Consider the following 144,179-nt stretch of genomic DNA (forward strand, 5'->3'; position numbering starts at 1 on the left):
TCAAGGAACAAGATCATGGTCTCATCATTTAGGGTTTGTCGACACCGAGGCATCCTAAAAGCTAAGCTTTTATCATTTAGGGTTTGTCGACGCCGAGGCACCCTAAAAGCCTAAGCTTTCATCATTTAGGTTTTTATCGACACTGAGGCACCCTAAAAGCCAAGGTTTCATAATTTAGGGTTTGTCGACGCTGAGGCACCCTAAATGCTAAGTTAAGGACCTGTTTGGTTCCAAATAAGTCACCAGCTTATAAGTTGAAAAGTACAAAAAGTGACTTATTTTGCCAAACAGACCTAACTTATAAGTCACCCCAACTTATAAGTCATAAGGTTCTCCACCCCTACTTAAAACTTATAAGTCACCCACTTTTGCATAAGAAGGTGACTTATAAGTCAGATGACAACCAAACAGGCATGACTTATAAGTCACTGGTTTTAAGTCACCTGACTTATTGAAACCAAACAGGGCCTAAGTTTTCATCATTTAGGGTTTATCAATGCTGAGGCACCCTAGGTTCACTGATATATATGGGTACCTTCTAATAATATACCCTATCAAGAAAAGGGAAGGAGAGTTCTAAGTTGGGCCTAATCACTTGGCTCTATTGCCAACTATGGTTTAATGCAGCAAGAATAAACGAGCAGTTGATCCTACTTAATTAAGTACTAAGATACCCCGGCCCATGCATTAGTCGCAAGTACCCCATATTTCCTATTTTTAGCAAAGTCATGCTAAAATTCACGGAAAATTTCAGCATGACCTTTGCTGAAAATAGGACATATGGAGTACCCGAATTTGCCGGGACAGAAGTTAATCGACATTCCGGCAAACTCAAGGGCCTCTCAGGGTACCTGCAAAATCATCACGACACGATGGTCGGAAACAAAACCCAGCAAACTAGCACCACAATGTGCCTCAACTTTCATATGGATGAAAAGGACACAGACCATATGGTCCTCTTATTTGGTGTGTTGTTTCTCTAGTTTTCAGTTCTGTTCCAGTTCATGTTTAGTATCCTTTGGTTAGTCCCCTGTCATACTAATATAATGAATCTTTTATACTACCTTGAAGGCTAGTGCACTGGTCTTGTTTCTGAATCTGCCCAAGGTTAGTGCACTGAACGTCATTGGCTCCTGCACATAGAGCCCTACAGTATTGTTAGTCTGGACCATTTCATTTGCTGTATATCTACCAAAGTCGTTCAGTATTCATTGGTGCATTGGTCAGTGGTGGTACTGGGTCACTTCTTTCTAGTATTGATATTACATGTACTTTCTTGTTACATTTCTACCGAGATGATCATTCAGCTAGCAAACTTTATACCAGGAGAAGTATCTAGCAAACCTACGAGTGGCCTGGCAACTTGGCAAAGCAAGGCCTGCTAATTTGTAACTTATGTCATCCAATCTTCAAAAAAACCCCATTTTCCTGTCCTGAACTAGTAAAAGTAAGATTATGGCTTCATCTTCCTGACTATAAACTGTAGCGTACTTGACATATTTTAATCAATTTCGAATATAGCCTTAGGACAGTATGGTGCATCAGATATTATGTGTTAACTAAACTTATAGCCATTCAAATCAGCCCTCTATACAAGTCCTTCCAGACCTATATATTTGTATCATTTCAGAACCAAAAAGGAAAAGTTATGTAATAGAATGTAGTAAGTGATGCCATTTTCCTATTTTTTTAGCAAGCATCTTCCTATTTAATAGTACATAGCAGCTCTTGCATCATGTATGGCTGACGAGCGATGGCTACTGGAGTACCTAGCAAACACAACTTACTACAAATTCTACAGCATTCAGAAATATGATGTTGACAGTTCTTTCTTTACCAACCCAGTATATATAGTTGCAACCATAAATTACTGCTACAATCAAATCAGCAGACTAAAATTCAGATGGACAGAAAACATTGTAGACAAAAACATTCGACGACACATAACGGAAACAGAGATTGCCAACAGTTCATGTTGATTTTTTTCTTAAGGAAAAGGTAAAGCACCTGCCCTGTTCTACAATAAACTGACAGATGGACTCCACCTACTGTTGTCGTTCTCTTGAAGATGAAGGCTGGTTGACAACTCAGCTATAAGTATCACCAAGCAAGCCGTATGAGCTTGACAAATAACTGAAGCTTGAGAGAAAAATTGAGAAAGTTATGGCGCAAAACAAATAGATATCCTTACAGCTCCATCCGCACATGCTACTGCCTTGAGAAGAGCAGCAAACATATAAATATGAAACAACGAATTCAGGGAAGTAGCTTTGATTGGTCGACCAAGTGTGACATTATGCAAACTGGATGATTGGTGCCCAAGTGGAAAGTGTTTAATTTATCACTAACGCGCCCCGTATCAGCCAGAAAAATAAATGAGGCTTGCCATATCAGCCAGACAAATAAATAGCCCATAGGAGGGGAAATTAAAACGTTTCTGTGCGTAAGCATGATAGATCCTGATCGAATGGGAGGCTGAGGGTAGGCTCACCGGTGGTTAGGTTGCAGGCGTCGCTGGAGAAGTCAAGCGCAGTGACGCAGCCGGTGTGTCCCCTGAGGGTGTTGAGGTCGAGGTGGTGGTGCTTCTTGGCCGCCTCCTGGAAGAAAACACACAATTCAGCTGAGACCACACTCACCGCACATTCCAATATTTATATGGAACTATGAATGTCTACATTTCAACAGAAAGTGCAGGAATGGATGAACTATGAAGATTATGTTCTCCTAGGATACACTTTGAATCGAATCTATTGGATTGTAATCGGAGACACCACTGACTGATCCCTGTGTGTGAGAGCGAGATCGATAGTAGCTAGCACGTGTGCGGAATCATGGATCCCATCCGAGTGTGCAGTATGCGCGCGAGCGAGATGGGGGTGGAGAGAAGATGAGATGGGGGTGGACCTTGTCGGCGGCGGAGGCGTGGTGGTGCTGGGGCCGTCCCTTCTTGTTCTGGGCAGCGGGGCGGACCTGCTTGGGCAGGTCTGGGGCGGCGGCGACGGCGGAGGGGCACGTGTGCGATGTCGGCGCGCTTGCGGCGCAGGTAGCCAGCGAGGAAGACGAAGGCGACGGCCCCGCCGAGCAGCACCGAGAGGATCGGCTATTTACTGGTGCTGCGCTGCAGGGGCGGAGGAAGGGGCGCCGCCGGTGGAGAGGACGAGGACGGCATGGGTCTTGCAGGGGGACTTGAGGTGGCGGCCGAGGACGGTGAGGTCGGGGAGGTGGTGGCCCTCCGCGGCGGTGGAGCTAGGGTTCGGGGAGACGGCGGGCGCTGCTGGGCGGTGGAAAGGGGGTAGGGGGGAGGCCGCGGGAGAAGAGAGGAGGGCGCGAGGGCAGCCGGCTTAGGAATGGTGCACCCCGAGCGGTGCGCCATTAGAATATTTTTTTATATAGTAATGGCGCATGTATATGAGGTGCGCCTTCTCTATGTTGTTAATCTCTGAAGTAGTAGCGCAGTGGTGCGTGGGTTTTGCCTGCTAGCAGGAGGTGGCGGGTTCGAATCCTCTTCCCCCCTCCTTTTATTTTTTCCTTTTAATTTTTTCTATGCACTGTTTTCTTGTGCTGGTTGCACCTTGGTTTGAGAAGTTGATGCTGTGGTGTGCATCACACCATGAGGGTGATTTATCTTCCCTCACAACAACATCTAGTGCCTAGTATTTTTTTTTATGTTTGCAAGTAGATGCCTATGAATAGGAGTTGAATCTTGTGAATAGGTGTTCTAGTGGTAAGTATGCCGACGGCGGCGGCGGTGGAGCGGGGGAGGGTGCAGGGGTTGCTCGGCGGCGAGGGGGATCTTGTGAGGGGTGATAGCGATCGAGATGGAGGGGATCGAGATCGAGTGTCCTCATGAATATTCAATATTTTTTCATATTGAATATGAAAAAATATCATCAAATTCGAAAAATGTTGAAATACAATCGAGAAATGAAGGCTACAATTTAAATACAATCGATCTTAGCTAGCTATTTGTTCACAATCTTCTTGCCCTTATTTTTTGTAAATGGAGTTCTTCTCTTGAACGGACGTCCTTTAGGTAGGGTGGTCCTGCTTCTTCTTGTGGTGTATGCTGGTACTTCATCATCGTCGTCATGTTCCATCTTCGGGTCGCCGTACTTGTCGAAGTCTTGCTCATTGGCGACTCCATCCATTCCGATGATCTTCCTTTTGCCTCTCCTCACGACAACACGATTGGGCTTTGGCGGGTCGGTAATGAAGAAGCATTGGTCCACTTGGGAAGCCAGTACCCATGGCTCATTTTTCACGGTGACGTTTGCGCCCGCGGTCTTGGATTTGGCTTCGGGTATAACCATGGTGGTGAAATACCGGTCTTCTTTTATGACGCTCTTGGCCCATCTGACACGGAACATTGGGACCTTCTGTCCAGCGTAGCTCAGCTCCCAGATCTCCTCGATCCTTCCGTAGTATCTGTCTTTGTCATTACCGGTGTAGGATTCCATCGTTACACCGGAGTTCCGATAACCATCGCTCTTCATGTCCTTTCCCTCGGTGTAGAATGTGTAGCCGTTGATATCGTACGCCTCATACGTCATCAGGTTGTGCTCGGCGCCCTGTGACAAGGCAAATATGAGTTGTTCTTCCGCGGAAGAATCCTCATGTAAAGGGTACGACAGAACCTTCTGCTTGAACCAACGCGTGAAACATGAGTTGTGATCTTTGATTATATCTCCGTCCGTCCTCTGTTGGCCTCGGTCATTGTACGTCTTCTCAATAAAGGTTTTGTGCTCTACGACCCAAGGATCGACCACGTCTATGTGTTGTAGCACGACTAGGTTTGCTCTTTCAAATTCGGCGAGTCGACCCTCGAAGTCGACATTCATTTCGCGGCGACCCTCACGGTGACCCCATCCTGCGAGCCTGCCGAGGTGCCTGTTGACGGGCAGACCAACGGGGTTCTCGATGCCTAGATAATTCGTGCAGTAGGAGATGCACTCTTCGGTCAGAAAGCCCCTGGCTATGCTTCCCTCTGGACGTGACATGTTGCGAACGTATCCTTTGATGACACCATTCATCCTTTCGAACGGCATCATGCTGTGCAGGAACGTCGGCCCGAGTTGGATGATATCCTCCACGATATGGACCAGCAGATGCACCATAACATCGAAGAATGCGGGCGGGAAGTACATCTCAAGCTCGCATAGTATCACCACGATCTCTTCCTGTAGCCTTCTGAGTTGCCTCACGCCAACCGACTTCCGAGAGATGACGTCGAAAAAGTTGCATAGGCCAAATAGCGTTTCACGGACGTGCGCGTCCATGATCCCACGGATTGCAACTCGAAGTATCTACGTCATCAGCACGTGACAGTCGTGAGACTTCATCCCGCTAAACTTCTGCTTCGCTGAGTCTAGTTATATGCTTATCTTCCCCGTGTAACCGTAAGGAAGCTTTACTCCTACGAGGCAAGTGAAAAACTAATCGATCTCCTCCTGACTTAGAGTGAAGCACGCGGGAGGGAAGTCATTTCCGGTCTTCTTGGACTTTTTGCCTTTGCGACGACTTTCCGTGTCCTGCTTCGCTTCATCATCATCATCATTATTAGCGTGAAGCTCCTCCCTGATGCCCATTGATTTCAAGTGTGCCCTTGCTTTCGGTCCATCTTTGGTCCTCTCTAGCATGTTGAGAAGGGTACCAAGCAGACTCTCGCACACGTTCTTCGTGATATGCATGACATCAAGTCTGTGAGGCACACGGAGGATCTTCCAGTACGGCAAGTCCCAGAAAACAGACCTCGTTTTCCATACCTTCAGCAGCGGCTCTGGTGCCTTTCGCTTCTTTCCTGGCTCTGGCGCCTTTCCCGACGGTGGGCACTCTTTCCAATTTTTCAACAGCTCGTATATTTCCTCGCCGCTCCTCATAAGGGGGCGTCTTCGGGGTTTGGTTTCACCATTGAACAGATCCTTGCATTTTCTCCATGAGTCATCGTCGCGAAGCCACCTTCGATGTCCCAAGAACACGGTTTTTGAAGACCCGGGATCTCTATCTAGCTGGCGATACATTGTGTCATCCATGCACCTGACGCATCCAGAAAATCCGTGGACCACCTGCCCTGCGACATATCCGTAACCGAGATAGTCGTGCACCGTCGTGAGCAGTGCGGCTCTCATAGGGAAATATTCTTTCTCTGCGGCGTCCCACGTATTGGCTGGCGTTTTCCACAGCGTGTCTAGCTCCTCTTTCAGCGTCCCCAGATATAGATTGATGTCGTTCCCTGGTTGTTTCGGCCCTTCAATTAGCATACTCATGTGAATGTACTTCCTCTTCATGCACAACCACGGGGGAAGGTTGTACATCCACACAAACATAGGCCAGGTGCTATGTCTGCTTCTCTGGCTGCCAAACGGATTGAATCCATCGGTGCTCGCGCCCAGCCCAATGTTCCTTGGATCGTCTCCAAATTCTGGGTATTCGTAGTTCAACGCTTGCCACTGGCTCGCATCCTTAGGGTGACTCAGCATCTTGTCTTTTTTATTTATCTCCGGATCATTTCCGTCATCTTCTCGCTTTTTCTCCTCCCTATCTGCGTGCCAACGCAAGAGCTTTGCTACCTTAGGGTCCGCGAAATACCGTTGTAGACGAGGAGTGATCAGAAAGTACCACACCACTTTTCGAGGAGCTTTCTTCCTCTTCTTGTATCGACTGACGCCGCACACCGGACATATGGTAGACTCCATGTGCTCGTCCCGATAAATGATGCAATTGTTCATGCACACATAGTATTTCATGTGCAGTAAATCCAAAGGACACATGATTTTCTTCGCCTCCTCGAAACTGGTCGGGCACGTGTTCCCCTTGGGAAGACGTTCGTGCGAGAATGACATGTTCTCGTCGAAGCATGCGTCGGTCATTTTGTGTTTTACCTTCATCTCCAGAGCCATGAGCGTTACCTTCAGGCGGGTATCCTCGGGCCTGCATCCTTCATACAATGGAGTAACCGCGTCTATCTCAAGTTGATCCATCTTGCCTTTCTCTCGGGCGGCAGCTCTTGCGTTATCCGTCTGCTTGAGAAGCAGGTCTTGAATATGAGGGTCCTGCACCCAGGCCATCGATGGTCCATCGTCGTCTGCTCCGGCATCTTCATCTTCATGATCATGCCCTTCGTCTGCTCCGGCATCTTCCTCATCATCATGTCCGGCATCTTCCACATGATGATTGTGTCCTGGAGATTCTTTGTCTTCTCGCCCGCCCTCGCCGCGGTTGTCTTGCTCATGCCCTTCCTCATTTCTTTCTCGGCCCCCATGGACGACTTCATAATCATCTTCATCACCTTGCCACCGATAGCCATCCATGAAACCAAGCAAGAGCAGGTGGTCCCGCACCTTTACGGAATCCGGGTCCATAAGGCTCTTTAGCTTGCATCTTCGACACGGACATCTTATCTCCGTCCCGTTCTTTTGAAGCATCTCGGCCTTCGCGGAGCTCAAAAACCTATTCACGATGCCTTCGGTCATCGTGCGGACCATGGTCGCCTGCGGGGTAGAGCAAAACGATATTTTAGAACCAAAAAAAAAATTTGGCATGACTTTGCCTAAAAATAGGACAAAAAGAATGCATAGTGCCAAATTCTCGCCGAAACGGAAATGAATCAACATTCCGGGAAAATATTGGCAAGTATCGCATTTCAAATACCGGTACCTGCAAACACAAACATATATGCAACACCTCAAACATATGCAACACCATAAACATACGTAGATCTAGCTAGGCCATAAAAAGTGCATGTGCACGTTGTTGGAGGGAGAAAAAAGTAGATCTACAACATAAAAGCTTTCCCCTTACTTACCTATCAAAAAAAGGTAATTTAACCACTTAATTTGGGTGAATCTGTGATGCAAATGAGGTGAGGAGGAGGAGGCACCCGAGACAAGCTTGGAGGAGGAGGTGGAGAGAATGAATGTGGGGAAAGTGAGTGTGGTAGGTGGTTGTCCAAAATATCTAGCTGGTCCCAGGTTACTAATGGCGCACCACCTACATATGCGCCATTAGTAACCCTGGTTACTAATGGCGCACCTCTTGTGGTGCGCCATTAGTAGTTCTGCAAAAAAAAAGGAGTGGCGCACCACCAACAGATGCGCCATTAGTAACACTCATTACTAATGGCGCACTAGTTGTGGTGCGCCATTAGTAGTTTGCAAAAAAAACCAAAAAAAAATTATAGTAGTGGCGCACTACCAACAGATGCGCCATTAGTAACCCTGGTTACTAATGGCTCACGAGCTGCAAAAAAAATAAAAAAAATATAGTAGTGGCGCACCGAGTGTGTGGTGCGCCATTAGTGTCCATCACACTAATGGCACACCTGCACATGGTGCGCCACTACTATATAGTAGTGGCGCACTGCTTGTGTGGTGCGCCATTAGTATCTATATCATCTATAGCCCTTTTCCTAGTAGTGTCTACGAGGCCAATGCCAGGCTGGACACCAGGGAGAAGGAGATTTAGGACGATGCTGAGATGAAGGCGGTGGCGGCTCGCACTGCCTTTTCTTCTCTTGAGCTCAGGGACCGTGAGGCCCTGAGTTCTATATGTAGGGAAAGGTTCGAGGCTCCTCTTGCAGTCCCGAGCGCCAGAAAACGCTGAGTTTTCCTCCAAGCTTGTGAAGGAGCTCGTGGGAGCGGCCCTAAAGGTGGACATCATCCTGGAGGAAGAATGTTGTGACATGTTCTTCTTGGCAGTGACTCGTGTCTTCGGTCACTTCCTCCTTCGTGAGCCTGGCTCCAACTTTGATGAGGTGATATGCCGTGTCCCCGTAGAATCTCGCGACGACCTGGCGGAAGTTGTGGAAAACCACGTGAGTGTGTTGCTTGGGAAGTTCTCCTGCAGCGGAGACGAGGGGCCTGGCGAGGCCACGGTGGGCGACGGCAATGGCAGCGGCGGCCCTTCTTCTTGAAGCTTCCCATTATCATCCTGGAATAGACTGATCCTGCCTCGCGGGGGCGTAAGGCGACTGTTTTATTTGCGGGACACTTGAATTTTGTAATAACTGTTTGCGATCCATTGGTCTCCTCTCCGTGCTTGGTTTTTCTCTTCCTTGGCCGACACGCGCGAGGCGGTCGTCCCGACGTAATTGAATGCAGAGGTCAATTGTTGAGGACCCAAAGGAGCCACCATTGCAGGATGGACTCGAGCACAGACGCTGCATCGTATTCCCGTGATGATTGCATGAGAGGGCGAGACACCAAGGACCTCTACAAGGTGACATGCGCAGGAGCAGTCCCATGAGACAGAGCTCTATCGCTTGCATTTTTCAATGTTATAGGGACGGACCCGAGCACAGACGGTGTGTCTAGCCCCTAGTCATGGGACGGCCGAAGGAAGGATCACGAAGGCGCAGCAATTTTAGGCGATGACGAGGCATCAAACACAAGTTTTAGCCGAACAACGTAAACTCAACGAAAGATAACCAGATTCACCACATGACCAAAAAGTGAGGATGTTGTGGGGACGAACCCTCGCCAGCTTGAAGATTATGTAGCCCGAAGGGCGCCCTCAACTTGAAGAAGCCAAAAAATCACCTAGTAATCATGTTGCCGCTGAAGCACCGGGATGCTTGGTGAAGCATGTAACGGAGGTCCACCTCTCAGGGATCATTTGGCCCCTAAGGTCTTCAGGGCTCGCGAGGGCCCGATGCCTCGTAAGGCGACATCGTGAGCCGGGCCAACATTTGGAAGGTGGTACCGGCGTTCTCCATGCCATAGGTCATGCGGACGTAGTTGGTGGCGACGCCCCTGCTCAAGCCAACACATGATGCCCTGAAGTGGTCCTCGGAGCTGTCCCAGTTGAGGCCCACGATATCGACGGATATTCGCACCTTGTTGTCCTCCCTGGGGGTGGCGGCCGAGTCGATGGGACCTCGCGGATGACGCTTGTCGTGCATGGCCCATGCCTCGCGCAGCTTGTTAATCTCTTGGGTGATAAACTCATGTGACCCAGGCACGTGGCGCCGTATCACTTTCCAAGTGGTGCCCGAGAAACTCCCTCATCACTCCGGCTAGGTCATATACTTTCTTGATGGAAGCCCTTGGGCCTGGCTTGAGAGAGGTGCCGAGTGCACCTCCCTATGCTGGGGAGGACGCGCGCCAGTCACGGGCGCGGGGATCGCGATGCTAGTGTTGGGCGGTGCATTCTTCGCCTCGGCGGGACCTGGGACTGGCAACGCCAGCTTTTTCCTTGGGGGCGCGGCCTTGCGGGGTCCAGAAACTCCCTCTCCATCCAAACGCTTGGTAGTGGTAGCTTTGTAGGCACGCTCGAGGGAACACACCGCATCTTTTTTGTCACACGCAAAGGTGATGACGCCGCTGGAGTCGGGCATCTTGAGGACGTTGTAGTTGTGGTGGGTCGCCACCATGAACTTGGCCAGCGCCGGGTATCCCAGGGTTACATTGTATGGTAGGCTGATGTGCGCCACGTCGAAGGCGATGAGCTCGGTGTGGTAGTTATTGCGTGTGCCGAAGGTGACACGGAGGCGAACTTGCCCCACGGGAACGGTGGAACCATCGGTCACCCTGAAAACAGCATGGTAGGCATTAGCTGGTCGTAGGGCACGTGGAGCATCGCAAAGATCTCGACACAGAGCACGTTGAGACCGGCGCCTCCGTCAATGAGGGTATTGGTGACGAAGACATTGCTGATGGTGGTAGTGGACAACATGGGAAGCGCGCCCGCAGCGGCGGTGAACTTGGAGTTGAAGGTGATGAAGTAGTGCGACCAGTTGAGGAGGCGTGGTCTCCAGCCTCAAGAGGGCGGCGTTCACCTCACGAGAGAATTGCTTGAACAGGCAATTCAATGCAAGGGCATGGGCCTCGCCGAGGATACAGTCTATCGCACGGGGCTCGCAATAGCTCCCAGCGGGGGTGGTGGTGGAAGAGCAGCGTTGCCCTGAGGGTGCGCCTCACGAGGCGGATCATGCGAGTCATCCTCACGAGGTTGCTCAGGCCAGCCCTAGCAAGGGTCGCCATTGCGTTGTCCCACCTGCCGCCATCATGACCACCACCACGGCCAGCGCCACGGTCATTGCAGTCCATGCACCGGCTGACGCGCTCGTCGCGGAGGGACCTAAGCTCTTGGCAGTCTTCGGTGTTGTGGGTGTCCACGATGTGGTAGGCACGGAGCGTATGATAGTCCTTTTGGGCACATCTTGGTCATGGCCGCGCTTTTTCTGAGGCTCCGCCGTGAGCATAGCAGGGCCCTTGCACTTGACCTCCTCGCCCTTTTCCATGTTATCGTCGGCTACGGCGTCGGGTCGTTGTGGATGAATAGGCGGCTCTCTTTGGCCTTGGTGCAATTATCAGAGATGTTGAACAGCTCCAGATTCATGCCCAAGTTGTCGTTGTTGGCAAGCTTCTCGCACATGTAGACGCCCGTAACACGAACGCTATGATGATGGCTTCGTTTGAGGCATGCACGATGTCGTGGTTTTGTCACGGCAGATGTCCTCGTGAAAGGACTTAGTGTTGGAGCCATCGCACCTTGGTGGCGACTCAAAGGGGTTGAACGGGAGTGAGACAGAGATTTACCCAGGTTCGGCCCCTCGTGAGGAGGTAAAAGCCTACGTCCTGCTTTGTGTTGTATTGATAGAGTTTCGATTACAAGGAGGGGGTAACTCGCCTAACCTAGCACTCGATGATTTCTAACCCGCCCTCTTCTTCCTTGGGACTCGCCTATATATACACGTCGAGTCCCTAGGGTTTACAAGGGTCCTTTCCTTTATACAAATCGTGACTCTTACGATCTCTAAGTCGCCACCTTTCCAAAGCTTGGAGACCTTCTCTATTATGGACTCCTTCCGGAAGTCGTAAACCACCATACAACCTTCGGTCTTACCAGGCCAAGGCCCGAACCATATTTCGGATGAATCGCCAGCTTTGGTGACCCAGTCCAACTAGGGCGGGTTATCAATAGATAATATCCCCAACATTAGGCCCCAGATTGACTTGAATTTCCTTCACGCCAATATCCTTACTCAATTAAGGGCGATTCATCTTCACTCCTCTTATACGCCATGAACTTAACCCGCCATCTGTTGCGGAAAAACTTGAGTCGCCAAACCATTTCTTGTTGGCACCTCCTTATCCCTTGAATCCCGGAAAGGATAATGACGTAATCCCCAACGGATCCTTCAGTGTCGTTATCCCGAAAATTTCGGGGCGCCATCATGGCGAATCTTTATCTTTTGGTGGTTCCCGCTCGTGGCGCCTCGATCCTAGCGCTCGACCTGCTAAATAGGCGGGAGAAAGGGACTGGGCGCATTCCACCTACCAGTCTTGTCGCCCTTCTCTTCCCCACTATCACAGCGAAAACCCTCATCGCCTCCCGAGAGCTCCGCCGCCACCCGAAGACCTCGTCGCCATCCGAAAGCTTCGGTGCCGCCCGAAGACTTCATCGTCGTCGAGCACTTTGCCGTGGCCGAGCAGTTCGTCGCCATCGACCGTCTCGCCGCCGTCGATCCCCTCGTCACCGTCGAACACTTCGTCGCTGACCGAGGTTTTCGCATCCGTCCGAGACCTTCATCGCCGTCCGCGCTCCTCGTTGTGGCCGAGCAGTTCGTCGCCGTCGACCGTCTCCAGCCGAATCCACCAGGTTAGTTTTCTGTCATTCAAGAGCATATCCAAGTTTCTTTTCGAAGTTCATCACTGCTGCGTTCTTGGTGCCTCCCGAATAGCTTTATTTGTTCCCGATTAGATGGCGGCGATGATAACGAGAAAATCGATGTCTTTCATACCTTTATTTGTTCGGCCTCTACTTGCATACCTAGAGTAGGGCTTCACCAAATCAACAGTACTGTCCCACCTTAGTCGCAGGTTACTATATCCAGTCATTTTCTGCATTCATTCCCGTCTGCCCGGTAGATCCATAATCTATCGCTTGTCAAGTGAAATCTGTTTGTAGTCTCATACTTCACCATTTTGACAAGTACCACTGATGCTTTGAAACACCGCTCCCTTAAGTAGCAAAAGTTTCATAAGTCGCCCTGGCAACCTGACCCGGACCTTCGTTGGCGGATCAAAAAATTCCCTCAGCCATCAGGCAAATTATTTGGCGAGTCAAACGAACTTGTTTCACCATTTTCAGTAGATGCTTGGCATGCCAATTCACCCGTAATTGTATCCCTTTGTAGCATGGGCCCTGTTTTCAAAAGTGACTGTCTCCCAACCAAGGTTAATGACGCTATACTTAATGATTATGTGAAAACGGGAAATCTGGACCCTCAAGAGGTTATTGGTTGGCGCACCGGGCTAGGAGAAGAAGTCCCCAATCCCAAGGAAGGGGAGATAGTTGTTTTTGTTGAACACCTTGAGCGGGGATTTAAGTCGCCTGGATCGAAATTCCTCACGGACGCCATGACTTCTATGAATGTCCGCCTCTAAGATCTTGGGCCTAACTCGATAAGCAATCTATGCCAGTTCCAGGTGTTTTGTGAGGCTTACTTGCGGATGGAACCCTCAGTTCCCTTATTCTGGTACTTCTTCCACTTGAATCGCCAAACAGAATTTCACAATGGCCCTAGCCTGGAGCTTGGTGGTGTCAATGTTCAGCGCCGCAGGGATAGCCCATTTCCGTCACTTGCCATGTCAAGCCATCCCAAAGGCTGGGGCGAGTCTTGGTTCTACTGCCAGGAGACTTCACATGAAGGCGAGAATAAGCTTCTGGGTTATAGGGAAGATCGCCTTCCAACAAATTTCAAACTCCCAGACAAGCTCACCGAAGAGGAGTCAGACTTTATCCCAGTATTGTCCGAGTTAAGATCTTTGACAAACAACGGCCTTACTGGAGTTGACTTGATCTGCTGCTGGGTCGAATGGTGTATCCTCTCTTTAAGTCGCCGGGACGGGTTAATGTGTGAATTCGACGGCACCCTAGATCATCCTCAGTGCTACTTCCACACGGCTCTGACGGAAAATGATATTGTAACCATCATCAAGAAGCTGACCGGCGAACCCGCGGCAAAATGCGGCCAAATAGGTCTTAAACCTTTCTGCAAGATTAACCCAGCACCAAAGGTAAATAACTTAACCCACCTTTTGTTTTTTATTCCTTACGTCTTACTTGAACTATGACCTCTCATAAGATATGCCATTTCAGAAAGGTGATAAATTTTGGTCCAAGAGGCCAAAAACGTCAGCCATGAAGCAAGCTAGGCCGCCTCCAAAGAAGAAATCCAAGGGTAAGGGCAAAGCTGCAGTTACCGAGCCATCTGAAGCCGATGAATCCCAAGTCGGCGACGCACCTTCGGAGGTAAAAAATCCATCCTCTTTTAACTCGCCATCCATTAGTGATAATTTTGTGTTTACACCTCTGTATCTCTTGTGTAGAATGAAGACAATGAAAGCCAGGAGGATTCTGTATAGGTAATTTCTGTTTCCTCCGACTCATCTCCTTCTCCACCTAAGCCGGCCAGGCGAATTTGTGGGAAAGTTCCCTTCTCACACCCAAACGCTTGTTTGGATCCAAATTTTCTTTTGAAGAAAGCACAACACGCCTCAAATCGGAAAACTTGAAGTCATTCTGGCGACCTGGTGTCTGGTTTACCCACAAGAAACAAGAAAAGGCCAAATGAGGTATCTTTTAATAACACTTCTTCTGGTCCTTTTGGATCGTATTTGTAACTCGCTCATATCTTCGAGGTATAATTTTTTGCAGACTTCTCCTCCTACATCTGGCGACTCAGTGATGTCGCCACTTCCACCGATGATCCGCGTCACTAGGTAAACCTTTGATAATATTTACCTTTAGTCTGATGGTGATAATATGCATTCCTTTAAACGTCCCTCCTTCTCCTTTCAAGGCACAGGCGAAGAAAAGAAAACTTGGCGGGTCAGCTCCCATTACAACTTCGGAGCCTACCGAAAAGTCGGCGCCGATCCAAGATAACCTGGAGCAAGACAAACCTGAAGATCAAGTGGATCTCCCCAGCTCGCCCAAGGAAACCATGGAAGCGCCTAACCCGCCAAGTCCATTGACAACAGCAGAAGACCCGGACGCTGTAGTTATCACCGGTACTCGTTTCTCTAAACCGGCCACAGTGGTTTTGTCGAAGCATGTATCATCATCAGCTCAACCTGTTTTTGAACATGAACTTTCCAAGGCTAAACTCTCCCAATATGAGAATCTTGAATTCAAAGAACTTTGCTCTGGCTTTGCAAGTCGCGTGGAGGTGAGTTATGAGATGGAGAAGAGCCTGCTTCCAATGCTAAAGAACAAACATGAGGTACGTTTTGTTGCACATTGTATTATCCTCATTAACCCCCAAGGGCCGGGTCATCAGTAAAAAGACGAGCCGGGTCTTGATAATTAAAAAAAATTCGACCTGTAACCCCTAAGGGCCGGGTCATCAGTAAAGGATGAGTCGGGTCTTGATAATTAAAAAACTTTCGACCTATAACCCCCAAGGGCCAGATCATCAGCAAAAGGATGAGCCGGGTCTTGATAATTAAAAAACTTTTGACCTGTAACCCCCAAGGGTCGGATCATCAGCAAAAGGATGAGCTGGGTCTTGATAATTAAAAAACTTTCGACGTGTAAGCCCCAAGGGCCGGGTCATCAGTAAAAAGATGAGCCGGGTCTTGATAATTAAAACACTTTCAACCTGTAACCCCCAAGGGCCGGGTCATCAGCAAAAGGATGAGTCAGGTCTTGATAATTAAAAAACTTTCGACCTGTAACCCCCAAGGGCCGGGTCATCAGTAAAAAGATGAGTCGGGTCTTCGTACTTAATAATTTTGTCTCAAAAATTATACATTAGCCCCCAAGTGTCAGGGATGTTGCTTGCCATAATTCTGAGACTTGCCCCTTAACTATATGTTTCAACAGGAATCACTTATCCAAACTGAATCAGCACTTGGCGATTTGAAGAAAAGTTTATCCGATCAGCAGGATGCCCGGGCCAAATCAGAAGAGAAGTATCAACTGATCTTATCTGAGATGGAGAAGCTAAAAGCCGACTTAAAAAGGGCTCAAGCTGATCAAGATGCTTTAACGAAGCGAGCAGAAAAAGCTGAAGCCAAGTTGGATACTGTGCAACAGGAGCTGTCCGGCTTAAAGCGACACATCTCAAACATGGCGCAAGCTGTCTTCGGTAAAAACCAACTCTTGACCTTTGTAAACAAATAGATTTGTATAAATCGCTGACTATCATTACCTCTTATATAGGTCCGAGAGCCGCCAACCTTCAGGATGATTGCATCCTGATGCTGAAGGCAATTTACACTTTGACGGAGCAGTTGTATACTGGGAGTGCGCTGACCGTGAAAGCAGTGATGGGCACCAAGGAACCTATAACATCAATAAAGAAGATGCTTGGCTGCTTATCCACTCTTCCTCCCTAAATTGGCGAGTTAACTCGGTCAGCCGCCCGGAAAGGAGCGCTGACTACACTAAGTCGGTGCTTAGCATATGCTCCAGAAATAAGCCCAGAAGAAGTAGCGGCGGGCTTTCCTCAACTCAAGGATGATAGGTCAGAATTCGCTAAAGAGGACTACCAGCGTGTTGTCAAGGACTCCCATTTGGCGGCGACTCAGCTTGCTGCAAGCCTGGATTAATCAAAATACCAAGCCGCCTACGACAATAAAAACAAGAAGGTTAACCCGCCAACCTTTGTGACGACCAGCTTAACTCCGCGTCGACCCAAGAATCCTTTTGACTTGGACGCGGATCTCTCATCAGTGATGACCGATGAAGATGAATTCGCCACGTTATCCAAGTGTAACTGGGTATTGGGCGACTTGCAAATTGAAGTCGGCCAAAGCTCGCAGCAGGCTGATCCAAGGGCATTAGCAGAATAATACTTCATAGATTTGGCCATGAGAGCCATGTAATAAATCCCTTTAGGAATCAAAACTGCTTCTGTGATATCTCAAAAAACAACCTTATGTCGGCCTTAAGGCATTTTGAAATGCTTGATCCATCGTTTGAGGCATTTATCATAATACTTGACCCGCCATTGAGGCATTTTTATGATGCTTGATCCGCCATGGCTAGAGTGATTTTGATCATCAACCTGTTCTAAGCTTGAAAACATATATCAAACCATCTCAGTGAGTAATAGGTGATAACAAATAGCAATCGCCCCAAGATATTTTGAGGCGAGTCAGAAAAAAGTCTGAAAAACCTTGTGGCAGTGCCAGGGAGGTAAAAAATAGCAATTTTGTTGGCTCATAAGGTCGCGACTGGATAGGGCGAGTCAAACAAGCTCAAGCGTCACCCAAGGGAGACTTTTGTATCAAAAGCTCAAGTATTTAGACCGGCTGATCAGGCACAAGTCAAGCTTCAGTGAAGCGGGTTCAATGAACCAATGGTTTCTCTATTTTCCATGTGAGGCGCTTTCCGATACCAGACATGTTTTAACCAAGGCAAGTTCAGGGTCCATGAGCGGAATAACTCGCCAAGAGTTCATGGGTCCATATGGCGATTCGGCCAACACACAGTCCAGTATAACCATTTTGTAATGCGGTAATTTTTCGCATGCCAAATGGGTAGTAAGGCTGATCTCAGTGAGAGGAAGCCCCCAAGTGACCTATGATTAAGGGAAAGACCGTCATAGGATTGTAGAAGCGTATACGCTATTACCACAAAACGACTTGGGAATACACTGTCCTCAAGTAAGTTGGTCTAATCCACAGAATCATATAAGGCGCCTATGTTTGAATCGCGCGCTTGTGGCGACTTCGACCCTCTTTGGCTTATCAATACCCAGTTTTGTAATAAGCGCATCGTGGTGACTTAAGCTCTTTGGTATGGATAGCGTCCATGTTTGGGCGACTTGTTGATAAAAGAATAAAGATCCATACCTTTCAATAAGATGAATTAGCAGGAAAGCCCCCAAGTCGGGAGGTGTTTAATTTTATTGCTTTATAAGAAATGAAAAACTTACAAAACGTAGAGCTTAATAGCTCAAGTGTAATAAGGCCGCAAGTGGGCAATATTCCAGGGGCGAGTCGACTCAGCCTCCGTGGTTGGCCGATCAGGCCGTAGATTCACCAGATAGTAAGACCCATTGCGAAGGTTTCCGCTGACGACGAACGGTCCTTCCCATGGTGGTGATAACTTATGCATGCCAGTGCGATCTTGTATCAGTCGAAGGACTAAGTCGCCTTCCAGAAAGGTTCGGCTCTTGACCCGGCGGTTGTGATAACGTCGTAAGTCCTGCTAATAAATGGCTGATCGGGCTGCAGCCAAATCACGCGCTTCCTCTAAGGCGTCCAAAGAGTCTTGACGCGCCAGTTCGTTGTTCTGTTCCACATAAGCGGCGACTCTAGGCGAGTCATGCCTTATATCAGTGGGAAGAACGACTTCTGCTCCATAGACCAGAAAGAAAGGGGTAAAACCCGTAGACCGGTTTGGGGTGCTTCGGATGCTCCATAGTACCGAAGGCAACTCTTCAACCCAACACCCCGGGGTTCGTTCCAAAGGAACCATGAGTCGGGGTTTGATTCGCCCGCTCCGCCTGTCCATTAGATTGTGGGTGAGCAACCGCAGAAACATCAAGCCGGATATGCTCATGACGGCAAAACTCCTGCATCGCCCCTTGAGACAGATTAGTGCCATTATCAGTAATAATACTGTGCGGATATCCGAACCGAAAGATCAATTTTTTCAAGAATTTGACTGTTGTCTCCGCATCGCAAGCTCCAACAGACTCTGCCTCAACCCACTTGGTGAATTTATCAACCGCCACGAGCAAATGGGTTTTCTTGTAGGATGACATCTTAAAGGGGCCAACCATGTCTAACCCCGACACCGCGAAAGGCCGTGTGATGGGTATCATCCTTAGTTCTTGAGCCGACACATGAGCCTGTCGCCCATAATGCTGGCATCCATCGCATCGACGAACTATTTCCTCTGCATCTGCGTGAGCCGTCAACCAAAAGAAGCCATGACGGAACGCCTTTGACACCAGGGAACGTGACCCGGCGTGATGCCCACAATCTCCGGAATGAATGTCATTTAAAATTATGCACCCTTCTTCGGAGGAAATGCATCTCTGAAAAACCCCGGAAGTGCTTCGCTTGTATAGTTCGCCATTGATGATCACCATAGATTTGCTTCGCCGAACGATTTGGCGAGCCAGCACTTCATCCGTGGGTAACTCGCCTCGGGTGAGATAGGCCAGATACGGAAGAACCCAATCCGGCGTAATGTGAAGAGCCGCCACAAACTGGGACTCGGGATCTGGTATCGCCAACTCCACCTCTGAAGGAAAACTTACGGAAGGATTATGCAAGGTATCCAAGAAAACATTGGGCGGAACCGGCTTTCGCTCGGAACCGAGACGCGAAAGGGCATCAGCTGCCTCGTTAAGGCATCGGTCAATGTGATCAACCTGATAGCCATGGAAATGACCCGCCACATCGGATACAGCCCTCCTGTAAGCCGCCATCACGGGGTCCCGAGAATCCCAAGTGCCTGAAACTTGTTGAGCCACCAGATCAGAGTCGCCAAAACATCTGACCCGCGTAAGGTTCATCTCCTTGGCGAGTCGCAAGCCATGAAGTAAAGCTTCGTATTCCGCAGCATTGTTTGTACATGGAAACATGAGACGGAGGACGTAAAAGAATTTACCTCCTTGGGGAGATACCAGCACCACGCCAGCCCCCGAGCCTTCCAACTGTCTAGATCCGTCAAAATAAATAGTCCAGTATGTGAGATCAGGCCGGTCTTCTCGGACCTGTAACTCGGTCTAATCATTGACGAAATCAACCAGGGCTTGGGATTTGATAGTCGTGCGAGGGGTGTACTGTACGTGGTGCGGCCCAAGTTCAATCGCCCACTTGGCAATCCGCCCCGTCGCCTCCCGATTCTAGATGATGTCCCCGAGGGGAGCGGAACTAACCACCGTGATGGGATGCTCTTGAAAATAATGTTTAAGCTTCCGGCTTGCCATAAACACCCCATACACTAATTTCTGCCAGTGTGGGTATCGCTGCTTTGAAAGAGTTAGCACCTCGCTGATAAAATACACCGGGCGCTGCACAGGGTATTCCTTTCCTTCCTCCTTTCTTTCAACGACCACCGCCACACTCACCGCTTTGGAGTTTGCCGCAATATATAAAAGCATGGGCTCTTTCTCAGTCGGGGCGGCCAAGACCGGCGGGTTGACCAGTTGCCGTTTTAGGGCTTCGAAAGCTTCATCGGCTTCATCTGTCCAAACAAAATGGTCAGATTTCTTTAGCAATTGATAAAGGGGAATAGCCTTTTCTCCGAGGCGGCTTATGAAGCAACTTAAGGCTGCAATGCGACCCGTCATCCGTTGGACTTGATTAACATTCGCTGGCTTCCCAAGAGAGGTAACCGCTTCAACCTTGTCCAGGTTAGCTTCGATGCCGCGCTCAGACACGAGGAAGCCCAACAACTTCCCGGCGGGAACACCAAAGACACACTTGGTGGGATTCAGCTTCATCTGATATACCCGCAGATTATCAAAAGTTTCCTTGAGAACCTCCAATAGCGTTTCCCTCCGGTGGGTTTTAACCACAGTGTCATTGACATAGGCATGGACATTGTGTCTGATCTGGCCACGGAGGCAATTTTGGATGTAGCGCTGATAAGTCGCCCCTGCACTTTTGAGTCCGAATGGCATGGACACATAGCAAAAAGCCCCAAAGGGGGTTATAAAAGCTGTTTTCTCTTGATCCTCCACGGCCATCTTGATTTGGTGATATCCAGAATAAGCGTCCAAGAAGCACAAACATTCGCATCCCGCCACTGAATCAATAATTTGGTCGATGCGGGGAAGAGCAAGAGGATCCTTTCGACAAGCTCTGTTAAGGTCCGTGTAATCAATGCACATACGGAAGGTACCATTCTTCTTGAGTACCAAGACCGGGTTAGCCAACCATTTGGGGTGGAAAACCTCTACGATGAATCCGGCGGCCAAGAGACGGGCAACCTCCTCCCCGATTGCCTTGCGTCGTTCCTCATTGAACCTACGAAGATATTGCTGGATAGGTTTTGCCTTTGGGTCAACATTAAGATGGTGCTCAGCGAATTCTCTCGGCACACCGGGCATGTCAGAAGGTTTCCATGCGAAAATGTCCCGATTCTCACGGATGAATTCGATGAGCGCGCTTTCCTATTTGGGATCCAGACCCGTCCCAATAGTGAACTGCTTGGTTGAGTCGCAAGGGACGAAATCCACCGTTTTAGTGTCATCTGTTGGTTTGAACTTGAGGGGCGGCTCAGCATCTGTCGTTGGCTTTTTTAGGGGTGACATATCAGCCGGATCAACATTGGCCTGGTGGTATTTTAGCTCCTCCGCAGCACAAGCAACTTCTGCGTAAGCCGCATCCCCTTCTTCACATTCTCTGGCAATCCTCCTATCACCATCAATAGTGATGGGTCCCTTAGGGCCAGGCATCTTGAGTTTAAGGTAAACATAGCATGGGCGAGCCATGAACCGGGCGTAAGCCGGCCGCCCAAACAGCGCATGATAGGGGCTTTTTAACTTGACCACCTCAAACATCAGCGACTCACTCCTGTAATTAGATGTTGTTCCAAATGCAACTGTGAGCCTGACTCGGCCTATTGGGTACGCCGATTTGCCTGGGACGATTCCATGGAACACCGTGGTTGAAGGCATCAAATCTTTCTCCAACAGGTTCATCCTTTGGAAAGTGTCGAAGTACAAAATGTTAATGCTGCTGCCACCATCCATCAGTACCTTTGATAGGGTATATGCCCCAACTTGGGGAGCCACGACCAACGCTAAGTCGCCGGGGTTGTCAACTCTTGGCGGGTGATCCTCCCTACTCCATGATATGATCTGCTCGGACCAGTGGAGGTATCTAGGGAGTGCCGGCTCAGACACACTTTATGCTCGGTGACTCACCTTTTTATCGCGCCTGCAAGCATTGGTAGTGAAAACATGGTACTGCCCATTGCTAAACTGCTTGGGATTGCTGCGGAAACCACCATTATCATCCTGCCCCTGCGAAGCCCCCTGTGGGGGTGGTTGCTGAAAAACTCCAGGTGGGTTATACCGTCGCTGGTGATGCACCGGATACTGGCCGCTGCTTGGCTGCGAGCCACCCTGAGCCCCAGGCTCGGGAAAACCGCCGAAGGGGTTCTGGCGTTGATTGGGCGTGCCAAACTGTTCCTGCCGCTTGTCGGGGTCACCGCTTTGCCCTTTTTTGATTGCCTCCACACGAAACTCTCGCATCACGTAACAGTCCTCCCAGGAATGAGCCACTGGTCTGTCTGCCATGGCGTGGTGCGGGCAGGGGCCCTTGGGTAAATCATTGTAGTTGCGCGGCTTTTTGCCACCGTAACCCCTACTTTTCTTCTGGCGCTGGTTACCATTATTGGTGTTGGTGTTGGCGACTAAGTATGAAGACTCTTCCTGCTGCCTTCTCTTGATATTCGCTCCCTGATTATGGCGGGCCCGTCCCTGGAACCGGGTATGATTTTTGGATGACTCGCCCTTTCTTGGCGAGTTAGTCTTACCACCATCCTCGCCGGGTTCTTTGGTGTCGTCTGCCTCAGCGTACCTAGTGAGGGTGTCCATTAGCTCCCCCATGTCTTGGACCTTTTGCTTGAGTCGCCCCAACTTCTGCACCAAGGGCTCGTAGTGGCTATTCTGCTCGAGGATCAGCACAGCCTGAGCCGCCGTAATACCATCTGACGAGTGAATGACTTCCGCGACCCGCCGCGACCAGTGGTGGGCCGATTCATCCGGGCATTGGACGCAGTGCTGTAGATCGACTATTGTCATCGAACGCTTGCAGGTTCCTCGGAAGTTTTTGATGAAACGCTCTTTCAATTCAGCCCAAGTCTGGATGGAGTTGGGGGGCAAGTTCTTTAACCAAGTACGCGCCGTCCCTTCGAGCATCATTGTGAAGTATATGACGCAAACAGCTTTGCTTACATCGAGCATGTCCATGGAGATTTCATAACTCTCGACCCACGACACCGGCTCAAGGTCCGGAGTGTAGTTAGGCACCTTCCTTGGCCCTTTAAAATCCTTGGGCATTCGCTCATTGCGAAGGGCGGGGGCCAAGCACGGCACCCCCACTTGTCTGCTGCTCCCAACAAGAGGCGTTGGGGCGACTTGGATGTCCGGGTGACCCCGACCTGGCGGGTCTCGATGATCAGGCGAGCTGTCCTGGGGGAAAGGCCATGGTCCGCTGGTTATAGCGGGCTGGTCCTCTGGTCGACTCCTGGTGCGGCTTGCCTTGGGAGTGGAGTGCACCCTATCTAGGCTGTGTGAGAACTGGGCGTTTTGAACCACCGCCGTCTTCAACATCTCAATGGCGTTCCTTGCCTCTATCTCAGCAGGAGTATTGCCGTGAATCGGAAGGGATTCCAAATGGCGAGTTGCGGCAAGGACGTTGTCCACCGGGTTGGAAAAGTGACCTTGAGGTGTCTGGAATCGGGGGATGCGATCCACAGCTGGCTGAAACGGCGGGTTTGGTGGCTGGCCCGGCCCTCCCCCCGGGGCAGCTTCCGCCCCGGGAGTTCGCGGAGTGTCAAACAGGCGGGTCAGGTTGAGATCAGGGGGCAAACGACCCTGGTGCCTCCGCTGATGGACGGCGTCAGACGCGCGTTGGTGCCTTTCGAGCCGCCAGTTATCGATATTCAAGCGAGCTATCTTAGCGGTAATTTGAGCTTGTTGGGTCTCGATCCTGGCGGACTCCACCTCGTAATCCCGCTGAGCCTTTGCCACCCCTTCTCTTAGCTTTGTCAATTCCGTGTTTACCGCCTCCTGATTTTCCGGTGTGATGGGGGTCGCCATGAGCCTTGTTATTTCCGCTGCTAACTCCACCAAAATCGCGGTCGGTCTTCTGGACATCTCGCCAGTTCCAATTCCGCCTGCCGGGTTTGGCGAGGGTTGAGTCGCCCCTGCCATGTAAACGGCGATCTGACGGCGAGTCCTGTCAAGAACTTCGGGGTCCATGGCCAGTGACAAGCCCCCAAGGCAGCCCCCATGCAGAGATTGGATTGAATCTGAATGTTCTGGCTCCTCAGATCCCTGCGTGAATCCAACAAAGACCGGGCGGGTTAGGTTTTGCGTCATGACCGGGCGGACGTACCTGGCCGGCTCGACGATGTCGTAGGAGGTGTCCGGCTCAGGCACGGGCGATCCAATCATGCCGATGAAAATGCTGATCTTGCCGAAGGGGACCCAGTTGCTGCGACATCTTGGACGACCTGGTCCTGGCACTAGCGCTACTGCTCGAGGATCACACGTGCATCGGGCAGTGCGCGGCAAACGACCTGGGAGCTCGCCTCGTCTTGGGCCCGTGGAGGGGCTCCGCCGTGTTGGTCGTGTGAGCGCGCGTCGTGCAGAAGCTCGACCATGTCGTTATGCATAGGAGGTGGCGGAGGCGCTCCGTGTGCCACGTCCCCAGCGCGAGACAGTGGAGGGCAAAGCGAGCGAGAGGGTGCACGGGCTTCTCCTACAACAGTGACGATCTCGGTGATGCAGCCTAGCCAGACATCATAGCTCGCGTCCGTCGGGTGGTAGCAAAGCACGTCACGCACCATGAATAGAGTGGCATGCTTGTTCATATGCTCAACGCAGGCGCGGGAGGAGGAAGCCGTAGCGGTGGTGTAACAGCACGGAAACGACACTCCAGAAGATTCCCTTTTTATTCTGTTGTCGTCGTATGATTTATTTGGTTGTCACATTCATCATCGCATCATGCGCATCATCTGCATTGCATTGACACTCCATTCTTGTCATTTTTCCAAAACATGCATCCGTTATTAGTTGTCGGTTCTCTCCATTCTCATCGTTGACTGTTTTGGGACCAACCACGCATGCATGCCTCCGCGGCATCGTTAAAATATTGTTTTTAAAAGTCCGTCTATAAGTTTCTCAGAATGGGTCGAAAATTGGCGTGTGGTCTTAATATAGTATAGGTAGAATGTCTGCCAAATTTCATCGCATTCGGAGGTTGTTTGATACCACAATGGACAACTGTAGCGGCACTGTTATCGGTTTAACTATCGTACGTTTTCGCGGTTTTAAAAACTTGTCACGGGCCACAATCTTCCCTCTCTTCTCAGCCTGGCCCAGTTAACCAGCTTACCCTATCCCCACGATGAGAGCCGTCCGGTCGAGATTGAACGGCTTGAATCGGGCTAAAAAACACTAACCCAAGCCCCTCTTTCCTATTTAAGCACCCTACCCTTGTTCAATTTTGACCCTAAACCCTAGCCTCGCATCGTTGTTCGTCCAGCTTGTCCCACTCCAAGCCGCTGGCCCCCTATCTCCTTCCTCCCAATATATGGGTCTGTAGAGCCCAGATCGGGCCCGCCCGAGCCCTTCTATCGCAGCGGCCAGGCCCACAACACCCACGCGAGCATGTCGCCCCATGCTCTAGCGCGCTCCATCCCTACACCCAGGAGTTCCCTTGCTCCTCGCGCGTTGCTCCGCTGTCGGAGGTCATTGTCGGGCGCTGCCGATCACGACCCCACCGCGTTGCTCAACCTCCGGCGCATAGCTCCACCGGTCGCACTGTCGCCTCGCACCTCGCCCAACTATGGATCGGGAGGGCACCCAGCCGCCGCCGTCGCCCCAAGCTTCGGCTACCACCGTTCACACCTAGCCATCGGATCCGGCCAGATCTAGGTGGTCCCTTCACCGCAGCTCCACTCCATACCATCCCTGCGTCCCTGCCTCGCCGCCATGCCAAGTCTGACGATGCTGTCGCCATGGCGTATTCTCATGCGGGAGCACGAGGGACATGGCTCCTGGCTCGCCCTCTCTCAACGCCTCATGGGCCTTGACCCGGCCTACCCTATGCGTTGACGCGCAGCTGCGTCGCGGCCCGTAGCGCATCCAAGGCCTGGCCAGGAGCTGTCCAACTCCACCAACCCCAAACCTCTCCATCCATTGGGCTCAGCCCACTAGGAGACCTACCACCCAACCCTATCATGCTTCCATGCATTGTATGACGATGTGACACTCATCCTATTCATCCTGTTAGTCTAGATTCACCTTGTAGACTATTTTTTGAGTGTCTTCGTATTTTGCTAACTAAGTGGCTTTCATATTAACACAAAAGCCAGTAATTTGCATTGCTCATAATTAAATAACCGTGCATCATATGTCAAACTATAGATATGTAAAATTCTTAGAATTTAGTGTACATTACAAATATCCCCCTTTCATGCATGATAAAAAATGTGTAACTTTTTGTTTTCATGTAATTTGCGTAAATGCCATAATATTGCACAATTGTTGTGTCCTTTTTTCCAAAGTAAATACCCACAGGTTATATACGATTTTGGGGTAGAAAAATCTATAGAATCCATCTGTGCAATTAGTTTTGTCATTTAAGCAAGCTTTTGTGCATGTTATTTTTGTTGTGTTGCCCTTTTGTTATTTCTGTGTGATTTAATCAATGCATAATATGAATTTTGTTGAACATGAGATGTGCCCTTTGTGATGTGTACTAGCCTCTGGTATTTTTGTTTGCCATGAAAATGCAGGTTTAGATGTTATTTTCTTGCTGCCAACATGCCATGAAAATGTTGGTGTTTCTAGGGTCAAGATAATTTTAAGTCTAGAATCTGCTATATTTTATTGCTATGTTTCCATGTCATTTACTATTGTTCTACAGCCCCAAATGATCCAATGGAGCGAATTGTAAAGCATGTTATCCTTTGTTAGTTTGTGCCATTAGTTTTCAAGTATGGGTTTTGCATCCTAATTAATTTTGTTGTCAAACATGTCAATTTGATAAAACTGTTGTTCCTTGCACCATGCTATTTTTTCTAAGTCTGAGAAACTGCTTAGTTCAGGTTGTCATGTTGAGTGGATACTAGCTATGAATGTGTGCATAATTAGACCTTGCTAGTATGGAATGAAATGAAGTGCATCATGACTACTACCATTATGTAGATTTTCATGCCATTATAAGTCCTATAGCATATATATTTTTCTCACTGTCAATATGCCTTCAAAATAGAACTTCTATGTTAAAAATAATTATTTTCACTAAGTTTGAAAATGTGTTCAAGTAGCCATCTTGTGAGCTCATTTCCAATTGATACATGCTTCAATTCAATTTGTTGTTTTGGAATGAATTGTTGTGCATCATGTCTACTACTCCTTCTTGTCTTTTTTGTGCATTTTAGACTCTTGTAGCTTGTTGTTTTGGGTTGTGCAAAATGCCATGTTCCTGTTTTGGACAGATTGTCACTATAACTTGTATTGGTAGTGTTTGTTCAACTGTGGCTCCATTTTGAACATGCCACATACGAAACTTGCCAAGAACTTCATGTAGTTTCATAATATCTTGTTGAATCCATTATTTGGAATGTTTTTGGTTGTCATTTGCATACATTTTTCATTCATGACATATTATCTTGTGTTTTTATATCTTATAGACCGTAACTCCGTTTTAGATGATCTATATATGTAAATCGACTAGAATGATGTATAGAATCACATCGTGAATTTTGTTTCCCTATTTAATAAATACAAATATGTTTTCGGAAGGTCTTGACCAAATTCAAAAATAACATATCGGGTCATGTCGGGGTACTATAAGTTCTTTCCGACCTCATTTAAGAGGCCTAGATAGTGTAGTTCATTCATGCTTCACCTCTTGCCATATTTGACAACAATTAAACTTGTTGTGTAATTAAATGAGAATGAACTAAATACTTGAATGTGGAGTTTTGTCAATAGGCAACTCATCGCATATTGAGCTTCACTTGATGTGTACAAGTTGATTGTTGTGCTTTCCCATGCCTTGCATAATTAAATGGGCACGCATTATAATTGCTTGCGCATCATGACATGTATATCTTGTGGTGTTTATCATGTCTAGATAGTTTGTTTCCATATTGTTTCTTCTTGATAGATTTCTAAAACCGATTCGAAATGTGAGGATTCGTTCGACTACACCCGTTCGTCTATTTCACGCATCCATTCTTCTTCTAAGAGGGATCTCAGGCAAGATGACCAATTCCCTGGATACATCTAATATCATTCTTATGCTAGTTGTATCGCTTCTATCGTTATGTCTCGTTGCCTACCACCTATTATGTCAGCCTCCCAACATTTCCATGAAAAACCTTTAACCCCTCCGAATCCCAGCAAATCTTTTTTGGCTATGTTACCACTTGGTCAACCCTTCTTATAGCGTTTCTAGTTGTAGGTGCAAGTTGTTTTCATGTTTTAACAAGGATTTCTTGAGATATCACAATATTATTGTTGTTAAATTTTATGTACCTATATACTTGGTTGAAGATGTAAGGCTTTTCCTTTTGTTGGGTGTTATGTTCCACCTTTCACGCCCTAGTTACTTGTGTACTAGTGTTATTTTCCATATTGAGCGCTCCTAACATGCTTGTGGTTGTTATGGGACCCCCTTGATTTTCGTTTTGGGATAAAACTCTTCTGGTAAGCTCGAAGATTGGTACTATATTTGCCCAACATAATAATACTGAACACCATTAATAAAGCATAGGGCATCATGAACCCGTGGATTAATTCAACATAATACAGGGGGCGGTGTTGAAGGTGCTGGTCCACACTAGGGCACCGTGCGGGGCCAATCTGGGGTAACTCGAGAGATTTCTATTAGGCCACCGTACGCTACGCTTATCCGTCGTGTCTTGAGAATGATATACACGGCTCCTATTGGTTTCATCAACACGTCAGGCGGGCTTGCTAGATTTGTTTTACCTTTCTCGAACGTCTTGTGCACCGGGATTATGAGGATACTTTGGGCGATCCCGAGGTTGAGGTTTTCCACTGGATTCCAAGGAGACTACTCATTTTGCGTGGTTGAGGTTTTCCACGCATCTTGTGGCTAGTTTGTGAAGGATGAGTTGGAGCACCCCTCCAAGGTTAAATCTTTCGGAAAGTTATGCCCACGGTTATGTGGCAACTTGGAAATTTGTTTAACACAAAGTCATAGGAAACTTGAAGTAAACTCAACTAAAATAAACCAACTATGTGCGTAACCGTGACTGTATCTACTTGTGAGTTCTGAACCGAGAGAGGACATAGTGGAGTTACGTTTGACTCGTAAGTAGGTGTTCAGGATCACTTCTTGATCATTATTAGTTCACGTCCCTTTATGCGTAGATCACCCTTCTTATACTTGTACTCATAAGTTAGCCACTCAAATATATGCTTAGTGTTGCACTAGCATCACCACTTAACAATACCTCACCCATTAAGCTTTGCTAGTCTTGATACCTTTGTAAATGAGATTGTTGAGTGTGTGTGGCTCACAGATTACTACAACAACAGTTGCAGGCATGGGTAATATGATGATTTGACATGAGTGCGATGCTTGTTGATTTGGAGTTCTTCTTCTTCATTGATCTAGGATGGGTTCCAAGCCGGCAGCTTGGTATTAGCAAGGATGGATGTCATTTTATCGTTTGATTTTGTCCGTAGTCGGACCCTGCTCTTCTATGTGGTGATAGAATGTATTGTAGTATTGAGATGTCATGTTGTAGCTTGTGGCGAGTGTAAGCCAATTTCGTATACTCTCCTCTTCTTTACATGTACTTATAAAGATATCCGTTCTTGCGAAACGAAGAGATGCGCTTCTACCCCTGTCGAGGCCCTTGGTACAAAATAAGGATAGGATCATATCTTGGGCGTTCCAGGTGCGGCCATCCCGTTGCATGGAAGGGTGCATGGAGGAGTCCTGCTCCTTGCGGGCAGCAGGGTAGGTGGCGACAACATCCCTAGCATCGGTGGAGTGGTGGTGACCTTTGTTGTTGTGACCAAAAAACGCGGTCTCGGCGACACAGGTTGCCCGGTGCTCGGCCCGCACGTGGCGAGTGTCAGCCATTGGGTTGGCAGAGCTGGAGCTGAAACGGAGCAGGAGAACCACGGCACACCCCTACCTGGCACGCGAAATGTCCGAATCAGGGCTCCGGGGACCCAAAGAGGTTTGAACTCTAGGGTGCGCAGATTCTCCAGCCCTACTCTATTGTGCAACCTCATGGCCACCCTCCAGCATACACGAACCAAGGAAGATGGCCACCTTGCCGTGTAAAACTCTACTCCTCCTTATGTGGATTTCTTGGGAGTGAGCCGGAGTACAAAGGTGGGTTCTTGCTAGCTCTCCGGTCCTCCCTCTCTACGGCGGCTACATGTCCTCTCTTATACTGGCCATGGTCCTCTTGCCCCAAAAACACTAGGCGGGACGGGTTGCCACAAAGGCTTGTTTGAAGGAGCGCTACTGTAGGATCCTGCTAACACCACACTATGATCATAGATCCTTCGAGGAATCTATGTGCAATACATTAATCGCAAACAGTGATGTAAAAAATGTCAAAATTAATACGAAACTTTTGCGATGGCAAAGACATCAAACACGATTCTGAATATAGTTGCTTGTGCAATGCGTGGCATACGGTTCAGTCCAATGAACTGTTTGCGAGGAGGCAGAACAACACAAATGGGCAGCTAGATGAAGGTGTGCGCGGTATACGACATATAACTCACTCGGATGAAATGTTTGCGATTAGGGAACGCAACGAAAATAGTCACCCATATCAAGATGTGTGCGATATATGACATAAAGTTCACTCGGATGAACTGTTTCGGTTAGGCAACACAACAAAAATGGTTCAACTTAACAAGATGTGTGCGATATGTGGCAAACAGGTTCCTAATCAAAAATGTGTGTGAAGACCCATAATAACACAGACAATTTCTGCTAATAAGCCATGTGTGTTGTGGCAAACGCTTGTTGGTATACAATTGTGAGTGATTGATGAATTCATCACCAACGGGTTCCCTAGTATGGTCTGTGTGCAATGTCGTTGCATACAGAACAAGAATATATGTACTTATAACTTATAACGACTTGATTCCGTAACTAAATTGATCATCCAATTACATAGGTGGCTAGTACACACATGACCTTTGCACACACCAAACTATGTTCCAAAATGCCTAGAAAACTCAAATAATGTATAAAAAAGCAAAATGAACTCTGAATAATTTCATATTTTTAGGACGACACTCCCATAGTTGCATCCTGCCTCTGTAAAATAAATCAAGGCGGGAAGAGACAGTGTATGTCGTTTCGCACACATAGGCGACAAGTTCCCTCTCGGAACCATGAGGCTTCTTGATAGAAGCTTGGTTTGTAAAAAGTTTATACAAAAACTTGTCCCAACTTGGACTAATTTTTACCATAGCATGTTGGTGCCATGTTATAACACCATACCAAGTTTCATGACTTTGAGGCGAGTTTTGGATTTACAGTAATTTTAAAACCATGTTTGTCAATGTTTACTATCGAGTCGACACCGCCCAGGATAGGTCTTTTCCTCGTGGGTCCCAAAGTTCAGAATCCAAATCTGTCACTACCATGCAACTTTTCTTATTAAGAATTGCATCCCATTTGGTGTGCTAGATGAAAATAAGTTTATGGGTGCTCGCGGGCGCTAAGAACTTGCGGATGTTGTAATGAACAATGATCTCAAGGATCCCGCGAGAGTGATGTTCTTTCCCTTTGTTGTGATTACTTATAATATTTATGTCTTAATTAAAGAAATGGCAAGCCATTGGCCGAGCATGAAAGAAAATATGGGTCAAATCCGAGTTGAAATGTGCAACAATTTCTAACTCCATCTTACAAATGGTCCAAAATCACAAGGATTAGTTGTTCATCAAGTTTAGACAAAACCCTAACGACACCAAAATTTTAGGCAGTCACAATCAAATGGATCGGTCTGATCCACAAAATTAAGATCTGGTACAAAAATTATACTAATCCATGATGACGACATGTTGTTGTAAATAGAAGTCGAGCACGTTCAGAAGCCCTTAGGTCCACCTGAAACTTCGTTTTATGATGTTCAACTATACATCCGTGAGAAATTATTTTTGAAAAACATAATCCTCACGGACAATAGTAACCTTGCATTCAACATGAATAATGTGACAAAGCTAGTGTTTGCAGGGTTGGATGCATATCCTTCCAACGTTATTATCTTCACACGAATGTGATGAGATCTAAGAAAATCCTTGGTCAGCCTCACCCATCGATTGGTTATACCTTGTTCTCCAAGTGCTAGTACCTAAATAGACATGAAGATTGGCAAGAGTTAATGTCTAAAACAGAGTATGTCGAAGGAGCGACGATTGAACGGTTAATTCTGGTACATTATATATGGGATTTCAATGTGCGTGAAATCATCACCTTTATATACAAATTCTCAAAACATGGAAAGCATCACAGCAAGCCAATGCTCGTTTTCAGATCAAGACACCACATACTGCTATATAAGGTCTTGACAAAATCTAGCACCACTGATACTCCATCCATGTACAAGCTTTTCATTCAACATAGAACATAATATTAGCACCAAAAGTGTACTCCAAGATGATATTTAACTTATGCGCACAAATAAAAAATACGGATTACAAAAGTGTACATGAATAATACACAATGCCTGAATAAGTGTGGAGCCAAACACCATCTTGAACGATTTAAACGTATCATCAATTGCACCCAAGGTCTCCAGTTTAAGTGCAGAGACCAATGTTATTTCCGAAGGTTTATAACACCAATGAAGGAACAACCTTTGAAGTGAAGGGGCATCTTCAATGATGATCTCATGTCCTTCAAAACAATGCTTACAAGGTGGGGCTACTTAATTTTGAGACAAGGGATATGGATTCCATTTCCAAAACAAGCACCAAGGGCTCCAGGGCAAGGCAGCTAGAGTGGATGATGTTGTGTAGTGAGACCTACGATAGATCAACCAACATAAGCGCAAGTTTTTGTAGCAGTGGGAGTCGAAGCACTTTGTACCAGATTGTGTGCTAGATGGCACCGGGTCAAGGTGGCGGTGTGGAGAGAGGAGTAAAACCATGAGATGGACATCGGTGGTGAGGGCAGAGATATAGCGATTGGTAGTAACCTATCGTTGTAGTAATGGTAGAACTCAAGCTGCTCGAGTTTTTGAATTGACGAGATGTCAGCGAGGTGCCCATCGTGCAGGGTATGTCTAGCAGGCAGCATGCCGGGATGCAGATGCATTGAATAGAGCCCTGGTAGGAGGAGATGATGGTTGCGGGGAGTTCAGAATCATCATTGACACATAGCTGACGACAGTCGAAATTAAGAGGCACGGAACGCCATTGAGTGTGCCACCAAGATGCGAGGACTTGTGTGCGGCGGCCATCCTTGGTGAGGAGAAGGGAGATGATCTCCCCAAGGATGGCGTCCGGTAGATCGCTAATGTGGTACACCCGAGATTCTACGGGTTCCTCAAATCCAGGGGGATCTTGGCCACTTCTCGTCACGTTGTCGGGTGCAGGATCTACAACTGGTGGCGCCGTTGGTCGGAGCCTCAACTGTAGGACATTCTAGAAAGCATAGATGTAGGACATTCAAAATCAATTCTCAAGATCTGGAAGAAAAAAGGCACAAAAATATATGTAGGACATTCAAAATCAATTCTCAAGACTTGGCCATGAATTATTACCATGCACTCTAACCCTAGTCGGATTATTGGCAAAAATCATTTGTACAGAACAAACAATTAATCATTAACCCTAGACGGATACCATTCAAAAATTTAATACACTACATGCATCTAATGGATCTTAATTACTCTAATTTCATGGACTCAGAGAACATAACCATAGGATTTGTATCTCTAGACAATGATGACCAATATGGACCGGGGTTGCGGGCGTCTATTATGGCTAGCGGCTCGCGCGCGTCAATAATATGGAGCAGTGGGAGTGAGGCGGGTGACGGTCAATGGCTGTCAAGCCTCCAGATGAGCCTAAGCGATGGACTTCTGGCATGCCTACCATCATTTGGCATAGCTACTCACACGCCTCCCGGTGACACTACTCACTGAAAATGCCTCCCGTCAATTCACACACCTGCACGCATACCTCCCAGTCTGCCTGTGCGGCGGAGTGCTCACATGTGTCCCAGCAACTTACACCTACTCCAACGCCACACGAGGCGCATGGCGGCATGTATATTGTTTTTCTTTTTTTATGATTAATTTTGTTGCTTTGTTGATTAACCGAAGCATGGCACGTATACATTGTTGGTCTAACCACACGGTCCAAATAACTAATCCATATGCGATATTGGTTGCCAATTATTAACAATCTCCCTTTTGTAAGAAGATTATATCAAAACTTGTCTCAAATTTGAGAAAAAATACAATATCACACTGTACAGGTGTCCATATGACACCAGGATAAGTTCCATGAATTTCAACTAAATTTTGGATTTACTAAATTATCAAAGCAGCCCGTATATTCTGTTAATATTAGCAAAATAGTTATTCTGCATGCACTTTCCAAATGCACGAGCTTTTTCGGCACCTTTTTGGCTTCAGTTTTTAAACCGTTTGTCGGAATGAAGCGTACAATATACCATTGGATTGCTACGAAAAATCCCCAACTCCGTCATGTTCAACATTTTTTGCGATTCCTCATGATTTGAGAGCAGTTTAGAAAATTATGGTCGCATGACGGGCTGCAGCGAGCAAATTTTCGTGATTTTTTCTAAACCATTCGTCGAAATGAAGCAAACAATATGGCATTGAAAATATATTGTCGAGCCACATCTTTTTCATGTAGATTGCTCTCTCTAATTTCATTCCGTTTGAGAGTAATTTCAAATTTACTAAAAAAACATAATTCTGTTTTTCAAATTTTTCAATTTTTTTGGTACATTTTTCCCGGCAGTGTTTAAACTGTTCCTCGGAACAACGCGTGTGATACGACGTTTGAAAACTATGAAATAGGCGGAAGTTCATATGTCGGTAATTTATTGAGATTCTTCGTGGCTTTAAACAAAATTTTGAAAACGGTGTCGTTGCCTACGAGTGGCTGCAAACGTATTTTCGTTAATTTTTTCAAACAGTTTTTCGGAATGAAGCAAATGATACGGCGTTGGAAAGATATCGACAAGAAGCAACTTTTCCATGTAGATAACTATCTCTAATTCCTTACGGTTTAAGAGCGGTTTTAAAACTACTGAAACGCGAATACTCTGTTTTTCGCGACACCCAAATCAATGAGTGAACCGCATCAGACAGAAGAACGCTTTGCTTTGGACGAGAGAACCGCACTACATCGCATGGTCAAGCAAACTTCATGGTTTCTTTTCTTAGACTAAAATTTTCCGAGGAAGTGGAGTGAGCTTCATGTCGGGCGTAAGCAAACTTCAACATTACCTAGAAGTAAACCGCATTATTATTTTTTATCATTTCTTTAACATTTTTCTATACTTCATATTGGGAGGAAGTAAACCGTGACAATACCAAAACGAATAACATAACTGCATCACTTTTTCATTCTTTGGGTTGTTACTTGTCACTCTTTTTGTTTGATTTTCTATGGTGCAAAGTACATTGAGAATTGTCTCGCCAGGACAAGTGAACCACACCACATTTTCGGAGGCAAAACAACAAACCAAGGGATAACACTAAAAAATAAGTACACAAATTTTGCTTCCACCAGACCAAGTAAATTGCATGCAGCACGCATCCGCACTGCAACGTCGCTAGGCCAAGCCGAAACAGAGCTCCCACACGCCAGAGAACTGCAGGCTGCCCTCTTAGTCGCATCAAACTAAAGACCCAAGCAATCTGCAATTTCATGCCAAAAGCAAAACATGAAGAAGGAAAAACAATCCTGAACTTCAGAAATGAGTCAGCCACACCGCATCTTTTTCCGTAGTGAGCTGCAGTGGTCGCCAAGACCCTAGTGGAGTACACTTGTCTCCCGCCGCCGACAAAAAGCAAGGAGTGGAAGAGAGAGGTGTAGGTGAGGGTCGTACCCTGCTAGCCCAGATCCACACGGTCATTGTCGTCAGGAACGAAAACCACCACTATAGAGTCCCTCCACATCACTAAGCATGATAAGACGATCAGCATCCAGTTCTTTTGCCAACAACGTCGCCAAACTGTCATTATCCCAGAATATACCGGATGAATCCTGCACACGAAGTCAAATGTTATAATCAGTGAACAAGAAATGCCAAAGACGCCCCGATAGTCATTGCTAGTGGGAATATTCATAAAGTTGATGCATAGCCATCATTTTGCAAAGCCTAGGCGGATAAACATCCCGATCACCGAAACTAGATAGGACACTACATATTCAGATATTCTATTTACAGAGTAAGGAAAGATAAACTAGCTGGTGCATACGTGGATCAACTCAGCAAGACAGATGTTCTACAAAATAGTAACATAGGTTTCCAATAGAGGAAAAGCTATATGAATGCCTAAAGTACAGCCATATTGCGAATTAAGCTCCTCATGCAGAGATAACATTAGAAACACACAAAAGTCTGAAGCTTGGGTGTGCATGGCAATTGTTCTTTGAAAGAAAGCACACCTCATACGAAGTTGGTGCCCAAAACTTTGGATCCCAGACGTCGCGATATGTGACAAAGCTGAGACGATGTCACATCAACCTGCAGAATGTGGAATGAACCCCCATTTAGTGGACTGCACAGCCGGCGCCCCGAGTTGCACTCTTGGTGACTCCGAGCAGTTAAGGAGTAAATCTATGATTGATCAGAGTGTACAGCGGTTTACATATATGGAGATCCTCGTTAACCAACTCCTGTACTCACGCACGCACTAACGGAGATCCTATATTCTAGAAGGTTGACTCAGGAGGTTACAACACACACGTTACATACACAGACTACATGTACAACTCAACACCCCCTCAGATGGAACGGCGCCTTGCAAGACGTTCAAGCTGGAGCTGAAGTCGAAAAATACTTGGGACGGTAGTCCTTTTGTGAAGATATCCGCAAACTGAGAGCTGTTGGGTACATGAAGGACACGTGCTTCACCGAGGGCCACACGGTCTCGAACAAAATGTAAATCAATCTCCACATGCTAGGTTCGCTGATGTTGCACCAGGTTGGAGGACAAATACATGGCGCTGATATTGTCACAATAAACAATAGTGGCACGGGAGGGAGGCCGATGCAACTCATGTAGTAATTGTCGTAGCGAGCATGACTCGGCAACACAATTGACAACAACCCGGTATTCCGCCTCAGCGCTGGAGCGAGAGACAGTGTGCTGCCGCTTGGACGACCAAGAAATGAGGTTGGGTCCAAGAAACACACAAAATCCAGAAGTAGACTTGCGAGTGTCCGGACAGCCCGCCCAATCAGCATCGGAATAAGCAACAAGATCATGGGTGGTGGACTTGAAGAAACGAAGACCATAATGAGAAGTGCCCTTGAGATAGCGTAAAATACGTTTGAGCAACTGATAGTGGCCCTCACGAGGTGTCACGCCCAAGATGCGACCCTATCATCAATTTGGCACGAAGGCCTCGTCAGGGATAGAAGCGCATCTCGTCGTGTCGCAAGAATGGATATCGTTACAAGTACATGAACTGAAAAGAAGAGATATATATAAAGAATTGTCTTACACTCGCCACAAGGTACATTAGAGTCACATCAGTACATTACATAGTCATCAAGAGTAAGAGCAGGGTCCGACTACGGACGAAAACAAACGAGAAAAGAAGAACGACGTCCATCCTTACTATCCCAGACTACCGGCCTGGAACCCATCCTAGATCGATGAAGAAGAAGGAGAAGAAGCAACTCCAAATGAACAATCAACGCGCTCGCGTCAATTAACCTTTATCTGTACCTGCAACTGGTGTTGTAGTAATCTGTGAGCCACACGGGACTCAGCAATCTCATTTCCAAAGGTATCAAGACTAGCAAAGCTTAATAGGTGGGATATGGTTAAGTGGTGAGGCTGCAGCAAGCGACTAAGCATATATTTGGTGGCTAACTTACGAGTACAAGAATAAAGAGGGAGAAAGATCTACGCATAGCGGACGTGAACTACTGATGATCAAATGAATGATCCTGAACACCTACCTACGTCAGGCATAACCCCACCGTGTCCTCGATCGGAGAAGGAACTCACGAAAGAGACAGTCACGGTTACGCACACAGTGGGCATATTTTAATTAAGTTAACTTCAAGTTATCTAGAACCAGTGTTAAACAAAGTATCCACGTTGCCACATAACCGCGGGCACGGCTTTCCGAAAAGATTTAACCCTGCAGGGGTGCTCCAACTAGTCCATTACAAATTACCACAAGCCGCATAGAAATCCTCAATCACGAAGCTCGCGATCTCGTCGGATTCCCTAGTGGAAAACCTCAACTCTGAGATTACCCAAAGCATCACCGGAATCCCGATGCACAAGATATCTCGTCAAAGGTAAAACTAATCCAGCAAGGCCACCCGACGTGTCGACGATCCCGATAGGAGTCGCGTACCTCGTTCTCAGGACACGACGGATGAGCTAGACGTCGGGATCGCTAAACCTCCGGGTGAGTAGAGGGGCGCCGGACATCGCTCAAGTGGGGCCAACACTCATAAGGAGCACTGGCCCGGGGGTTGATTAAATTTCCTCGGGTTAATTACTCCCTGTGCAGTTTATTAGTGATTAGGCAAATGTAATACCAAAGTTGGGCCCTGCAAGACCAGCTTTAATCTAAAACGAATTATCAAGGGGGTCCCCATAACAACCCCGATCGTGTTAGGAGCGCTCATTTATGGAACATAACACCGGTAGCCGGAAACTAAGGGGACAAAGGTGGAACAAAACACCAGGCTAGAAAGGCCGAGCCTTCCATCTTTTACCAAGTATATAGGTGCATTAAATTAAATAGCATTTAAATATGGTGATATGACAAGGAATCCATGTTATCACATGGAAGCATCTACACCTGCAACTAGCAACGCTAACAACATGGGTAAGCAAGCGGTAACATAGCCAATCAGTGGTTGGCTAGGTCGAACAGGTTGAAGGTATTCATGGCATTGTTGAGAGGCTGATTTTTAACAAGTGATAGGCAACGAGACATAATCGATAGCATCGAAATAACTAGCATGGCAATGATAGTAATGGTATCTGGGAAAATGATCATCTTGCCTGAGATCCCGCTTGGAAGAAGAACAACTCGGCGGAGCAAACGAACCAACGTAGTCGAACGAGTCCTCACATTCCGACACACTTGCGGAACTCTATCGAGACGGAGCAAACCGGAAACAACATCAACACAAATATTCACCACACAATGCACAACATGATGCATAACCTACTATGATGCATGATCAGTTCATTGATGCAAGGGGTGGCATGGCAATTCATCTCACGCAAACTCTACACATTAAGTGAAGCTCGATATGCAACGGGTCGCATATCGACGAAACTCCACGATTAATGATTTAATTCACTTCCAATTATTTACACGACAATATTAAATTGTTGTTAACATGGCAAGGGTGAAGCGATGATCCTACGTGACATCCTAGACAGTTATCAAACGGAGCATGGAACGTAGCTACGGATACAAGAGGCGTGCAACACACGATATATATGCCATGAATGCGTCATGCATGCGAGTTCCAACAACACAGGCAAGGGAAGAAAGAAACAAGTGTCGCCACGGCGAGCGAGAGCTAATACAATGCCATTGGCGGAGAAAAATTCACGGAGAGAGTGATTTATGAACTCGCCACCATTGTCACTTTGCATGCACTTAATGATCGTGTTGAATTGGGTGTGAACATACGTGAAAAACCGTTCGAGAACCGTGGAGGTGTCGGATTTTCGGCGAAGAGGGAAGGACCACGAGTAGTGAGAGTAATCATCCAACACAATCAAATAATATTCGTAACCGAAAAAACTTGCATGAGGAGAAGTCCACAAATCACAATGAATGAGCTGAAAAGGTGAGGTGGTAAAAGTATTGGAAGAGGAAAATGGGTGTCGTGTGTGACGACCTAATTGGCATGCATTATATGAAGAGACATGTCGTTTATTACAAGAGGAAATAAAATCCTTAGAAAGGCGAAAGAGGGTGCCGGGCCTAAGGTGGCCGAGCCGTTGGTGCCATAAGTCCGTATCCACGGTGATGGAGAAGGCTGCTGGGGTAGATGAAGGAGCGCCGGTGAACGGATAAAGATCGCCTGTGCTAGTGGAGATCATGAGGATTTTCCGAGTGATTAGGTCCTTCACAACAAAACCAAATGGTGAGAATTCAAGAGTGATCCAATTATCAGTAGTGAATTTACGTACGAAAATTAGGCTAGTAATGATAGAGAGAGAGACAAGCACGTCATTAAGTGAAAAATTATGGGGTGATAGAGATGCGGATCCAGTGGCTGTTATAGGAAGCTTAACACCGTTACCTACGGTAATGCCAGAGGAATTTAACGACTGAGGAGAGAGACAGATGGTGAGGTTACCCGGATTGCCAGTGCCATGAGAGGTCGCACCCGAATCCAGGTACCACTCGGTGCCGCTGTTGGGATGTTGCGTCGCGATGTTGCTGTAGGCAGCGTTGAACATGGCCTGGTGATCCCACGAAGGAGTGACGGGCAGGGGCGGCGGAGGAGCGTACATGGGCGGAGAAGAGGAAGAGTGCAGCATCGTGTATGCATGTGTCATGCCACCAGGTCGTGGACCGAGCACCCCGACAACGTTGGGCGGCACCCAGGATGGGCGGGGCGACGCCACCCCGTAGGGGGCGAAGTAGCCAATCCAAGGGGCTTGCTGTTGGCCGCGTCCACCATCGCCACGGCCGCGGCCTCGAGAGTTGTTGTAGCGGCCGCGACCGCCACCCTGCTGGCCACCGCCGCGTCCGCCGCCACCGCGGCCGCCCTGTTGGAAGCCACGGTCGCCACCATAGCCGCCCTGGTGGGAGCGGTCGGGACGGCCACCGCCAGAGCCGCCACCCTGCTGGGCGCGGTCATCACAAAGATCACCCCCAATGGAGCTGCTGCCGTGCGCAAGCAGGACGGCGTGGCGCTTCTCCTTGCACCGGGTCTTGAGATCTTTCTCCTTGAGGTCCAGGCGGGAGAGGGCCACATCAAAGGATGGGAGAGGCACGAGGTCACCGAGGACAGTGTCGATGGTCTCAAAGTCCTCATGGAGGCCTTGTAGCATCTGGATGGTGAGGTCTTTGTCAGATACGCCCATGCCGACGTCCGCCAGTGCATCGGTGACCATCTTGAGCTCACGTCCATAGTCAACAATGGACATGTTACCTTGGCGGAGGTTGTGGTACTTGCGGGTGAGGTGGACGCCCTGGGCAGCGTTGTTGGCGAGAAAGTGTCGCGGATGCGAGTCCATGTCGCGAGGGCGGTGCCATCGTCCGAGATGACCACGTCGCCAAGGCAGCCGACGATGGTGGAGTAAATCCAGAGGACGATCCAGAGATCAGTCTTGAGCCAGTCTGGATTGGTGACGTCGGGGTCGGCCTCCTCGTCGATGCGGTCGAGAGCATCACACTCGGCAAGGACGAAGCGGAAAAGGGTGCGCCAGCGGTGATAGTTGTTGGGAGCGGGATCGAGTTTGAAGTCTATATAGGTGTGGATATTGGTGTTATGGACAGTAGGCGTGAAGAAGTGGGCTGGCGCAATGACCAACCGGACAACTACAGTAGCAAACAAAACCCATGCAGTCCAACCGGACAGTAGAATGCACTGCATGCCCGGCGGAGGAGACTTGCGCACACCAAACGAAAATGCATTTCAACCAGGAGTTGAATTTCGCTGGTTGCCGATGCATCAGATTAGTGAACTGCAAGACGCAGGCAGTGAAGGAAGAGATGGCTGAGCTCGGATCGGGCGCTTCTCCAATGGATCCATGCGAGAGAAGAGGAGGTAGCCGCGTCGGGACTCAGGCGCAACACAGCATCGGGCATGGTGGAGGAACGGGGAGGCGAGATTCGCCGGCAACCTCCCCGATCTCGTTGGATTTAGCGGCTGGTGGTTGGTTGAGGGCGGCGTCGCAGATCCGACGGTGACGTAGAGGCACGGGAGGAAGGCTGGGCGTCGATGCGGAGGTGCGGGAGGACGGCGACGCGGATCCGGCGACTAGCCGACGCGAGGCCCAGCCAAGACGACAACGCAGATGCGGTGCTGGTGGGCGCGGGGCCCAACAGGGACAGCGATGCGGAGCCGCGGGATGAAGGCTGGGCGGCGGCAGTGTGGACGCGCGGAGGAAGGCAGGCGGGCTCGCGGTGGCTAGGTAGGACGGTCGGCGGGGAATACGGTAGCGGGAGGAGGAAGTTGGCGGGGCTCCGATGGCACGTGGTCCGTTGTGGGGTGGGGCCGGGCGGGGCGTTGCTCCGGCGGCGCGTGGTGGGGGTGGGGATCCGCCGGCGCGGGGAGGAAGGGGCAAGAGGAGGATTGGGTTGGGCAGGAGGAAGATGGAGGGGTTGGTGGGGATGTGGTCGGGGGTGGAGGCAGTTTTCTTGGGTTGTTACGGCATCTTCAGGCCTCGTTTGGTACTGGTGTTTTTTTTAAAGATTGGTGGGGATAATCCTTAAGGGATTGAGTGAAACCCCAACCTTCACCCAATCCCTTCAAATCCCCATTTATCCCCAATGCACTAGTTATGGGTAGTGTATTGGGTATTGAGAAAAATACACTATAATTTGGGTATTTGAAGGAAAATGTGGGGATAAAACATGTCAAATACACTAGAATCAAATGGTGTTATGGAATATGTGGGGATTGAGGGGTTTGACCGGGATAATCCCCACAAATTTCCTAAAATACACTAGTACCAAACAAGGCCTCAAGGGTTTTTTCACTGTTTTGACGTGAGGGGATAAGTTAATCACGAAATGAACTTGTTTGGAAACAATTTCATGTTTTGACCCTTTCTTTGAAACGTCATAGATCGTGTTGTTGCAGCCCTATGAAGAAACGCCACTCTACTGTGGTGTTGCAGCCCTTTTGTGAAACATCTGTGTAATGTGGCGTTTCTGGCCTAAAGTGAAACGTGAGGTACCATGGTGCTTTTTGGTTTTATATTCTGTCACCCCGACCCCCTCGCTCACCAACCATCATTTCTCCTCTTCTCTTGTTCTTCCTTTGACGAAAAAGCTCTCCCTTGTCCTCAAGATCCCCCCTTCGATCTCCTTCCTCCCTCAACCTTTTAGTTGGTTCTTTGGGGCAAATCAAAGAGGGCGGTAAGCTCCTCCAATCTCTCCAATTATTTTTGCACTAGGTGTTCCATTTATGTTGCATTGTATTGGTTGGTTTATTATTATTGATAAGATTTAGTGTTATGGTTAGGGTTATGCCTAATTTGGTTGGACAAGGGTTAGGGTTAGTGTTAGGTTTTGTGTTATGCCTAATTTGGATGGACAAGGTTTAGGGTTAGGGTTTGTGTTAATGCCTAATTTGGATGGACAATGGTTAGGGTAATGTTTTGTTAGTTGTTTTGTTATACTTAGAATTGATAATTTTTTCCCCTTTTTTAGATGGACAAGATTGTGAATATTCATTATGTTGACAAAGAGGCATTCATGAATGTTGCTATTGTTGACAAATATGAGGAAGTGTTGACATTTCTTGATAGTCCTACTTATGAAGAGGTTGTGGCAGAAACTCGGATAAGATTGAAGTGGTTGATCCAAGTGACCAAGTAGAATTATTAGGAAGATATGATGTTGGGTCGGCACACAAGTGTCGAATCAAGACAATGCCTATCAAGTCCAATTTGCATTGGGTTGCATACAAGGAGGTTGTTGCATCCTCGATAGACAAGTCACTCGAAGTGTTTGCTAGTACGGTGGTCAATGTTCCTCTTCATGTTGACTTGAACCAACCCTTAGTACATGATTTGAGCCCGTATAATGGTGTGGCACCTATTGTTGAGCATAAAGTAGAAGTGCAAGTCAATGAGTATCCCCAATATGAGTTTGGAGGTAGTGCACCGATCAAAGATGATGGTCATGACTCCGACGAAGAGTATGAGAGGCAACACAACATTGTTGGTGACGTAGAGGCTCAAGTAAGGCATGATGACATGGATCCTGACATTGTTTATCAGCGTGCTTGTGTGGATGAGTCGGATGATGAAGACCCGATGAATGAGTTGGATGAGGATGGCTTCACTGAGAAAGAAGCGGAGTGGTATACAAAAATCACCGGTAGGGATCACAAAGTTCCCTTATTTTGTGATGTTAGCCTTGCAGATAAGGCTTTAGTCGACGGTAGCATGAGCAAGACAATTGAGGCTAGAATGTTCCCAAGTAGCACACCCAACGCGATTTGTACGTCTTACTAAAGAAAGGTTTGATGTTCGAGGACATTCTAGATTTGAAGATGTGGTTGTGTGAGTATGCCGTCAAACACTACAGGCCTTTCAGAGTTGTGCATTCAGACTGCCACAAGCGATACACCGTGAAATGCGAGGTAGAAAAATGCAAATGGAAAGTCAATGCAAGACTCATGAAAGATGGTTTGTGGAAGATAAGTAGTTGCATTGCAACTCACCAATGCACACCGCCGACACATGAAGCACCAGAGACACACCGTCAGTTAACCTCGGAATTCATCGGTTATAAATGCCAGAAACATATAGCTGAGGATCCAACCATTAAAGTGAAGTTGTTGATGAGTTGGGTTTTCGAGAGATTTGGATATAAGGTCAAGTACGGGAAGACATGGAAGGCCAAACAGATCGCTTTTAGAATGTTGTAAGGTGGATGGAAAGAGGCGTACAACATGCCACCCCGGTTGATGGGCGCGATGGCCTATAGAAACCCCGAAATGTACCATTATGTCCAAGATATTGAAGGAGTGTTCCGTCGTGCCTTTTGGACGTTTGGCCCATGCATTGCAGCTTTTGAGCATTGTCGTCCGGTTTTGTCTATAGATGGAACATTCCTGACTGGCAAATACAAGGGCACACTAATGATAGCAATGGCACATGATGCTAATGATCAGGTGTTGCCTGTGGCATTTGCTTTGGTGTCAGTGGAGAACCAAGACAATTGGGAATGGTTCATGAGACTTGTGAGAAGCACGGTGATTCCTCCCAATAGGGAGGTATGCATCATATCCGATCGGCACCAAGGCATATTGAAGGCCGTGGATGTTCACATTCCAGGGCATGCGAGGCTTCACCATCGATGGTGCATGAGGCACTTCGTTGCAAACTTTTACAGGGATTGTAAGAACAAAGATCTGGCGAAGGATCTTAACTCCGCATGTGTGGCCTTCTCCGTTGAGTCGTTCACAAAACGATTGAACAAAATATATGAGAAGGCAAGGTGGGAAAGAATTCCTACAAAGGAATATAGATGAGAGACATAAGTGGTCACGAGCATGTGACGAAGGAGGCATGAGATATGACGACATGACAAGCAATCTTGTTGAGTGCTTCAACTTTGTCTTGAAGGGGGCACGTCAGTTGCCAGTCACGACAATAGCTGAATATACCTTTTACAAGCTAAATGAGTATTTTCTGAAGCACTCCGAAGAAATTGACAAGTTGATTGGTGAGAGTGAGAAGCCTCCCAATGAGATCTATCCGAAGAAGGTTGCCGAGTGGATAGAGTTTCAAAAACAGAAGTCAGCCATGCAGCGAGCCACTTGTTTCGATAACGCTGAAATGAAATACCAAGTGGATGAGCCAGGAGGTACAACGAGAGATGGTCAATCATATGGTGGTCTCTCATCTATGGTTTCCCTTCGGACGTGGCATTGCACTTGTGAGCGGCCTAGTAAGTACCACTGGACATGCTCGCACATGATGACGGCATGTCGCATGAGGAATTTGCCCTTCTCTGATGGTGTAGTTGTGAGGTTGCATGAATTCAACTTGCAAACTCATGAGTTAACATGGGCATCGAGATTTCACCCTTTTCTTGACCCATCACAGTGGCCAGAGTATCACGACCCTAATATTAGGCCGGATCCAGAGATGATGGTTCAACCGGAGGGTAGAAGGAGAACAAAACGATACAGGAATGATATGGATGACCTGATGAGCACCAAAGAGTTTTCATGGAGCCACGTGATAGGAACCAATGCGGTGATTGCAATGAAACGACACATAATAAGAGGACTTGCAAAAGAAACAATGCATCTACTAGTGATGTGGGGGGCAGAGGTGGTTCAAGTGCTGGCGGTGGTAGACGTGGTGGTTCAAGTGGTGGCCTTGCTATGGGCCGAGGATCCGACGGTGGTAGACGTGGTGGTTCAAGTGGTTGCCTTGCTATGGGACGAGGATCCGGCGGTGGTAGACGTGGTGGTTCAAGTGGTGGCCTTCCTGTGGACCGAGGATCCGGCGGTGGTAGACGTGGTGGCCTTCCTGTGGGCCGAGGATCCGGCAGTGGTGGTAGACGTGGTGGTTCAAGTACTCGTGGAGGTTTTATGGGTAGAGGTTCGGGTGGTGGTAGAGGAATGTTCGGGTGGTGCTAGAGGACGACGGGGACACCTCAACAGCCACCTCGCCGATGTCGGGCAAAAAGGCCGCGATAAACCTCTTTTGGGCCATTGGCTCCTCGAGCTCCCCGGCACATAGGCAAAGGTTGACGATGGAGGCGGCGGCAACGACCTATCAATGGTTTTGAGGGAGGGAGTGGTGGTGTGTGTCTGTGTGAGTGGAGATGTTGGGGTGTGTGTGTGCGGAGGGGGGCCAAGGTGGTGTTTGAGGAAATAGCGCGGCAACTGAAATTTTTACTAGGCGGGAGTAAAATGCCGGGGCTACTAAAAATTTGGATCAAGGGTGAGCAGATATTTTCGATATCGCGAGGGATGCATAGGCGGGAGTAAAATCCCGAGGCTACTAAAGTTTTTGATATCGCAATCTCCAAAATATCTACTACCTATGCATCCCAAAATATCTACGGGCTATATCTTCAGCAGTCGGCTCTCTCAAGTACTCAGGGCCAAACACAACAATAATAGCCTTGCAGAACTTATACACGGACTCTAGGCAAGTAGACTCACTCATAGGTACGTACTCGTCAATAAGATCACCAGGCACTCCGTATGCAAGCATTCGGATGGCGGCATTGCATTTCTGATAAGAGGAAAAACCTATCTTGCCAACGACCTCCTCTTTGCACTCAAATAGTTATCATAGCCGACCACCCCCTCTCTAATACGGTTGAAAAGATGCCTACTCATACGGAAACGGCGGCGGAATTTTTGATGTTTGAACAACGGGTTTGTTGTATCAAAGTAGTTTTTCCAAACGAGGAAATGTCCGCTCTCTCGGTTGTGATTCAACGCTGGAAGGTGGCCTGAAATGGAGCCACGGAATAATGGCCACTGGCTGCTGAGGTGGCGATGGACCAACACGGCAGCCAATACCTCCTCCTCGTCATCGGACCACGAATCATCGGAGTCGCAAAGGAAATTGTGAAAAAAGAACTCATCGACGGAGTCCATTTTGTACCTTGACAAACTGTCGAACAGCTCGCGGGCGTCGATGAAGGAGATGACCGGAGAAGGGAGTCGTGGAGCGCATGGACCAGCTAGCTTCCCTGCTGGCGTCCAACGAGTGGGCCGGTGTCCGACGAGCGTGCCGGTGAGGATCTGACCGAGAGGCGAGACGACTTCCTAGCAGGCTGTGTGGTGGGGGGCGCGGGAGTGGAAAGCTGTTGGCTCCCCGGCGGCAAGACGACGGCGGCGGGCGACGTGGGAGTGGGCTGCGTAGCTGGGCCGATGTGGAGGCACCGATAGCTGGCAGAGTCGCCGAAAAACTGGGTGGCGGCGTCGGCGACGAAGGAGGCGGGTGAGGGTTGAATGGGGGGAGGCCAATGTGCCTCCGACCAGCGGGCCCGGGGAAGAGAAGGCGAGCGTGCGCGCGTCCGTCGCGTGTCCGCGCCGATGCAAATCCGGCTCAAAAATGGGTCGGGAATGGGTCGCACGCGGACGAAAACCAGACGCGCGTCTGTTTGGGTCGGCACGTTGGGCCGCCTTTATGTCTGCGCCGACCCAAACGAACGGCGGCGGACGAAATGGGTCGCACCATTGGAGTTGCTCTAAGAGCATCTCCAAAAGTCGCGCTAAACAAGCGCCGCGCCGCAAATTTACCAATTTTAGCGCGCGCAATCGGCAGAGTGTCTCCAGTGGGCGCGCAATAACCGCGCGCGTGGCATATAGAGTTGGGCACGCGGTACGAATCTCCATCGCGCGTTGCATATTTGGGGCGTCGGCTTCCGCGCGCGGCACACACGAGCGCTCGTGCCGCACTCTCTCCACTGCACCACCTTCGCCCCGCACGCGTCGGCGCCGGTGAACTGACCCGATGGACGCACGCGCCGGCTCCCCCCTGTAACGCCCAAGATGCGATCCTATCCTTATTTTGGCGCGAGGGCCTCAACAGGGATAGAAGCGCATCTCGTCATTTCGCAAGAATGGATATCGTTACAATACATGTACTGAAGAGAAGAGTATATGGAATTGGCTTACACTCGCCACAAGCTACATCAGAGTCACATAGGTATAATACATAAACATCATGAAGAAGAGCAGGGTCCGACTACGGACGAAAACAAATGAGAAAAGAAAATGACGTCCATCCTTGCTATCCGAGGCTGTCGGCCTGGAACCCATCCTAGATCGATGAAGAAGAAGGAGAAGAAGCAACTCCAAATGAACAATCAACGCGCTCGCGTCAAGTAATCTTTACCTGTACTTGCAACTGGTGTTGTAGTAATCTGTGAGCCACACGGGACTCAGCAATCTCATTTCCAAAGGTATCAAGACTAGCAAAGCTTAATAGGTGGGATATGGTTAAGTGGTGAGGCTGCAGCAAGCGACTAAGCATATATTTGGTGGCTAACTTACGAGTACAAGAATAAAGAGGGAGAAAGATCTACGCATAGCGGACGTGAACTACTGATGATCAAATGAATGATCCTGAACACCTACTTGCGTCAAACATAACCCCACCGTGTCCTCGATCGGAGAAGGAACTCGCAAAAGAGACAGTCATGGTTACACACTTAGTTGACATATTTTAATTAAGTTAACTTCAAGTTATCTAGAACTAGTGTTAAACAAAGTTTCCACGTTGCCACATAACCGCGGGCACGGCTTTCCGAAAGATTTAACCCTACAGGGGTGCTCCAACTAATCCATCACAAAGTACCACAAGCCGCATAGAAATCCTCGATCACGAAACTCGCGATCTCGTCGGACTCCTTAGTGGAAAACCTCAACTCTAAGATTGCCCAAAGCATCACCAGAATCCCGATGCACAAGACATTCGTCAAAGGTAAAATTAATCCAGCAAGGCCACCCGATGTGTCGACGATCCCGATAGGAGCCGCGTATCTCGTTCTCAGGACACGACAGATAAGCGAAGCGTACGGTGGCCTGATATACATCTCCCGAGTTGCCCCAGGTTGGCCCCGCACGGTGTTCTATTTTGGACCAGCACCATCAACACTGGCCCTCCCTGTATTATGTAGAATTACTCCTCGAGTTCATGACGTCCTATGCTTTTCAGTATTAACAAAATTATTATGTTGGGAAAATGTAGTACCAATGTTGGTCCTTCCCAGACCAGCTTTAATCTAAAACGAATTATCAAGGGGGTCCCCATAACAACCCCGATCGTGTTAGGAGCGCTCAAATATGGAACATAACACCGGTAGCCGAAACTAAAGGGGCAAAGGTGGAACAAAACACCAGGCTAGAAAGGCCGAGCCTTCCACCTTTTACCAAGTATATAGGTGCATTAAATTAAATAGCAATTAATAGGGTGATATAACAAGGAACCCATGTTGTCACATGGAAGCAACTGCACCTGCAACTAGCAACGCTAACACATGGTAAAGCAAGCGGTAACGTAGCCAATCAATGGTTTGTTAGGTGGTGAACAAGTAGAAGGTTTTCATGGCAATGTTGAGGGGCTAATATTTAACAGGTGGTAGGCAACGAGACATAACGATAGAAACGGTAAAACTAGCATGACAATGATAGTAATGGTATCTGGGGAAATGGTCATCTTGCCTGAGATCCCGCTTGGAAGAAGAACGACTCCGTGAAGCAGACGAACCGATGTAGTCGAACAGGTCCTCCCTTTCCGACACGCTTGCGGAACTCTAGCGAGACGAAGGAAACCAGAAACAAGCATCAACACACGATATACACCACACGATGCACAACACATATGATGCATGATCAGTTGGATATATGCAAGACATAGCATGATAATTCACAACAATCAAACACTACACATTAAGTGAAGTTCAGTATGCAACGAGTTGCATATTGGAGAAACTCCACATACGAATTATTTAGTTCTATCTCGATTAGGTACACGGCAATATTAAATGTGGTTAAACATGGCAAGAGGTGAAGCGTAATTAAACTACCTATCTAGGCATTTTAAATGAGGTCGGAAATGACATATAGCATCTCCGAAATGACCTCACATGTTAATTTATAATTCTGTTCAGATCTGAACTAACACGTTTAAATATTTGTTAAACAGCAAAATAAATAGGTTCACGTGATTCTACGCGTCATTTCAATCAATTTACACATAGAGAACCTCTCCAACGGAGCTACGGTTCAAAAGATACGAAGACCGCAAGATATGATGGCATGAATGCAAAATGCGTGCAAATGGCAACCACAACATTCTAAAACATAAAATCAGCAAGATAATATGAACCTACATGAGATTCTAAGCAGGAACCATATAGGACACGATCAAAACGGAGCAACGGTTGTTTAACTATGATTTAAACCGTTATAACATGACATTGATGCAAAACAAAATAAAACAGGCAGGTTAACCACTTTAAACACATGTGGGACTTGGTTAATATGAAACTACAGAAAATTCTAAGCAACTTACATGTTGAAATTATTTTAATCCGGTGCACGTTTAAATTTATATGAATTTTACAAAAAAGGCATTTGAATCTGTCGAAAATAAAAGAAAATGGAATTGCTAGGATTTGAACCCCAGATCCCTCGGATGGACACTAGTAGCCCTACCACCAGACTAATTAAGTAGCTATGGCAAAATAGACTAAACAACACATAAAATAAACATACAGAAGTTGTTGCGCTGGAGAGGCACAATTCCAAAAAAAATACTATGCATCGATGGGGATTTGATCCCTGGATCTCAAGGAGGTAGCACTGCTGCGCTAACCATCTTGCTAATAGACTACTTGTGGCACATATCAGCGGCGACGGCTTATAACATCTACTGCAAAACGGATCTAGCCAAAACTCTGAATTTTCAGTTGCGCTAGAACTGCTCACATCGGGGAAGCAGGGACCAACACACAGAGGAGGTAGCCATGGCGCGCAGGGGCTTGCTCGAGCGAAGACGGCGGGCTCAGAGACCGGGAATGGAAGGATCTGCTAGGGCCGGACGGATTTGGCTGTGGCGGTGTGCTCCCGCGAGATGGCGCAAGCGAAGAAGATGGGGAGCGAGGCGCTCATCGTTCCCTGCTTCTGCAACTGTCAAAGTAGGACAGCAGCTGTGCAGAGCTTCGACGGCGGCCAAGGGCATGGTGGGTCTCCGACAGGGCTGACAGAGGTCAGGAACGGGTGGATCTAGCAATGTCGGCCGGTTCCGACGAAGATTGGAGGCGGACGGCGAGCTGCAGAGTGGCGAGATCCGCCCATGGCGGCGAAAATTGACAGGCGGCCTAGCTACACTATATAAAGACCGCACGCCAAGTTTCGACCCAATCCGAGAAAGTTTTACACACACTTTTAAAACCTAATATTTTAACGATGCCGCGGGCGCGTGCGAGTGTGATCGGACTTAGAACGGGCAACGACGAGCACAGAGAGAACCGACAACTAATAACGGATGCAAATTTGTAAACTGGAGGCAACGGGATGCCGATGCAATGCTGATGATGCGCATGATGCGATGATGATGCGACAAATAAAAATAATCACATGACGAAAACGGAATAAAAGGGGAATCTTCTGAAACGTCGGTCTCGGGCTGTCACACCCCCTCACCCCATCCTACAGTCGCGAACCCTCCACCGCCGCAGCCGCCGCCGTCGCCGCCGCCGCAAACCCTAGCGCTGGGACCATTGGCCTCGCCTCCACCGGAGCTCCTCCGAGCACCAGCCTCGCGCGCGGCCTTTTCATGCCACCGCGGATGAACTCGGCGGCGGGCATTGTCGCACCGGCGCCGGCGCCCGCCGTGATGAAGCCCTTTGCACCCCCCTCGATGCTCCCAAATGCGGCACGACCGAAGAAGGGCAAGACATCTGAGGAGAAGAACAAGGAGGCGGGCGGCTCTAGCACCTTGAAGGCGTTGAGGAAGAAGGTTGCAGGGCATGTGAGGGGCGAGGCGTCTACCAAAGCGCCGGCGAGCTCACTTGTTGAGCTGGCGGCCGACGCGCACAATGCGTTCGACGATATGCCCCAAAGGTAGAAAATTTCCCCAACTATTTTTTCTTGTTATTTTTTGAATGCATACTTGTAGATAACTTATTTGCATTGTTCTATATACTTTGTAGTGTCAACGACGATGCATACATGTCAACTATGGGTGTTGGCTCGAACAATTCGCATTGGTCTCAAACCAATGACATGCATTTCGAAGACCATGAGTTCGAGGTGGACGAGGATGGTGAGGGCATTGTCATGTTCATCATCATGCTTGTTGTTGGTGTTCCTTGTGCTAACTTGTTTTGTTTTCATGTAGTTAAATATTGCACAAAACTTGTTCAAGGGAGAGGAGAAGAGGACCAAGAAGGGGAAGATAAAGAAAGGAAGGCCATTTACCTTGCACATTGCTACGAAGTATTAAAGGATGATGAGAAATAGAGAAGCGTGAGGATATTGATGATTTGGATTTGAGCAAAAACGCAAGCGAACAATTGATTTGGAAGATGATGATGAGGAGGATGCATCAAGTGAAGAAGGCAAGAGAAGCCCCATACCAAACTCGGTTTCATACTCGAAGCCCAAACGACCGGATGGCACCAAGAAAGACACAAAAGAAAAGAAGAAGAGGAAAGGAGATGATGAGCTCAAAAATGCTAAGGAAGCAATTGTCAACACAAGAAAAGAAGCTAGCGAGGTGAGGAAAATGGCAAGGAACCAAGATGTCGCGGCCGAGGAGACGAGGTTGGCAGCCGAGGAGAGGAGAATGGCGCTCGAGGAGAGGAAAATGGCATTGGAGGAGAGGAAGGTGGGCATGGATGAACGATCTAAATTGTTGGAATGGGAGAAGCACTTGTTCTTCTTGGACACATCTTTGTTCAATGATGCGCAAAAGGAGTATGTCAATCTTGCCCGTGAACAAGTCTTGATTCAAAAAAGAGCCATGATTCACGCAATGGGTGGCGGTGGCCTTGGCGGCACGGGTGGCATTGGTGCCATGGGTGGCTTTGGAGCCATCGTGGACTGCATGGGTTCCATCGGTGGCTTTGGAGCTACCATGGAGACCATGGGAGGCATGGGTGGCTTCGGACCACCTCCAGGCGGCTTGGACGACATGGGTGTCATGGGTGGCATGAGTTTTGCATCTCTCATTGGCCGCATGGGTGCACCTCCGGGAGCCGGTGTGCCACCTTCCCACGATCTTGGCAACACCTTCTGAGCTTCACGTGATGAGGATGCGACGTGGAACAATGGAGAGGAGGAGGAACAATCATCTTCGGCGGAGGCGGATGAATCGAAGGAAGATGAGGATGAAGACGAGGCTTGATTGTTGTACCTTTCGTTTGTGTCATGAACTTGGTTTGCATTTTGAACTTCGTTGAATGATGTTGTGGGCATGAATTTGAACTTGTGTGCATGACCTTTTGGGCACGAACTTGATTGAATGATGTATGTGATTCAAATTATATGCCATGTGTTTTGTGTTGATGTGTGAAATTTGTGTCCAAAATAAACAAATGTGAGCGCCGGCTGCTCGCGCGCTCCTGGAGCTGCGCACACGCGTTGAATTTTAACGCGGTTGCTGGAGCCACCGCTGCGCGCCGCGTCAAACCTGACGATGGGCACGCCGCAAACCAGATTTTAGCGCGCCGCGGGATGGACCGTGTTGGAGATGGGGTTTTTTCACTGTTCTGATCCGAGGGGGTTAAGTTAATCACGGAACGAACTCGTTTGGAAACAATTTCACGTTTTGACCCTTTTGAAACGCCATAGATCGTGGCATTGCAGCCCTACAGAGAAGCGCTACTCTATTGTTGCGTTTCTGGACATGCACAAAACGCGTGTCAACTGTGGCGTTTCTGGCCGTGTGAAACGCCAACCACTGTGGCGTTGCGGGCCTGAGATGAAACGCCAGGCACCCTGGCGTTTCTTGGCTTTATAATTTGCCAGCCCGACCCCGTCGGCCACCAACCCCCTTTCTCCTCTTCTCTGGTTCGTTTCTTTGACGAAAAAAGAGACTCTCGGCCTCCAGATCCCCCCTTCGATCTCCGTCCTCCCTCAACCGTTTTGTTGGTTCTTTGGGGCAAATTGAAGAGGCCGGTAAGCTCCTCCAATCCCTCCAATTAGTTTTTGCAATGACTTTGTATTTGTGTAGATTTTTTTGCACTAGGTGTAACGTATGTTTTGAAGTAAAAACTATTTTGTGATGGTTAATAGGTGTAGTTTATGGTGGTTCTAGGTATAGTTTATGGTGGCTGTAGGTATAACCTAGTTGTACTTCATATTATTGATACTAGATGAATGCCTAGATTTAGTTCATATTAGTGGCACTAGGTGAATGCCTAGATTTAGTTCATATTAGTGGCACTAGGTGAATGCCTAGATTTAGTTCATATTAGTGGTAGTAGGTGAATGCGTAGCTTTTTTGGCACGCTAGTTTAATGCCTAGATTTAGTTCACACTAGTTTAATGCCTAAAAGAATTTTGTTCATATTATGTAGGATGTTTCAGCCGGATAAATATCCGGGACTTGATGAGTTCTACGAGCAGAAGCATCGTGCGGTGCTAGTTGAAAGAGGAGAGGTAATTATGATGGTCTTGATGATTATTTTTCTATATTCCATGATTTTCATATTGTGATAAATTATGCGTTTGTTGGTTTAGGTTCCTCCAGTACTTCGTTTGAGGGGGCACAACCCGAATGAATCTCTGTTATATGACCCTCGGTACGAGCCTTATTTTAGAAGAATGGATCTTCTTCAGTTTGTGCTCAACTTTAAAGGCACACCACCATGGTTGAACGCCACGGCCCTTACCGCCCTTACGGACCGTTGGAGGCCGGAGACGCACTCTTTTCACCTTCCTCTTGGTGAGATGACAATAACTCTGGAGGATATTGGTATGATCACCGGGCTTCCTATCGAGGGCAGGGCTCTTACAGGGAAGGTTAGGTCCGATGGATGGCGACAACGGGTTGTAGCATTGGTTGGTGTTGAACCCGAGCCATGGACTAATGAAGCCAGGAAGGATCCTAGGCCATCCGGTGTGTTGTTCTCTTGGATACATAGATATTTTCGCAAGTGCCCAAGGGATGCTAGTCCGCTTGTTGTGGAGAGGTTCGCCAGGGCTTACCTCTGGAATATTTTGACCCAAGTGGTGTTTCCGGATGGCACGGGGGACACAGCCTCGTGGATGTTTTTGGATCCTCTTTCGTGACTCGGATGTTAAGTGGAGTTGGGGTTCGGCGGCACTAGCCTTCTTGTACCATCAGGTACGGTTTACTATCATGCATTTTTGTTTTATTAAATGGGTATATGATGCATTTTCATTATATTAAATGGGTATATGATGCATTTTCATTTTATTAAATTTGTAGTTGGATGGAGCATGTATGAGGAGCAAGCCGACGTCCACTCTTGGAGGTTTTGTTTGGGCCCTACAGGTTTGGATGTGGGAGCGTATGCCTGTTGGTCGTAACCTCAGCCTTCCTCCAGAAGAACCTTGGATGTACCCGTTTGACGGATATGAGGAGCGGTACCCCACTATCGCACACACATGGGCTAATGTCCAATGGACGAGTATCACAGCTATGGGGCGGTATAAGGCATACATAAGCGAGCTTGACATGCTAACTTATGAACAGGTAAATACTTTCGCAAATTGTCTCTAAAAATTTCATGGATGGTCGAGTGACTTGTCGTTATGTAGGTGAATTGGAGGCCGTACACGGTACTTAGGCAGTTTCCTCTGAGCAACATGTTCCTTCGTGACCAGCATCTTTGGCGTGTGCGGTGCCCCCATGATATGCTTCTTTGCGGTGGAGTGGCATCTTCCTCATCGTGTTTCGAAGCAGTTCGAGGTACAACAACGCACCCCGCTGGATTACGTCGAGACAAGTGTGCAACTACATAAGTGAGTATTTTGTATCACGTGTTTATCCTGTTGATCAATGTCTAACACGAAAAAATGGAACTGATGTAGTATTGAACTATTGCTTTGTAGGACAAACCGGCAAACCAATAAGAGTGTCATCAATTGGGAGGAGCACCACATGATTTGGGTGGAGATGTGGAATGCTCAGAGACATGCTCGAGTTGAAAATGATCAAACACCCGACACTGACGAGACGACATGTTTAAGGCATTTGGAGCGGATGCGTACAGAGTACAGAGTTATCCATAAGGCAGCCTAGACTCGTTCCGATTGCTTGGACTTACTGCCGAGTGAGGCTGTTGATGCTGCATTCAACAATTCTATTAGGGAGACAGTTGGAGCACATCTTGACTATGCCCCTCTTCATGACCGAGTGGTACGTTTATTCTTTAAAATATGAACAAGTGTCATTTATTCGTGGGTGGTATGTCACATATGTTTTAACTAGGGCACGGAGCTATGGAGATGTATCAATGATAGTAACGCGGCCCTTGGCCGTGCCCCATCTTCACAAACGGACGGGTTTGTTAGAACTACTCTGCAGGTTAGATGCCTTGTTAACCTTTGTTTTAGTTGTCGTAGCTTTGTTAGCATATTAACATGTCATTATCTTTTCCTTGCGGAGAAGGTCGCCAATCGGTGTCGCACACTAGCGGCTTTACTTTCTTGGCACGGTGTTTCGTCCACCGATGTGAGGGCACGTGCGCAGTACACGATGGATGTGCAGTCTTCCGCTCGTCCGTCTGCCAGCCATCCACGGGTCTCTTCTGCTCGTCCATCTTCGAGTCGAGCACGTGCTTCTTCTAGCCGAGCACATGTTGATGAGTTTGGAGAAGAAGAAGAGGAGTCAGACAACGAGGCCGCGGATCCAGACTTCATCGAGTTTGGGACTTCGCAGATGGAAGATGCTCCACAGCCAAGTCAACCCACTCACGCGACGGAAGAAACACGTCGAGCTAGCTCAAGGAACGTCCGACGTCCTGGCTAGCAGAATACTCCAGAGGGCTACGTCACTAAGGGCAAGATGGCTGCGAAGAGAGGAAGGAAATGAATTATGAACTATTAGTGTCATGTCATGCTAGTATTGAACTTGTCTTATGGAGTTTTATGTACTTTGAAGTTTGAAGTAAGAACTTGGGTTATGTAGTTTTAAGTAGTTTGAAGTTTGAAGTATCAACTTGGCTTATGGAATTTTAAGTACTTTGAAGTTCGAAGTAAGAACTTGGGCTATGAAGTTTGAAGTATCAACTTGTCTTGTCATGCTAACTTGGGTTATGAAGTTTGAAGTATCAACTTGTCATGTCATTCTAACTTGGGTTTTGAAGTTTGAAGTTTGAAGTATTCATGGAAATTGTGGTACTGGACTAAGGAAACGCCACTGAGGCTGGCGTTTCTTGTAGAGCCTGCAACGCCCTAAGGGTTGGTGTTTCTTGCAGAGCTGCAACACTGACGAAGACATGGTATTTGTGGTACTGGACTAAGGGAACGCCACAGAGCCTGGCGTTTCTTGTAGAGCCTGCAACACCCTAAGGGATGGCGTTTCTTGTAGAGCTGCAACGCTGATGAGGACATGGTATTTGTGGTACTGGACTAAGGGAACGCCACATAGGCTCGCGTTTCTTGTAGAGGCTGCAACACCCTAAGGGCTGGCGTTTCTTGTAGAGCTGCAACGCTGACGAAGACATGATATTTGTGGTACTGGACTAAGGGAACGCCACTGAGGCTGATGTTGCGGGGACAGGCTGAAACGCCACAGGGGCTGGCGTTTCACATACATGATTTTGCCTATTTAGCATTTTCACACAGACAACATACATACCACATTTAGCACCTTCACACAGACAACATACAGATCACATATGCAACTAAGAACAAAGAATACACACATCACATAGCCCATATAAAGTACAAACATCACAAAGAGTTCCCATTAAAGTTCACACATATGTCCAAAGATGCATAATAGGTTCTTAAAGTACATAATAGTGGATTTCATAGTCAGATAGCGCGCAAGAGAACAAGGTTCAACACATACGGTTCAAACATGAAAGCGCGCATGAGAATAGAAGCCTCCGACTCTATTGTGTTGAGCAAGGCCCCTTCCCCTTTTTCTTCTTCATCTATTCTTCCTCTTCGTCTTCCCTTTTGCGCATTTTTGAAGCCTCTTCCAGCACCCTCTCCATGAAGAGTTCATTCTCCCGCTCTCTCTTTGTTGCACCCTCTGCCATAGCAATCTTAAATTTAGCTGCCCATTCTTTGTGACGTTGCTCCATCACCTTCTTCTGATGCTCCTTCATCTTTTTCTCATAAGCACGGTGCTCAAGGAAAATTTTGAGGTCCTCCTTCCTCTTTGCTTCATTCTCCTCGTACTGGCGCTCCCTTTCCATCTTCTTTGCTTCGGCTGCGTCCTGCTCTCTCATCTTCTTTGCAGCCCTCTCCATCAATCTCTGCTCCTCACTGGCTGCATCCTTCTCCGCCCCCACTCCATTTTCTCCTTGTTGGGTTGAGACGCCGCCATACCTACATAAGAACATCAAGGCTCACAATTAGTACAATAACATACAAAGGAGCATGAAAAACAACATGATAGATAAGTCAAATAATGTACAACATGACAATAATAATGAAATGTAGTAAATTGTCGGTTGCCTGATCCGCCCTATGCCGGTTCGAGGACTTCCCCTTCCTCGCTCAGTCACGTCTGCTGACGAGGCCCTACCTTGGGGTCTGGCAACGGCGGTGGGGCAAGTGGATCGCCGAGATTACGGATCAGGAGGACCACACCCACCGGTGTCTCGGTAGCTTCCACATGGCCGAGCTCGCGGGAGTACGACCACTGGAAGGTCTGCCACCACGGCGCGACGGCTAGGCTCAGTTTCCCCTTCAACACACGTCTAGTTGATCTCGTCCTGCTAGAGCCAGGGGTGGTGAGCTTGGCTATGGCGCGGGAGGGCAACGAGGCGAGGGAGAGCCTCGAGGCCGAGTTCGCCAATGAGGCCTACATACAAGAGCTCCACCGGCAACACCCAGAGGTCGTGCATGTGGAGCGGATGATCTTTGCCAACGCGGCGGGCGGCGAGGTTATCGTGCTCTGCTCCAATGACGAGGTCGACAATAGCGAGGACGGCGGCACAGAGGGCGTCAAGGTGGGTGGCGAGGACGAAGAGATCGACGTCGACCAGTGTAGGAGTGTATTCCCCAACGACCCTGACGACAGCACCGGCCCGGTCCCGGCTCACGGCACACCGTACCTGACCAGGAAGGATTGGCTCGACCTCCACTTCGACCGAACGTAGTTTAGTTTAGTTTAAATTTATGTTTTATGTTCGGTTATGCAAAACTATCTATGTTTATGTTTGAATACATGCTACTTTCGGTTGAACCTGCTTTGAACTTGATCAATTTGAAGTTTACAACGTTAAGTTTAGAGGATCGGCTAGAAATGGTCAAAAATTGCTAGAGTATATATATAGTCCAATAAGGGTTTTACTCCGTTAACTTTTAGTGGATCGGCTAGAGACGGGGGAGTGTTGTACTACATTATTGTGCAATTGTTGTTTAGCTTCTAATATTAACTTGGTGCTTTTAGGTACATATGTCATTGGCAAAGATCCACGCTTCGACCCTTTCTATGTATGGGGCAATGAGATATTCGTGAACCAGCATCAAGTGAGGAAACTAATAAAGATTTTTAATAAAGTGGGTCAAAAGATGTCAATCAAACTATTTATTTACACTTTACGCAAGACAACAATGAACTGCAGCATGGTAAGTAAGAACTCTGTAGCCTTCTTTTTACTGCCCATAATGAGTTCTGTTAGATGAAAATGTGTGAATCTTTTTCCTTTGCACTGGTTCCCGAAGAAGTTTACTCAAGATTACCTCTCAAACTACATGATTGACGACCGTCCATCATAAGGGGTTGGACTAGAATCGTGTGCGCCTTCAGCATGCAAGAGAGCACAATAGGGGCATTTCGCTTCACCTTGTTCATCAACCAGAATTTCTCTCGTCTCTTTATTTACCATCTTTAATAGTACAAGTATACAACCCTAGTTCATCATTCTATATTTGGTGCTTATGTGATTTTTTTGATGTAATTCTTGAACATATGTACCTTTGAATCGAATAATGCATTGGTTGTTGAACGTGATGGATATGAATGAAGTTATAGCCTACTTTCAAATTGAAATTTGGTACAATTTTAATTAGCATAAATTAAATTAGGGAGAAAATATGTTGTGCAGATCATTACGACGCACATGGTCTATAAAGCACGACGTGTGTGATGTACATCATAATCCGAAACGGTTCATGAAGAGGAAATTGTGTAACCATGCACACAACTGCTGTTTGCAAAGCGTGTGTGATGTCAGACAATGTCACAAACGGTGCGAGAAAACTAAATGTGTGTGATTGTCGCCTTATAATACGCGCTTTACAATCATGAACTCTTTGTGATGTGGCATGCATTGTAAAGTAGAGCCAGTTTGATACGTGCCTCGAAAAATCTCGCGTGTGGACTGTGCCTGAAGTGCGCCTGGTAAGGTAAAACCAAAGAAATCCGACTATGATGGTAATGCGGTCACAAACGAGTAGAAAGGATAGAGCATTTGGGATATTGGAGATATCATAAATAGATGTGTGAAGACTCACGTTTGGGATAGACGTCGGCATCACATACGCTTAGTTATGCAAAACGAATGCACTCCCACACCCTATCCCCGACGGTTTTTGGGTCGTGTGGGAAGGATCCCCCCTATCGCTCACACTCACTAGGCGACGGTTAAAAATGTCGTCACGGGAAGGGGTTAAAAACCATTTGTATAGCACGACGCTACACCAGTGGGGGACATGATTGCAGCTTATCTTGACAAAAGTGGTCTTAGCGTGCAAAAGCTTCCTCCCATGATGCGTTGGTGGGCTCGAGGGTGACCTTCATCCTGGCATGCCTCCTGTCTTGGCCTTCTTGCACCAAAGGGGACACCGTTGGAGTTTTCTTTGGGAACCGGCGAGCTGGCCCTGCTCTCCTAGCAAAAAGAGGAAAGATATCTCACTCATACCTAGTGGCAAGGCTCTTGGCGACGCTCGGTGCGGCACGCGTCACCCATGCGGAGATGCAGAGTAGCGCGACCCAGCTAGGCACCCCTCGTCCAGTCTGCCCCGCGAGGACCTCGATCGTGGCCTCGAGGAGCGACCTCGCGAAGGGGGCTTTGCGTGGCTCCTGAAGACGCATGCTGACACTCGCCTCGTGAGGAGGGATCCCTCGCGAGGATCTTGCCCACGAAGTCCGATGGTGGGCCGAGTCAGACCAAGGCATGCGTCGCGTCTTGGGCCCGAGGCAAACAGGCCTGGGTACCCCAGTCCCACGGGCCCGACAACATCTCAATGGTGTAGATACCAAGGAACTCTGACAGACTGATCAGGCTTGAAAGTTTTGGAGGAAGGCCAGCAGACTTGTCACAGCTCACTGGTGAAAGCGGGTGAACCCATCTCGTAAGGTAAGCTTCCCCGTATCTCTGTCGCAGGCTCATTAACGTATGTCCTGACACGGTCGTTGGATTGACGGTGCACCTCCCGACGCCGCTCGATCATGGAGCGAGCATCCTCCCTTCGTCGGTCCTGTAGGACTCGTTGATGGTCTGGTCATTGCCGCAAGCCCGACGACATCATGGAGATCTCGTCCCGCGTGTTGGCCTGGTGGCTTTATCACTGCTGTTGTGGAGGTGATTGCACCGTGGGTGCTCCGCCAATGTTGCGCCTGCGGGTAGGTTTTTTGGCGTCATGTGGTGCACTTGCGAGGGCCCCGCTTGCCCTTGCTTGTCCTTGTTCGCGAAGATGAGGAGGATCTGAATGGTTGTTCTCCAGTCTTCTATATTTTCCGACGCGAGAGGGAAATCCAACAATGGTTGGGCTTGTGCCAAGGCCTCAGCTAATGTCTTCGGCATGGCGTGGCGCGAAGCGTGGGTGGCACTCTTACTTCTCACGGAGTCCTATTTTCACTAGTGGGATGGCGATGAGCTTGGCCCTGTGCATCCTCGGAATGACGCGCAGGGTTTGTCAGCACGCCATCTGGGGCCGTTGCCTCCCCGAGGATGCTTGTTGCAGCAGTCCTGCGATCAGTGGCGGAATTTTGTGAAGCCTGGGCAAATATCAAGCCTTTTGTTTGAGAATCATACGTGCATGGATGTTGTCCGGGTAAACCAAAACGCACCGTAGAATTTACCTACTGTTTATCATGTATGTAAGCGGTCTCACAGCCATCGAGCCTGGGCAAGTGCCCGGGGTGGCCGGACGCTGGCTCCGCCACTGCCTGCGATGGAGGCTGTGTGTGCTTTGCCGTCACCACCGCCGTTGCGTTGCCCTTGGATTTCGCCGGGGCGTCCTTGGACATCACAACAACAGGGTCAGGGTCGCGGCTCGTGGTGCTCCGGACGGCGTTGGTGTGGTGGTTGCGCTCGCCAGTGCGCTGGGAGAGGTGTTTGACCCTGCCTCCGTCTCCCGTAGCCGTTGGCGTGAGCAACGTGGACGTGGACTAGGCGGTCAACGTTGTACCCTTGGCTTTCTTAGGTGCCATGGGTGATGGTGTCGATGGTGAAGTAGATGCGCAAAAAGCTGGTTCAGGTTCGTGCACACGATTCCCCTGATTGGCGCGCTAAAGATGTAGGGGTACGGCAATCTATGGGACTGACCAAGGGCCCCTTTGCTGTTCAACTGTGGGAATCGTCATGCACAAAGAGCGGAACCAGCGATCAGCATGCAAGGGTTTAGACAGGTTCGAGCCATCACGAGGTGCAATAACCTATGTCGTGTGCTTTGTGGATTATTTGTGTGGATGTCCATATTATAGGAGTGCTACTTGCGGGTAAGGTGATTGGAAAGCGCGTCTACTAGTGCAAATGGGCAGGCGACCTTGTAAAGGTAGTCATGGATATCTTCTTATTGGTTAAAGGGTTACCGCAATGGCTAAATGATAACCACACAGGGTAAACAGTGGCGACAACAGTGATCAAACTGCTGACGTATGCTACAGTGCTAAATACCTAACGCTGACGGGTTAGGGCAACACATTATATACGTCATGAGGTGTCAAGCTGGGGACCTCTGTCGGCAAGGAATGCCTCTTCTATGCCGTTGGCCCATCTACCTTTTATTCCTTAGTCATGCCATCGGGGCAGGTGACAATAAAGTTGTTTCTCTAGCGACACGTGCCCCGATAGGTCTCATCAAACTACCTGCGCGCTTGACACCTGGTCGACAAGTGATCGTTGTGCCGATGAGGTGGAGCGGTGGGCAAGTAGTGGGCAGCATGTTGGTTTGAGGCTTGTCGGGCATCCGCCTGCCGGCAAGCAGCTTGGAGCTTGCCGGTGTCTTGTGGTTTGGTCCTGAGTCATGCGCGGGTATATTACCTCCTGATTTTGTTTACGCTGTTGATGATTTCGATCCCGGTGTCTTGTGGTTTGGTTCTGAGTCATGCGCGAGTATATTACTTCCTGATTTTGTTTACGTGGTTGATCCGGATTCCGATAACACCAAAGGAACAAATGAATTAAGTTGCAATCAAAACTACCCAGCAAGGTATGACTTTTTCCATTGAGAGTTTTATATTGTTATTATGTTCATGTTTACGGTCAGGCTTGCAGAAATCCTTTCTTGATTCTTACTTTACCACGGAGGTTGTCTATAAGGATTCAGAAGACGACGATTTGCTTCAATTGCACTTGGAAGCAGCAGCTGGGAGCATGGAAACCATTGTAAGAACATAAAGTTATAGTATAGGAAGATGGAAGGAGGTCTGAATCTTCTCATTTCAATTCCACATTTTGTTAGCTGCTATCTTACCATCAGTTACAATTACAATTACAAGCTACCTCTGCTGACAACAATCAAAGGAATAAATGAGTAGATTCGAAACCAACATAAAGAAAAAATAAACGACAAGATACAGAGGCGCTGGTAAGCAGCTCACAAGCCTTAGACGCACCAAGCTAAAAAAAAGGAGCGACAGGAAGAAGCATAGCTCAGAGATGGAGAGGTCCTCAGCACGAGCAAAACATCAAGGAAGGAGAATGCTGGCTCTAGATCAACACGTCTAATAATGAGGAAGAGCATGCCGTCATCTAAACACCGGAAGCCCTGACACGACACATCCACCCAGCTTAAATGTCAAAGAAGGCCCATGCCTCCTTGCCTGGCCCGAAAGGCGCCGCACCGTTGACAAGAGGAGCAGTTCTCCCTTCATTGTTTCATCTTTTATATTTTATACACTTATTGGTACTCATTTCTGATGTTCTTCTGGTGGTTTAAATGTCCTAGGTTCTTATAGAACAGGATTGGCAGGGGATTTAGAAATATTCAGCAACAGTACAAAACTGGAGACTCATTATGAAAGAGGATTTAAAGCATCTCAAGATCAAACTGAAGGACAAATTTACAGAAGAATTCCAACAGTGGATTGACCGGAACTTTTATCTTATCTATAGATTTGATCCCAAAAACAGGAATTGGTTAATTTTCTTTGTTGTTCTTTCTAGGACCTTTTGTTTTCTTATCTTTACTTTCGTTTCCCCCTTTATCATACTTTTTATATATGATGAAAATTACCTTAGAACAATTGTTCTACGGTGGGAGGCTTAAAAAAATACCCCCTTCGTCCCAAAATAACTGTCTCAAGCTTAGTACAACTTTATACTAAGCTAATACAAAGTTAAGATACTTATTTTGAGACGGAGGGAGTATAGTTTATAAGAGGTAAGCTTTCCAAAACTGAAAAGGTAAAGCGTTGTTTTGTCTGTCAAAAGCTGGCTCTTGTGTTCACCAGAAAATATATCCACATTCCGATTGGTACTCGCTTATTTAGGATAGCTCAGTATATTACAACTTACAAGCACGATGGTAACATATTTCCTGTACATGGCATTTGCTTCCCAATGGAGGATTGCCATTTGGATGTACAAAGTGTATGTTCATAGAATGGTTGAAGTACAAAGGAAGGCTAAAAACATTCCTGGAGATATCTCCGAAGTCTCAGCAAGAACAAACTAGAACTAGTGTTTCGAACTAGTGGCAGAGGGAGGGAGGGAGGGAGAGAGGGGGCTGCACTGTATGGTCAAGTGTGCAAACTGCAAGACCAAGTTAGATGTGTGCAATCGATAGTAGGTCATCACTTCTTACCGAATCCAAATATGGATTTGATAGCATTGATGGCGTTCTCATTGATAAACGATTCATCGTACTTGTTTAGCAGGGTGGCGAACTCCTCCGAGTTCCTCAAGTTTGCTAAATCCGGGTCGGTGCGAATCCTCTTCAGGAAATCAAGATAAAAGATCACTAACTATGAATCTTAGACCCTTTTACTCTTGTAAAGCAGATAGTGCCTAGTTACCTTGAAGTCTTCATAGCCTGCTTTCATGGCTTCTTCAAGTGCAGAAAGGCCAGCTTGTATCTGCACAAAAGAACATCCATATGTGTGTATTGAGCGGCAGACCTGCAGTTTTGCTGTTCATATTGAAACAAGTAGGAGGCGAACCCGGTCGAGCTTCGAATAACAGCACGCGACATTGTAGCTGGCTACGGAAGCTTCATCAATCTCTGGTTTTGACCCCAGCACCGACTCGAACTTCTCTAATGCCTCCTCGTATTTTCCATCCCTGAAAGTTTTTTTTCCAGAACAAGTCAACAGAGTTTTCAAATTGAAGAAATCTGATTGCATCATAAAGTATGTATCACCGACTTGTACAGCTTTAGCCCCATGCGAAGGTCATCTTCTCTTTGGATCTTCTGCTCCATCTTCTTCTGGTAATTTTGCATCTGCACCCAACATTTGAGATCGACAAGCGCACCACAAACATGAGTAATCTACAGATCTCTAGGAGCAGAAGAAAAATATGTTGAGTCAAACTTGATATCCGGATGGATGTCGGCAAGCAGGAAATGCTACAACAGCTAGCAGTAGAAAATATCTCAGTGTAGTCGGCAGCACTGGCGTTGCTTACTAGTTAGAGCATCTTCAACAACACTGGCGTTGCTTACTAGTTAGAGCATCTTCAACAAACGCGTGCAACGCGTGGTGCACAAAACATGAGTTTACAGCACGCAGACAGCAAATTTTAGGCAAGCGCTCCCTCCAACGGCCGCCACAAAAATTTACGCGCGCGGCACTTCAACAGACGCGCAAAATTTCAGCGCTTTGCAACATGCATTTTTGACCAAGCATAGACAATTCAGACGATACATAGCATATTTTTAAAATGATACATTTTTAAGTGAAGAATGGGTGAAATTGAAGTGTTTCTTTTTTTCCTCTAGGCATTGTGCCATCACGGCGACGGGGTGGGCGGCCGGCGGCCGGGCGGCGACGGGGCAGGCGGGGACGGGGCGGGCGGCCGGCGGCGATTGGGGCGGTGCGAGCGACGAGGAGCAGGGCGGCGGCCACTGGATCGGGAGACTTCCGCGGGCCTAATCAGAATAAGTCCCAATAAGCTCCTATTAGAGAGTCTTATTTGATAAGTCCCAAATAACCATAATAAGTCTCAATAAATCCCTTGTGTTTGATTTAGGTGGGACTTATAGGAACTTTTTTAAGTCCCAAAATCAATAAGTCCCTGGAAACAAACACCCTCCTGTACTGCACGCCTCGGACCGCCTTTCTCGCGCGTACGGTGCGTACGTCGTGTGTCCTCCTCTCCTCGCGTGTACGTGTTTCATTAGTGTGTGTTACTCGACCAGATAGTATGTTCCTCTTAGTAGTACGGAGCATAGTCAGAAGTCCAGACTAACAATTGGCGTTAGAGCCACATGTTATTCCGAAGCATATGGCCAAAAACAGCGTCGGCGGTGACCCCTCCCGAACCGCTGAGCAGATCGCGGGTGAGGAGGCACGTGCAGCGGACGCGCTCGCGCTGCGAGGCAGGCCGGGAGGTGAGCTGGGTGCGCCACGCTTCGTGTGCGACGTGGGCATGTCCAGTACCTCCTTCCCTCCCCTCACGCGAACTAACTATCCAAGTTGATCGCTTCTGATGAAAGTCATCATGGAGGCGCGACATATGTGGAAAGCCGTGGAAACTAGCGATGTCGAGTTCGAGGAGGACCGGCTGGCGATGGAAGCGATCCTGCGCTCCGTCCCACCAGAGATGGTGCTCACCCTTGGCGCCAAGAAGACGGCCAAGGAAGCATGCGAGATGGGACACCATCAAGACTCTGCGCATCGGCGTAGAGAACGAGGCCCAGACCTTGCGCCTCCAGTACGAGGAGATCCGGTTCAAGGCCGGTGAACAAGTCGACGACTTTGCATTGCGGCTGCAAGGTCTCGTCAACGAGCTCGCAACGTTCGGAGGTCACATCGATAACAAGATGGTGGTTCTCAAGTTTCTCTGCGTCGTCCTCAGGCAGTACAAGCAACTGGCCTCGTGCATCAAGAGCTTGGTGGATCTCTCTATCATGACGATCGAGGAGCTGGTAGGGCGGCTCAAGGTCGTCGAGGAGCGCGGCGACGAAGCCGACTACCGCGCTGGCGGTGAATTACTGCTCACCGGGGACGGCGGGGAGCAGCGGGACACGGGCCTTCAGCAACGCGGCCGCAACGGCTCTTCCGGCAGTGGGGGAGGCGCCCCCACGGGAAGCAGAGCTCACGACAGAGGCGGAGGCTGCGCCCAGAGAGGCGGCGGCAACAGCGATCGCAAGCCTGGCCAGGGTTGAGCTGGGCCAGGCTCTGGCAGCGGTGGCAAGTGCCACTACTGCACCAGAACGGGTCATTGGGTTCGGGGATGCCGCACGAGGATAGCCAAAGAGAAAGCCGTGGCAGAGGTAGACCTCGTGCAGGCAGACGTGGACGGTGGGCCGGCAATGATGCTGGCAAGGGTCGAGCCCATGCAGGAAAGCACGACCGTGACAACCACCCATTCTGTGCAAGAGACACGGAGCCCGTCCACGGGAACCATCCCTTCAGTGATAGGTCACACCTCGACAATGACGTTCTCGGGGCCTGTCGACTGGGAGGCGATGAAGGTCCGGGTGTGGGGGAGCCTGGTAGGAACAGCTAGGGTTCTACCGGGTCTAGGGCGGAGGTTGTAGGGGATGAAACGGGGTTGGCGAGGGCTGAAGCGCAGCGGCCGGCTGCGGGGCGTCATTGCGCGCGAGAGGGAAGCGGTAGCGGTGGTAGGCGGCGGCGCAGCTAGGGTTCCGGCTCCTCTAGGAGCCGGGCAATAGAGTTATGACTATATTGCTTAATTCCAAAAGAGTTGTTTACATCGGTTTATATAATCTCACGGCTGATTAAGATAACTTAGAAACTAAGATAACTAAGATAACTTGGGCTAAGCCCGTAACTAATCCTGCCCATTGAGCCTCCTCCTTTGGTACGTAGTACCGGTCATAACAGAGCCACACCCCGGCAACTGCGTCCTCGACTGCCTCGAGACCCGACAAGCCCGTGCAGGATGGCGCGGCAATGGCGCATCTGGCGGACCGTGCTCCGGCCATGATGATGGCGACCATCGAGTCCGTGCAGGAGCGCACGATGACTCAGGTCACCCACACCCCGACGACGGGTTGTTCGGGGTCTACTGCGTTGGCAGGAGATGGCTCCTCAGCAACGACATGTGTGTGCGGCTTCATCTTCCTCAACAAAGAGAGAGTCGTGACCACACTCACGCTTGCATGCGGCGAGCAGAGTGAGGGTTGGTTCCTCGACACCAGCGCCACGAACCACATGACTGGTCCGGTCGACGCGTTCGCGGAACTGGACCACTCAATCACTAGGAAGGTGCGGTTCGCGGATGGATCTGTGGTGGTCATCCACGGGCACGGGACCGTCGTCTTTGCCAACAAAGGGGTGATCATAGGGTGTCCACGGACGTCTACTTCATCTCGGCGCTCAAGAGCAGCGTCGTGAGTGTTGGACAGCTCGACGAGGGTTGGTTCGACATCGGCATCCGGCTCGGTTTGCTCACCATGCACGACCAGCAGAAGATGATGCTCATTGATGTAACCAGATCCCCAAATCACCTCTACAAATTCTTCTCTAAACCCGTGCATCATGTGTGCCTTGCCGTGGGTCGTGTCTCCGACGCGTGGCGTTGGCATGCCCGGCTAGGACACCAGCACTTTGACGGGTTACGGAAGATGGTGCGAGGCAACCTTATCCGCGGGCTACCTCACATCGAGCATGCCAAAGCTGTGCGATGCATGTCTTGCCCGGAAGCAGCGGCGCCTGCCATTTCCTGAGAAGGCCCGCTAACGGGCATAGAAACCCCTGGAGCTGGTTCACGGGGACCTCTGCGGCCCAATCACCCCGGCAACGCCAGGAGGGCGTCGCTACATCCTGTTGCTTGTCAACAACTACAACAGGTTCATGTGGGTGCTGCTCCTCGCCTCCAAGGACGAGGCAGAGCGAGCCATAGTCAAGCAGCAAGCGGCAGTAGAGGTCGAGTGTGGCCACAAACTGCAAGCACTGCGACGAGTTCACATCGGCCACGTTCTACAAGCACTGCAACGACAAGGGGGTGCAACGCCATCTCACAGCCCCCTACTCGCTGCAGTAGAACAACGTTGTCGAGGGGAAGAACCAGACGGTGCTCGGGATGGCACGCTGCATGCTCAAGGCAAAGCAGGCGTCCAGCACGTATTGGGGGGAGGCCGTGCTCACGGCCGTCTTCATCCTCAACCGCTCCTTCACAAGGAGCGTCGACGGCAAGACGCCTTACGAGGCGTGGTATGGGAGGAAGCCCGACGTACGATTCCTCCGCACCTTTGGCTGCGTCGGGCACGTCAAGACGACGCCCCACAGCTAAAGAAGCTCGACAATCGGAGCACCCCAATGGTGTTCATGGGCTACGAGATGGGCTCCAAGGCGTACAAGATGTACGACCCCGTCTTGAATCGTGTGCATGTTTCGCACGATGTCATCTTCGACGAAGACGCACGATGGATTTGGCGTCGGGGGAGGCTCCGGCAAGCAGTTCCTTCATCGTGGAGTACCCGATGTACTCTACAACCCCGTGAAGCCCGGGAGGTGTGGACCCGGGAACCGCAATAACGAGAACACCGTCCCCGGGTACGGCATTCCCGGACACCCCGCCGTCAAGCAAGGTGGTTCCCGGAAGCCAGTTCGCAACCCCGCCAACGGCGAGGTCGGAGTTGTTCGACGCCGACGACAGCGTTGGCGCCCCACACAGGTTTCGGCGCATGTCGGATCTTCTCGGCGAGCCTGAGGCAATGCCGCAGCATCCCGAGAACAAGGACGATAATGACGACGACGTCCTGCATATGATGGTCGGCGAGGAGCCGACCATGTTCGCGGAGGTCGAGCAAGAGGATTGCTGGCATTGCGCGATGCTGGACGAGTTGGCGTCGATCAATGACAACGCCACTTGGACACTCACCACACTACCCGCAGGGCACCGAGCCATCGGGCTCAAGTGGGTGTTCAAGCTGAAGAAGGATGAGCACGACGCTATTGTCAAGCACATGGCGCGCCTCGTCGCAAAGGGCTACGTGCAGCGCGAGGGGGTGGACTTCGAGGAAGTCTTCGCTCCGGTGGCAAGGATGGAGTTTGTGCGGCTCATCCATGTCGTGGCTGCTCACCGCGGATGGCAGGTACACCACATGGACGTCAAGTCGGCGTTCCTAAAAGGCGACTTTAACGAGGAGGTGTACGTCTCCCAGCCATGAGGGTTCATTGCCAAGAACCATGAGCAAGGCGTGTATCGGCTACACAAGGCCCTATACGGTCTCCGTCAAGCCCCAAGGGCGTGGAACACCAAGTTTGATGCAAGTCTCACATCCCTTGGGTTCTCATGCAGTGCTTCTAAGTACGACATGTACTCGCGTGGCACTGAGAACATACTGCTCATCATCGGCATCTACGTCGACGACCTGGTAATCGCTGGGGCAGAGCCCGAAGAGGTTCAACATTTCAAGGAGGAAATGAAGCGGCTCCTCAGCATGAGCGACCTTGGGCTGCTTCGGTACTACCTCGGGCTGGAGGTAAACTAGGAGCGTGCACGACGATCACTCAGGCGGCCTACGCCACCTAGCTGCTCGAGCAAGCAGGCATGGCGGACTGCCACCCCGTGCGGTACCCGATGGAGCCACGGTGCAAGCTGGGCAAGGAGAGCAAGGAGAAGCCGGTGACGCTACTTTCTATCGAAGCATCATCGACAGCCTGAGGTATCTTGTGCACACCCGATCGGACATCTCGTTCGCCATTGGGTTCCTGAGTAGGTTCATGGAGGCTCCCGCCAGCGATCATCTCGTGGCGGTCAAACACCAGCTCCGGTACATCGCAGGCACGATCACGCACGGATGCGTGCATCACCGTGGCGACAGCAACAAGCTGGTCGGCTTGGACTCCAGGAAGAGCACCTCTGGCATATTGTTCTTGCTCGGGAACAGTCCCGTCAGCTGGCAATCGGTAAGGCAGAAGGTTGTCGCGACTTCTTCATGCGAGACGGGATACATCGCGGCAGCTATAGCGGCATGTCAGGGAATTTGGTTGGCTCGCCTCCTCGGCAAGATGCTAAACCAAGACACCGCCCCTACGCTCATCTTTGTTGACAACAAGTCAGCGATTTCCCTCTGCAAGAACCCAGTGCTTCACGACCGCAACAAGCACATCAATCTCCGCTATCACTTCATATGTGACTGCGTCGAGAAAGGCATGGTGGTCGTGGAGTTCATCCGAACTGGTGAGCAGAAGGCGGACATCCTGACCAAGTCACTTGGTCCCGTCCGGTTTCAGGAGCTGCGCGACAAGGTCGACATCATCGACATCAAGCTCCTTCGACAAGGTTGAGGAGGAGGATGTTGAGTCAAACTTGGTCTCCGGATGCATGTCGGCAAGGAGCAAATGCTACAACAGCTAGCAGTAGAAAATATCTCAGTGTAGTCGGCAGCACTGGCGTTGCTTACTAGTTAAGGTAAGAGATCTACTTGTAGAATGCTATACGGTAACTAGTAGCAGGTTCTAGTCTAGGACAGCTAGTTATGTGCAAGTGCATGCATCAGTGGATATTTTTGCTTAGAGCATCTCCAACAGCTGCGCTTTGCACTGCGTCCAAAAAATGCGCTTGCCGCGCGCGCTTCGGCTGGTTTAACGTGGGGTTAGGCGCATGCTCCAGCAGCCGCGCTATAATGCAGCGCGCGCGCCGCTCCAGCAGTGTCCAAAAATGCAGCGCGCGCAAACCATTTTTTAAATAGATTGCATTCAAATAAAAAGCATACAAAGTTATTTTACATAGATTGCAACTTGATAGGTAGTTCGAAAACATAGATAGATAATTCGGTGCTAGATAGTTCGAAAACATAAAAACTAATCCCAGTCGCTCCAATCATCTGCACCATCATCATCGTCGTTGGTGTCGTCAGAGGTTGACAGCCAGATGTCGAACCAACGCTCGTCTTCTTCAGTGAAGGAGCTCCCGCCTGCATTGACGAGGTCGGCCTGCGCACTCGCCAATGCCTTCCGCCGACGCCTGTCCAACCGCTCCTCGCCGCGCCGGCGCGTGTCCTCCTCGCGGCGCCTTGCCCAATAACTCTGCTCGTAGGCGACATCCTCCGGGTGGCGCCGGCGCCACTCCGCCATGACCCGCTCGTCCTCCTGGGCGACGAGGAGGCGGCGCTGCCGCGTAGTGTGCTCCGCACGGTCTTGTGCGGAGTTTACACGAGGCGGCGGGGCGACGTCTAACGCCTGCTGGAGCGTGTAGACGTCCTGGAAGTTCATTTGGCGGCGCGGCCTGCCTAGGCGCCACGCCGCCGCGTCGAACGCGCGGGCGGCCTCGTGCGCCGTGTCGTACATGCCGAGGCTAAGCCGGAGATCGCCGGAGCGTATCTCGGCGTAGAACCCGCCGTTGGGGCGCTCGCGGACGCCGCGGTAGCCGGACGCAGAACGGCGGCGCGGCGACATGGTGGCGCGTCGGGGGCGTGGTGCTGGAGCGGTGGCGGCGCGCTGGAGCGGCGGTGGCACGAGAGGCAGAGGGAGAGAGAGAGTGGAGCGGTGGCGGCGCGAGGGAGCGGCAGAGCTGCGCTTTTATAGACGCGCGCGAAGTGGCGCGGCAAAAATGACGCGCGAGCTGCCGCCTTTTCGCGCGCGCGCAACCGGTTACCGCGCGCGCTGTTTTTCCACCGCCGCTGGAGCGCGCCATTCCGTCCCGCGCGCGCTAAAATGGCGGTTTACCGCGCGCGCCCCTTTTCACGCATCTGTTGGAGATGCTCTTAGGTCGGTTCGGCAGTCCTATATAAGGAGCTGCACTCTCCCGTTGTAAATTATTCCACTCCATCAACGCAAGAAGCAAGCTAGCTTCCTTAGTAGTACAGAGCATCGACCCCCACGACATCTGCACTGTTCGAGGCTTTTCTCAACATGTTTGCCACGGCTTCGGGCCTTCGCACAAACTTCGCCAAGTGCTCCGCCACGCCCATCTGCTGCACCGACGAGCACGTCAACACGATCGTGGCCGAGATGTCCTGCCCAATCGCCCAGTTCCTGGTGAGGTACCTCGGCCTCCCGCTATCCATCCGCAAGCCGTCCACATCGGACCTGATGCCGCTCGTCGAGCGATTGGAGAAGAAGCTCTCTATACTTGGCTCGGTTCCATCCTCTCTCTTGAGGACCGCCTCGCCCTATGTTGGCATGTCCTATCCCCATGCATATCCATATCCTAGTCGCCATTGCCGTATACAAGATCATCCTCACACGTGTGAACCAGATGATGTTTCTTGTGGGTTGGGCGCAAGAACACGCGAGGTGGACAGTGTCGCGTGAACTAGGACCGCATGTGCCGCCCCGCTTTCCTCGAAGACATGGGGATCCGTGACCTACAGCGCACTGGTGTCGCGCTACGCGCGCGGTGGCTATGGCTCCACTGCACCAACACGTTGCGCCCCTAGAGCCAGCTTCACCTCCCACACGACCCCGTGGCCTTACAGATATTCCGCGCCTCCACTTCCTCGGAGGTACGAGATGGGCGGACTTGCAAATTCTGGATCGACCCCTGGCTTGATGGCAAGGCCATCTCAGAGCTCGCACCGCTTGTATACGCGTTGGTCCCTAAACGCAGCCGTCCGGACCAAATAGTGGAGAGCGGCTACCTGGACGCACTTGGGTGCTCGATATTACTGGCCCCCTGGCCCCCCGGCCTTTGTGCAGTACGTTGAACTCCAGTGCGGTACAAAACTCTTGAGGCTGGCCCGGACGAGATGCGCTGGAGGTGGACGGGGTTCGGCATCTACTCGGCCAAATCCTGTTATCTGGCCCTCTTCCACGGCTCTACGCTCGATGCGTCTTGCAAGTTAACATGGAAGACCTGCCCCCCTACGCATCAAGGTTTTCACGTGGCTTGCCTTGCAGGATCGTTGTTGGACGGCGGACCGTCTCGCTCGACGTGGGCTACCACACAACGACAGGTGTGCACTCTGCGACCAGGCTACCGAAGACATACATCACCTCTTCGTTGCTTGTCCGTTCTTGCGACACGTATGGCACGAGGTCCTCTCATGGTGTCGCTCGATTGCTACGATCCCGAACACGGACACACCGTTCGCGGAATGGTGGACCACTGCATGTTCCACATCCCCTAACGCCCACTCCATCATCGCACTCACTGCATGGGCGATCTGAAAGCATAGGAACGATTGTATCTTCGATCACCTTTAGCCATCCACCGCGGGAGAGATAGAACCCTTTTGATATATTGGGGACGAGCAGCCCCTACCTCTCACTACTCCGGTTCTTTGGACCCGCGCCGGCCTGTGTACGCGTGTGTAACCGAAAACTATACTTTTTCACCTCTCCTATCAATGCAATGATAGGTAATCTTTGCGTATTCGCGAAAAAGAAGAAGTAGTACAGAGCATATCAGCTCATAGTATGCCCATGTGTCCTCCTCTGCTCGTGGGTACGTGTTTCACTAGTGTGTGTTACTCAACCAGATAGTTGTTCCTCTTAGTAGTACAGAGCATAGTCAGAAGTCCAGGCTAACAAAAAAAGAGAGTAAAGTATGATCCTATTACTTACCTGAATCTCTCTGAGTTTAGTGCTGACGTTTCCCGTGTTCCTTTCAGCCCTGATGACCTCCTTGTCCGAGAGCTCAGCAACACCATCCCATTTCCCTGGACTCGGTTAATGTTATAAGTCAAATTCTGAACTGATGAATTCACCATCGTATCTGTCATGTAAAGACTCACAATGAAGCAGGTAAATACAGTACTAACTGTTCTTACCAAATTTCTTCTGCATCTTCATGTAGAGAGGGCCAACTCTCTGACGGATGCAGTACATGGTCTGGCCGTACCCTGCCGCCGGCCAGATTTCCTCTCCAAAGACGGCACTGTGAATTTGCCATCGGTTAGCAACACGGAAGAAATCTTGATCTGGCGGTCATTCTGAAATTGTTGTGGGTTGGCTGGTGTGAGAGGATCATCTAAGCGGACTGACCTGGTGGCGATAACCTTGTCACCGACGGTGAACTTGCCGGTCTGCTCGGCGGAGGAGCCGGGGAAGATGGCCTCGATGTAGGTGCCGCCGTCGCGGCCCTTGGCGAACTTGAGCCCGTATGGCTTCAGGATCTCCACCTCGTACTCCTCGTACGGCTCTTGGCCTCCATCCCCGTCCCCACCGCCGGACTTGGGTTCTGCCTGTGCCGATGAAGACGCGCAGACTACGACGCAGCTCCTCGCCGTATCCCGAAGCTTCAAGCAGCAGCTGTGACCAAGAAACTGCGTCGTCGCCGTCCGCAAATTGCTGCCGTTAGTTCTTGGGAGGCAGGGCGGGAAGGACAGAAGCGGCTGGTTGGTGATCTGGTGGGCGAGAGCCATTTCAGCTAGCTAGCTAGCTGGTAGCTTTGAGCTCTCTGTTCCTCTGCGAATTGAATCTTTGCGGTGAGGAGTTGGAAGCCGGGAGGAGGAGACGACGGTTCTGTGGCTCATCTTTGGCTGTGAGGCGTGGCGCCAAGAGGACTTGGGTGTGAGAACTGAGATGGATCGAGGCCACACACACAGTGCCGAGATTTTCTTCTGCGACACCCGTCGCAAGATTTTCTTATGCGACACCCACGCATTTGGAATTCTTTTCTGCTACTAGTAAGCTTACATGTGCAATGTACATCTTTATTATAAACACATACTCTTTTTATTTTTAAATATAAGTCTTTTTAGAGATGTATATAGACATATTTAAAAATATAGATTTATTCATTTTGCTTCGTACTAGAGATTTAGTGAAATCTCTTAAAAGACTTATATTTAGAAACAGAGGGAGTAAAACATAATATTTAACATATTGTATGATAATACTCTCTATATGCATCTGTATGTGTAACTAATCAATATTAAAAAGAACATCAGAAATGAACATATTTTGAAGATGCTCAGGTTGAAATGGAAACCACTATCAACAAGCTAAATGAAAGTCAAGTTCTTAATTCAGGTTCAGTGCATACATTGTTAACAAAAATATTGCAATTAGAACCGGATAAAACTTTAGAAAATCTTTCAATTGCAAGCGTGCACATACAGCATACGCCATGTGGTGCCGTAAGTGCTATCTTTTTTCTGGAACAAGTGCTTCTGATGTCAAGAAAGTATACACAACCAAATAAGGTCTAATGTATTTATTGTTTCATAAAGATATGCCCCTACACTTGTTTTCGTCATTAAACACATCACAACTACACAAGGTATCAATGGAAATTACAGCAAGCACTTGAAGTTTAAAAAAAAAAATCTTGAACCAACCAGCTATGAACAAAAAATGGTTCCCAAACAAATGAACATAATTTTGTCTCTTCACAGAAAACAGAAGGGTAAATTATGGCATGAAAGTAAGATGGTGCAACCAACAAACTGAGACTTAGAGATGACTGCTATGTACAAAGACATGGATCACAATTTACATCTCCATAATAGCATTTTTGCACATCATTGACTTTTTTTATTTAATACCAATTCTCATGTATAATATTTGCCTTCGCAAATATGAACCTCCATTCCTTGTACTTCTGCGATTCCTCATAGTCCCTCTTGTACTGCTACACGAGCACCTCATGACAATCCAGGAAATGGATAACGGCGACCATGTGAAGCCGCCTCATGAGCTGGATGTCCTCCTTCGCCCCAGTAGCGTCATTCATAGTGTGAGGGATAGCCAAAATATTAAAGGAGATAGTATTAGTATTTATCCTCCACACGCAATGAAAATTGAGATGCAAGTAACAAATTGAGTTGGCACACATTCATATCATGCTTCTGCGCTGCATCTTGTAGCCAATCGAAGGTTATGCCAGAATGTCACGGGATGATGGGTTGGAGCGGAGGTTGTAGTCCTGAGAGACGGGAGGCCGAGGGCAAATTCCTCGCCGGCCTATCGCTGGAGAAGGGGGTGAGGAGAGGCGCCGGGGCGCAGGAGCATAGGGGTGAGAGATTAGATTGTTTCTATGTAATTTTATTGATCCAAAGGCTCGCTATGTAAAGCTTGATTACAAGACTAGACTCCTACTCTAACTGGAAGTTGGTAGGGTAAACTTCTACGGGACTAAACCTTTCCAACTAACCCAGACTCCTAATCTAACACAACTTCTATAATTAAACTAGGCCATAGTTTAGGCCGGTGCAGGCCCAGACCGCATGGGGCCTGCCTTGCGCCTATAGGGCTGACCCCACATGACATCTCCCCCTCCATTGGAAACCCGGATAACGATCACAGAAGGTGGTGACGTCCTCCCATGGTGCAGCAGACGCCGGCTGGCCCTCCCGTTGAATCAGCACCTGTTGAACGCCGCGAGCAATACGAGCAGGCAATGCTTGGACAGGTGTTGGATGTACTCAGCCTTCAAACAGCGGGGGAAGCATCGGCGGAACTTCCGGTGGCTCACCATGGTATTTCTTCAGGAACTCGACATGGAAGACATTGTGAATGCGGGCTGGGGTAGCTCGAAATGGTAAGCAACCGTATCAATTTTAGCGAGGACTTTGAAAGGCCCATAATATTTGGGAGCCAACTTCCCTTGAGCGCCTACTCCAAGGAATGCAGCCGGTCGGTGCTGAAGACGTAGCCAAACCCGCTCACCATTATCAAAAGAAATGGCCCGATGCTTATCAAAATAGTAATGTTTGTACTGTTGTGTTGCCTGAAGGAGACGCTCAAGGATGTCAAGTAAGAACTGATCGCGGTCGACGAGCTGTCGTTCCACTCCCTGATTGCGAATTTCGCCCGGCATATGGTCCCGGAGTGAGGGGGATTCCGTCCATAAACCACCCTGAAAGGAGTATCCTTCAATGCTGAATGGTACGAAGTGTTGTAGCAGTACTCTGCCCAAGGTAACCATTGTAGCCACTGTCGTGGGCGATCCCCTGTTATGCAACCCAGGTACATAGTGATGACGCGATTCACGGCCTCCGATTGTCCATCAGACTGTGGATGAAAGGTCAAACTCATGTGCAACCGCGTCCCTGCGGCGGCAAACAGAGCCTTCCAAAAGCCCGAAGTGAAAACCACATCCCGGTCCGAAACGATGGAAGTTGGAAACCCATGAAGTCGGACAATGTTGGAGAAGAAGGCTTTAGCAACAGACTCAGCGGTGTACGGATACACCAAGGGCATGAAATGTGCATACTTGGAGAAACAGTCCACGTCGGTCAGGATCACACTCTTGCCGCCCACCTTAGGAAGTGCCTCAATGAAATCCATGGAGATGTCTTCCCAGATACGAGATGGAACTGTCACGGGCTGCAACAAGCCGGCTGGATGAAGCTGCTCCGTCTTGTTGCGTTGACAAACCTGACAAGCACGAATATACTGCTGAAGTGCTGCCCTTGCTTGCGGCACACAGAAATCCCGACGAAGATGATGAAGCGACTTCTGAATACCGTCATGGCCCGCATCGTGGGCTGCAGACAGGACCTCCCTGACCAGCGGCGACGCGGGTGGCACATAAGCCCGCTGCTGTACTGTTATGACCGGTACTACGTACCAAAAGAGGAGGCCCAATGGACAGGATTAGTTACGGTCTTAGCCCAAGTTATCTTAGTTTCCAAGTTATCCTAGTTAGCCGTGAGATTATATAAACCGATGTAAACAACTCTTTTGGAATTAAGCAATATATTCATAACTCTATTGCCCGGCTCCCAGAGGAGCCGGAACCCTAGTTGCGCCGCCGCCTACCACCGCCAACACTTCCCTCTCGCGCGCAACGTCGCCCCGCTCCAGCCCTCGCCAACCCCGCTTCATCCCCTACAACCTCCGCCTAGACCCGGTAGAACCCTAGCTATTCCTACCAATTTGGTATCTAGACACTCCAGGCCGATCATGTCGTCCTCGTCGACCGTCACCGCCATCCCACCCGCCTCCATCGTCCAGATTGTCACCACCGCCCTGCTGCAGGCCATCTCCACCGCACCGGTGGGTACGGCGGCCGCCACCGCCGCGCCGGCTATCACTGCAGCCCCGGCCCCTATCATCTACACCCCGGAGGTCACAGGGGCCCTGCGCGACCTCGACACCGCGGTCCAGGGGATCCGCCTGTATCTGGCCAGTCCCTACGGTCCGCCACCGACGGCGCTACCGGCCCCCGCCACCGGGCTGCTTCCATGGCAGCAGCCACCAACACCGGGCACCGCGCTCGTCGGGCCCCTTCAGCTGCCGCCCCCACACGCCACCACTCCGCCTTGGTCGCCCTGGCCGACCCAAGCACTTGCGGCGTCGGCCGCCCCCTTCCAGCAGCCGCTGCAGCTGCCGGGGCCACCGCAGTTCAGCTCCGGGCCACCGTCCACAACACCAGCAGGCGTCCCGATCCACCAGGTCTGGTTCTCGTCCTCACCGCCCCCACTTCCGGCTTGGTTGGCCGGGTCCGTTCCGCCGCCGGTCTACATGATGGCGTCGGAGCAGCCGTCGACCGTTGTGCAGTACGGGGGGCCCTCAAGCTCTGCGGGCCCCTATGCCAGCCGTGACGGGCCGCCTTTCCACGGGGGACCCCCGGTGACCATCGACCCGACGTCGTCACCCTCGCTGCTCCGCACCGCCGAGCCGTACGGACATGGCTGTCTTACTCAAACAACGCCGCGCTTCGCCAAGATTGACTTCGCCACCTACGACGGTACAGAGGACCCCCACAACTGGCTCAATCAGTGTGAGCAGTTCTTCCAGGGGAGACGCACGCTCGCATCGGACCGCACTTGGCTAGCCTCATATCACCTCCGAGGCGCCGCACAGACGTATTACGCCCTCGAGCAGGACGAGGGCGGCATGCCCTCATGGGAACGCTTCCACGAGCTCTGCCGTCTTCCCTTCCCGCCCACTTGCCCGCGTCTGCCCGCCCGCTTCCCGCCCGACCGCCGCCGCCCCCCGCCGTGATGGGGAACGTTGCATGGGAAACAAAAAAATTCCTACGCACACGAAGACCTATCATGGTGATGTCCATCTACGAGTGGAGATTAGATCTACGTACCCTTGTAGATCGCACATCGAGAAGTCTTAAGAAACGCGGTTGATGTAGTGGAACGTCTTCACGTCCCTCGAACCGTCCCGCGAGGCGTCCCATGATCCGTTCCGATCTAGTGCCGAACGGAGGACACCTCCGCGTTCAGCACACGTACAACTCGACGATGATCTTGTCCTTCTTGATCCAGCTAGCAAGACGGAGAAGTGGATGAGTTCTCCGGCAGCATGACGGTGCTCCGATGGTGGTGATGATTGAGTTCTCCATCGTATCTACTTTTCCAAACTCTTTTGCCCTTGTTTTGGACTCTAATTTGCATGATTTGAATGGAACTAACCTGGACTGACGCTGTTTTCAGCAGAATTACCTTGGTGTTATTTTTGTGCAGAAATCAAAGTTCTCCAAACGTCCTGAAAATTTACGGGGAGCATTTTTTGGAAAATATGAAAAATATCTGCGCCAAGTTCCACCTGAGGGGGTGGGCCAGTGGGCCAGAAGCCCTCGCTCCGCCACCACCCCCTGGTGGCGGTGGGCAGGCTTGTGGGGCCCACACGGCTCTGCCGCCCCCAACCTCAGGTCTATAAGTTCCCTTTCGTCCCAGAAAAAATAGAAAGAGAACTTTTCGTCGCATTTGCGATAAGGAGGCGCCGCGACCACCTGTTCTTCATCTGGAGGGCAGATCTGGAGTCCGTCTTGGGCTCCGGAGAGGGGAAATCGCCGCCATCATCATCATCAACCTTCTCCCCTCTCCAATTCCATGAAGCTCTTCGTCGTTCATGAGTAATCTATTCGTAGGCTCGTTGGGCGGTGATGAGTAGGATGAGATCTATCATATAATCGAGTTAGTTTTGATGGGGATTGATCCCTAGTATCCACTATGTTCTGAGATTGATGTTGCTACTAATTTGCCATGCTTAATGCTTGTCACTAGGGCCCGAGTGCCATGATTTCAGATCTGAAATTATTATGTTGTCACCAATATATGTGTGTTTTAGATCCGATCTTGCAAGTTATAGTTACCTACTATGTCTTATGATCCGGTAAGCCCGGAGTGACAATACCCGAAACCACTCCCGGTGATGACCATAGTTTGAGGAGTTCATGTGTTCACCAAGTGCTAATGCGTTGGTCCGGTTCTGTATTAAAAGGAGAACCTTAATATCCCGTAGTTTCCTTTTGGACCCTGCTGCCACGGGAGGGATGGACAATAGATGTCATGCAAGTTTTTTTCCTAAGCACGTATGACGACACATGAAATGCATGCCTACATCACATTGACGAACGGGAGCTAGCCACATATCTCTCCGTGTTATAACTGTTGCATGATGAATATCATCCAAACAAATCACCGACCCATTGCCTACGAGTTTGTCCTACTCCTGCTGTTACTTGTCTTGCTCTGCTGCTGTTACTTGTCTTGCTCTGCTGCTGTTACTTGTCTTGCTCTGCTGCTGTTACTACTGTTGCTACTGCTATTACTTGTCTTGCTCTGCTGCTACTGTTGCTACTACTGTCGCTTGCTACTGTTGCTCCTTGCTACTGCTGTCACTACCGCTTTTCCTTGCCGCTGCTATTGCTCGTTACACTGCTGCTACCTGCTACAATTTTGGTTCGTTGGTCGTTGACGGGAACTGACAATTTCCGTCAACGAGGCAACTTGGCGCCATTGATACAATCGTTAGGAATAGTCTGCCGTCAATAGATCATTTCTGACACCGTTGTTATCATACTACTTTGCTGTTACTACTTTGCTTGCAGATACTAATCTTTCAGTTGTGGTTGAATCTGACATATTCAGCTGCTAATACTTGAGATTATCCTCTCACCTCCTACAGGCGTATCAACAAATTTGGGTCGAATACTCTACCCTCGAAAACTGCTACGATCCCACGCGCTGGTGGGCCGTCAACAACATTCTTCTAGTTTCGATTGCCGGAGAGTGCTAGCAGCATTCTTCTGGTGCTATTGCAAGGGGAAGAACAATTGACATCATGCATTTTTCCGGCGCCGTTGCCGGGGAGGTATTGCTATATTCTCTGAGTCACTTGGGATTTATATCTGCTGATCACTATGAACAATCTGAAGGATCCGAAGACCCAAGTCTTGCCCTCAACTACCAGGGGAGGTAAGGAATTGCCATCAGCTCTGCACTTGATTCACCTTCAGTTATGAGTTAGTTTGTGACATCACCTCCTGCTAGAAATCTTGATATGTCGCCTGTGCTTGATGATACTTATGATTCTACTGCTAGAGATGCTATGCTTGATACTATGCCTGATGATACTATGCTTGATACTATGCCTGATGCTATGCCTGATACTGCTAGAGATGCTATGCTTGATACTGCTAGAGATGCTATGCTTGATACTGCTTTGCCTGATGATGCTAGAGATGCTATTTTGCTTGATGATGCTATGCTTGATACTGCTAGAGATGCTACTTTGCCTGATGTTCCACTAGGGGTGTTCCTTGATGCTCATATTGCTAGAGTTACTGCCAATGCTCGTGATGCTTTTGAAACTACCGATACTATTGAGATAGAACCTGCTTTTGCTCCTGCTAGATCTAGCTCTCCTAGATATGAATTGCCTGATATACCTGAGGGTTACGTTATGGAGGGAGAGATAGCTGAGGATTTCTTGCGTGTAAGGATGCCTATGATGTTGAGAAATTACTTCTCAAGTGGAAGGAAAAATCTCGGGAAGCTAGGATGAAATACGACCCGAAGTTTGCTACTTCACCTATCTTTATCACTGATAAGGATTATGAATTCTCTGTCGACCCTGAGATAATCTCTCTAGTAAAATCTGATCCTTTTCACGGTTATGAGTCTGAGACGGTCGTAGCCCATCTTGCCAAACTACACGATATAGCCACCCTTTTCACTAATGAGGAGAAGATCCGCCACTACTATATCCTTAAGTTGTTTCCTTTCTCTCTAAAGGATGATGCTAAAACCTGGTTCACCTCTCTTGCTCCTGGATGTGTGAGTAGTCCCGAGGAGATGGTCTATTACTTCTGTGAGAAATATTTCCCTGCCCATAAGAAGCAAGCTGCTTTGCAGGAAATATACAACTTTGCTCAACTCCAAGAAGAGAGTCTTCCACAAGCTTGGGGGAGGCTCGTCCAGCTACAGAATGCTTTGCGTGATCACCCTCTTAAGAAGAATGAGATACTTGATATCCTCTATAACGGACTTACCGATGCCTCTAGAGACCACCTAGATAGTTGTGTCGGTTGTGTTTTTAGGGAACGAACTGTAGAACAAGCTGAGACCCTACTGAATAACATCTTGATCAACGATAATGCTTGGACTATTCCCGAACCACCTCCTAAGACAACTCCGAAGAAAAGAGGTATTCTATTCCTCAGTCCCGAAGATATGCAAGAAGCAAAGAAATCTATGCAAGAGAAAGGCATTAGATCTGAAGATGTCAAAAATCTACCACCTATCGAAGAGATCCATGGTCTCGATAACCCGATACAGGTAGTAGAAGTGAATTCTCTGCGTAGGTTTGATGAGAGTGATATTCCTTTTGACAAACCTGCTAGCCTATGCTTTGATGAATTTGACAACTTTGTTGCCAAACAACAGAGTTTCAATGATTATGTTAGCAGACATTTGGAACAAAGTACTCGTATGCTTAGCCATTGAAGTGCTTGTGTAGACAGAAATGTCAATGATCTGAAGCTTCTGAGTAAACATGCTTCTATGATTACTACTCAGGTAGAACAAGTACTTAAGGCTCAGAATGACTTGCTCAATGAATTAAATGACAACTCTGTCAGAGTCATTACTAGAGGAGGCAAAATGACTCAGGAACTTTTGTATCCTGAAGGTCATCCTAAGAGAATTGATCAAGATTCTCAAGGAATCAATGCCGATACACCCAGTCATCCTAAGGAGAAGAAGAAGGATGATAGAAGCCTGCATGCCAGTTCACCAAATACTATCACACCTGAAGAACCTAATGATATTTCTGCGTCTGATGCAGAAACACAATCTGGTGATGAACATGAACCTGGTGACAATATGGACAGTGATGTTCATAATAATGCTCAACCTAGCAATGATGAGGATGTGGAGATTGAATCTACGGTTAATCCTGATGACCCACAACCTAAGAAATACGATAAGAATGACTTCACTGCTGGGAAGCATGGTAAAGAAAGAGAGCCATGGGTTCAGAGACCTATGCCCTTCCCTCCTAAGGCATCCAAGAAAAAGGATGATGAGGATTTTGAGCGCTTCGTTGAGATGATAAGACCCATCTTTCTACAGACGCGGTTAACTGATATGCTCAAGATGTCTCCGTATGCCAAGTACATGAAAGATATCGTGACTAATAAGCAGAAGATACCAGATCTTGAGATCTCCACCATGCTTGCCAATTACACTTTCAAAGGTGGAACTCCTAAGAAACTTGGTGATCCCGGAGTGCCCACTATACCTTGCTCCATTAAAGGAAACTTTGTAAGAACTGCCTTATGTGACCTTGGAGCCGGTGTTAGTGTTATGTCGCTCTCTCTTTATCGTAGACTTGAGTTGGGTAAGTTGACACCCACTGAAATTTCTCTGCAAATGGCTGACAAATTAACTGCTTTCCCTATCGACATTTGCAAGGATGTGCATGTTGTGGTTGCTAACACCACCATCTTAACAAACTTTGTTATCTTGGATATTCCTGAGGATGATGCCATGGCTGTCATCCTCAAAAGACCCTTTTTAAACACTGCAGGGGCTGTTATAGATTGCAACAAAGGCAATGTCACTTTCCATGTCAACGGTAATGAGCACACCGTGCACTTTCCGAAGAAACGATATCAAGTACATTGCATCAATGCTATCGAAAAGACTTCATCGATTCTTTTAGGGAGCTTTGAATGCCCTATTCCTCGTGTCAAGATGAAGTATGATTTGCTTGTTGGGGAGATACATATCCCCATTGAGGTGACTTAGTGGCTATTCGAAAATTCCCCATTCTCTCTTGCGATTCGAGAAGGTTTTGTCATAAGGACTTGATCAATCCCATTGACGGATTTCTTTCGATGACCATGAAACGGATGAATCAAAGAGTCACATACCTCTTTTTAAGCTTTCATTTTCTTTTGCTTAGAAGAAAAATGATAGAATTAGTTTAGCTTTTCCTGTTTTCTGTTTTAGCGTCTCGGAGAAAAATACCTCCAAAATAAAAGTTCTCCGATGGTCCTGAAAATTTAGTATGATTTTTTCTGGAATTTTTGAAAATTACTGGGCCTGAGAGCTGGCCTGGGGGCCAGACTAGTGGGCCACAAGACCTTCCACCGCCACCTACCCCCCTGGTGGCGGAGTGCAAGCTTGTGGGGCCCACAGGGACCCCCTCCACTCATTCCAGCTCCCAGCCTCTTCTTCCACCTCGAGAAAAAATGTTTCGCAGCTCAAACCCGTGTTCTTGCTCATTTGGCTGTGATTTTCGATCTCCTTGCTCAAAGCACCATTCTCCGAACCGTTTTGGGGAAATTACTCCTTGGTAAGTGACTCCTCCATTGGTCCAATTAGTTTTTGCTCTAGTGCTTTATCCTTCGCGTATTCTTGCTACCTTGGCCCCGTTCTTGAGCTTGAAAGGTTGATTTTAGCTGGTCCCAATTAGTTTTAGCACATGATACGGTCTCTAGGCACTAGTAAGAGTAGTTGCTACAAGGTGTGGTGGGTCTTCATTCACTTTTCTCTTGAACTTTAAAAATTTCATCGAAAGGAAATTATGTTCAGGAGGAAATTTCATGGTGGTTCCTCACGTAAGGAAGGGTCCTCGTCTCTCTTTTTGGGAGCCCGAACCTTTTCAACTAAGGGACGCACCGGTACAACCATGTGAATGGCCTTCCGATGAGTTCATGATCGAAGCAGGTTTCAAGGATGAGTTTGATACACTTATCCGCAATGCCGGTTTAGAAGAATTCCTCTCAGATAAATGTGAACAGTATGCTATGCTCACTGCCTCTTTCTGCGTGGATTTAAATTCTCAGTTGGCCGTGACTCATCCATACTGTTTGATCTGTACGATAAATCCTATACCGTGGATTTGGAGGATTTGAATAGGATTTGCAAGATACCCGATGGGGGTAGTATTAATGATCCTTCTAAGTCTTCGGTCAGAGACTTTGTCTCCAGTATAACCGTTGGAGAAACCAGAGATATCACGCAAGCCACCATAGGAAGCATCCATTTCCATGCCTTGCACTACCTTGCCCTCTTCATAGGTAGGTGCATTAACGGCAAGGGTGCACATTGTCACCTATGCGCTTCCGACCTTAGTATCCTTAAGAGCGCAGTAACAGGTGACAGGAGCTTCAATATGGAAGCTATAATAGCAAGGAGGCTGAATAAAAATGCTAGTGAGGGGGATTTCTTTGGTGGAGTTTATGCTACACGCTTAGCAAATTTTCTTGGTGTATCCATCCGTCCAGAAGACCCTCCTCTCCGTACAACCTACCTTGATCGTGTCGCTCTAACACGCTACCAGTTCCTTGAGAGAGATCATGGATCCCTCCTATACCGCTTGATATTTAACCGGCAGCGTGTTTTCCATATTACCCTTCCTGCTCATGCTTTCTTTGACTTTCAGGTAAAACGAAGATACTACATAAAAATAGGAGAAGGAGAGGAGTATGAGAGGGACGCGACTGCTGCTCAACTTCGTGAGGCAGCTATTCAGGCAGTGGCTGCAGCACTCCAGTATAACACCCATTATGATTTTGGGTTTCGCTAGGACCATCCATGGGAATAGACCAAGCTAGGCCAAAAGCCTAAGCTTGGGGGAGTACGTGTTCTCACCGACTTTACATTCATGCTTATGCTTTCACTTTGTTAGCCGGTGTTTACACTTTGCCACTGTATTATCCATGCTAGTTTATTTTCGTTTTCTTGTTTTGTGTCCTTTTGAGAAAACCCAAAAAGATTTTTCTTTCTTCTTTTGCTTGTTGGGAGCTTTCCTGTGTAAATAGTTTTATTTTTCTTTGTGTCAAGGTAGAAGATATTGGTTATAATGTTTATTGGTTCTTACATGCTTACCTGTTTAGCTTTCAAAAGAGCCATATTACTTTGTCTTCTCCTTTGTGTTTGCCTGCAGATTCAGCTTAGTCCAATGCACGCGCACTCTTATTATCGTTCACATCGTTCGATCGTGCAAATGAAAGGCAACAATGATGATATATGAAGTGACTGAGACTGAAAAGCTGGTATGAACTCTATCTATTTTGTTTTTGTAAATATGACTAGCTTGTCGACCCAGATTTAGCTTTGTTGTGAGAGAACCATGTTTGCAATGACTACTTAGAGATCATAGTTTCTGATGCCATGCTTATTTAGCTGAGAGCTTATAATGGTTTGTCTTGATTGCCAACATAGATTTTGAGATGACTATGATGTAGTATGATAGGATGGTATTCTCCTTTGAATGTTTCAAGTGGCTTGACTTGGCGCATGTTCATGCATGTAGTTGAAACAAAATCAACATAGCCTCTATGATGTTCGTGTTCATGGTGATTTATATCCTGTTCATGCTTGCATTTAATGTTAGTCAAACTCATTGCATCTTGATGACTGTTGTCGCTCTCTAGTTGGTCGCTTCCCAGTCTTTTGCTAGCCTTCACTTGTACTAAGCGGAATACTGCTTGTGCATCCACTTCCATAAACCCAAAAGTTTTTCCATGAGAGTCCACCATACCTACCTATTTGTTGTATCTACCTGTCGTTCCAAGTAAATTTGCACGTGCCATTCTCTAAACCTTTAAGAAATAATCTGTTTTGCATGCCCGAACCGCTCATGTGGTGACAGGGGGCTATTGGTATCTTCCATGCTAGGAGTGTTATCCTCGACATGTGTTTATTCACTGTCATTCACAAGAAAGGGGCCGGTAATTGGAATGCCCAGTTCCACGCTTAAATCGAAAACGTAACTGTAAAACAAGACTCCCCTCGGATTGATGTTAGTATGGACGGTACCCGAGGATTCGGCTAGCCGTGGAGTGTGATTGATTGGTGGTGGGGGATTTAAAACTTTACTTTTCTGTTTGGGAACCGCCTATAGCATGAGTAGCATGGAAGATATTGAGAACTCTTGGTCATTGCGTTGACAATGAAAGCATGCCACCCAAAATTATTATCTCTGTTTTCAATGCTTGAGCTCTGGCACCTCTGCAAATCAATGCTTCCCTCTGCGAAGGGCCTGTCTATTTGTTTTCCTGTCGAGTCATCCTCCTCTTATATAAGCACCAATTAGAGAGCACCTCTGCCATTTTTATGCTTTGCTTTTGATTGATATTGAGTATGACTATGACTGGATCTTCGTTGCTATGAATTACAATGTTTAGTAAGCCCTTCATCTTTGAAAGTGCTCTGCATTTATGTTTTGCGGTCTCAGAAAGAGCTAGCGAGATACCACCTATTCATATTGCTTCATGCTTGTTTTGATTGAAGTGTTGGTATTTGAAACTCATTATTATTTGCTCATTAGCTGATTATGCCATTGATATTAGCTTACCGTGAGACCTTTGTGTCACTTGCTTATGTGGTTAACTTGTGATCTTGCTGAAATTCTGGTTATGAGTTAGACATAGTTGCAACAACAAGATCAAATAGAGTTTGTCAAAGTTTTTCTTTCTCTCTCAGTTTGTCAACTGAGTTGCTTGAGGACAAGCAAGGTTTTAAGCTTGGGGGAGGTGATACGTCTCCATCGTATCTACTTTGCCAAACTCTTTTGCCCTTGTTTTGGACTCTAATTTGCATGATTTGAATGGAACTAACCTGGACTGACGCTGTTTTTAGCAGAATTGCTTTGGTGTTATTTTTGTGAAGAAATCAAAGTTCTCCAAACGTCCTGAAAATTTACGGGGAGCATTTTTGGAAAATATGAAAAATATCCGCGCCAAGTTCCACCTGAGGGGGTTGGCCAGTGGGCCACAAGCCCTGGCTCTGCCACCACCCCCTGGTGGCGGTGGGCAGGCTTGTGGGGCCCACACGGCTCTGCCGCCCCCAACCTCAGGTCTATAAGTTCCCTTTCGTCCTAGAAAAAATAAAAAGAGAAGTTTTCGTCGCGTTTGCGATATGGAGGCGCCGCCACCACCTGTTCTTCATTTGGAGGGCAGATCTGGAGTCCGTCTTGGGCTCCGGAGAGGGGAAATCGTCGCCATCGTCATCATCAACCTTCTTCCCTCTCCAATTCCATGAAGCTCTTCGTCGTTCGTGAGTAATCTATTCGTAGGCTCGCTGGGCGGTGATGAGTAGGATGATACCTATCATGTAATCGAGTTAGTTTTGATGGGGATTGATCCCTAGTATCCACTATGTTCTGAGATTGATGTTGCTACTACTTTGCCATGCTTAATTCTTGTCACTAGGGCCCGAGTGCCATGATTTCAGATCTGAAATTATTATGTTGTCACCAATATATGTGTGTTTTAGATCCGATCTTGCAAGTTATAGTTACCTACTATGTGTTATGATCCGGCAACCCCGGAGTGATAATAACTAGAACCACTCCTGGTGATGACCATAGTTTGAGGAGTTCATGTGTTCACCAAGTGCTAATGCGTTGGTCCAGTTCTGTTTTGAAAGGAGAACCTTAATATCCCGTAGTTTCCTTTTGGACCCCGCTTCCACGGGAGGGATGGACAATAGATGTCATGCAAGTTCTTTTCCCTAAGCACGTATGACGACACACGGAATGCATGCCTACATCACATTGACGAACGGGAGCTAGCCACATATCTCTCCGTGTTATAAATGTTGCATGATGAATATCATCCAAACAAATCACCGACCCATTGTCTACGAGTTTGTCCTACTGCTGCTGTTACTTGTCTTGCTCTGCTGCTGTTACTTGTCTTGCTCTGCTGCTGTTACTACTGTTGCTACTGCTATTACTTGTCTTGCTCTGCTGCTACTGTTGCTACTACTGTCGCTTGCTATTGTTGCTACTTGCTACTGCTGTCACTACTCTTTTCCTTGCCGCTGCTATTGCTTGTTACACTGCTGCTACCTGTACAATTTTGGTTCGCTGGTCGTTGATGGGAACTGACAATTTCTGTCAACGAGGCAACTTGGCACCATTGATACAATCGTTAGGAATAGTCTGCCGTCAACAGATCGTTTCTGACACCATTGTTATCATACTACTTTGCTGTTACTACTTTGCTTGCAGATACTAATCTTTCAAGTGTGGTTGAATCTAACATATTCAGCTGCTAATACTTGAGAGTATCCTCTCACCTCCTATAGGCGTATCAACAAATTTGGGTCGAATACTCTACCCTCGAAAACTGCTACGATCCCACGCGCTGGTGGGCCGTCAACAACATTCTTCTAGTTTCGATTGCCGGAGAGTGCTAGCAGCATTCTTCTGGTGCCGTTGCAAGGGGAAGAACAATTGACATCAATGATCTACTCCTGCAGGGCTCCGCCCGAGCTCCGCAGAAATCCGATCTAGAGGTAAAACTGTGTGGTATAGGCTAGAGTTGCACGTGGCAAAGTTGTGTCTCAAAAAGCCCTAAACCACCACTATATATTGGAGGGAGGGGGAGGGGCTAGCCTTGAGGGACAAGGACCTCAAGGTGCGTCGGCCGCCAGGAGGAGGAGGACTCCTCCTCCAATTCGGTTTGGGAAGGAGGAGTCCTCCTCTTCCTTCCCACTTCCCTCTTTTTTTCCTTTTTCTTTTATTTTGGTATTTTCTTTATGTGGCGTCATAGCCCTCTTGGGCTGACGCCACCAACCCACTAAGGACTTGTGGCGCCACCCTAGGGCCTTAGGCTCACTCCCGATACACTACGGGAATTGCCCGAAACTTTCCGGTGACCAAATGAAACCATTCTATATATCAATCTTCGTTTCCGGACCATTCCCGAAACCCTCGTGACGTCCGTGATCTAATCCGGGACTTCGAACAAAATTCGGTAACCACACATATAACTCAACTATACTAAAACATCATCGAACCTTAAGTGTGCAGACCCTGCGGGTTCGAGAACTATGCAGATATGACCCGAGAGACTCCTCGGTCAATATCCAATAGCGGGACCTGGATGCCCATATTGGATCCTACATATTATCCGAAGATCTTGCCGGTTGAACCTCGGTGTCAAGGATTCATATAATCTCGTATGTCATTCCCTTTGTCCTTCGGTATGTTACTTGCCCGAGATTTGATCGTCGATATCCGCATACCTATTTCAATCTTGTTACCGGCAAGTCTCTTTACTCGTTCCGTAATACAAGATCTCGTGACTTACAGTTAGTCACATTGCTTGAAGGCTTGTGTGTGATGTTGTATTACCGAGTGGGCCCCGAGATACCTCTCCGTCACTCGGAGTGACAAATCTCAGTCTTGATCCATACTAACTCAACGGACACCTTTGGAGATACGTGTAGAACACCTTTATAGTCACCCAGTTACGTTGCGACATTTGATGCACACAAGGTATTGCTCCGGTGCCAGTTAGTTATCTGATCTCATGGTCATATAAATAAATACTTGACACGCAGAAAACAATAGCAATAAAACGACACGATCAATATGCTACGTTCATAGTTTGGGTCTAGTCCATCACATGATTCTCCTAATGATGTGTGCCACCTCTTGAGGTTGCGTTGGTTTTTTTCCCTTGAAGAGGAAATGGTGATGCAGCACAGTAGCAGTAAGTATTTCCCTTAGTTTGAGAACCAAGGTATCAATCCAGTAGGAGTATCAAGATGAGGCACCAATGTACCTGCGGAAAAACAGCAAGCTTGCACCCAACGCTACAAAGGGGTTGTCAATCCCTTCAAGATTGATTGCAAGGTGATATCTGAAGGCGGAAAGTGCAATAAAGTAAAAGTGTAGGGCTGAAAATAAGATGTGAAGTAGACCCGAGGGACATAGTGTTCACTAGAGGCTTCTCTCAAAATAGCAAATATTACGGTGGGTGAACGAATTAATGTCAAGCAATTCATAGAACCGCGCAAAGTCATGACGATATCTAATGCAATGATCATACATATAGGCATCACGTCCGAGACAAGTAGACCGATACTTTTTGCATCTACTACTATTACTCCACACATCGACTCCTATCCAGCATACATCTAGTGTAGTGAGTTCATGACGAACAGAGTAACGCCTTAAGCAAGATGACATGATGTAGAGGGATAAATTCATGCAATAGATATAAACCCCATCTTTTTATCCTTGATGGCAACAACACGATGCGTGCCTCGCTACCCCTTCTGTCACTGGGTGAGGTCACCGCACGGTATGAACCCAAAACCAAGCACTTCTCCCATTGCAAGAATCATAGATCAAGTTGCCCAAACAAAACCCACAACTCGAAGAGAATTACAAGGATATGAAATCATGCATATAAGAGATCAGAAGAAACTCAAATACGATCCATAGATAATCTGATCATAAATCCACAATTCATCGGATCTCGATAAACACACCGCAAAAAAAGATTACATCGGATAGATCTCCATGAAGATCATGGAGAACTTTGTATTGAAGATCCAAGAGAGAGAAGAAGCGATCTAGCTACTAGCTATGGACACAAAGGTCTATGGTGAACTACTCACGTATCATCGGAGAGGCAATGGTGTTGATGAAGAAGCCCTCCGTATCCGAATCCCCCCTCCGGCAGGGCACCAGAACGTGCCCCAGATGGGATCTTGCGGAGACAGAAGCTTGCGGCGGCGGAAAAGTATTTTCGTGGATCTCTTTCGTGGTTTTGGATTTTTCGGGGATTTATAGGCGGAAGAAGTAGGGCAGACGAGCCACAGGGGACCCACAAGCCTGCTAGGCGCGGGCCGCCCCTGGCCGCGCCTAGGGGGCTTGTGGCCTCCCCTGGTACCCTTTGCCTTGGTTCTCAAGCTTCCTGCGTATCTTCTGTTTCGGAAAAAAATATTTTTGGAGGTTTTATTCCGTTTGGACTCCGTTTAATATTCTCCCCTGAAAAGGGTCAAAAACACGGAAAAAACAGGAACTGGCACTTGGCACTGAGTTAATAAGTTAGTCCCAAAAAAGATATAAAAGGCATACAAAACATCCAAAGTTTGACAAGATAATAGCATGGAACCATCAAAAATTATTGATACGTTGGAGACGTATCAAGCATCCCCAAGCTTAACTCCTGCTCGTCCTCGAGTAGGGAAGTGATAAAGACTGAATTTTTGATGTGGAATGCTACCTAGCCTATTTGTCCTTTGTAACTTCTTTCATGTGACATGAATGTTCAGATCCGTAAGATTCAAAACAATAGTTAGCTATTGACATGAAAACAATAATACTTCAAGCAAACTAGCAAGGTAATCATGAACTTTCAAATAACAAGGCCAAAGAAAATTATCCCTACAAAATCATATAGTCTAGCTATGCTCCATCATCCCCACACAACTAATTTAAATCATGCACAACCCCGATATTGGCCAAGTGATTGTTTTCGCACTCTTAATTTCTCAAACCTTTTTCAATCTCACGCAATACATGAGCATGAGCCATGGATATAGCTCTATAGGTGGAATAAAGTGTGGTGGAGGTTGTGAGACAAAAAGGAGGAGATGGTCACATCGACTCGGCGTATCAAATGGGCTATGGAGATGCCCATCAATAGATATCCATGTGAAAAAGTAGGGATTACCATGCAATGGATGCACTTAAAGCTATAAGTATGTGAAAGCTCAAAAGGAGAACTAGTGGGTGTGTATACAACTTGCTTGCTCACGAAGACGTAGGGCAATTTTGACGAAGCCCATCATTGGAATATACAAGCCAAGTTATATAATGAAGATTCCCACTAGCATATGGTGGTGATAAAACAAGAGACTCTCAATCATGAAGAACATGGTGCTATTATGAAGCACAAGTGTGGAAAAGGATAGTAGCATTGTCCCTTCTCTCTTTTTCTCTTTTTTTGGTTTGGGCACTTTGTCCTTTTTCCATATCTCTTTTTCTTTGTGTGGGCAACTTTGGCCTCTTTTTTTATATCCTCACATGGGACAATGCTCTAATAATGATGATCATCACACATTAATTTACTCACAACTCAATGCTTAGAACGATGAGGACTCTATAGGAAATGCCTCCGACAGTGTACCGGGATGTGCAAGGATCTAGCTTAGCGTATGACGTTGAAACATCTCGCTAGCTATCTTACGATCATGCGATGGCAATATGAAAGTGACGACACATGTCATGAGACGGAACGGTGGGAGTTGCATGGCAATATATCTCGGAATGGCTATGAAAATGCCAAAATAGGTAGGTATGGTGGCTGTTTTGAGGAGGGTATATGGTGGTTTTGTGTACCGACGAAAGTTGCGCGGCAGTAGAGAGGCTAGCAATGGTGGAAGGTGAAAGTGCATCTATACCATGGACTCACATTAGTCATGAAGAACTCACATACTTATTGCGAAAGTTTTTATTAGTAATCGAAAGAAAGTGCTAAACGCATACTCCTAGGGGAAGGGTAGGGGTTAACCATCACGCGATCCCGACCGCAACACAAAGGATGACAATCAATAAACAAATTATGCTTCGACTTCCTAACATAGCGGTTCACCATACGTGCATGTTACGGGAATCACTAACTAAACACAAGTATTTCTAGATTCACAACACCCTACTAACATAACTCTTAATATTACCAAATCCGTGTCTCAAAACTATTTAAGAGGAATCAAACTTCTCTTTCTAATCAATGCACATGAATATGGAAGTTTTATTGTATCCTCTTTGGGTGCCTATCACCTTTGGGACTACTTTCATAGCATAAGCCAACTACCAAGTTACTCAGAGAGAGCACTCTCAAAAATATATAAGTGAAGATCGAGAGTTCTTATTTCTCCAAAATATGACACCGCCGTGCTCTAAAAGATCTAAGTGAAGCACTTAGAGCAAAGTTATCTAGCTCAAAAGATACAAGTGAAGCACATGTGAGCTAAATTGCCTGACTCAAAAGATATAAGCGAAGCTCAATGAGTATTCTAGCAAATTCATGATGAGTGCTTGTCTCTCTCAAAAGGTGTGCAACAAGGATGATTGTGACACAACAAAAAGAAAAGACTCCTATAATACACGACGCTCCAAGCAAAACAAATATCATGTGGTGAATAAAAAAATAACTCCGAGTAATGTTACCGATGGATTGAAGACGAAAGAGGGGATGCCTTCCCGGGGATCTCCAAGCTTAGGCTTTTTGGTGTTCTTGAATTTGGCTTGGGATGCCTTGGGAATCCCCAAGATTGAGCTCTTTCCACTCTTTATCCCTTTGTCCATGAGAACATCACCCAAAACTTGAAAACTTCACAACACAAAACTTAAACAGAAACTCGTGATATCATTAGCACAAGAAAACAAACTACCACCTCTTTAGGTACTCTAGCAAACTTGATTTCTATTTATATTGGTGTTAGATTACTGTATTCTCACTTTTCCATGGCTAATACCCCCCGATACTATCCGTAGTTTCATCAAAATAAGCAATCAACACAACAAAAATAGAATATGTCAAAAACAGACCAATCTGTAGCAATCTGTATACTTCATATACTTCTGGTATCTCAAAAATTATGAAACATTACGACAGTTTGGGCAATTGGCATATCAACCATAAGAAAAAAGAATGAACTCAAAAGCTCTTTCTGGATAAAAATGAAAAATAAATTCGTGAGTGAAAAGTTTATGTCTTTTTCCAGCATGATCAAACAACCATCACCAAACTAGTCATAAAGGTTTTACTTGGCTCCAACACAAAAAGAAACACAAAAGACACAATCATAACAGAATTATGATGGTGTGGACGCAACAAAACTTAAAGCAAAAAGAAAAGATAAATTCATTGGGTTGCCTCCCAACAAGCGCTATTGTTTAACGCCCTTAGCTAGGCATAAGGTGATAGAATCACGTATCATCGTCTTTGGTGCTCAAACCATAAGTAGCCCTCATCATGGATTCATAAGGCAATCTTATTTTATTTCTAGGAAAATTTTCCATGTCCTTCTTTAATGGAAATTGAAATCTAATATTTCCTTCCTTCATATCGATGACAGCACCAATAGTCCTTAGGAAAGGTCTACCAAGAATGATAGGACATGTAGGATTGCAATCAATATCAAGCACAATGAAATCTACGAGTACATAGTTCCTATTTGCAATAATAGGAACATCATTGATCCTTCCCATAGGTTTCTTAATAGTAGAATCCGCAAGATGCAAATTAAGAGAGCACTCATCAATCTCATTGAAGCCTAGAACATCACATAAAGACTTTGGAATCGCGGAAACACTAGCACCCAAATCACACAAAGCATTGCATTCATAGTTTTTGATCTTGATTTTGATAGTAGGTTCCCACTCATCATGAAGTTTTCTAGGAATATAAACTTCCAATTCAAGTTTCTCTTCAAGAGATTTCATCATAACATCGACGATATGATCGGTAAAGGCCTTGTTTTGGCTATAAGCGTGTGGATAGTTTAGCATAGATTGCATCAAGGAAATACATTCAATCAAAGAGCAACTATCATAATTGAATTCCTTGAAATCCAAAGTAGTAGTTTCATTACTACTCAAAGTTCTGATATCCTCTACTCCACTTTCAACGCTTTTAGCATCAAGATAGATAGACTCCGAATCATTGGGGCGTTTTTCAACCAAGGTGGATAAGATCTTCGTGATTCTCATCACATATTTCAGGTTCAGCAGCCATTTTATTGACTAAGGTAGCCTGTTTATCAGAAATCTGGCCTACCAATTTTTCAAGATGAGCAAACTGAGAATTTAGCGCAAGGAATTCTTTGTCCATATCATCAACTTCTTTATTCATAAAAGCCATAAAAGTATTTTGCTCCCTTAGTTCTCTACGGAAGTAACTATTATAATCAAACTGTGTAGACATGAAGCCTTTAACACTAGTTTCAATCTCTTCCAACCTTGTGTAGTAAGCATCATAATCCTTTGGTTGGGCCATACAGGTCATAGCAGGCAGACAAACGCACAAGCGAACAGAAAGCAAGCGAAATAAAAGGGTGAACGAAAAAGGCAAATATTTTTGTAATTTTTTTTCCAGAAGTGGGGGAGAGGAAAATGAGAGGCAAAAAAGTAAATGCAAGAGATGAGTTTGCGACACTTACATGGATAAGCTTCACTTGATGCTCCCTGGCAACGGCGCCATAAATTGGCACGTTAGCGGGAGACTTTTCTTGACTTGATCCTCCCTGGCAACGGCGCCAGAAATTCTTCTTGCTATCTCTTGAGCTTGCGTTGGTTTTTTTCCTTTGAAGAAGACAGGGTGATGCAGCATAGTAGCAGTAAGTATTTCCCTGAGTTTGAGAACCAAGGTATCAATCCAGTAGGAGTATCAAGATGAGGCACCAATGTACCTGCGCAAAAACATCAAACTTGCACCCAACGCTACAAAGGGGTTGTCAATCCCTTCAAGATTGATTGCAAGGTGAGATGTGAAGGCGGAAAGTGCAACAAAGTAAAAGTGTAGGGCTGAAAATATGATGTGAAGTAGACCCGGGGGACGTAGTGTTCACTAGAGGCTTCTCTCAAAATAGCAAATATTACGGTGGGTGAACGAATTACTGTCGAGCAATTGATAGAACCGCGCAAAGTCATGATGATATCTAAGGAAATGATCATACATATAGGCATCACGTCCGAGACAAGTAGATCGATACTTTCTGCATCTACTACTATTACTCCACACATCGACCGCTATCCAGCATGCATCTAGTGTATTGAGTTCATGACGAACAGAGTAACGCCTTAATCAAGATGACATGATGTAGAGGGATAAACTAATGCAATAGATATAAACCCCATCTTTTTACCCTTGATGGCAACAACATGATGCGTGCCTCGCTACCCCTTCTGTCACTGGGTGAGGTCACCGCATGGTATGAACCCAAAACCAAACACTTCTCCCATTGCAAGAATCATAGATCAAGTTGGCCAAACAAAACGCACAACTCGAAGAGAATTACAAGGATATGAAATCATGCATATAAGAGATCAGAAGAAACTCAAATAAGATTCATAGATAATCTGATCATAAATCCACAATTCATCGGATCTCGACAAACACACCGCAAAAGAAGATTACATCGGATAGATCTCCATGAAGATCATGGAGAACTTTGTATTGAAGATCCAAGAGAGAGAAGAAGCCAGCTAGCTACTAGCTATGGACCCGAAGGTCTATGGTGAACTACTCATGCATCATCGGAGAGGCAATGGTGTTGATGAAGAAGCCCTCCGTATCCGAATCCCCCCTCCGGCAGGGCACCACAACATGCCCCAGATGGGATCTTGCGGAGACAAAAGCTTGCGGCGGCGGAAAAGTATTTTCGTGGATCTCTCTCGTGGTTTTGTATTTTTTGGGGATTTATAGGCGGGAGAAGTAGGGCAGACGAGCCACAAGGGGCCCACAAGCCTGCTAGGCGCGGGCCCCCTGGCCGCGCCTAGGGGGCTTGTGACCTCCCTAGGTGCCCTCTGCCTTGGTTCTCAAGCTTCGTGCGTATCTTCTGTTCCGAAAAAAATATTTTCGAAGGTTTTATTTCGTTTGGACTCCGTTTAATATTCTCCTCTGAAAAGGGTCAAAAACACAGAAAAAACAGGAACTGGCACTGAGTTAAAAAGTTAGTCCCAAAAAAGATATAAAAGGCATACAAAACATCCAAAGTTTGACAAGATAATAGCATGGAACCATCAAAAATTATAGATACGTTGGAGACGTATCAATGTGATCGAGTTATCAAGCAACAACACTTGCACATAGTCAGAAAACCTTGACTATCCTTGATCAACTAGCTAGCCAACTAGAGGCTTTCTAGGGACATTGTTTTGTCTATGTATCCACACATGTATCTATGTTTTCATTCAACACAATTATATCATGGATAATAAATGATTATCTTTGTAAGAGGAAATATAATAATAACTATTTATCATTGCCTCTAGAGCATATTTCCAACAGTCTCCCACTTGCACTAGAGTCAATAATCTAGTCCTCACATCGCCCTGCGATTTACATTGTAATAAATCTAACACCCATACAGTTCTGGTGTTGACCATGTTTTGCCCGTGGAAGAGGTTTAGTCAGCGGGTCTGCTACATTCAAATCCGTGTGCAATTTGCAAATATTCATATCCTCTCCTTCGACGTAGTCGCGGATGAGGTTGAAGCGTCGTTTGATGTGTGTGGTCTTGTCACAGAACAGAGTTATTAGATTTAGTGCGCTCGGCACAACTCCAAGATCCGTCATGAACTTGCTTCATCCAGACACCCTCATTTGCTGCCTCCAAGGCAACAATGTACTCCGCTTCACATATAGAATCTGTTACGACGCTTTGCTTGGAACTGCACCAGCTTACCGCACCCCATTAAGAATAAATACGTATCCGGTTTGTGACTTAGAGTCATCTGGATCGGTGTCAAAGCTTGCATCGACGTAACCCTTTACGACGAGCTCTTCGTCACCTCCATAAATGAGAAACATTTCCTTAATCCTTTTCAGGTACTTCAGAATGTTCTTGACCGCCGTCCAGTGATCCACTCCTGGATTACTCTGAAACTTGCCTGCCATACTTATGCCCAAGCTGACGTCTGGTCTAGTGCACAACATTGCATACATGATAGAACCTATGGCTGAAGCATAGGGGACGAAACTCATTTGTTCTCTATCTTCTGCAGTTGCTGGACACTGAGTCTTACTCAATTTTATACCTTGTAACAGTGGCAAGAACCCTTTCTTGGACTGTTCCATTTTGAAATTCTTCAAAAATTTATCACGGTATGTGCTTTGTGAAAGTCCTATTAGGCGTCTCGATCTATCCCTATAGATCTTAATGCCTAGAATGTAAGCAGCTTCTCCTAGGTTCGTCATAGAGAAACTTTTATTCAAGTAATCCTTTACGCTCTCCAAAAACTCCACGTTGTTTCCAATCATAAATATGTAATCCACATATAATATTAGAAACACCATAGAGCTCCCACTCACTTTCTTGTAAATACAAGATTCTCCAACCACTTGTATAAACCCCAAATGCTTTGATCACCTCATCAAAGTGCTTATTCCAACTCCGAGATGCTTGCACCAGTCCATAAATGGATCGCTGGAGCTTGCATACTTTGTTAGCATTCTTAGGATCGACAAAACCTTCGGTTTGCATCATATACAACTCTTCCTTAAGAAAACCGTTAAGGAACGCCGTTTTGACATCCATCTGCCAGATTCCATAATCGAAAAATGCAGCTATTGCTAACATGATTCGGACGGACTTAAGCATCGCTACCGGTGAGAATGTCTCATCGTAGTCAAATCCTTGAACTTGTGAAAAACCCTTTGCCATAAGTCGTGCTTTATAAACGGTCACATTACCGCCTGTGTCCGTCTTCTTCTTAAAGATCCATTTGTTCTGAATAGCCTTGCGGCCTTCAGGTAGTACTTCCAAAGTCCACACTTTGTTTTCGTACATAGATCCTATCTCGGACTTCGTGGCCTCCAGCCATTTGTTGGAATCTGGGCCCACCATTGCTTCTTCATAATTAGCTGGTTCATTGTTCTCTAACAACATGATTGATAAGACATGATTACCATACCACTCAGCAGTAGTTCATGATCTTGTCGACTTGCGAGGTCCGATAGGAACTTGATCCAAATTTTCATGATCATCATCGTCAACTTCCTCCTCAATCGGCGTTGCAACGACAGGGATTTCCCCTTGCCCTGCGTCACCATCGAGAGGGTTTAGAGGTTCGACAACCTCATCAAGTTCTATCTTCCTCCCACTCAATTCTCTTGAGAGGAACTCCTTCTCAAGAAAAGCTCCATTTTTAGCAACAAACACTTTGCCCTCGGATTTGAGATAGAAGGTGTACCGAACTGTCTCCTTTGGGTAACCTATGAAGACATACTTTTCCTCTCTGGGTTCCAGCTTTTCAGGCTGAAGCATTTTGACATAAACATCACATCCCCAAACTTTAAGAAACGATAATTTCGGTCTTTTGCCATACCACAGTTCGTATGGTGCCGTCTCAACGGATTTTGATGGTGTGCTATTTAAAGTGAATGCAGATGTCTCTAATGCATAACCCCAAAACGATAAGAGCAAATCGGTAAGAGACATCATAGATCGCACCATTTCTAACAAAGTACGATTACGACGTTCGGACACACCATTACGTTGTGGTGTTCCAGGCGGTGTCAACTGTGAAACAATTCCACATTGTCTTAAGTGAGCACCAAACTCGAAACTCAGATATTCACCCCCACGATCAGACCGTAGGAACTTGATCTTCTTGTTACGATGATTTTCAACTTCACTCTGAAATTGCTTGAAGTTCTCAAACACTTCAGACTTGTGCTTCATCAAGTAGATATATCCATACCTACTCAAATCGTCAGTGAAGGTGACAAAATAACGATATCGGCCGCGTGCCTCCACATTCATCGGACCGCACACATCGGTATGTATGATTTCCAACAAGTCACTTGCATGCTCCATTGTTCCGGAGAACGGAGTCTTAGTCATCTTGCCCATGAGGCATGGTTCGCACGTGTCAAGTGAATAAAAGTCAAGTGACTCCAAAAGTCCATCGGAATGGAGTTTCTTCGTGCACTTTATACTAATATGACCTAAGGGGCAGTGCCACAAAAACATGGCGCTATCATTGTTAACTCTAACTCTTTTGGTCTGAATGTTATGTATATGTGTATCATCGCTATCAAGATTCAATATGAACAATCCTCTCACATTGGGTGCATGACCATAAAAGATATTACTCATAAAAATAGAACAACCATTATTCTTTGACTTAAACGAGTAACCGTCTCGCAATAAACAAGATCCAGATATAATGTTCATGCTTAAAGCAGGCACTAAATAACAATTATTTAAGTTCATAACTAATCCTTATGGTAACTGAAGTGAAACTTTGTCGATGACGATTGCATCAACCTTGGAACCATTTGCCACGCGCATCGTCACTTCATCCTTCGCCAGCGTTCGTTTATTCCGCAGTTCCTGTTTCGAGTTGCAAATATGAGCAACAGAACCGGTATCGAATACCCAGGCACTACTACGAGAGCTCGTTAAGTACACATCAATAACATGTATATCGAATATACCTGATTTTTCCTTGGCCGCCTTCTTATCAGCCAAATACTTGGGGCAGTTGCGCTTCCAGTGACCCAGTCCCTTGCAATAATAACACTCTGTTTCAGGCTTAGGCCCAGCCTTGGGTTTCATCGTCAGGTTGGTAACAGGCTTGCCGCTCTTCCTGGAAGTACCCTTCTTTCCTTTGCCGTTTCTCTTGGAACTAGTGGTCTTATTAACCATCAACACTTGATGCTCTTTCCGGAGTTCTGACTTTGCGACTTTCAGGGTCGCGAATAACTCGCCGGGTGACTTGTTCATCCCTTGCATGTTATAGTTCAACACAAAGCTCTTGTAGCTTGGTGGCAGTGATTGAAGAATTCTGTTAGTGATAGCCTCTTGCGGGAGTTCAATCCCCAGCTCAGCTAGACGGTTTGAGTACCTAGACATTTTGAGCACATGTTCACCGGCACACGAATTCTCCTCCATCTTGCAAGCATAGAATTTATAGGAGATCTCATACCTCTCGATCCAGGCGTTCTTTTGAAAGATAAACTTCAACTCCTGGAACATCTCATATGCTCCATGACACTCAAAGCAACGTTGAAGTCCCGGCTCTAAGCCATACAAGACTACACATTGAACTACTGAGTAGTCCTCCTTAAGCGTTAACCAAGCGTTCTTAACATCCAGGTCAGGCGTAGCGGGTGGTTCATCTCCTAGCGCAGCATTAAGGACAAAATCCTTCTTCCCAGCTTGCAGGAGCAACTTAAGATTACGAGCCCAGTCTACAAAGTTGCTTCCATCATCTTTCAACGTAGCTTTCTCTAGGAACGTATTAAAATTCAGGGTGACAGTTGCGTGAGCCATTGATCTACAACACAAATATTGCAAAGTGTACTTTGACTATGTTTAAGATAATTAGAGCTTAATTAATAAAATTGCTTATAAACTCCCACTCAAAAAGTACATCTCTCTAGTCAATTGAGTGGCACATGATCCAAATTCACAAACTCAAGTCCGATCATCACGTGAGTTGCGAATAGTTTCAGTGGTAAGCATCTCTATCCTAATCATATCAACTATACGATTCATGCTCGACCTTTCAGTCTCATGTGTTCTGAGGCCATGTCTGCACATGCTAGGCTCGTCAAGTTTAACCCGAGTGTTCCGCGTGTGCAACTGTTTTGCACCCGTTGTATGTGAACGTTGAGTCTATCACACCCGATCATCACGTGGTGTCTCGAAACGACGAACTGTCGCAACGGTGCACAGTCGGGAAGAACACAATTTCGTCTTGAAAATTTAGTGAGAGATCACCTTATAATGCTACCGTCGTTCTAAGCAAAATAAGGTGCATAAAAGGATTAACATCACATGCAATTCATAAGTGACATGATATGGCCATCATCTTGTGCTTCTTGATCTCCATCACCAAAGCACCGGCATGATCTTCTTGTCACCGGCGCCACATCATGATCTCCATCAACGTGTCGCCATCAAGGTTGTCGTGCTATGTATGCTATTACTACTAAAGCTATGACCTAGCAATACAGTAAACACATGTGCAAACACAAACGTTAGTTTAAAGACAACCCTATGGCTCCTGCCGGTTGTCGTATCATCGACGTGCAACTCGATATTAACTATTACAACATGATCATCTCATACATCCAATATATCGCATCACGTCATTGGCCATATCATATCACAAGCATACCCTGCAAAAACAAGTTAGACGTCCTCTAATTTGTTGTTGCATGTTTTACGTGGTTGCTATGGGTATCTAGTATGATCGCATCTTACTTATGCAAAAAACCACAAAGGAGATGTGCAAATTGCTATTTAACCTCTGCAAGGACTGCCTCGGTCAAAACCAATTCAACTAAAGTTGAAGAAACACGCACCCGCCAGTCATCTTTATGCAACAAGGTTGCATGTCAATCGATGAAACCAGTCTCTCATAAGCGTACGCGTTATGTCGGTCCGGGCCGCTTCAATCTAACAATACCGCCGAATCGAGAAAAGACTAAGGAGGGCAGCAAATCGAACATCACCATCCACAAAACCTTTTGTGTTCTACTCGAGATAACATCTACGCATGAACCTATCTCATGATGCCACTGATGGGGAACGTTGCATGGGAAACAAAAAATTTCCTACACACACGAAGACCTATCATGGTGATGTCCATCTACGAGTGGAGATTAGATCTACGTACCCTTGTAGATCGCACAACGGGAAGCATTAAGAAACACGGTTGATGTAGTGGAACGTCTTCAGGTCCCTCGAACCGTCCCACGAACCGTCCGCGATCCGTCCCATGATCCGTTCCGATCTAGTGCCGAACGGACGGCACCTCCGCGTTCAGCACACGTACAACTCCACGATGATCTCGGCCTTCTTGATCCAGCAAGCAAGACAGAGAAGTAGATGAGTTCTCCCGCAGCGTGACGGCGCTCCGGCGGTGGGGATGATCTACTCCCGCAGGGCTCCGCCCGAGCTCCGCAGAAATCCGATGTAGAGGTAAAATTGTGTGGTATAGGCTAGAGTTGCACGTGGAAAAGTTGTGTCTCAAAAAGCCCTAAACCACCACTATATATAGGAAGGAGGGAGATGGGCTAGCCTTGAGGGACAAGGCCCTCAAGGTGCACCAGCCGCCAGGAGGAGGAGGACTCCTCCTCCAATTAGGTTTGGGAAGGAGGAGTCCTCCTCTTCCTTCCCACCTCCCTCTTTCCTTTTTCTTTTTCTTTTCTTTTGGTATTTTCTTTATGTGGCGCCATAGCCCTCTTGGGATGACTCCAGCAGCCCACTAAGGGCTTGTGGCGCCACCCTAGGTCCTTGGGCTCACTCCCGGGTGGTGGGCCCCTCCCGGTGAAGACCCGGAACCCATTCGTCACTCCTGGTACACTGCTGGAATTGCCCGAAACTTTCCGGTGACCAAATGAAACCATCCTATATATCAATCTTTGTTTCTGGATCATTCCGGAAACCCTCCTGACGTCCGTGATCTAATCCGGGACTCCAAACAACATTCGGTAACCACACATATAACTCAACTATACAAAAACATCATCGAACCTTAAGTGTGCAGACCCTGCGGGTTCGAGAACTATGCAAACATGACCCGAGAGACTCCTCTGTCAATATACAATAGCGGGACCTGGATGCCCATATTGGATCCTGTTGGAATTCTGCCCTAGAGGCAATGATAAATAAGTTGTTATTATAATTCCTGTATCAAGATAATCGTTTATTATCCATGCTATAACTTTATTGAATGAAGACTTAGATACATGTGTGGATACATAGACAAAACACTATCCCTAGCAAGCCTCTAGTTGGCTTGCCAGTTGATCGAGGATAGTCAGGGTCTTGTAACTATGTACAAGGTGTTGTTGCTTGATAACTGGATCACATCATTAGGTGAATCATGTGATGGACTAGACCCAAACTAATAAACGTAGCATGTTGATCGTGTCATTTTGTTGCTACTGTTTTCTGCGTGTCAAGTATTTGTTCCTATGACCATGAGATCATATAACTCACTGACACCGGAGGAATGTTTTATGTGTATCAAATGTCGCAACGTGTAAGGGGTATCGCACCAGCCCTTAGTGGGCTGGTGGGAAGTCCCAAGAAGGCCCCTGCACATGATAAGAGAAAATCAAAGAGAAAAAAAGGGGAAGTGGGAAGGAAGGGAAGGACTCCACCTTCCAATCCTAGTTGGACTAGGATTGGAGGAGGATTCCTCCTTCCCCCTTCGGCCGACCCCCTTGGGGCTCCTTGAGCCTGAAGGCAAGGCCCCTCCTGTAAGTGCATCTAGTGCCCCTTAGTGATTTTGGTGGTTTGAAGACTTATAGGTTAAGTATCTAATGTGTTCATGAGTGTACACATGATCTATAAGTCGTTGAGGAGTTTGAAACATTCGATGAATATCGACCCCTAAAAATGTATATCTTCGGTTGAAGAAATTGGTCTGAAGCTGAAGATTTGAATCGCGAAGAATTTGCGATGAAATAGATATTCCTCATGAAGATATGGAAATTGAGGAATTCGGTGTGTCCTGAAGAAAATCATTCTGAAGACTTTGAAGCATGAAGATTTACTCTTTCTGTTTTGTTTTCTTCACACTTGAGTAATAGGAACACTGTACTGTTAAAGGGGGTCGAGGTAACACAGTGGAATGAATTTCCTCATGATGCTCAACCCAAGCCTAATCCTACCAAAAGCCTCAAGTGAGGAATATGAGTGACATGAGGACACTCACAGTTGAGGGTCCCGGCCGTTTCGATAGCCACGCCACATCATTGGTCTTATCCACACCAACGGTAATATTATTTAAGGGCATTAATGTCAAATCATGCCGGGATGCTCCCAGGCTATAAATAGCCGCCCCCACAACCATTAGCTGGTTGGCTGCTCCGTTAGAAACTGACACTTGTCATAAGAGCAACCCAAATTCCTTAGAGTCTTCGAGAGTAATTCATAAGTGAGGAAATACCCCAAACACCAAACCACAAACCGAGAACCAATTGATTGAGCATCACTGAAGAAGTTGTTCATGTGTGGGACTGAAGTTTGTGGATCGCCGGGTGACCAAGTTTGTGAGGGTTTGGAAGTCTGCCCTGAAGACTTACCACGAGTGTTGGGCGAGGACTGTGTGTTCTTAGCCCAAGGAGAATACGGTAGGGACTGTGTGTCCCGGGACTGTGTGTCTTTTGGTTTCAATACCAAGCCGCTCCAAACCAGATGTAGAACTGTCACAGCAGTTGGAACTGGGTCATCAACTACTGTCTTCGCTGTGAAACGGGTTCTAATTCCTCAACTCTTCATATTCCTCAGATTATGTGTTGATGATTTTCACTTTCACTGTTTGAAGAATTTGCTGAAGACTTTCTCTGAATTTTCTCAACCCCAAATTCTTCACGCAAGTTATCCTCATCTGTTTTTTGCGTGCCTGCTTACTATGCAATCAATTTTCACATTCTTCATCCTGAAAAACTGTTGTAGTGAAACCTTGCATTCTTGATCCTTTACTGTTTCTGCTGTAAGTTAGTCATCAGTGAGGAATTTCCTCAAAAGGAATTTCCTCAGTGATGAAATTCTAAAAATCTCCTATTCACCCCCCTCTAGTCAATATAACGCACTTTCAATTGGTATCAGAGCAAGGTACTCCCTTGTTCTGTGTGATTTTGGTTTAACCACCTGGAGTTTTAGTTATGTCGACTACAGGCATGATTAAGGTTACTGCAGCATGCCCTACTTTCGAAGGGAAGAACTTTCCCTTCTGGAAGACCAAGATGCAGATGCATCTACAAGCTATTGACAATGATCTCTGGTATATTGTGGAACATGGCGTCCCCATCATCTCTGCTAGTGTCTCTGCTGCTGATGTGAATAAATTCAAGCAACTTGATTCTCAAGCGAAGAATATCATCTGTGACCATCTGAGCCCAGGCCTGTTTGGCAGAGTGAGTGCTTTGGGCTCAGCGACACTTATCTGGGAAAGACTGTGCAAAGTAAATGAAGGAGTATCAACCCAGCGTGATTCTCATGTTGATGTTCTTCGCAATCTCTTCAATCGCTTCCAGAGGTTCGACAATGAAAGCTGCCAAGATACCTTTGATCGCCTCACTGACATATCAAACGAACTGCAAGCACTGGGAGCTCGAGACATTACTGATCACGAAGTTGTGAAGAAACTGCTAAGATCTTTGGATTCTTCATTTGATACTTTAGTCCCGATGATTCAAGAAAGACCAGACTACAAGATGCTTGATCCAACTGATATACTCGAAAGACTCAATACTCATGAATTCCAGCAAGAAGAAAAGAAAGATCTATATGGACCAAGCTAGTCTAGACCACGTGCACTGAAGGCTAGAGCAATTTCCTCATCTGAAGAAGAAGACTCGGATGATAGCATTGGTGATCCTGAAGAATTTGGACAGGAGCTTGCAATTCTCGTGAGGAAATTCCAGAGGTTTACACGACGTGGCCAGTTCGGTAAATCTTCAAGGAGAGATATGAGGAAATCAGAATCTTCATCTGAGGACTACAAGAAAAGAACCTGCCACAAATGCAAGAAATCAGGTCACTACATTGTTGATTGTCCCCGTTGGGGAAAGGAATCAAAGAAGAAGAAATACAAGGATGACAGTTCTGATGACTCGAAGAAGAAGAAGAAATCTTCAAAGTCCTCATCTTCAAAGCCCTCATCGCACAAGAAGACTAGTTTCAGAAAGGCTCGGGCACTTATTAGCAAGGAAATGGATTCCGAGGCAGAATCAGAGGAATGTGATGAAGAGGAGGGTTCTGATGAAGACTCAGAATCCGGACAGGCTAGTCTTGCACTTGCAACCACTTTCGTCAGCAAGTCAATCTTCAACCTTGAAGAAGATGATAACACCATCCACACTGATGACTATGCTGATGACTTCGCTCCAACCTATTGCTTCATGGCAAAAGGTTCAAAGGTACCGAATGATGCTTCCTCCTCTGATTCAAGTGACTGTGAACCTGATGATTATAAAAAACCCAGTTACAGTAAACTTGCTATCATTGCCACTAAACAACAAACTGCCCTTGGAAAGCTTCAGAAACTGCTAGATAGAAGCGACGATCTGTTGAATGATGAAATGAATCTTACCCAAATCCTCACTGATGACATGGAAAGTCTTCAGTCTAAATTTGATAATCTTCAAGATCGTCATGTTACACTCCTCCCTGATCATGAGAAACTTTCCTATGAATTTCTTCAAAGGAAGCTTGATCTAGAGAAGTTGAAGATTTCTCATGATGATCTTCGAATGGAAAATGATTCATTACTAGCTCAACAGATCAGCGCTGCTCAAGCTGAATTCGTTCCTCCATGTCTTAAATGCATTGATCGTGAAACTGCTAATTCTTCACCAGAATCATCAAATGCTTCAATTGCTACAAATTCTTCAACTGCTCCTATAGTGTCAAATTCCTCACTTGAGGAAAACACAAATGTCACTCATGAAAATGCAGGGCTGAAGGAATTGTATGTGACAGGCATATACAAAAGCCTCAAAGGACATCAAATCCTTTGTGATGTGCTCAAAAAGCAGATCTTGAACACGAACCCGAGGAAAGAAGGAATTGCCTTTGAGAGGAAATTGAATGCTGATGGATCTTATTGGAAACCTGAGCAGTATCCCAAAACCTCATGGGTTGCTGCTACTGGACCTCCTTTTGATCCATCCAATCTAACTGGCTTTTCATGTGAATTATCCTAGTCCTCAGATGAGTCATTTGACTCCAACTATAAACTATTCAAAAATCAATCGGGTGAAGTATTTGCTTGATATGTTGGAACTAACTTCAGGAATGGCCCTACCTTGAGGAAAATCTGGGTTCCCAAAAGTTGTCTTTAAAATCTTCAGGTGAATGTCCTCATGACATCACCGATGAAGAATTTGAACCCCAGATCAAATTCCTCAGGAGGACCAAAGTCTTCAAGAGGACCAAAATCCTCAACTGGTCAAAATTATGCTCGTACCAGTGCTAATGCTTCTAACATGCAGAGAAACTACAAGGAATATGAATATGAGCGTTACTCTTCAAATCATCATGTTCATAAATCCTCAAACCAGTTCTCTGCATATTTATATGAGTACTTTAACCCCCCTACTACTAAGAGAAGTGCATTAGCTTCAATGCCCCCTTTCTCATATGGCGCTCACAGGATGATGAATGCTTTACCACCCCTTCAGATGTGGGTGGTGAAGAAATTGAACTAATCACTTCTGCAGGTCAGGTCTCCAGATGAAAATCATCATCTGAAGAATTTGCTGGAGACCTGAGGAAATGCTTGATAGGACGCAAGCTAATATTGATGAAATAGAAATATTTCACACGTCCTTATAATTCTGTTATGATGAAATTCCTATCTGATGAAACTGATATCATATTCTTCAAATCTGAAACATATGAGATGGTAAGCTGTACTAATTCATCTGTAGGATAACAAACCCAAGAGTACTGAGTGGGTTCTTGATAGTGGCTGCACACATCACATGACTGGTGATAAAATCTTGCTGATGAATATGCCACTAATTCCATCACCTCTGAAGCAAATCACATATGCTGACAAAGGTAAAAGCAAGGTATTGGGACTTGGCAAAGTGGCTATTTCAAAGGATAGGCATATGGACAAAGTGATGCTTGTTGAATCCCTTGGATTTAACCTCATGCCAGTCTCGATGCTTTGTGATCTTGATATGATTGTTATCTTTGGTAGATATAGATGTGTTGTGATCATGGAATCTGACAAATCCAAAGTCTTCGAAGGTGTCAGAAGAGGGGATTTGTACATTGTTGATTTCTCTACAGGTCCTCAACCAGCCACTTGCTTACTAGCAAAAACCTCAGAAGGGTGGCTGTGGCATTGAAGACTCTGTCATGCAGGCATGAGGAATTTGCACACGCTCGCGAAGAAGAAGCATGTCATCGGCATCGAATCAGTCAAATTCCTCAAGGATCATCTCTGCGGTGCATGTGGATCTGGGAAAATGACCAGATCCAAGCATCCCTCAAAGACTATCATGACCACTACTCGTCCATTCGAATTGCTTCACATGGATCTATTTGGACCTACTCACTATGCCACACTAACAAATGCAACATCTTTATATGGCTTCGTCATAGTTGATGATTATTCCAGATATACATGGGTGCATATCATCTTATATAAAACTGAAGTGCAGGAAATCTTCAAACGATTTTCTTCAATGGCCTCGACGAACTTCGGCATCAAGATCAAACATATCAGGAGTGATAATGGAACAGAGTTCAAAAACACTGGTCTTGATGATTATCTTGATGAACTTGGTATTACTCACGAATTATCTGCTCCTGATACTCCTCAACAGAACGGTGTCGTCGAAAGGAAGAACAGGACTCTGGTTGAGATGGCAAGAACCATGCTTGAAGAATATCGGACTCCTCGTCGCTTTTTGCCTGAAGCAATCAACACTGCATGACATATCATCAACAGGGTATATCTTCACAAATTCCTCAAGAAAACCTCATATGAACTCCTCACTGATAAGAAACCCAATGTAAGTTATTTCAAAGTCTTCGGTGCAAAATGTTGGATTAGAGATCCTCACCACAGCTCAAAATTTGCACCTAAGGCAAATGAGGGTTTTATGCTCAGTTATGGAAAGGACTCGCACACCTACAGAGTCTTCAACAACTATCACAACAAAGTTGTTGAGACTGTAGATGTGCGGTTCGATGAAACTAATGGCTCGCAAAGAGAGCAATTGCCTTCTGATCCAGATAAGCTGTCTCCCGAGGCAGCAATAAGGCTCAAACCTACTGAAGACATTGTTCCCACTGAGGAAACTGATGAAGAAATCATCCCCATCACTTATGAAAATCAAGAAGGTGCTCCTGAGGAAATTTCTCCAGAACCAATTCCTCAGCCCAGACGAAATCCTCAACCAGCTCATCCGAGGATTGCAAATGAAGTAGAACTTGACAAAATCCTCAATGACATCAACGCGTCAGGTCCTCTCACTCGCTCAAAAGCTTCACACTTAGTTAACTTTTGTGGGCATTTCTCCTTTGTATCTATCACAGAACCCTCAAAAGTTGCTGAGGCTTTCCTGGAACCGGAGTGGATCCAAGCTATGCAAGACGAACTTCTTCAATTCAAGCTGAATGGCGTATGGGAGCTCGTCAAATGACCAGATCCTCGCAAGCACAATATCATCGGAACCAAGTGGATTTTCCGAAACAAGCAAGATGAGGATGGTCAAGTGGTGAGGAATAAGGCACGACTTGTAGCCCAAGGCTACACCCAGGTTGAAGGAATAGATTTCGATGAAACTTTTGCACCTGTTGCTAGACTTGAAGCTATTCGAATACTACTTGCTTATGCTAATCATCATAACATCATATTATATCAAATGGATGTGAAAAATGCATTCCTCAATGGTAAGCTTGAGGAAGAAGTATATGTTGCTCAGCCCCCAAGTTTTGAGGATCCAAAGAATCCAGACAAAGTCTTCAGACTCAAAACGACGCTCTATGGTCTCAAGCAAGCCCCTCGGGCATGGTATGATACATTGAAGGAATTCCTCATGAAGAAAGGCTTCAACCCTGGTTCACTCGATCCAACTCTTTTCACTAAATCCTACGATAATGAGCTATTTGTGTGCCAGATATATGTCGATGACATTATATTTGGCTATACTGACAAACGATACAATGATGAATTTGCTTACATGATGAGTGAAGAATATCAGATGTCTATGATGGGGGAGCTGAAATTCTTCTTAGGTCTTTAAATTCGTCAACAAAGCAATGGAATCTTCATATCACTGGAGAAATACCTCAAGGATGTTCCGAGGAAATTTGACATGCATGAATGCAAAGGTGCCAAGACTCCAATGCCTACCAACGGCCACCTCTGCACTGACGAAAATGGTAAAGAATTCGACCAGCAGGTATGTCGCTCTATGATTGGCTCTTTATTGTATTTATGTGCATCTAGGCCAGATATAATGCTTAGTGTTTGCATGTGTCACGTTTTCAAGCAAAACCGAAGGAATCACACCATAAGGCTGTGAAGCATATTCTTTGATACTTAGATCACACACCAACACTAGGATTATGGTACCCTAAGGGCTCAAATCTTCATCTGGTAGGGTATTCTGATTCTGACTATGCTGGTGACCGTGTGGATCGCAAGTCAACCTGTGGCACATGCCATTTCCTCGGAAGATCACTAGTTTGCTGGTCCTCAAGGAAGCAGAACTGCGTATCACTCTCCACTACCGAAGCTGAGTACATCGCTGCTGGTTCATGCTGTGCTCAATTGCTATGGATGAAGCAAACCCTCAAGGATTACGTCATCAACATGAAGAATGTGCCTCTCTACTGCGACAATGAGAGTGCAATCAAGATTGCATACAACCCAGTACATCACTCGAAGACCAAGCACATCCAGATTCGTCATCATTTTCTTCGGGACCATGTCCTCAAGGGCAATATCCTCATCGACCATGTGACGACTGATGATCAACTGGCAGATATCTTCACTAAGCCCTTGGATGAGAAAAGCTTTTGCAAGTTGCGGTGTGAGCTAAATATCTTAGAATCTTCAAATGTTTTGTAAAAACATGCACACATCGTAACACTTATGCAAAATTGATGACTTTAATGTGCAACACATGATGAATTGATTTTCTTCAACTGATGAAGAATATCACTCTAAGTGTGAAGAAATCAACGAAGAAATTGATTCTCAGGGCCCTACGACAATTGTACGCGGCGTTTGTAATCAACATTCTTATATGCTGGGTCACGCCACCGCCCAATGTGAAATTCGTCAAGTTGAATTTCTTCAAAGTTTCATTTCTTCAAAATTTGATTTTCTTCAAACATCATTTTTCTTCAAAACTAAAATTCATCATCATGACGCTTTATCACAAAATCCTCAAGTTATTCAAATATTCAAAACCACTTGATGATTTTCGTTTACCTAGATAGACTGTGATTTCAAGTCCTCAACAGCACTCACTTATAGCTATTTCTTCAATTTGATATTTCATCTAAGTGAATGTGATCAGACCCTACTTTCCCTCTATGCTATTCTCATCTAGTCTATTCAATTCTTCATATGCGTTCTACTTGAAACATTGTTCGAAAGCCTCACTGCGTCCTTGTCAGCTCATGATTTTGTAACAAAATCCTCAAATCTTCAAAAATGTTTTTTAATGGACAGTAACTAAACCCCACTTTCCTCATTCGGATAACCACGATCTCCACCGCTTCTCTCGTGCGCTACACGTGTCCTCCTGCGGAGTCGTAGAGGCAGGGGCTATTTGGTCCGATATTTTCGCGCCAACAGTTACCACTTGGCTATAAATATGTCCCCATCTCCTTCGGTAAAACCTTCTTCGTTCCATCGCCCTCTTGCTACAGAAAAGCTCCGAACCCTAGCGCCACCGCTGGAAGTCTCGACGCCGGCGAAGAAGAGCTTCACTGCCTCGACTTTTCCGTCGCCGAAACCACGCCGGAGTCGGACCATCCTCGTCCGCCGCCGCTGTACACGTCCTCTGCTGCCGAGTTAGGGCGCATTGGACACGCACCGAAAGAGCTTCTCCTGCTACTCTTCACTGTTCTTCGTGCGCGCCATCTAGGGTAAATAAAAACCCTATTTTTACAGCAAGTTTGATCTACTATTTTACCTCTGAGATGTGAAATCTGTTTTTCCTCAAGAATCCATCCATCTCTTATTCCTCAAACACTGCCTATCACCAAACTATTGATGAACTTCACTAAGCATCTAAGTTTTTCACGAGATTCCTCAGTTGTGCGAATTTTCGGATCTATACAACTCTGGAACCCAAGAATAGTATGCTTAGGCAAATTCCTCAACCACTGGTCAAATTCCTCAAGTGCCAATTTTTTTTTCATTTTCTTGAAATCTGATAACGCATATGACCTCTCCAAATTCCTCGCAACTATACTCTGTTCATAGGTACACACATGTCAGATGATGAATCTCTCGGTTCTCATCAAATTAACTCATTTGCAGCGTTTCTTGAAGAAAATCTTCAAGTCTCATCAGAATCCTCAAGAGTTCAATCTCATCAGCAAAATCCTCAGCTGAAGAAAATGGAGGATGACAGGAAGCAAAAGGGAGGCAAGAAACTTGAGCAGAATACTGCCGCAGATATCCCTGAGGATATATACCTGGATTACTGCACTCCTGATGAAAATGAAACCATGCCCAAGAGAAAGATTTGGCTTCAGAAGATAGAACGCCGATGGACTAAGGAGTGGAAGGAGTACAGATTCGTCACTCACAAATATGCGAAGAAATTCGCTCTGAAGCCTCGTGGCAAACGGGCTCCACTTGAGGATTATCAAGCAGAAGATCCCTCAAGCCTCAAAACACTTGATGATTATCCTGATGAAAAGGTAAAACACTTGGCAAAGCTCAAGAAGCAGGCAGAGGCTGTTGTGAGGAAATTCAACGAATCATCTGTTGCTGCTTCAACTGCCGCTACTTCCTCTACTGCTGAGACTTCTGGTACGGCAATTCCTCAACAAAAGTCCGTGCCACCAAAACCAAAGGCTTCAAAGCCTCAAGAGAAAACAACTCCAGCATCAGCACCAAACCATAAGCGCCAAAACCCTCAACACCAAAATCCTCAGCACCACCACAGGCTTCAAAACCTGAATAGAAGCCGGTAGTGAAGCCACTGCCTGCTACCTCCAGATCCTCACTCCCAGCTGCAACAAGCTCGGAAACAAAGTCTTCACCAACCCCTCTAAAGACTAAGGTGACTGATGGGAAAGGAACAAGACCCAGCCCAAGCAAAATCATCACGGTCCCTTCTGCATCAGAAGGTAGTGATGAATTTGATGATGAAACTCTGCAAGCAATGATCAGAAACAAGCAAGAGAGGGTAGCTCAAGCTTCCCGCAGCTCCATTCCTATGGCCATGGACCCAAAAGTCCTCCTCGACTACATCAATATCTGGTATGAGGACCCCAACACTCCACTTGATGATTTGAAACTTCCCCCAGGCATCAGCCACATGGTGGCCACATTCATCAACGAGGCCAAGTGGAAGGAGCAGCAAGCCAAACAGGCCAAGGTTGCTAAGCTCAAGAAAGCGAAATTCCTCAAGCAGAATCTCCTCAACGTGACGCCTGATGACCTGGTGTCAACACAGGCAGAGTTGAAGACTTTGACAGATCAGTACTCCAAGCTTTCTGACCGTCAAAGTCTCAAGAGCAGTTTCATCAAACTTGCTACTCACGCTGTTAACAACTACAACAAGAAAGCTACCCATCCAGTACCAACTCCTCAGCCTTTGATTGAAGAACCAGCTGATGAAACTGCTCATGCTGAGGAAATCCCTCAAGGAAGTCGTGTGGAAGAACCGGCAATTGAGGAAATCACCACGGAAAATCCAGCTGATGAATTTGCTTCAAAGCCAGCTGATGAATCTGTTCCAGCTGCTGCTTCAAAGCCAGCTGATGACTCTGCTCCAGCTGGTTCCTCAAAGCCAGTTGATGAATCTGTTGAGAAAACACCTTCACCAAAAGCTTCAAAGGTGAAGAAAATGACTCCGTCTGCATTAGACGTGAAAAAGACAAGGGCTGCTGAAAAGGAAGCCAAGAAGAGAAAAGCTTCATCAGCAGAAGAACACACTGAGGCCAAGCGCCTCAAAGCGCTTGAAGAAAATGCTCCACTGGATCTTGTGCCTCTTAACAGTGCTCCATCTTATGAAATGGTTACCTTCGCAAGCGAAGAGCAGGAGAAAGGGACAGATGAGGAAATGAAGGATGCTGCATCTGAGGAACATACTGACGAGGAAATTCTCATTGACGATAGTCCTCAGCCATCCATTCCTCATGAAGAAACTGCACAAGGATCAGCTGCACCAGCTGATGAATCTTGGTCCGTCACCAAGCAAGATGAGGAAGAACAAAGTGAAAATCCTCAGCCTGATGAAAGTCACGGTCCTGAGCAAAATCCTCAACCTGAGGATCAGGCTGACCCAACTCCTCCTCCTGAGCAAAATCCTCAAGTTGAGGCTCAGGATGAACCCATTCCTCCTCCGGAGCAAAACCCTCAACATGATGCTCCAGTTGACGACATTCCTCACCCTGAAGCTCAACCAGACCACATTCCTCAGGCTAAAGCGCAACAAGAGCATGCTCCTCAGCCTGAAGCTCAAGCTGATCAAATTCCTCACCCTGAGGACCATGCTGAGGAAAATGCACCAGACCCAGACAATGCCTTCGTCATCCTCAACCTAGAGTCTGCAATCGTTGTCTCCCCTCTGGTCCAATAGCAAAACCTTCAGCCAATGTAGCGTGAGCCGTTCTCCAAGCGGCCAAAGTTTCAAAAGGAGTCCTTCTTTGAAGAACGCATGTTCTTCATCGGAGAAAATCCCTATGACAAGCCTCGCATCAGGCATCAGAAGTTTTGGACGAAGACACAAGTCAATTACTATGCCTCTGTGCTGTGTGGAAGAAACAAGATTTTCCAGTACATGCATATTCCTCATGTTGAGCTTGAAGAAATACCATGCCTGGCTCCAGTCCTCAATGTCCTTCATGAAGCTGGACTCCTCCCAATGTGCTCAGATATCTGTGATTGGAAGAGTGAGCTTATTCTTCAATTTTAGGCCACTCTTCACATATCTGGAGATCTCGCAGACATCAACACCTGGGTGTTTGACTGGATGACGCAAACAACACACTACAAGGCTCCTGCCATTGAGCTCCTGCATGAACTGCCAGTGTGAATTCCCTCAGAGCAAGCCGTGAAGCTTTATGATGAACGTGAGCTGCCTAGCAAGATGATGGAAGTCCTCCTGAAGCCTTTGGCTAAGGGGAAACCACCAAGAACGAATTTCCTCATCCATGAGCTCAAATATGAACCAAGGAAGTTTACAAAATCCTCTGCAGCGTTCTTGCACCGATCAGGGGCCATGATGATGAAGAAGATGTCGTAGGCATCATGAAGAATATCCTCTTCAACATCATCCATGGTATTCCCATCAACGTTCATGATTTCTTCTTGAGGACTTTGGCCGACAATGCAATGTGTCCTTTTGACCACAAGATATATGCTCCATGGATCATGAGATTCATGAGAACAAGGTCAGGCATCAACTATCACGCTGATTTCAACAACCATGTTGGTTGTATGCCTCCTATCAGGGTCAACAAGAAGACTTTCGAGCCTGTTGAAGGAAAAGGCAAGTCTATAATTGATGAAGGTCGTAGGCCCCTTGATGGTCAGTTCAGAGAGCCCGAAGCTTATTCTTCATGGGATGACACTGAGACTCATCCTCCAAGTCCTGTTGCTCCTCGTATGTTGAATATGAGAGAGCTTCTTCTCAGTCTTCACCAGAAGGTGGATCGGAATCACAAGTGGGTCAAACGCTAGTTCGACGCCATTGTGAAAACCCTCAATGAAACGCAGAATACTGTGAAGCTTAACCATCATTATCTTCATGAGGTTTTTGATCGCACCTGGGCCACACTTCTTGAAGAATTGGAGTTTGTGCGATAATTTGACTGGTCGTGGCCACCCAAGAAGAAATTTAGGCCAATTCCAATTCCAGACCTTGAGGACAACTCTTTTTCTTCATTCCGCACTGCTGAATCTGATGAAGAACAACAAGACACCGCCACCGGTCCAAGGAAGAAGACTGCTCCCAAGAATCCTCACGCGTCTTCATCAACCGCCAAGCAGCGAAAGTATTCACGGGCGTTAGTCCTTAGTTTGTCCCTTTTTGTCACTTGATGACAAAGGGGGAGAAACTTGAGAGTTAGTCTTCACGCGGGATATTTTGGGGCTTATGAACTATATTTAAGTTACAAATTCTTGGCTCTTCTGAAGTGTTTTATGTAATGAGTTGTAACTTAAGCCCGATGGTACTCTGACGCTTTTGAACGTTTTTCTTCGCATGCTTATTCCTCAAAATTTTAATGCACGCATGTTGGAATCCGTCAGATACCATTTGTTATCATGCATCCTCAATTTCTTCATACTATATGTCATATGTATGCATGATTTACAAGACTCAGGGGGAGATCTCCATGATATAAATCATCAATGTGCATTTGCTGTGAATAGCAAATCCTCAAGATATGCACATCTTCAGGGGGAGTCTCTCTGAATCTTGATTTTAAATTCCTCAAATGAGTATTTACACTTCATATTTTTATCCCTGTTGAAGACTTAACCTAATTGTCATCAACCACCAAAAAGGGGGAGATTGTAAGTGCATCTAGTGCTCCTTAGTGATTTTGGTGGTTTGAAGACTTATAGGTTAAGTATCTAATGTGCTCATGAGTGTACACATGATCTATAAGTCGCTGAGGAGTTTGAAATATTCGATGAATATCGACCCCTAGAAATGTAAATCTTCGGTCGAAGAAATTGGTCTGAAGCTGAAGGTTTGAATCGCGAAGAATTTGCGATGAAATTGATATTCCTCATGAAGATATGGAAATTGAGGAATTCGGTGTGTCCTGAAGAAAATCATTCTGAAGACTTTGAAGCATGAAGATTTACTCTTTCTGTTTTGTTTTCTTCACACTTGAGTAATAGGAACATCGTACTGTTAAAGGGGGTGGAGGTAACACAGTGGAATGAATTTCCTTATGATGCTCAACCCAAGCCTAATCCTACCAAAAGCCTCAAGTGAGGAATATGAGTGACATGAGGACTCTCACAGTTGAGCGCCTCGACCGTTTCGATAGCCATGCCACATCATTGGTCTTATCCACACCAACGGTCATATTATTTAAGGGCATTAATGTCAAATCATGGCGGGATGCTCCCAGGCTATAAATAGCCGCCCCCACAACCATTAGCTGGTTGGCTGCTCCGTTAGAAACTGACACTTGTCATAAGAGCAACCCAAATTCCTCAGAGTCTTCGAGAGTAATTCTTTAGTGAGGAAATACCCCAAACACCAAACCACAAACCGAGAACCAAGTGATTGAGCATCACTAAAGAAGTTGTTCCTGTGTGGGACTGAAGCCTTTTACCTTTGAGGACTGTGCATCCTCGAGACGGTTAGGCGTCATGGTCTAGAGCAATCCAGCAGTCAATTGTGGATCGCTGGGTGACCAAGTTTGTGAGGGTTTGGAAGTCTGCCCTGAAGACTTACCATGAGTGTTGGGCGAGGACTGTGTGTTCTTTGCCCAAGGAGAATACGGTAGGGACTGTGTGTCCTAGGACTGTGTGACTTTTGGTTTCAATACCAAGCCGCTCCAAACCAGATGTACAAATGTCACAGCAGTTGGAACTGGGTCATCAACTACTCTCTTCACTGTGAAACGGGTTCTAATTCCTCAACTCTTCATATTCCTCAGATTATGTGTTGATGATTTTCACTGTCACTGTTTGAAGAATTTGCTGAAGACTTTCTCTGAAATTACTCAACCCCAAATTCTTCACGCAAGTTAATCCTCATCTGTTTTCTGCGTGCCTGCTTACTGTGCAATCAGTTTTCACATTCTTCATCATGAAAAAGTGTTGTAGTGAAACTTTGCATTCCTGATCCTTTACTGTTTCCGCTGTAAGTTAGTCATAAGTGAGGAATTTCCTCAAAAGGAATTTCCTCGGTGATGAAATTCCAAAAATCTCCTATTCACCCCCCTCTAGTCGCTATAGCACACTTTCACCTCCCCTCCCACCTATATATACGGAGGTATTAGGGCTGATTTGAGACTACTTTTCCACGGCAGCCCGACCACATACCTCCACGGTTTTTCCTCTAGATCGCGTTTCTGCGGAGCTCGGGCGGAGCCCTGCTGAGATTAGATGACCACTAACCTCTGGAGCGCCGTCACGCTGCTGGAGAACTCATCTACCTCTTCGTTTCTCTTGCTGGATCAAGAAGGCCGAGATCATCGTCGAGTTGTACGTGTGCTGAACGCGGAGGTGCCGTCCGTTCGGCACTAGATCGGAGCGGATCGTGGGAAGGATCGCGGGATGGTTCGTGGGACGGTTCGCGGGGCGGATCGAGGGACATGAGGACGTTCCACTACATCAACCGCGTTTATTAACGCTTCTGCTGTTCGATCTACAAGGGTACATAGATCTGAAATCCCCCTCGTAGATGGACATCACCATGATAGGTCTTCGTGCGCGTAGGAATTTTTTTGTTGCCCATGCGATGTTCCCCAACAGATCCTACATATTCTGCAAAGATCTTATCGGTTGAACCTCAGTGTCAAGGATTCATATAATCCCGTATGTCATTCCCTTTGTCCTTCGGTATGTTACTTGCCCGAGATTTGATCATCGGTATCCGCATACCTATTTCAATCTCGTTATTGGCAAGTCTCTTTACTCGTTTCATAATACAAGATCACGTGACTTACACTTAGTCACATTGCTTGCAAGGCTTGTGTGTGATGTTGTATTACCGAGTTGGCCCCGAGATACCTCTCCGTCACACGGAGTGACAAATCCCAGCTTTTATCCATACTAACTCAACGGACACCTTCGGAGATACCTGTAGAAATCCTTTATGGTCACCCAGTTACGTTGCAACATTTGATGCACAGAAGGTATTCCTCCGGTGCCAGTGAGTTATATGATCTCATGGTCATAGGAATAAATACTTGACACGCAGAAAACAATAGCAATAAAATGACACGATCAATATGCTACATTCATAGTTTGGGTCTAGTCCATCACATGATCCTCTTAATGATGTGATCCAGTTATCAAGCAACAACACTTGCATATAGTCAGAAAACCTTGACTATCCTTGATCAACTGGCTGGCCAACTAGAGGCTTACTAGGTACATTGTTTTGTCTATGTATCCACACATGTATCTATGTTTTTATTCAATACAATTATAGCATGGATAATAAACGATTATCTTTGTAATAGGAAATATAATAATAACTATTATCATTGCCTCTAGGGCATATTTCCAACACACCGTCCGGCGCCGCCATGGTCGAAGGCGATGACCCCGCCGCCTTCTCCGCCGCTGCCGCAGCCGATGGGCTGACCCATGGGGCCGCTGTCGCTGCTGGCATCTCGCCCGAAACCGCTGTCATGCCGCCGCCCTCCGTCCACCGGCCCAGATTAGAGCTGCCACGGCTGGTGGCCACACCGCCAGCGGCGAAGCTGACGAAGGGGCGAGGCGGCGGAAAACGGGCGGCCAACCGCAGCCGCAACCCGACTGACAGTTCTACGCGGCCGGTGAAGCTCTCCAAGGCGGCTGCGGCGGCTCGGGGTGACGAATCGCAACCAATGCGGTCGGCGGCCTCCTCCAGCAGCCCTACATCCATTCCTCAACCTCCCCCGCCACCACCGCCGGCCGTGGAGGACGATGTGGCCACGCCGACGGCCACCGCCTCCAACATGTTCGGCGAAATGTCGCAAAGGTATAAATTTTCCGGTTGTCCTCTTTGTTGTTTCAAATTGTATGTGTTTTCGATTGTTTGTGCGTCCAATTGTAGTCTTGATGATGAAGCTTTCATGCACGCGACAAATGTGGCAAATGATGATTACATGTATGCGTCACAAGAATATGAAACCCAATATGATGATGACAATCTTATGTGGACGATGTCAAGGGAAGAAGTGGAAATTATACCACCATGGAGGATGTGTTGATATGCACCGCTTGGAATAAAATCTCTCAAGATGCAAGCATTGGAAGCGACCAAACGGTGAACACTTATTGGCAACGCATCAAGGACTACTTAGATGAGCGCAACATAAGTGGTCACTTCCGTTCGAGTGACTGTCTACGCCAACACCGGTCCACCATCAAGGCCGAATGCCAAAAGTGGTCTGGTTGCTTGTCAAACGTTGCTCGCATGAACCCAAGTGGTTGCGGTGAAAGTGACTTGGTAAATATTCCCTCTTCGTGCATGCTTTGTCAAATATGTCCTCTTTGTTCCACATGCTGATGATGATGTGTTCTTGTTTTATTGTAGAAAATGATTGCACAAGGATTTTTTCGAGAGAGGAACATGAAAGGCGAGAAGAAGAAAAGGAAAGGAAAAGCTTTCACTTTTCATCATTGCTACAAAGAGCTTAAGGATGTGGAGAAGTGGAAAACTAGAGAGACTTTTGAATCGTCGAAGAAGAAGAGTGTGGTGCTTGAGGATGAAGAAGATGTAATTGAGGAGACGGGGCCGACTCCTCACTCCGTGACAAAATCTTATAGGCCCGATGGAAACAAGAAAGTGAAGGGAACCAAAGCCGGAGACAATGATCTCAAGGAAGAATTTGATGCCATTGTCATGGCGAGGAAAGAGCATGCCGAAGAGAAAAGAATCTTGAAGCTCAAGGAAATAGAGGAGAGGAGTGAGGCCGAGCGGCAAAGGGCAGCGGCCGAGGAGAAGAGGGCGGCGGCCGAGGAGAGGTTGGTCGCGACCGAGGAGAGGAAGGTGGAACTAGAGGAGAAGAAGGCCGCGACCGACGAGAGGAAGATGGTTGAGAAGAGGACACTCGAGTTTATGTTTATGGACACATCAATTCTTGATGCCAAGGCAAAGGCATATGTTGAATTTTGTCGTGATGAAATGCTCATCAAGAAGCAAATGCTCATGAGGCAAATGATGATGGGAGGAGGCATGTGAGGTGCTATGGGAGGAGGCATGGGACGAGGCATAGGAGATGCCATGGAAGGAGGCATGGGAGGTGCTATGGGAGGAGGCATGGGAGGTGCCATGGGTGGTTAAATGAACATGATGGGAGGAGGCATGAATGGTGCATTTGGCGGAAACATGGGAGGTGGCTTCGGTGGCAATATGGAAGGTGACTTTAGCGGCATGGGAGGTGGTTTTGGCGGCATGGGAGGTGGCTTTGGCGGCAACATGATGGGTGGCTTGGGAGGTGGCTATGGCGACAACATGAGTGGCGTTGGAGTTGGCTTCGCCGGCAACATGACCGGTATGAGATGCAATGAAGATGCTTCAGGTGCTGCTCACGACAATGAGAGTTCACCGCTTGATGAGAACGCCGACAAAGAAGGTGGTGAAGATGATGATCGTACCACGGTTCACAAGGCCGGTGGTGTTGATGACCCACATGAGTAATATTCATGTGCATTTCAATTTCTAGGGCGAAAAACTTTGATTGAGACGATGCTCTTTTGGTAGAGGGATTTGATACTATGATGGTGATGCACTTTTGATTTAAACTATGATGATGATGCACTTTATTTCCAAATTTTTGATGCTAGTTCAATGCAAAATCGCGGCTGGCAGCAGCTGCGCGGCCGTTTTCAGATTTTTACATCTTTGGTTTGGACCATCTATTAAAGTTGCTCTTTTGGACCACCAATTCGAACTATTTGTTGAAGTCGAGCGTTTTTCGGAGCTCCAAAATGCACTTTTTGGCGGTCCAAATTTTACATCTCCGGGTTTGGACCGCCAAAATTTGAACCATCTACTGAAGATGCTCTTATGATTGGCTTCGCAACATTGCCACCCAGGTCGTTGATTCCTCGATTACTATGCCATTTTCCTCTTTTTATTGATTTCCTTTTTTCTTTTTTAATTAAAGGCACCAAAAAAGACTAAATTACCCTATTTTCGTACTTGTTTATGCATCTGGTTCGACTAGGGAGACGACGTCGGTGCCCAACCCTACTTCGACCAGGGAGACGACGTCGGCGCCCAACACTACTTCGCCAGGTACACGGCGGAGCGTTGCGACTCGCGAGAAGCGGGTGGGAGTCATGGCTGGGGACTGACTGCGTGCGCGGATCGTGGTTTCCTTATTTCTGTTTGCTTGTTTTTTCTTTTGTTTTACTAGCAAAATGGCCCGTGCATTGCCACGGAAGAAAAAAAAACATAATCTCCAATGATGATGACCACATTATGTTCACATATCATTGCTTGATTTAGAAATTTTGTGCACAAACGCAAGAAAATGTTTCTTCTTTCAAATTTATTCACAACTTGAAGCAATCTTTACATTTTCAAAAAATATATATCATGGTTGTCAAAAATCTTGGTAACTCAAAGATTTATTCTGAATTTCAAGATTTTTTTTAGAAAACATACAATAATAATCCGATCCATCCAACAGTTAATTCTTTAAAATTCACACAACTATATTGTCACATAGACTTACAAGCATTAATGTTTAACTACATACATTAGATCTTTCGTGAACAATTTTACAAATATGGGAACAATTTTAAAATCGAGATTTTTTTTTACAATTTACAAACAATTACTAAAAATCGTGAATATTTTTTATATTTCGAACGGGTTTAAATATTATTTTTTTAATTGGCCACCAATTCAAGAAAAGACGAACATAATTTTTGATGTTGGAGGATTTTATTTTAAATTCACAAACATTTTTTGAAATGCATTAACTTTTTATGAATAAACAAATATTTTTATAAATATGTAATATATTTATTAAACTCATGGACATTGTTTTGGAATTTGCAAAAAAATATAAAACTCCGGCGCTTTTTTGGATCCTATTTTTAATTCAAAATAAAAATTCGGCAGCATTTTAATTCAAAATTCCTATTTTTAGTATGCAAAAGTTTTTGTAATTCTAAATTATTTAAATTATAAATAAACAAAAATGGGACGGAAAATTTTAAATAAAAAAAGAAACTATCAAAACAGGCATTAGCTATTTTTAAAATTTTAAGACATTTTTTAAATGCATTAACATATTTTGAATTAGAAAGCATTTTGTTAAATGCCTTTAATCATTTTTAATACATGAAATTGTATTTGAGATCATGGACTTTTCTTATTGTACAAACATTTTTCTAAAATTGCAAACATTTTATTGTATATGCGAGCATTTTTTACAAAACTCCGAGCAGTTTTTGAAGTCACAAAATTTTAATTTTTTAAATATGTCGATTTATAATTTTCAGTTTATTAAAATTTTAAAGATTATTTGAAGTTTTAAATTATTTAAAATAAAAAAATAAAACGGAACTGAAAATAAATAAATAAATGGAACTAAAAGCAGGCGCTTGTGCAAGGGCCGGCCCTTACGGTGTGTTGGATATTCTCCGAGCGTGCAGAGCGTAATATAAGACGTTTTTACATGGGCCGGCCCAGTCCAAGATTTTCCGATTTGTGAAACGTTTCTATTACTTACCGGTGGCATGGTGGGTAATTTATACAAACTTTAGGAGTAATTTTCAAGACGGACGACCAGAAACCGTATTTGCTTTATTATTATTAGGGAGAGAAGGAGAGATTTTGTGCGTGATTTTTTCAACCGTGAAGAAGGGAGAAGGCCTGGAAATTACGTAGCGATTTTTTTGGCATGGAATTTCGTGAGGTCGATTGTGGAGGAGAGGTGAAACAAGGTGGAACCATCACGACGGTATATTGTGTAGAGATAAAAAGGAGAAACGAGCTGCAAAAAAATTAGTGTTCGGTAGCCTGCTCGCACGCCGTCGCCGCTTGGCCAGTCCGCCTGCTCGGCGCTCGCGTCGCCCGTCCTGGTTGTTGGGCCGCTCGTCGGGGATGAGGAGGGGCCGAGGAGGGATAGCGCGTCCCAGAAGAATGGGAGGAGGCAGAGGGAGATGGAAATGTGACAGCGTAGGAGCTGCTGTCGGCCGGTAAGAATTCCCCTGGACGACTTCCTGGCACAAGGTCGTTGTGGTGATATACAGATAAATTTACCTAGAGGCGAGAGATTCAGTTTTCTAGATTGAAAGCATGAGTACAAGTGATGTTTTAGTAGAGAAATAGAGTTGTGTTACATTGGTGTGTTAGATTATCCTTGTGCTCGGGTCTTGATCATGCCACCTTTCTTAAATCATCCGTTTATCTTTTTGTCTGAGAAACCAAGTTTCTCATTCTTGTATCAGCTGCCAAATGTGCTGCCGGTTATAGGACTGTAGCTGCCATGCTCTCGCTTTGGTTCAAGGATCTTGTTCTAGCTATATCTGAAGAGTGTTCCAGATTTTCTTCGGTGAAAGTTTCTGGACTGAAAGTCACACGCCAGTGGGTTCAACTATTATACCCCCCTAATGGAAAGTTAAGTCAATGAGATTAAGGGGCACTGAATCAATTCTTCACACCTTAACCTCAAGATGAGAAAAAAACTGTGTTGTACCATTCGACTCGATGTATTAGGAGATTAAAATTTTGAAACAAGGAGTATGTAAACGACATAAACTGAGCATAATTTACTACGTATTCAGAAAGATTGCATTCCATGTCGCGAGGGGACGGGAAGCACACGACGCCGACTAAATCGGCGGCATGTGTCATCAAAGAAATCAGCAACATCCACCAGATCGGCATCACACAACGTCAAGGAGATGGGGACGGCGTCCAGCGATTGACGCAATACGTCCAGGTGACCGGGGATGTGCCAAGGATGGTATTCTCGTCCGGGAGCACGCTCTTGTCCGCTTCAAGTGTTCATTGCATACACAAGTACGTGTGGATAGCATCAGGGGCATTTTAGTCTTCTCCAGTGCCTATAAATAGGAGAAGTAAATAAAAATCAGTAAAAGGAGGAAAATGGCATAGTAATCAAAGTGCACACAACTTGGATGGTATTTTTACGAAGTCAATCTTGAGAGTGGCAATTTTGCGAAGCCCCATATTGAAAGTGGCAAATAATCAAATTTCTTGACGGGAACAGGCGAATGGTCGTGCGGGCGTGGGTTGCACAGCGGTTTTAAGGAGGGTAAGGTTAGAGGTCGACAAGTAGTAATTGTGTGGCTTGTTGCATTAAACACCGGAGAACTAAGGGTCCGTTTTTTTGGCTTGTAGAATAAGTTGGGTAGGTTTAAGAATAAGCTGGAATAAGCTACCCCTTTCAGCTTATTCTAGAAGATAACCCCTATTCTAGAAGCTCAATTAAATTTAATTTTTTCAAGTCTATTAATTAAAACTTGATTAGTAGGCTTTTAAAAATATATTTTTGGTTGGGCTTCTGAAATAAGCTCGGTAGGGGGAAGCTTATTTTAGAAGCTTAAAAAAGCCACCAAAAGAACTGGCCTAATGATGTTGTCGTCGACTCGTGTCTAGGTGACCCCCTTGATCGGCGTAGTTGAGGGTAGCCGGAGATGTTGGCGTGCTATCGATGGTGTTCGACGTCGGCTTTGTCTGACAGTCGGCGCACACGATGGTGGGATTCTGGCTAGATGTGGCCGGCTATGAATCCCGGAGGCCAGAGCGATGACTCTTTGCAATGGCTCGACTTTTCTTTGCTTCGTTCAGCAAGGACGGACGGTCATGGTCGTTGTTGGTGGCAGGGATGTTGGCGGCGTCTGGTGTCACATATGCCCATCGTCGATCAGTATACATCTCCTTCTTGTGGCGGCGAAATCATCCGACGACCTGCTCCCTGGTCTTGGCTTTGACGGTTTTGATTTTGATCATTGTCCAGGGCGGAATCTCCACACGATTTGCCTTCGTTGGTAGTGATAATGCCTGATGGTGTTGTATCCTTCTTGGGGTTGGTGTCATGGCCCTGATCATGTCCATCCTCGATCGCCGGCGGAAACCCTTATTTCGACTCTCCGGAATAGGCGGCGGCGGCGTCACGACAACATTACCATCTTGATGCTGTTCTATTTGGCTGTTCGTGGAGTCGTGAGAGCTGGAGTTTGAGGCATCTCACTTTGGTGCGGGTTGCGTCTTAGGACATGGGCCTTTAGGACGCTATATATGCCATCGTCATCGCATCCTACGTGCCTTCTTCTCTAGGTCCAACTCGATCCTGCCACCCACTTGCCGACTCTTGTAGGCGCATGAAACGTCTCCAACTATCTATTTTGAATTGTTTCATGCTATTATTTTACCATTCTAAGAAACTTTAGAGGAATTTTATGTCATGGGAACTGTCGGGGATATAACCCCAGGATTTAACCCGTCCTACAAAGGTGGGTCAAGCTGTAAGGACAATGTGAGAAGATGGGCCGGGAGTACTTGGTCGACGATCCATCAAGAGGCTCATCACCAGAAGGCGGCAGCTCAAAGATGTACCAGGCAAGAGAGGCCAGAAGCTTTCCGAACCTAGGAAGAAAGATAAGGTAGATTTCTAGTAGGAGAGGGTACTTATTTGACCCGGACTCCATTATAGGCTTGGGGTTCTACCTATATATATAAAAGAAGAACTCTCAAGCCAGAAAGATCAGATAAGAAACCCTTGAGAGCTAGGTTAGCGATTCCTCACCCTTGTAATCGAGATTCCCATCAATACAAACACAAAGCAGGACGTAGGCTTTTACCTCCATTGGAGGGGCCGAACCTGGGTAAATCCACCTCTCATTTCCCAATCAACCCCTTCGAGTTGCCACACCGCGACGATGGACTCACCATTAAGTCCGTTCACGAGGACATCTGTCATGACAAAACCACGACAATTGGTGCCCACCGTGGGGCAATCGCAACGTGGGGTTGAGTTTTCGGAGGGAGCTCTTCTGGGTTTCGAGAGCTATGTGGCGGGTCAGATGACCAAAAGTCGTTGAGGCAAGATCTACATCGACGATTTAAACTGGGGTCCTGATGCCGACTCAATCGAGTATGGGTACGGGGTTCCCTTCGGCAATATTCACATCTTCATCGATAAGACCAACGAAACAGTGCTCGAGCCGGATAATAGCTCCAACCTCGTCGAGCCGGCTCGTTGCAACTTGAGCGGGGTTGACCGAAGCCATGTAACGGTGAAGGACGTCAAGTCACCTTATCACCACGGTGACAAGGACGCTGAAAGCCAAAGTGACAGCAAGTGGAAGCATTTTGAATCTGGGTTAGAATTTGTGGCTGCTACCAACGCTCACTCCAAAACCCATTGACGGAATGATCGCCCTAAGGACCAACAAATGAACGGGACGCCCAATTTTGAGGCCGCGCTCAAAGCGCTCTGCCATAAGCATCACACTAAGGAGAAGTCAGCCAAGCATGCATGGGAGGACTATTATATCATGCAGGAATTCCAGAGGAAGATTCTCGAGAGACATGCCAAGATGTGTTGCAGTCAGGATTCCCCTCGTGGGCCACATGGGGATTTTAGACAGTCAAGCAATGGTCAGTATCATGTCTTCACCACCAATGCTTGCAAGCGAGATTAAAAGGTTAAAAGGAGGGCTATTAGCATGCCCGAGCCAGCGGTTACATAGTACCTCTGTTGGTCTGAGCAGCAAATCACTTGGAGTCGTCAGGATCAGCCATCCCGGGTTGATAATCCCGAGGAGTTGGCTTTAGTGGTAGCACCTCAAGTCGGCAGCTATAACCTCTCAAGGGTACTCATGGACGGATGAAAGTAGCATCAACATGATGTATTACGACACCTTTCGGTGGATGAAATTTCCCGGCAGCAGTTTGGAAACTTCGACCACCGTTTTCCATGGTGTTGTTCCCAGGAAGTCAACATATCCGGTTTGGCGAATCAAGCTTTATGTAGTCATTGTGGATGAACACGATTACAGGGTCGAGCCTTTGACTTTCAAAGTTGTGAAAATACAAAGCCCTTTTCACGCCCTCTTCGGAAGACGGGCTTATGCACGCTTCATGGCCTGCCCCTGCTATGTTTACCTCAAGCTCAAAATGCTGGGTCCCAACAGTCCTATCATGGTGAAGGGAGATAGGATGACGACTCAAGAGTGTGAAGAAGGGGATGCAACCTATGCAGAGTTAGCTTGCGCTACGGAGGAGTTGAAATTTTACAAAGCTAATGTTGACCCGACTGATATGAGTCTTCTCAAGGAGCCAACTATAGAGTCCGAAGAGCTTCTCAAGTTTAAGCCGACCGAAGATTTTGTCCCACGCGACTCGTCCAAGCAGTTCACTATTGGGATCGGCGTGGATCCTAAATAGGAAAGCGCGCTCATCGATTTTGTTCGTGAGAATCAAGACATCTTTGCATGTAAACCTTCTGACATGCCGGGAGTACCGAGAGAACTCGTTGAGCACCACTTTAATGTAGATCCAAAGATGAAACCAGTGCGCCAATATCCGTTGTTTTAATGAAGAGAGACGCAAGGCCATTGGGAAAGAAGTAGCTCGGCTCCTAGCTGTCGAGTTCATCATCGAAGTATTTCATCCAGAATGGTTAGCTAACCCGGTACTCGTTCTAAAGAAAATGGCACCTCAAGCATGTGTGTTGATTACACACACCTCAACAAAGCTTGCCCTCAAGATCCTTTCACCCTCCCGCGCATCGATCAGATCATTGAATCTATGGCGGGTTGCGAGCGATTATGCTTTTCAGATGCAGATTCAGGCTATCATCACATCAAAATGGAGAAGGAGGATCCGGAGAAGACGACTTCCATAACCCCTTTTGGTGCTTTCTGCTATGTTTCTATGCCGTTTGGATTAAAAAGCACAGGGGCGACTTACGAGCAACGTGTATAGAATTGCCTTCACACACAGATTGGGCGAAACGTTCACGCCTATGTTGATGACATCGTGGTGAAGTCTAAAAAGAAAGAAACACTTCTAGATGATCTTAAAGAAACGTTTGATAACCTACGAGTATACCAGTTGAAGTTGAACCTGGCAAAGTGCGTGTTCTGGGTCCGTACTGGAAAACTATTGGGTTTCTTAGTTTGAGAAAGAGGCTCTACCTCTAGAGCTTGCGTTGGTTTTCCCTTGATGTAGTGAAGTAGATAAGTATTTCCCTCAGCTTGTTTAGAACCAAGGTATCAATCCAGTAGGAGGAACAAGCAAGGCCCCAATCATAGTAACTACACAAACAATCAAACACTTGCACCCAACACTATAAAGGGGTTGTCAATATCTTCAAAGTTATTTGCAAGGATGAGATCTGATAGAGATAGATGTAAAAGATTGCTAGAACTAAAAGTAAAACAAAATTAAATAAATGGTAGCAATATATTTTTGGTATTTTTGGTGTATAGATCCGAAAGTATAATATGGAAAATAGACCCGAGGGCCATAAGTTTCCCTAGAGGCTTCTATCATAAAGGAAAATAATATGGTGGGTGAACAAATTACTGTCCAGTAATTGATAGAAAATCGAATAATTATGAAGATATCCAAGACAATGATTATGCATGTAGGCATCACGTTCGTGTCAAGTAGACCAAAACGATTATGTGTACTATTACTCCACACATCAACCGACTCCTACCTGCATCTAGAGTATTAAGTTCATGAAGAACAGAGTAACACATTAAGTAAGATGACATGATGTAGAGGGATAAACTCAAGAAATATGATGAAAACCCCATCTTTTTATCCTCGATGGCAACAATCCAATACGTGCCTCGCTACCCCTACTATGTCACTGGGTGAGGACACCGCAAGATTGAACCCAAAACTAAGCACTTCTCCCATTGCAAGAATTACCAATCTAGTTGGCCAAACCAAACCAATAACTCAAAGAGACTGGCAAAGATATGAAATCATGCATATAAGAATTCAGAAGAGACTCAAATAATATTCATGGATAATCTGAACATAAACTCACAATTCATCTGATTTCGACAAGCACACCGCAAAAGAGTATTACATCGGAGAGATCTCCATAAAGATCATGAAGAACATGGTATTGAAGATCAAAGAGAGAGAAGAAGCCATCTAGCTACTAGCTATGGACCCGTAGGTCTGTGGTGAACTACTCACGCATCATCGGAGGGGCAATGGAGTTGATGTAGACGCCCTCCGTGATCAATTCCCTCTCCGAAAAATTACCGGAAAAGGCTCCCAGATTGAATCTCATGGGAACAGAGGCGCCCGGCGGTGTAAAAGTATTTTCATGGCTCTCTTTTGCGGCATGGAAATATTTGGGAATTTATAGGCCAAACAATAGGGTTAGGAGACCTGCAGGGGACCCACAAGCCACGGGGCGCGACCACCCCCCTTGGGCGCGCCCAGCAGGCTTGTGGCCTCCCGACAGATGCCCTGCCCCTACTCCAAGTCTTCTGCGTTTATTCTGGTCCAAGAAAAATCATTTCAGATATTTTGTTCCGTTTGGACTTCGTTTATTATTCCTTATCTGCAATACTCAAAAACGTGGAACAACAGAAACTGGCACTAGGCTCTAGATTAATAGGATAGTCCCAAAAAAATATATTAATGCATATAAAAATCCAAAACAGATAATATAATAGCATGGAACAATCAAAAATTATAGATACGTTGGAAGCGTATCAAGCATGCCCAAGCTTAATTCCTGCTCGTCCTCGAGTAGGTAAATGATAAAAACATATTTTTTTGATGTGGAATGCTACCTAACATATTTATCCACGTAATATTCTCTATTGTGGCATGAATATTCAGATCCATAAGATTCAAAACAAAAGTCTAATATTGACATAAAAACAATAATATTTCAAGCATACTAATAAGTTAATTGCTTCATTTCAAAATAACATGGTCTTAGAAAGTTATCCCTACAAAATCATATGGTCTGGCTATGCTCCATCTTCACCACACAAAGTATCTAAATCATGCACAACCCAGATGAAAATCAAGCAATTGTTTCACACTTTTTATGTTCTCAAACCTTTTTAACTCTCACGCAATGAGCATGAGCCATGGATATAACACTATAGGTGGAATAGAATGTGGTGGAGGTTGCAAAAAAAGGAGAAGATAGTCTCACATCAACTAGGCATATCAACGGGCTATGGAGATGCCCATCAATAGATATTAATGTGAGTGAGTAGGGATTGCCATGAAACAAATGCACTGCAGCTATAAGTGTATGAAAGCTCAAAAAGGAAACTAAGTGGTTGTGCAAAAGATGAAATTACACTAGTTATATAAAAGTGACAAAATAGGAGACTCTCTATGAAGAACATGGTGCTACTTTGAAGCAAAAGTGTGGCAAAAAAAGTAGTACCATTGTCCCTTCTCTCTTTCTCTCATTTTTTCTTCTTTTTTCTTCCTTTTTCTCTTATTTTGTGGGCTTCTTTGGCCTCTTTTATTTTTTTATGGGCTTCGCTGGCCTCTTTTATTTTTTATAAAGTACGGAGACGCATCCCAACTTGTGAGGGAATCATAGCTTCCATCATCCTTTTCTCACACGGGACAATGCTCAAATAATTCAAATCATCACACTTTTTATTTACTTACAACTCAAAGATTACAACTCGATATCTAGAACAAAGTATGACTCTATAAGCAATATGGAAGTGATGATGCGTGTCATAAAAACGATACGGTGATGTTGCATGGAAATATATCTTGGAATGGCTATGAAAATGCCATAATAGGTAGGTATGGTGGCTGTTTTCAGGAAAATATATGGTGGCTGTTTTGAGGAAGGTGGGTTTAATGTACCGGCGAAAGTTGCGCGGTACTAGAGATGCTAGCAAAGGTGGAAGGGTGAGAGTGCATATAATCCATGAACTCAACATTAGTCATAATGAACTCACATACTTACTGCAAAAGCCTATTAGTTATTGAAGCAAAGTATTGGACGCATGCTGCTAGGGGAAGGGTTGGTAGGAGTTAACCATCGCACGATCCTGACCTCCACACAAAGGTTGACAATCATTAAACAAATCATGGTCCGACTTCATCACATAATGGTTCACCATACATGGATGCTACGGGAATCACAAGCTTTCACACAAGCATTTATTTGAATTCACCATTACTTACTAGCATGACTCTCATATTACCATCTTCATATCTCAAAACTATATGCAAGGAATCAAACTTCTCATCATACTCAATGCACTTAATATGAAAGTTTTTATTATACCCCTCTTGGATTCCCATTATATTAGGACCAAACTCATAACCTAAACCAATTACCATGATGTTTAAAAACTCTCAAAATAATATAAGTGAGGTACGAGAGTTTAATAATTTCTATAAAACACAACACCGTCGTGCTCTAAAAGATATAAGTGAAGCACTAGACCAACATTGCCTAGCTCAAAAGATATAAGTGAAGCACAAAGAGTATTCTAGCAAATTCACGATTCAGCGTGTATCTATCAAAAGAGGTGTGCAGCAAGGATGATTCTGGAAAAATAAAAAGTAAAGACTCATATCATACAAGACGCTCCAAGCAAAACACATGTCATGTGGTAAATAAAAATATAGCCTCAAGTAAATTTACCGATGGATTGAAGATGAAAGAGGGGATGCCTTCCGGGGCATCCCCAAGCTTAGGCTCTTTGGTATCCTTGAATATGTCTTGGTGTACCTTGGGCATCCCCAAGATTAGGCTCTTGCCACTCTTTATTCCATAGTCCATCAAATCTTTACCCAAAACTTGAAAACTTCACAACACAAAACTCAACAGAAAACTCATGAGATCCATTAGTATAAGAAAAATAAATGACCACTTCAGGTACTCTTGTGAACTCATCCTTTATTTATATTGATGTAATATTTAATGTATGCCAACTTCTCCGTGGTTCATAACCCCGGATACAACCCATAGATTCATCAAAATAAGAAAACAACACAAAGAAAATAGAATCTGTCAAAAATAGAGGAGTATGTAGGAATTTGTTTACTTCGAATACTTATGTAACTCAAAAAATTCTGAAAAATTAGGACAATCTAGGAAATTTGTAAACCAATATTGCGTAATAAATTCAGATCAAAAGCACGTTCCAGAGAATTACACAATTCCTGTACTGAGAGGAAAAGTCTCTGTTTTTCAGCAAAATCATCTTGCAAACACCATATACCATCCCAAAGGTCTTACTTGGCTCAAATACTAATTAAAAAAAATAAAACACAATTATTATAGGGGTAATAATGTGTGCAACACTCAAAAACAGAAGCAAAAACGAAAGCATAAAAATAAAATTGGGTTGCCTCCCAACAAAGCGTTATTGTTTAACGCCCCTAGCTAGGCATAATGATTTCAATGATGCTCGCATAAAAATAAAGAACTGAAACATAAATAGAGCATCATGAATCACATGGCAATCATATTTAAGTCTAACCCACTTTCTATGCATAGGTATTTTGTGAGCAATCAAATTATGGGAACAAGAATCAATTAGCATAGGAAGGGAAAAGAAGTATAACTTCAAAATTTCCAACACATAGAGAAGAAACTTGATATTATTGCAATATGTAAAAGCATATATTCCTCTCTCATAGTAATTTTTAGTACAATCATGAATAAATTAAACAATATAACTATCACATAAAGCATTATTTTCATGATCCACATGCATAAAAGTCTTACAATCTTCCAAGGTAGTGGGATTAACATTTACTAAAGTCTTGACCTCTCCAAACCCACTTTTGTCAAAAAATCATAATATTGAACACTCTCCAAATATATGGGATTCTTTTTACCTAAAGTTGAGACTCTTCCAAACCCACTTTCGATATAATATTCATCAAGAGTATTAAATAAATTATCAAGATCATAAGAAGCATTATCTCTGTCGTGGGTATAAGTCTGAAAGTAGAAGTGTAGGGTACGAAAGGATGGGCAGAGCCTTAGCTACGGCGAGAATGTATGAGTTCAGGCCCCTCTACGGTGGAGGTAAAAGCCCTACGTCTCAGTGCTCTTGGGAGCTTAGTGTCGAGTGGAATATAGGATTACAGTAAAGACCAACCCCCGCACCATTGGGGAAGGGCGACTTATATAGAGTGTGCTGCCCTTCATAATGGCCCGGTGGACAGGGGTGGAATAGTGGCGAATAAATGCCTATGTTACAGGTAACGTAAGCCTTAAATGTTAATAATGGTGTATGAAAATGTATGACCGTTGCCCTCCTGGGAGGTTACGATGTACAGAGTGGAATCCAGTCGGTATGTTAAATATGCTCCGAGTGCTCATCACCGACTGGATGATGGGGGAGTCCTTAGTTCAGTCAGAACTGTCCAAGGGCCTCGTCCTCTATGAAGGGTAGTCCTTGGGTAGGACCTATAGGGCAGGCCTATGACCCTATCCTGGGACTATAACCCCATCATTAGTCCCCGAATGGATCGGGGTTGGAACGATTAAGTGATGTCCGGAGTATGGATCCGACTGGTATGGAGGTGACTTTGGCGTTGTTTGCCTCGATCCATTTTGTCCTTTCAACCAGTGATCCGAGTGAAGGTATCGGTGAAACGAACCGTCAGAGACCGAGTGCTTCCCCAGAATCTTTCGACGTGACTGGTCAAACTGACAACGCCGGATTTTCCGGGAACCCCAAATTTCGGTTGCCGCGCGCTCAGCGGGGATGACGACATTGCCATCGAGTAGGTTTCGCCGCCTCGATTACCGCGCCTTTATCTTCTCCACTAACATCGTAGTAGCCAGTTGGGGAGATAAGATTTCAGGTCCACCTGTTAGTGACCCAGTCGGAAGCTTATTTAAGCCTCTCCGGCGGGATTCTCTGTTGCGCTGCTCATCTTCCTTGCATTAATCCCGCTCCTCCCGCAGCTCTCTGCACGCCTCAAGCTTCCTCCTTCCCCTCCTCCTCCGCGGATCCGTCGCCTTCGCCATGACGAAGGGGCAGATGAGCAAACTTGAGTCACAGAAGAAGAAGAAGAAGGGGGCGGCTCCTAGCCAGCGGTGGCAGCGGGCGCTACCGGCGGGTTGGATCCAGGGGGACTTCCTCCCCTCGGTGACGGAGGACGACTTGCTGGAGTTGGTGGAGCATGGCATGATCGTCAACAAGTCCTGGTGGCTGCCGGAAGGCGAGACGGAGCCGGCGCTGAAGGAGGGGGAGCGCGTTCTGCTGCTCAGCCATGTGTTCAGGGGCTTCTCCTTGCCTCCCCACCCCTTCTTCCGAGGTATCATGACCTACTTCGGGGCGCAGCTCCATCATTTTCCTCCAAACGCAATAGCCCACCTTGCTGCATTCGTCACCCTTTGCGAGTGCTTTATTGGATGTCCCCCTCAGTGGGGGCTCTTTAAGTACGTCTTCTCCGCTAGATCCCAAACCGTCAAAAAGCTTAGCCAGTCGGACGATAAGACCCATCTCCTCCAACTCTGCGGGGGTTTAGGTTTCCAGAAGAAAACAAAGAGTAGCTACCCCCCTCCAGTTGTCCGAGTCAGTTAGGAACTGGCAATCGACCTGGTTCTATCGCCAGGACATTGCTTGTCCAAATGCCTCGAGCGGGTTGCCACCTTTTAGCCTAGACCGTCCGGGCCCTCCCAGGAAGCTTGCGCTTTCTAAGGGGGAAAGGATCCAGATCCAGCCTTTGGTCGACGTGCTGATAGCCGTCGTCCGCAAGGGAGTCACCGGCACGGACCTGCTCGAGACTTTTCTGGGTCGGCGCATCCAGCCGCTGCAGGCCCGACACCATGCCGTGTGGCACTACGCGGGGCCTTCGGACTCCACTCGGTCTCATCCAGAGTGCGTGACCGGGGAGACTGTGAGGGCATGGGTCCGCGGCATCACATGCGCGTGTGATAACCCCGAAGGAGCCCGGCGGGTGAAGCCCTTCCGCGCCGATAATCCTCCTCCGAATGAGGAAAGCGCATCTTGTCGAGTGCTTTGAATCTTCTTAGATTTATTACTTTTCTTGTCCTGCTGACTGACATTGCCGACTGTGTTGTGTGCAGGAGTGGACTAACTGGTGTTCTATTGTCTCGAACGGGAATCCAGCCGAGGAAGAGGAGGGCAGCCAGGAGGGCAGCGCGGATAGCGCCGAGTATGTCTCTGTAAGTGCATCTAGTGCCCCTTAGTGATTTTGGTGGTTTGAAGACTTATAGGTTAAGTATTTAATGTGTTTGTGAGTCTACACATGATCTATAAGTCATTGAGGAGTTTGAGATATTTGATGAATATCGACCCCTAAAAATATATGTCTTAAGTTGAAGAAATTGGTCTGAAGCTGAAGAAATGAATCGCGAGGAGTCTACGATGAAATTGACAGTCCTCATGAAGATACTGATATTGAGGAATCCGGTGTGTCCTGAAGAAAATCACTCTGAATAATTTGAAGCAAGAAGATTTACACTTTCTGTTTTATTTTCTTCGCATTTGAGTAATAGGAACACCGTACTGTTAAAGGGGGTCGAACTTACACTATGGAATGAATTTCCTCATGATGCTCAACCCAAGCCTAATCCTACCAATAGCCTCAAGTGAGGAATATGAGTGACATGAGGACTCTCACAGTTGAGGGTTCCGACCGTTTTGATAGCCACGCCAAGTCATTGGTCTTATCCACTCCAACGGTCATATTATTTAAGGGAATTAGTGTCAAATCATGTCAGGATGCTCCCAGGCTATAAATAGCCACCCCCCACAACCATTAGCTAGTTGGCTGCTCCGTTAGAAATTGACACTTGTCATAAGAGCAACCCAATTCCTCAGAGTCTTCGAGAGTAATTCATCAGTGAGGAAATACCGCATACACCGAAACCACTGACCAAACCTAGTGATTGAGCATCACTGAAGAAGTTGTTCCTGTGTGGGACTGAAGCCTTTTACCTTTGAGGACTGTGCATCCTCCATACGGTTAGGCGTCATGGTCTAGAGCTTTCGAGCAGTCAATTGTGGATTGCCGGGTGACGAAGTTTGTGAGGGTTTGGAAGTCTCCCCTGAAGACTTACCACGAGTGTTGGGCGAGGACCGTGTGTCCTTAGCCCAAGGAGAATACGGTAGGGACTGTGTGTCCCGGGACTGTGTGTCCTTTGGTTTCAATACCAAGCCGCTCCAAACCAGATGTACGACTGTCACAACAGTTGGAACTTGGTCATCAATGACTGTGTTCACTGAGAAACGGGTTCTAATTCCTCAACTCCTTACTTTCCTCGTATTATGTGTTGATAACTTTCACTACGACTGTTTGTAGAATTTGCAGAAGACTTTCTCTGAATTTCCTCAACCCCAAATTCTTCACGTCAGTTAATCCTCATCTGTATTCTGCGTGCCTGGTCATAGTGCAATCTGTTTTCACATTCTTCACTCTGAAAAACTGCTGTTGTGAAACTTTGCACTTCTGATCCTTTAGTGTTTCCGCTGTAAGTTAGTCATGAGTGAGGAATTTCCTCAAAAGGAATTTCCTCAGTGATGAAATTCTAAAAATCTCCTATTCACCCCCCTCTAGTCGATATAACGCACTTTCAGTCTGCGACAGTGGGGAGACGGAGGAGGAGTCTGAAGAGGAGGAGGAGGAGGAGGAAGGGGAGCAGAGCTCGCCACCTCCACGACCAGAGCACCGAACTAAGCGCCGTCACGATCCTGCTGCTCCGCCGGCTCCTCCAGCGGCCCCGAGTTCTCCGCCAGCCCCTCCCGTGGCTCCGAGTGCTCGGAGTGTGAAGAGGACCAGGGACGCGGCTGTCGAGCCCATGGACCAGCCGTCTAAGGTGGCCAAACCCAGTGGGCCTAAGCCTCGGAAAGCTTTGCCTCGGATGAGGATCGCTGTTCCAGTCGCCTCAGCGTAAGTGTCTTGTTCTTCTATCTTCCTTCAGTATCTGATTGAACTCATGCTTACCTGTCGAGTGGATTTCACTCAACAGAGCTGCTACCTCTGCCACCTCTCTGCCGCGCCAGGACGATGACCCCATGGACACGGATAACGCCGCCACGTCCTAGCAAGGTACGTTATCACGACTCCGAGAGTTTGTATTATTGATTCGCGAGTGCTGTCTTTGATCTTGACCTTTTTCTGTAATTTCATTTTGTTCAGTCGAGCTTCCTTCGGAGGTGATCCATCTGGAGGACGACAACCAAAGGGGGTCGGAGCCAGCTTTGGCGCCTGTCCTTGAGGTTGTCCCATCTACTGCTGCTCCCACCATGACCGTGCCGCCGACCGAGACGGTGGCGCCGACTAAGACGGTGCCCCTCACGGTGGGACCGACTGGAGCTGAGTTCGGGATGCCCAGGGAGTTTTCTGTCGCGCCGGGTCCGTCAACCGTTCAATATGACGCCCGACATCTCCCGGAAGACCAGGTGGGGGCCGCCAAGGACGCCATGGTGCAGGTGGAGCTGATGGTGGGTGATGCCAAGGGGGCGTATGACTCCATCGCGTCTTTGTACAAGAAAAGCTTGGAGCTCCGGGATGATATCCGAGTAAGTGCACTAGTAAGTGTTTACTTTCCTCTTGTCACCCACTGGGGTTTCAGTGATATACTCGGATACAGTAGGATGATTTTGCAGTGGGTTCACTCCGAGTGAACCCAGTGGGTGTAGTCCCCGTGACTTCTGTCGAATGCTTGCACCGGCAGTTGTCTTTATATGTATTTTCTCTGACCTCAACACATCGGAGCTGATCTGCCCGAATGGTACCAGTGGGGCACTCCGAGTGCACCCACTGGGTGTAGTCCCCGAGAGCAGTGTTACTCAGGTCGGGTAATAGTAGTCTCATAGATTTGTCTGTTTGTCATGTAGCTCAATAGGGCCGACCTGTTCGAGCTTCATGCGAGTGGGGTCACTCTTAGTGAACCCACTTGGTGTAGTCCCCGAGACTGCTGTCGATTGCTTGCATCGGCAGGGGTCTCAAGAACTTAGAGCTTTGATTGTTTTCCTTGTTGAATGTGTCTGATCTTCCCTTTCTGCTTATTTGGCAGAAGACTTGCGAAATGGGATGTGCGTACAATACTTTGAAGGCTGAGAAGATTCAGCTTGATGCAGACTTGGAGGCGGCTGTGAATGACCTGGCTGGTGTGAAGGGGGCTCTTGCTGACCGAGAGAAGTCTTTGGAGGAGTCTCGGGAGATCGACAAGGCATTGCTAGCCGAAGTTGAAAAATTGAAGAGTCAAAGAACCGAATGGATGGGCCAGCTGAAGTTGATGAACACTCAGTGCATGGCGCAGGAGAAGTACGTCAGCGACTGGGCAAGGAAGATGGTTGCACTGCTTGGCGGTAAGTTTTTGCCGAGCGCTTCTTGACTTTGGAGTCCAGTCTACACTTACTTTCTGTTTGTCTTTTCTTTGCAGACTTCTGTCTGAACGTTGAGGCTAAAGCAGCCGACATTGAACGGTCGGTTGTTCCGAACGTTCCACTCGGCGACGAAGCCAACCGGGACTTGCTCTGAGCGCAAATTCGCCTTAGCAGGGTGGGACCTTTCATTGGCCGCCTGAGAGAAGTCATCGGCCGGATCGACAAGGAGCTGTGGCCTGAAGATGATTCTCGGCAAGAAATAGATGGGTTGATGACTCGGCTGGAGGACGTCCCGAGCAGAGTGCAGGCATGGAAGAAGTCTGCCACTCGTTGTGGTGCGGACGTGGCGCTATCTCTGGTCCGAGTGCACTGCAAGGAAGCTCGCGAAGAAAAGCTGAAGACGTTGCAGGTTGCCAACACCAAGAAGCTTCGATTCAAAGATTTCATGGAGACCTTCCTGGACACAGCTACTCGCATTGTAGACGGAATCAACCTTGACACCTTTGTGGAGCCTGCCAGTCCCGGTGACCCTTGAAAAAAACTTGATGGTGAACGCACCTTTACCTCGGTATGCCGAGTGGTAACTGTATCAAACTTTGGCCACTGCTGTTGGCCGTCACATTCGTGGTTCGGTGTGGATAAGCTTGATTCACACCGAGCCGACTGATCGTAGATCCAACTTTGAATTTGAATCGAAAACTTTGCTCTTCTTTCGCCAAGTTTTTTTTGACACGATTTTGGCTTGTGGTTTTTGTTTGGCGTTTCTTGATGAAGCCAATGGCAAATATGAGGAAGCTTATTACTTAGGCGACTCTGAGTTGCAGCTAAGTCCCCGAGTGTGACTTTTCGTGCACACTCGAAGTGAGTTGTTACTCATGTAGTTGTCAGTTGTCCTCACATCCACATGAGCCTCAATGAGGGTCTGCTAAGCCTTCGAGTGTATCTCGAGTACACACTCGGTGGGAGCTTTTTACTTAGGCGACTCTGAGTCGCAGCTAAGTCCCTGAGTGTGACTTTTCGTGCGCACTCGGAGTGAGTTGATACTCATGTAGTTGTCAGTTGTCTTCACATCCACATGAGCGTCAATGAGGGTCTGCTAAGCCATCGATTGTATCTCGAGTACACACTCGGACGAAGCTTTTTACTTAGGCGACTCTGAGTCACAGCTAAGTCCCCGAGTGTGACTTTTCGTGCGCACTCGGAGTGAGTTGATACTCATGTAGTTGTCTGTTGTTTTCACATCCACATGAGCCTCAATGAGGGTCTGCTAAGCCTTCGAGTGTATCTCGAGTACACACTCGGAGGAAGCTTTTTACTTAGGCGACTCTGAGTCGCAGCTAAGTCCCTGGGTGTGACTTTTCGTGCACACTCGGAGTGAGTTTGTACTTAGGCGACTCTGGGTCGAAGCTAAGTCCCCGAGTGCGGCTTTTAGTGCACACTCGGAGCGAGTTTGTACTTAGGCGTTTTTGGGTCGCAGCTAAGTCCTCGAGTGCGAATTTTAGTGCACACTCGGAGCAAGTTTGTACTTAGGCGATTCTGGATCGCAGCTAAGTCCCCGAGTGTGGCTTTTAGTGCACACTCGGAGCGAGTTTGTACTTAGGCGATTCTGGATCGCAGCTAAGTCCCCGAGTGCGACTTTTATTGCACACTCGAAGCGAGTTTGTACTTAGGCGATTCTGGGTCGCAGCTAAGTCCCCGAGTGCGGATTTTAGTGCACACTTGGAGCGAGTTTGTACTTAGGCGATACTGGGTCGCAGCTAAGTCCCCGAGTGCGACTTCTAGTGCACACTCGGAGCGAGTTTGTACTTAGGCGATTCTGGATCGCAGCTAAGTCCCCGAGTGCGAATTTTAGTGCACACTCGGAGCGAGTTTGTACTTAGGCGATGCTGGGTCGCAGCTAAGTCCCCGAGTGCTACTTTTAGTGCACACTCGGAGCGAGTTTGTACTTAGGTGATTCTGGGTCGCAGCTAAGTCCCCGAGTGCGACTTTTAGTGCGCACTCGGAGCGAGTTTGTACTTAGGCGATTCTGGGTCGCAGCTAAGTCCCCGAGTGCGACTTTTAGTGTGCACTCGGAGCGAGTTTTTTAGGCCGGAGTCTGCAAAGGCGGAAGAATTTTGAATCGGCAAGAAATCAATCTGCTTTGTATTACTTCAATGATACTTGCTCTTTACATTGCCCCCGTCGGCGGTTATGTGTAGAAGCGCTTCAGGAGATCTCCATTCCATGCTCGCGGCTCGTTTGTTTCCCTGTCGAGGTTGTAGAGTTGATATGCTCCATTGTTCAGCACCTTAGAGACGATGAAGGGTCCTTCCTAGGCGGGAGCCAACTTGTGTGGTCTTTGCTGA

General features: G+C 46.9%; 2 protein-coding genes and 1 long non-coding RNA gene across 3 annotated transcripts; all 3 read right to left on the minus strand.

Annotated features, from left to right (window-relative positions):
* Nucleotides 1-35,261: 35,261 nt before the first annotated feature.
* Nucleotides 35,262-35,919, minus strand: LOC123430064. Its single transcript, XR_006622843.1, has 2 exons — nt 35,766-35,919; nt 35,262-35,574 (listed from the first exon to the last, which is right to left on the minus strand). It is a non-coding gene; the product is annotated as an uncharacterized LOC123430064 (long non-coding RNA).
* Nucleotides 35,920-39,634: 3,715 nt separating this feature from the next.
* LOC123426223 lies at nt 39,635-42,264 on the minus strand. Its single transcript, XM_045110011.1, has 3 exons — nt 41,040-42,264; nt 40,239-40,938; nt 39,635-40,002 (listed from the first exon to the last, which is right to left on the minus strand). The coding sequence occupies exons 1-3, from the start codon at nt 41,481-41,483 to the stop codon at nt 39,965-39,967; spliced, it is 1,182 nt and encodes a 393-aa protein (XP_044965946.1). The 5' UTR covers nt 41,484-42,264; the 3' UTR covers nt 39,635-39,964.
* A 22,612-nt stretch (nt 42,265-64,876) lies between these two features.
* LOC123426225 (protein MET1, chloroplastic) lies at nt 64,877-76,018 on the minus strand. Its single transcript, XM_045110012.1, has 7 exons — nt 75,496-76,018; nt 75,282-75,388; nt 75,076-75,170; nt 65,797-65,873; nt 65,593-65,713; nt 65,449-65,508; nt 64,877-65,367 (listed from the first exon to the last, which is right to left on the minus strand). Exons 1-7 carry the CDS (start codon nt 75,873-75,875, stop codon nt 65,227-65,229), a joined length of 981 nt encoding a protein of 326 aa, XP_044965947.1. The 5' UTR covers nt 75,876-76,018; the 3' UTR covers nt 64,877-65,226.
* Nucleotides 76,019-144,179: the final 68,161 nt, after the last annotated feature.

The sequence above is a fragment of the Hordeum vulgare genome, chromosome 2H (assembly GCF_904849725.1).
Source record: "Hordeum vulgare subsp. vulgare chromosome 2H, MorexV3_pseudomolecules_assembly, whole genome shotgun sequence".
NCBI classification, from domain to species: Eukaryota; Viridiplantae; Streptophyta; class Magnoliopsida; order Poales; family Poaceae; genus Hordeum; species Hordeum vulgare.

Bases quoted from the DNA above. Each gene is read 5' to 3' on its own strand.
- LOC123426223 (XM_045110011.1), bottom strand. From the start codon at position 41,483: ATGCAGTGCATTCTACTGTCCGGTTGGACTGCATGGGTTTTGTTTGCT. The intron at 40,939-41,039 runs GTAACATGTCCA...CTCACCATCCAG, and splicing joins GTACCACAACCTCCGCCAAG to ATGCTACAAGGCCTCCATGA. The intron at 40,003-40,238 runs GTAACCTCACCA...TTTGTTGTGAAG, and splicing joins TCATGGCACTGGCAATCCGG to GACCTAATCACTCGGAAAAT.
- LOC123426225 (XM_045110012.1), bottom strand. From the start codon at position 75,875: ATGGCTCTCGCCCACCAGATCACCAACCAGCCGCTTCTGTCCTTCCCG. The intron at 65,509-65,592 runs GTTCGCCTCCTA...TCTTTTGTGCAG, and splicing joins GTTATTCGAAGCTCGACCGG to ATACAAGCTGGCCTTTCTGC. The intron at 65,368-65,448 runs GTAACTAGGCAC...GATTTCCTGAAG, and splicing joins CAGGCTATGAAGACTTCAAG to AGGATTCGCACCGACCCGGA.